The 127170-nt window shown below is 44.2% G+C and overlaps 1 protein-coding gene across 1 annotated transcript; it reads left to right on the forward strand.

Annotated features, from left to right (window-relative positions):
* Nucleotides 1-20927: 20927 nt before the first annotated feature.
* On the forward strand, nucleotides 20928-114129 carry LOC145358736 (spindlin-1-like). Its single transcript, XM_080212990.1, has 5 exons — nucleotides 20928-20997; nucleotides 78853-78900; nucleotides 100234-100484; nucleotides 106063-106296; nucleotides 113390-114129. The coding sequence occupies exons 1-5, from the start codon at nucleotides 20969-20971 to the stop codon at nucleotides 113587-113589; spliced, it is 762 nt and encodes a 253-aa protein (XP_080069116.1). The 5' UTR covers nucleotides 20928-20968; the 3' UTR covers nucleotides 113590-114129.
* Nucleotides 114130-127170: the final 13041 nt, after the last annotated feature.

Raw genomic sequence — 127170 nt, forward strand, 5'->3', positions numbered from 1 at the left:
TCCAGCCACTTCAAAAGCCACTGTAGGCAGGATGACAAAATTCCTCCCTCAGAAATGAATAGGTGTGACATTCACAGTGGCACCATTGGGGAAAGAATGTATAGCATAAGAGTTCAGCACATACAGGGTTAATGTGGGATTGACTATAGTACCGCCCACACAGTGATGTAAGAAGGCACATGATCCTGACTCAGCGTGGTATTGAACAGAGATGTGTTAAAATCTAGGGGTGAAGATAGATAATTCCTAGCCTGTGTTCTTCACTGTATATAGTTACAAGTGGTTAATAAACAATTTGCTGTTAACATATAGAAGCCTACAAGACTTCTTTAAGAAACAGTCTTCTGCAATCAACACTATCCCACCAGAACTTAGAGATTTAAAATAAGGTTTGTGCAAATTAACCAAACTCTCCCAAATCTATGAAAACTCTTTTGCTTGTTCACCTTTGCAAAAAAGTTTGCGGTCATGTACCAACCAACTCTACCTCGTTTGATAAGGTGCCGCACAAAAGGTTGTTACAGAAGGTAAGGGGGCATGGAGTTGGGGGTAAGGTGTTAGCGTGGATAGAGGATTGGCTGTCAAATAGGAGGCAGAGAGTAGGTGTCAATGGGCGCTATTCGGATTGGCGGTTGGTGACTAGTGGAGTGCCGCAGGGATCGGTGCTGGGGCCTCAGCTGTTTACCATTTATATAGATGATCTGGAGGAGGGAGCTGAGTGTAGGGTGTTGAAATTTGCTGATGACACAAAGATAAGTGGAAAAGCAAATTGTGCGGAGGGTGTAGAAAGTCTACAGAGGGATCTAGATAGGCTGAGCGAGTGGGCGAGGACCTGGCAGATGGAATACAATGTTGGCAAGTGTGAGGTTATCCACTTTGGCAGGAATAATAGTAGGAAGGACTACTACTTACAGGGCGAAAAGCTGCAGCATGCTACGATGCAGAGGGACCTGGGGGTCCTTGTGCATGAGTCGTAAAAACCCAGCCTACAGGTGCAGCAGGTGGTCAGGAAGGCAAATGGGATGCTGGCCTTCATAGCGAGGGGGATTGAATATAAAAGTAGGAAGGTCTCGCTGCAACTGTACAGGGCACTGGTGAGGCCGCAGCTGGAGTACTGTGTGCAGTTTTGGTCGCCGCACTTGCGCAAGGATATTTTGGCTTTGGAGAGAGTGCAGAGGAGGTTCACTAGGTTGATACCGGAGTTGAGGGGGTTGAACTATGAAGAGAGGCTGAATAGAATATTTTTAAGACGCGGGTTGATGGGTTTTTGATAAGAGAGGGGATTAAGGGTTATGGGGAGAGGGCGGGAAAGTGGAACTGAGCCACGACAGATCAGCCATGATCTTATTGAATGGCGGGGCAGGCTCGAAGGGCTAGATGGCCTACTCCTGCTCCTATTTCTTATGTTCTTATAAACTGGGTTTGTACTCGTTGGAGTTTAGAAGGATGAGGGGGGATCTTATTGAGACGTATAAGATGATGAAGGGGATGGATAGGGTAGAGGTGGAGAGGTTCTTCCCGCTCAGAAAGGACAGCAGGACTAGAGGGCACAGCCTCAAGATTAGGGGGGAGCAGTTTAGAACAGAGTTGAGGAGGAACTTCTTCACTCCAAGGGTGGTGAATCTCTGAAATTCTCTGCCCGTTGAAGTGGTGGAGGCTACCTCGCTAAATATACTTAAGACGCAGGTAGATAGGTTTTTGGTAGGCAAGGGGATAAAGGGTTATGGGGAGAAAGTGGGAAAGTGGAACTGATCCACTTCAGATCAGCCATGATCTTATTGAATGGCGGGGCAGGCTCAAGGGGCTAGATGGCCTACTCCTGCTCCTATTTCTTATGTTCTTATGTAGAACAGCTTCTTCCCTGCTGCTGTCAGACTTTTGAATGGACTTATCTTGCATTAAGTTGATCTTTCTCTACACCCTAGCTATGACTGTAACATTACATTCTGCACTCTCTTTCTCTATGAACGGTATGTTTTGTCTGTATAGCATGCAAGAAACAATACTTTTCACTGTATGTTAATACATGTGACAATAATAAATCAAAAGGTAAGTGCCATGACATTGTGGTTGATATTGTGAATATTAATAAAAATGTGATAAAGTGACATTATAAACTTGGTAGCAAAATTGAAGGTCTTGAGATTAAAAGGACAAAGTAGGGAGTGTGGCAAACAATTGTTTTTCAGTTTGGGAGAAAACAAACAGCGGGGATTCCACTATATTGGGTCCTCTGCTCTTTCTGGTTTATTTGATGGAATGAACTTCAGTACACAGGATATGAGCTTGGAAATGTAGTGTGGGATTTCCTGGCCGTGCTTTCCCCAAAACTGGAAAATCCTGCCCCAGACCATAGAGTCATAGAGGTTTACAGTGTGGAAACTGGCCCATTGGCTTAACTTGTCCATGCTGCCCTTATTTTACTACTAAGCTAGTCCCAATTTGCTCCTGTTTAGCCCATATCTCTGAATATACATGCAATTGTTAAATGCTATTTAAAAGACAAAGTTGTACCTGCCTCTACTACTACCTCTGGCAGCTCATTCCAAACACTCACACTCACTGTGTGAAAAAATTGTTCCTCTGGACCCTTTTGTATCTCTCTCCTCGCACCTTAAACCTATGCCCTCTAGTTTTAGACTCCCCTATTTTGGGAAAAAAATGTTGACTATCTAACTGATCTATGCCCATCATTATTTTATAGATCTCTATAAGATCACCCCTAAGCACCAAGTCTCAGTGGCATCCTAGTAAATCTGTTTTGCACAATTTCTAATTTAATAATATCCTTTCTATAACAGGGTGACCAGAACTCTACACAGTATTCCAAGTGTGGCCAACAGACCTTTGCATTAGCTCTTCCCAGCTATTATTCCTGTGGTGGGCAGAGTGGAAAATTTCTGGTCCAAGTTAACAGTCAGCTGGTTAACAAGAGTCCAGGAGGACACAGTCCGGTGAAATGGACAGACACATGGCAGATTAACACAGGGAAGTATGAAGTGATGCAATGGTAGGAAAAATGAGTAGCAGCAATATAAAGCAAATGGTGCAATTTCACAGTCTGTGCAAGAAGAAAGAGAGCTGGGTGTGTTTGTGCGCAGAATTTAAAGGTAGAAGGACAAGTTGAGAAGATTAAAAAGGCATACAAGTTTCTTGACTATAGGAAAAGAACGGAACCTCGTGAGTGTTGAATGTCTTGGCTGCTGTTGAGAGCCCTGTGTCTCCTTTTGGGAAGGCCTGCTTCCTCGGGTGCTTCTTAGACTCTTGTCAGACCATCAGTTGACCATTCCTGGGATGATGGACCCAGTGATGGGGCGGGAAAGAGTTTTGCCTCAAGTGAACGAGTATGCCACTACAGTAACTGACTTCATTAGTAAGTGTGTAGCAGACTGTGTGCCAAAGAAGCAAATCTGTGTATTCCCCAACCAGAAACCATGGATGAACAGGAATATCCACTGCTTGCTGAAGTCCAGGTCTGAGGCATTCAAGTCAGGTGACATTTACCTATACAAGAAAGCCAGATACGATCTAAGGAGATCCATCAAAGATGCCAAAAGACAGTACCAGACCAAGCTAAAGTCCCAGGTTAGCATACTGACTCCCGCCAACTATGGCAAGGTCTGCAAGACACAACAGGCAACAAGATGAAGGCATGTAAAGTCGCTGACACCAAAGCACCCCTTCTCGATGAGCTCAATACATTCTACACCCGTTTTGGGCAAGAGGTCAGTGAGAGCATGCCCTCCGCCCTGGAAGCCTCAGATGAACCTGTATCTGGGGTCACCATTGCAGATGTCAGAGCAGCTTTCTCGAAGGTCAACCCACAGAAAGCGACGGGCCCGGATGAGGTAACCGGGTGAGCACTCAGATCCTGTGCAGATCAGCTGGTGGGAGTATTTGTGGTCCCTAACTGCTTCAAGAAGACAATCATCATCCCAGATTGTGGGTGGAAACCGTAACACCCTGAGGAAACCCACGCAGACACAGGGAGAACGTGCAAATTCCACACAGACAGTGACCCAAGACTGGAATTGAACCCGGGTCCCTGGTGCTGTGAAGTGCTAACCACTGTTCTACCCCAGGCTTAAGCAGGGTGAATGTGGTACTATCCTCCCATCTGATTAAATGCCCACCCTGCCAGCAAACTTGCCATGGGGAAGGCACAACAATCAGACAGTGGTTAGGGCCTCAGCTGGAGTATTGTGGCCAATTCCTAGCACGGTACTTTAGGAATGTGCGCTGAGATTTACGGAAATGACTCCAGAGATGAGAGATTTCAGTCACGTAGACAGGGGCTTGTTGCCCTCAGAACAGCTAACATCAGCATAACAGTTGATAGAGTTGTTCAAAATCCTGAAGGCTTTTGATTAAAATAAACAAGGAGAAACAATGTCTATCCAAAGAGAGGTCAGTAACAAGAAGACATGGGTTTAATGTCATTGGCAAACGAGTCTGATGTGACAGAAAAGAAAGTGATACAAGTTCTTCTTGTAGATGTGGAATGCACTGTTTGAGAGGATGATGAAAGCAGATCCATTAGCAACTTTCACAAGGCAATTGCACAACAACTTGAAAGATATTACAGGGCCAGACTGGCAAAGTGGAGCTATTATACAGGCTCTTGTTAAAACCAAATTGTGTTTAACTAAGTTGATTAAGTTTCTTGATGTGGTAACAAATGGTCAATGCCTTCCGTGCCTGTTGGCACCGTGGAGACTGGGTGCATCATTGACTCTTTTTAATCACATTTGGATTTGCTGTTTTAAGTTTCCTTTCCACTTTGCCTTTTGTTTCGGATGCTCCCCCTCCTTTTGGCAGCTGCTCCTTTTTAATTTGTCCCCTTGCTAATTTGATTTAGTTTATTTTGGTTTGCCCAAAAAGATTGATAACAAATGGTCAGTGTGATTGATCTTATCTACATGGACTTCCAAAAGGCATTTGATAAAGTTCCACATAACAGGCCTTCCAGCAAAACTGAAGGCCATGGAATAGAAGGGACAGATGGGGGTCAAGATAAAGAATGCTGCTTTTCTTGATGTATCTGGACTTAGAGTTAGATACACGGGGAACAGTTTCAAACTTTGCAATTGACAGAAAACATGGATGTATTGTGAACTGCACAGATGATAATGGAAGCCTTCTAGAGGACATAGACAAGCTTGTAGAACGGGCAGACATGAGGCAGCTAAAATTTAATACAAAGAGGTTGGTAGGAACCTCCAACCAGAGTAAATATATAGTTCTATGTGTTGCAGGAGTGAAGAGACCTGGAGATGTACAGCATGTGCAGATACCATTTGAGTATGGCAGGGTAGGTTGAGAAAGTGCCTTCAAAAGCATATAGTGCTCCTAGGCTTTATAAATATATGCATAATTTGTGAAAGCAAAGCAATTATGATGAAACGTTGTACATGCTGGTTTGCCCACAACTGACAAAGCGAGCACAGTTAAGACATGAACATACTAACATATGAATCAGGAGTAGGTTGGTAGGTTCCTTGAGCCTGCTTCACTATTCAATAAAATCAGGCCTGCCTACTCCCAATAAGCTTTCACCCTCCCCTCATTAATCAAGAATCTATCTAGCTCTGCCTTAATCATATTCAAATACTCTGCTTCCACTGCATTTTGAGGAAGAAAGTTCCAGAGACTCTCAAACCTCAGAGAAAAAATTCTCACCTCTGCCCTAAATAAGCAATCCCTTATTTTTAAACAGTGAGCCTTAGTTCTAGAGTACCTGACAAGAGAAACCATTCTCTCCACATCCACCTGTCAATATCCCAAAGGTTTTGATCAAATTGCCTTTTGCTCTTCTAAACTCTAGTGATACAAACCTAACCTCTCCAACCTTTCCTCATAAGTCAACCTGTCCATTCCTGGTATTAGTCTAGTAAACCTTCATTGTACAGCTTCAACACATTTACATTTTCCTTTAAATAAGGAGACCAATACAATTCGCAATAGTGTGGATGTGGTCTCACCAATGCCCTGTACAACTGAAGCACAATCTCCCTACTTTTGTAATTAATTCCCCTCACAAAAGATCACAACTTGTCGGCATGGTGGCACAGTGGGTAACACTGGTACCTTAGTGCCAAGAATCTGCATTCGATAGCAGCCTTGGGTCACTGTCTATGTGGAGTTTGCACATTCTCCCCATGTCTGCATGGGTTTCCTCCAGCTGCTTCGGCTTTGTCTGAAAGATGTGTGACCAAAAGAGGAGGAAAAAAAACTGGAAAATCTCAGTGGGTCTGGCAGCATCTGTAAAGCAAAAAAAGAGCTGATGTTTTGAGTCCAGATGACCCTTTTGTCTCGAAACGTCAGCTCTTTTCTCTCCCCACAGATGCTGCCAGACCTGCTGAGATTTTCCAGCATTTTCTCTTTTGGTTTCAGATTCCAGCATTTGCAGTAATCTTGCTTTTATCCATAGGTGTGTGGGATAGGTGGATTGGCTATGCTAAGTTGTCCCCTAGTGTCCCAAGACGAGTAGGTTAGGGGGACTAGTGTTTGGAAATTTGGTGAGGGAGGGGATTTTAAAGGATAGTTGTAAGGATTAATCTCTTTCTGAATTCTAGGCTGGAATGCCTTTGGCATTTAACCACAACTTCCTGTTTAAGTTAAGTTTCTTTTAGTCTTTGTCAGGGGTAAACATTCACCCAACTGGAGAGGCAGCTGCGGTTAGTTAATTAGGTAACTCGTTAGAACTGTTTTGCCAGACAGCTATATTGGCTCATCTCTATAGGTTCTCAGCTCTTATAAATACAGCTGATCTTACTAAAGATCTTACTACAGCTGATCTTACTTTGAGCTATGAGGAGAGGCTGAATAAACTAGACTTGTACTCGTTGGAGTTTAGAAGAATGAGGGGAGATCTCATTGAGACGTATAAGATGATGAATGGGATGGATAGGATAGAGGTGGAGAGACTCTTCCCGCTCAAAAAAGACAGTAGGACTAGGGGGCACAGCCTCAAGATAAAGGGGGGGCGGTTTAGAACGGAGTTGAGGAGGAACTTCTTCACTCAAAGGGTGGTGAATCTCTGGAATTCTCTGCCCGTTGAAGTGGTGGAGGCTGCCTCGCTAAATATTTTTAAGAAGCGGGTTGATGGGTTCTTGATAAGAGAGGGGATTAAGGGTTATGGGGAGAGGGCGGGAAAGTGGAACTGAGCCACAACAGATCAGCCATGATCTTATTGAATGGCGGGGCAGGCTCGAAGGGCTAGATGGCCTACTCCTGCTCCTATTTCTTATGTTCTTATGTTCTTAAATACACGGAAATGCCGAGTGCAGTGAGGCAGAGTGTGAGCTTGGGAATTTGGTGAGTGGTGTACTGACTGGAGTGGGCTGAGAGAGGAGCCAGAGACCAGCAGAAGGCATGAAGCATGGAAACGTATAGGTGAGCAAACAGGTGAGTGATTGGTAAGTTCTTTTTTCTCTCTAAACAGGGCAGTAGTTTAAACTGGTGTTGAGGAAATTTAGGCATTGTATTAAATATATAGCTTAACTAGCTAAATCACTTGATATAACTGCAGGCAATCATTGCTGTCTATAAACTTAATTACAAAGAACAAAGAAAATTACAGCACAGGAACAGCCCTTCAGCCCTCTAAGCCTGCATTGACCATGCTGCCTGACTGAACTAAAACCCCCTACCCTTCCGGGTTCCATATCACTCTTTCCCATCCTGTATTTGTATTTGTCAAGACGTCTCTTAAAAGTCACTATCATATTCCACAATCTCCCCCGGCAGCGAGTTCCAGGCACTTACCACCCTCTGTGTTTTTTAAAACAAACTTGCCTCATATATCTCCTTTTAAATCTTGTCCCTCTCAACTTAAACGTATACTCCCTAGTAATTGACTCTTCCACCCTGGGGAAAAAGCTTCTGACCATCTACTCTGTCCATGCCCCTCATAATCTTGTAGACTTCTATCAGGTCACCCTTCAACTTTTGTCGTTCTAGTGAGAACAAACCAAGTTTCTCCAACCTCTCCTCATAACTAATGCCCTCCATAACCAGGTAACTGCCTGGTAAATCTTTTCTGCACCCTCTCCAAAATCCTTCTGGTAGTGTGGTGACCAGAATTGAACACGAGTTAAATAGAAAACAGTAAAGATGGCAGGGCAGGTGATGTGTTGCAGCTGTAGTATGTGGCCCACAACAGTCACTTCTGCACCTTTAGGAATTTTCACTCAGAGTTGATGAGTCAGAGTCTGATCTTCGGACGCTGATTCACCAGAGAGGGGAAAGTTAACTGGAAGATCTGTTTCAGGAGGTAATCACACCACTTAGGTACTTCTAACTTGATCCACAGCCAGGGATAGGAGGGTGCGGGTGTGACTGAGACAGATTATGAGCATTCAGAAGGTAGAACTGGAGCAGCCTCAGTTCCTTTAATTGTCTAACCAATTTGGGATTCTTGCAGCTTGGGAGGATGGGTAAACTGACACAGCACCATGACACAGCAAGCCATGTGAGTGAGGGAAGTTGAAAGGAATATAGTTGTAGAAGGGTTCAATATGGTTAGGGAGATTAATACAGTTTTCAGCTGAGAACTGTTATTACCTGCCCACTGCCATTTTAAGTACATCTGCTTGGGACAGGAGAGAAACATGGAAAGGGAGAACATAAGAAATAGGAGCAGGAGTAGGCCATCCAGCCCTTCGAGCCTGCCCCGCCATTCAATAAGATCATGGTTGATCTGTCGTGTCTCAGTTCCACATTCCCGCCCTCTCCCCATAACCCTTAATCCCCTCGCATATCAAAAACCCATCAACCCGCGTCTTAAAAATATTTAGCAAGGTAGCCTCCACCACTTCAACGGGCAGAGAATTCCAGAGATTCACCACCCTTTGAGTGAAAAAGTTCCTCCTCAACTCCGTTCTAAACCGCCCCCCCCTTTATCTTGAGGCTGTGCCCCCTAGTCCTACTGTCCTTTCTGAGCGGGAAGAGCCTCTCCACCGCTATCCTATCCATCCCATTCATCATCTTATATGTCTCAATGAGATCTCCCCTCATTCTTCTAAACTCTAACGAGTACAAGCCTAGTTTATTCAGCCTCTCCTCATAGCTCAACCCCCTCAACTCTGGTATCAGCCTAGTAAACCTCCTCTGCACTCCCTCCAAGGCCAAAATATCCTTGCGTAAGTGCGGTGTCGAAATTTGCTGATGACACCAAGATTGGTGGAACAGCAAATTGCGCGGAGGGTGTGGAGAGTCTGCAGAAGGATCTAGATAGGCTGGGCGAATGGGCCAGGAAATGGCAAATGGAATTTAATGTTGGCAAGTGCGAGGTGGTCCACTTTGGTAGGAATAATGGTAGGAAGGATTATTACTTACGGGGCGAAAAACTGCAACAGGCGACGGTGCAGAGGGACCTCGGGGTCCTTGTGCATGAGTCGCAAAAACCCAGCCTGCAGGTGCAGCAGGTGGTCAGGAAGGCGAATGGGGTGCTGGCCTTCATAGCGAGGGGGACTGAATATAAAAGTAGGGAGGTCTTGCTGCAGCTGTATAGGGCATTGGTGAGGCCGCAGCTGGAGTACTGTGTGCAGTTTTCCCTCCTCCAGATAAAGGATCCAGCTATCATGGTCCAAATGGGTACCAATGGCCAAGGGAAGATGAAGAATGTGATTCTGCTAAGGTAGAACAACAGCTACGAGTTCAGTTAAAAATCAGGACCGCAAAGATCATAACCTGAGCCATGGGCAAGCTAGCACAGGGTAAATGAGGTTAGTGTTGAATGCATGGCGCAAACACTGGCATGTAAGAAATGGGTTTCAATTCATTAGCCACTGGCACCAGTACAGGGGAACATGGGAGCTGTACTGTTGTGATGGGTTTCACCTGGAACGCACTGAGTTCAATGTACTGGATAATTGTGTACTTAGGGCTATAGAGAGGGATTCAGTAGGAGATCCATGTGAGGGGGCATTTAGGAAGTTGAAGAGAAAGGACACAACAACAGTGCAAGGTAATAACAATCAGAGTGTGACAAGAAGAGACAAAACCATAAAACAGACTAGCAAATAAAACCATAAAACAGACTACAGAAGGATCTAGATAGGCTGGGCGAATGGGCCAGGAAATGGCAAATGGAATTTAATGTTGGCAAGTGCAAGGTGGTCCACTTTGGTAGGAATAATGGTAGGAAGGATTATTACTTACGTGGAGAAAAACTGCAGCAGGCGACGGTGCAGAGGGACCTCGGGGTCCTTGTGCATGAGTCGCAAAAACCCAGCTTGCAGGTGCAGCAGGTGGTCAGGAAGGCGAATGGGATGCTGGCCTTCATAGCGAGGGGGATTGAATATAAAAGTAGGGGGGTCTTGCTGCAGCTGTATAGGGCATTGGTGAGGCCGCAGCTGGAGTACTGTGTGCAGTTTTGGGCACCGTACTTATGCAAGGATATTTTGGCCTTGGAGGGAGTGCAGAGGAGGTTTGCTAGGCTGATGCCGGAGTTGAGTGGGTTGAGCTATGAGGAGAGGCTGAATAAACTAGGCTTGTACTCGTTAGAGTTTAGAAGAATGAGGGGAGATCTCATTGAGACGTATAAGATGATGAATGGGATGGATAGGATAGAGGTGGAGAGACTCTTCCCGCTCAGAAAGGATAGTAGGACTAGGGGGCACAGCCTCAAGATAAAGGGGGGGCGGTTTAGAACGGAGTTGAGGAGGAACTTCTTCACTCAAAAGGTGGTGAATCTCTGGAATTCTCTGCCCGTTGAAGTGGTGGAGGCTGCCTCGCTAAATATTTTTAAGACGCGGGTTGATGGGTTTTTGATAAGAGAGGGGATTAAGGGTTATGGGGAGAGGGCGGGAAAGTGGAACTGAGCCACGACAGATCAGCCATGATCTTATTGAATGGCGGGGCAGGCTCGAAGGGCTAGATGGCCTACTCCTGCTCCTATTTCTTATGTTCTTATGTTCTTAAATAATCTCAAAGTATAAAGGCTTGTTATCTGAATGCTCGCATCATTTGTAACAAGATGGGAGTAGAGGAATATGGACTGAGTAAGGGCAGAAAGTTTTAGTTTAGTTAAGGCATCATGATCAGCACAGGCATGGAGGACTGAAGGACCGTGTATTCTGTGTAATTCTGTATAATTCATTTTTATAATAAGATAATCCTTTTTATCTGAAAAATATCTCATACATTTCATTTAAACTGGCCCAACTAGGGCAACTCAGCGGTTAGCACCGCTGCCACACAGCACCAGGGACCCGGGTTCGAGTCCTGGCTTGGGTCACTGTCTGTGTGGAGTTTGCACATTCTCCCTGTGTCTGCGTGGGTTTCCTCCAGGTGCTCCGGTTTCCTCACACAGTCCAAAGGATGTGCTGGTTCGGTGCATTGGCTACACTAAATTCTCCCTCAGTATATCCGAACAGGCACCAGAGTGTGGCAACTAGGGGATTTTCACAATAACTTCATTGCAGTGTTGTACTTTTCTTTGGATGAATTGATAACATAAATAGGAATAAATGAATATGATATCGTGAGCATTACAGAGAAATGGCTGCAGCGTAGCAACCCTGTTTTCTTTATTCATACGTGGAACTTCGGTGTCGCTAGCTGGCCAGAATTTATAGCTCATCCTTTGTTGCCCTTGGAGGCCAGTTGAGAGTCAACCACATTGCTGTGGCTCTGGACTCTCATGTAGACCAGATCAAGGATGGCAGATTTCCTTCCGTAAAGGACATTAGTGAATCAGGCGTATGGTGTACTGGCCTTCATTAATCGAGGGATTGAGTTTAGGAGTCGGGAGGTAATGCTGCAACTTTATAAGACCCTTGTCAGGCCTCACTTGGAGTACTGTGCGCAGTTCTGGTTGCCTCACTATAGGAAAGACGTAGAAGCTATTGAAAGGGTACAGAGGAGATTTACAAGGATGTTGCCTGGACTGGGAGGCATGCCTTATGAAGTTAGGTTGAGGAAGCTGGGTCTCTTTTCCCTGGAGAGACGAAGGTTGAGAGGCGACCTGATAGAAGTTTATAAAATGTTGAGAGGAATAGATAGGGTGGATTCTCAGAGGCTATTTCCCCGGGTTGAAATGGTCGCTACGAGAGGACACAGATTTAAGGTGGGGGAGGAAAGTACAGAAGTGATGTTAGAACATAGAACATAGAACATTACAGTGCAGAACAGGCCCTTTAGCCCACGATGTTGTGCCGACCAGTTAAAAAACAATGACCCACTAATCTAATTCTGTATAATTCATTTTTATTATAAGATAGTCCTTTTTTATCTGAAAAATATCTCATACATTTCATTTAAACTGGCCCAACTAGGGCAACTCAGTGGTTAGCACAGCTGCCGCACAGCACCAGGGACCCAGGTTCGAGTCCTGGCTTGGGTGACTGTCTGTCTGTGTGGAGTTTGCACATTCTCCCTGTGTCTGCATGGGTTTCCTCTGGGTGCTCCGTTTCCTCCCACAGTCCGAAGGACGTGCTGATTCAGAGCATTGGCCATGCTAAATTCTCCCTCATTGTTTCCGAACAGGCACCAGAGTGTGGCGACTAGGGGATTTTCACAGTAACTTCATTGCAGTGTTAATGTAAGCTTGTTTGTGATGATAATAAATAAACTAAACCAAAATATAAAATAAAAACACAATGCTGAATTAGCTCAGTGTGAGTGGCAATATCTGTAACAAGAGAAACAGGTGAAACACATTTGATGAAGGAGCAGCGCTCCGAAAGCTTGCAGTATCAAATAAACCTGTTGGACTTGAACCTGATGGTGAGGCTTCTTGTGCTTACCCCAGTCCAATGCCGGCATCTTCACATCAGAGATGAAGAGGGATAGAAATTGATGGATTTTATAGTTGGGAGAGGGTGGGGCAGAATGAAAGGTCAGGGATGTGTCAGAGCTGAGGAGACATTGACAAAGATGTCATGGACATAAGACAAAGGGGGTGTTAATGGTGGCATTTGGGACAGAAGAATTGTTAATAGTGGCAGAAAGGTAAGATCACAGAATGTGTTAATAGAAGAACGAAGGTCAGTGCTCAGTGGGAGCAGAGCTGAAAAACACGGTTCAGGTGGCCCTGTGGGGAAGGGGTGGATTGAACGGGGCAAACCATTTTTTTGCTTCCCTTGGTTTCCCAATTTTGGCAGGACTGGGAGATCCTACCAGTGGGAAGGTCTGGAGAATTCTGTCCATTGGAATCACTTATGGCAGAGAAGGATGCCTCTTAACCCATCAAATCCACACTTGTTCTTTAAAATATAAGGGTCTGGCACATAAGGGTTAATATGCAACTCTACAGCATCACCCACATAATGATGTAAGAGAACGTGTGACCTAGGGGTCAATGTAGTGTTGGATAGAGCTGTGTGTAAAAACAAGCATGGAGGCAGCTTATAGGATGAACAATAAAGTTTATTTTAGTGTCACAAGTAGGCTTACAGTAACACTGCAATGAAGTTGCTGCGAAAGTCCTTTACTGTATCTATGTACATTGTTACTCGTAGTTAATAAATACTTACTCTTCAACTACCTAAGACTATGAATATTTTAAGACCTAATGAACTACACCAAATAACTTACAGCTTTCTCTACAACAAGCCTGTTGGTCATTCCTCTCCCCTACCCCATATTCCTGCAAGTCTTCAAATGCCCATCTAGTTTCCGTTTATAATCATTGATCTTCTCTGCTTCCATCTGTGAATTTCAGGTCTTTACCCCTCACTGTGTAAAACAAAAAATTCTTTCTCATTCCTTCCCTCTCCCTGTACTTTTTTTTTCAAAATCTGCGACCCCTAACAGTCAGTTCTCCTCAGACCTCCCTTTAATCTTTGCTCCAAAGAAAACAATCCCAGCTTCTCCAAGTTTTTAACTAATATCCCTAGCCATTGGAACCATTCCAAGTTAAAGTTTATTTGTGTCACAAGTAGGCTTACGTTAATACTGCAATGAGGTTGTTGTGAAAATCTCCTAGTCGCCACATTCTGATGCCAGTGCATGGCCAATGAAACCTAATCTGTATGTCTTTTGGAGGCAACTGGAAAACCTGGAGGAAAAACATGAGGAGAATGTGCAGCCTCTGCCCATACAGTGACCCAAGGCTGGGAATCAAACCCAGGTCCCTGGTGCTGTAAGGCCACCCCTCAGCATCCCCTCATCTTTCTGAAGATTTGGTGATTAGAACTGTAATTGTGGCTAACAAGAGCTTTACAAAGGCACAGCATAACTTCTCTGCTTTAGTATTCTGTGCTTCTGTTTATGAAACTCAGAATCCTCTATGCTTTGTTAGCCACCGTCTCACTATCTGGCCACCGTCAACAATCTGTGTATATCCTCTAATCCCTCTGTCCCTCCTTTGAACATTCTTCAGAACAATGCAATTAAGAGCCTATTATTCATCCCCATCCCATCCGCCAAAACACTTCTCTGCATTAAATTCTTCTGATACTTGTCTGCCCATTCTGAGAGCCTATCTCTGTGCAGTTGCTGTCAGTCTGTATCATCCTCACTGTTTGCCACTCTTCAAAATTTGGTATCATCAGCAAATTTTTGAATTTTACTCTGTGCTTTATTCCAGTATATAAGTCACTTATATATAATCTACGTGGCCAGCAGCCAACAGATATTTCATAAACATGAGTATTTCTCTCTTCCCCTTTGGGATGTGGGTCTAGAAAATAACATTTCCAGCTATTCTCAAAATCAATTGGGGCCACCCTAGCACAAGTCAACCAACTACCATTGTATCGGTTTGAAATAGATGTGATGTGGAGATGCCAGCATTGGACTAGGGTGGACACGGTAAGAAGTCTCACAACACCAGGTTAAAGTCCAACAGGTTTATTTGATACCAAGTAAACCTGTTGGACTTTAACCTGGTGTTGTGAGACTTCTTATTGTGAGATGTGGCAGACATTTCCACAAACCAGCTCATCAAGTGTTAATACATACTGAATGCCTGGTTCATTAGTAGATCCATCCTTCATCAGCTGTTTTTACAACTCACTTTTTTAAAAAAAGGCACCTAAATATAACTTCAACAAATCCTTCGACAATGGAAAAAAAATTAAAAATGCAAAAATGTGACTGTTTTACAGAATTAATGACTTGTTGGAAGTGCAAAATCCATGTACTGAGATCTTGAGGTTTAGCCAAGTACAAAGATTGTGGCAGGAAAGCCAACAGCGACACTTTAAATGAGTTTGGAACAGTATGATGGTATGGGGAACATTTCTAATCCAAAAAAAGTCAAGGGAAAATTGTTACTCATTCACATCTCTTCAAGAAAGAAGTAAAAAAATCTACATTGGTATGTTATTGTCATGGCTTTGGGACCTCCCAATGTTCTTTAGAGACAATTCAGGATAGTTATTGTTCTAACAAAGCGAAGAATGGGCACAATTTGAGCACCTACAACCTGCAATGGGGTAAATACTTCTTGGCCTTTTGGCTGAGATCGAGTGTAGGTTTGGCATCCTGCACTTGGTTGAAATCATGAGGTTACACTGAGGCTTCATTTGAAGCAAGTTTTAAAAGCAGCATCTCGGCCTTTTGTCTAAGATGCAAATGAGATCAAGCCTTGGAGGAGGTGCAATGCCTGCTCCAATTAGTTTGGATCATACAGATCAAGCCCAAGACAGGAAGTGGGATGCTTGTCTTGTCAGCTTGGATTGAGAATGTCTCACTTGCTGAAACTTTGAATTTGGACTTTGGATTGAAATGGAAATAAACAAAACAAAAGGGGTAAATGAGCAGACAACCTGAATTAGTGATATAAGGTAAGAAATTAAGTTAAGAAAGAAAAGGATATATTGGCCTTGAAGGGAGTACAGAGAAGGTTCACCAGGCTGATACCGGAGATGAGGGGGTTAGCCTATGAAGACAGATTGAATAGACTGGGTCTGTACTCATTGGAGTTTAGAAGGCTGAGGGTGGATGTTATGGAGACTTACAAGATAATGAAGGGGCTAGATAGGGTAGAGGTAGAGAGATTCTTCCTGCTTAGAAAGGATAGCAGCACTAGAGGGCATAGCCTCAAAATAAGGGAGGGGGGGCAGTTTAGATCAGAGTTGAGGAGGAACTTCACTCAAAGGGTGGTTAGTCTCTGGAATTCTCTGCCCATTGAAGTGGTGGAGGCTACCTCGCTGAATATACTTAAGTCACAGGTAGATAGATTTCTGATAGACAAGGGAATTAAGGGTTATGGGGAGAGAGCGGGAAAGTGGAACTGATCCACTTCAGATCAGCCATGATCTTGCTGGATGGCGAGGCAGGCTCGAAGGGCTAGATGGCCTACTCCTGCTCCTATTCCTTATGTTCTTAAATAAATATACACGTAAATTCCAGATACTAACCAGTCTCCGTGTTGTTAAAAAAAACTCTCCCTATCCCCTTTCTGGCCCTTTTTCTTTTCTGTGCACTATATACAGTATTCTGCATAAAGTATTCCGACTAGTTTCAAAATTGGTTGTTTCCCTTCTGTGTGGAGTTAGCACTTTTTTTAATTTACTAGTGTCACAAGTAGGCTTACATTAATACTGCAATGAAGTTGCTGTGAAAATCCCCAAGTTGCCACACTCCATTGGGGTACACTGAGGGTGAATTTAGCATGGCCAATGCACCTAACCAGCACATCTTTCAGACTGTGGGAGGAAATCCATGCAGATACTGGGAGAATATGCAGACTCCACATAGTGACCCAAGCCGGCAATCGAACGCAGATCACTGGCGCTATGAAGCATGCTAACCACTGGGCCTTCCTGTCTTTGTGTGGCTGCTCCAGTTTCCTCCCCACAGTCCAAAGATGTGGAGGTTAAGTGGATTAGCCATGCTAAATTGCCCCTTAGCTTCCAAAGATTTGCAGGATAGCCCATGGTAAATTGCACTTCAGAGTTCCATAATGTGTAGGTTTGATGGATTAGCAGTGGGAAATGTGCGGGGACACAGGGATGGGGTGGGAGCGAGGGCCTGGGGAAGATACTCTGTCAGTCAATACAGACTTGATGGGCTGAGTGGCCTCCTTGACATATAGGGAATCTATGATCTATGAATCATACTCAAGGAATTTTGATGTATAAGCTAGTCTGAAACTCCCAGCATGCTGCCATCTTTTTGGGTGAGACATTAAACCAAGGCTCTGTCTTCCCTCTCCGCTGAATATTAAACATTAAAGTTTATAGTCATAAGTAGGCTTACATTAACATCCCATGGTACTATTCAAAGGAGAAAAGGGGAGTTCGCCCTGATGTCTGAACCTAACCAATATTTATCCGTCAATCAAAAGTGAGGGTTAAATCAGGTTATGTGGCCACTAGACGTGTTGGGCACCTGAATCACTGGCAGCAAGGGCAGTGTAGTTTATTCATGACCTACTTCAACACTTGTGATGTGACCATGCTCCCGGGGATCACTCCTACCATGCGATCTTCCTTGTGACCACGTTCACACATGACCACTCGGTCTACTGTCACTATCAGTGCACATTTCGTGGGAGCTTTCTTAAATATAAGTACAAGTAGGTTTACATTAACTTTGCAATGAAGTTACCGTGAAAATCCCGAGTCGCCACACTCCGGTGCCGCCTTCACACCTCTCTGATGGTCTACTTTCCTTCTGATTTGCCCTTTAAATGTTATTTTGAGCGAGCTCTGAGTCACCTGTCCTCATATTTCCTTACGTGGCTCAGTACTTGTATGTATATATTTATAATGTTCCCATGAAACCCCTTGGGATGTTTCATTACGCTAAAATTGCCCCTTAGTATACTAGGATGTGTAGGTTAGAGGGATTAGCGGGTAAAATATGTAAGGATGTGGGGGTAGGTCCTGGGTAGGATTGTGTTTGGTGCAGACTCGATGGGCCGAAGGGCCTCTTTCTGCACTGGAGGGTTCTATGATTCTAAGGGTGCTGTACAATACAATGTTGTACAGCACGTTGGGATGCCCTGAGGTCATGAGAGAAGTTTTTTAAATGATAGCTGTGATGTAAGGTCATCTTGACCTGAAAGGTTAACTTTGTTTCTCTCCACAGATGCTGCTTGACTTGCTGATAGTGTTGCCAACCTTCCAAATTTGGCCTGGAGCCTCTAGGAATTGAAGATCAGTCTCCAGACTCAGCTGTGTGTACCCATGGGGAAAAATCATCGGGACATGAAAACAGAAGATCTTTGAAAGGCAAAAATGTTTGAACATTTCTCTTTACTACATTTAAATATAAAACATGGTAAAAAGTTTTTTGCTTTCCAATTGGTGTAGGAAGGCAAGAATTGATTTGTTGGCTGACTAATGGATGGAGGTTAGGGGTAAATCATGCGATGTGGCCTCAGGAATACATTCATTCACAGTTGGCAACTCTATCTGTTGAGTATTTTCAGCATTTTCTGTTTTTATCTCCCACTTTCGACATCCGCAGGATCATGCTTTTCTGTATAAATACTAGTTTCTTTTTTCATCTCTATGTGAAGACAAAACCTGTGCACCTGTGGATGGTACGGTGGCACACTGGTTAGCACAGCTGCCTCACAGTACCAGGGACCTGGGTTTGATTCCCAGCTTGGCTCACAGTATGGAGTTTGCATGTTCTCCCGTGTCTGCGTGGGTTCCCTCCAGCGCTCCAGTTTCCTCCCACAGTCTAGAGATATGCTGGTCAGGTGTATTGGCCATGCAAAATTCTCCATCTCGCAAAGATGTGCGGGTTTGGTGAATTAGCCATACTAAATTGTCCTTTAGTGTCGGACGACAAGCTAGGGTTTATGGGATAGGGCTAGGTGGGATTGGGTCCCTGCAGAATGCTGACAGCTGGAATGAAAGGAAGATGCATTTGGTGGTGACATCATGCTGGAGACAGTGGAGAATCTTCTTCATTTTGCTGAGATTGAGGGAGAGATTTTTGTTATCGCACCAGCTCATCAGGTTGTCTGGCCGAAATTTTACCACCCTGCCCACTACAGGAATCGGAGTGGGTTGAACTCAGGTGGGATTTTACAGTTTTGGGATGACTGAGGCTTTAAAATCCCACCCTCTATCTCTTTCCTGTATTCCAAATCATTATTGTTTGAGAACTGACTCACTAGTGGTGTCATCAGCAAACTTGAAAGCTGAGTTGGAGGGGAATTTGGCCACACGGTCATAGGTGAATGAGGAATATAGTAAGGGGCTGAAAACACCACCTTGTGGGGCACCGGGGTTAAAGATGATCCTGGAGGAGGTGCTGTTGTCTCTCTTAAGTTTGTTTATTTATTAGTGTCATAAGTAAGGCTTACATTTATACTGCAATGAAATTACTGTGAAAATGTCCTAGTCGCCACACTCTGGCGCCTTTTTGGGTACAATGAAGGAGAATTTTGCATGGCCAATGCACCTGACCAGCAGATCTTTTTGACTCTGTGAGGAAACCAGAGCACCTGAAGGAAACCCACAGAGGCACAGGAGGAGTGGCACAGTGATTAGCACCACTATCTCACAGCGCCAGGATCCCGGGTTCGATTCCCGTATGGGTCATTGTCTGTGTGGAGTTTGCACATTCTCCCTGTGTCTGTCTGGGTTTCCTCCGGGGGCTCCAGTTTCCTCCCACAGTCCAAAGATGTGCCAGTTAGATGGATTGGCCATGCTAAGTTCTCCCTCAGTGTGCCTGAACAGGCACTGGAGTCTGATGATTAGGGGATTTCCACAGTAACTTCATTGCAGTATCAACGTAAGTCTATTTGTGACTAATAAATAAGATTTAAACTATTTAAACTCTGCGCGGTCAGTCACCAAGGCTGGGAATCAAACCCGGGTCCCTGACGCTGTGAGGCATCAGTGTTAACTACTGTGCTGCTCCTAAGAATATAGTGAAGGGCTAAGGACAGTGTGTTGTGGATCATCAGTGTTGGGGTTGATCATGGAGGTGTTGTTGCCTATCCTTCCTGATTGCATATATTCCCCTCAGTGTACATGAGCAGGTGCCGGTGTGTGGTGACTAGGGGATTTTCACAGGAACTTCACTGCAGTATGAACACTGCACTCCACGACATTGCACTCCGTGGCCTGGGCCTCGACACCTTCCTCTGTGACTGGATCCTGAACTTCTGAACTCAGACCACAATCAGTGGCTCAAGATAGGCAACAACATCTCCTCCACAATCATCTTCACCGCTGGTGCACCCCAAGGCCGTGTTCTCTGCCCCCTGCTATACTCCATATACACCAATGACTGTGTGGCCCTATTCCCTCCAATTCAATTTTCAAGTTTGCGAACGACACCACCGTAGTGGGTTGGATTTCAAACAATGACCAGAGTACAGGAATGAGATAGAGAATCTGATGAACCGGTGCGGCAACAATAATCTCTCCCTCACTGTCAACAAAACAAAGGAGATTGTCATCGACTGCAGGAAGCATAAAGAAGAACATGCTCCTGTCTAACTAAGCATGCTTAAGGACCCTGCTCACACTGGACATTCTCTCTTCCACCTTCTTCCTTCGGGAAAAAGATACAAAAGTGAGGTCATGTACCAACCGACTTAAGAAGTTTCTTCCCTGCTACTGTCAAACTTCTGAATGGACTTACCTAGCATTAAGTTGATCTTGGTCTACACCCTAGCTATAACTGTAACATTACATTCTGCATTCTCTCATTTCCTTCTTCTATGAACGGTATGTTTGGCCTGTATAGCACGCAAGAAACAATACTTTTCAATGTATGTTAATACATGTGACAATAATAAATGAAATAATGTAAAGCCTACTTGTGACAAATAAATAAACTTGAATTCTTATTGTCACAATAAAGTTAAATTCAATCTTCTGTGTTATAAGGAGAATCCAAGTTTCTCCCATCTCCCCAAGTCCCTCGTCCCCAGAAGCAAAGCCTGTCCACTTCAATGAGTTGGAGGTGCAGAGACAGAGATGGGTCAATGGGAACTACAACTCCCAGCGTGCCTGGCGAGCCCCGCGCCTGCGCACTGCCGCTTCCGGTCTGCGCGAGCGCCGGGCTTGTGGGCGGCTGATTCTTGCGCTGGCAAAAATGAATGCGTGAGGGCCGCGTCAGAAACTGCAGGTAAAAAAAAACAGATTGCAATCCTCTCCCTTCCATTTCACACTTTCTCATCTTTTGCACGCTCTTTAATGCACCCAAACCGATCCACCGACGGAAAACCAAACTGCAAACCTCTCCATTTAGGTTGATTTTTATTTTTGGCGGTGGGGGGTTAACTTCCAAAATGTCTGGCCTTTGTGGCTGCTTCCTTCATGTCAATTTTTCTCTCTCTCTCGCTTCTCTCCTCCGAGCGTAATGTTATTACCAAGAGAGGGGGATCAAAAAAATCTGAAGAATTTCCATTAAAATGAAAGCGATTGTCGGCAACGCTGAGAGGAACGTTGGGGAAACATTGTTGCACTTTTCGGTAGCAATTTTGGTTTGTGTTGGGATGAAGTGAATGGAGGAAAAAGAAACATTGTGTCGAAATGTGAATAGTATCCAGTTGGTTTCCCTTCCCCCAGATACAGTGTTGCTATTTGGTGCCAGCGTGTATTTGCGGACTGGTGCAGTGCTCTCTCTCTCTGTCTTTCACGTGATATTTATGCGTCTCTTCCTCTAATTTTGTGTTTTTAATCGAGAAATATTATAAATATATCCCCCCTGTCCTTTCCTCTTGGAGGGGGGGGAGCGTTATTGTTTGAGGAAATGCGTCGTGAAATGGAAGTCAGGCTAAACCCACGTCTCTCTCTCTCTTCCCCTCCTTCCTGACTCATCTTCACAAAAGCCACAATTGCCTGCTGCTGGAATGCTGTTTGTGTTCCTTTTCTTTTCCTCCTCCCCTACCCCACACCCACTCCCCTATCCTATACCCACTCCCATACCCCACACCCCTACTACCCTGTACCCCCCCAATCCCGTACCCCTCCATCCCGTAACCCCCCCGTACCTCCCCCCGACACCCCACACCGTACACCCCGTAACTCCCCCCTGACACCCCCACCCCGTACCTCCCCCCGACACCCCACACCGTACACCCCGTAACTCCCCCCGACACCCCCACACCGTACCCCCCCCACACCGTACACCCCGTAACTCCCCCCACACCGTACACCCCGTAACCCCCCCACCCCCCCGTAATCCCACCCCCCCCGTAACCCCACCCCCCACCCCCCCGTAACCCCACCCCCCACCCCCCCGTAACCCCCCCCACCCCCACCCCACCCCGTAACACCCCCCCGCCCCCGTACCCCTCGCCCCCTGTACCCCCCCACGCCCCCGCCCCCTGTACCCCGCCCACGCCCCCTACCCTTTCCATGTGCCGCAGCCCGCCACCCCCTCGTTCGCCCCCCCCCCCCCATTGCCTGACCGCCCCGATCGCCCGTGCCCCCAACCCCCACGCATCTACCCCCAGCGCCCCCACACGGCTAGGCCCCCACCTCCCCTCCGTTTCCCCCAGCACCCCCCTCCCCCTCCGCACCCCTGCCGCACGTCCCCCAAACCCCCTCCCCCCCACCCAACACACCCCACAGGCCCACGCTTCTCTCTCCCATCCCGCCACCCATACTCCACCAACTGAGCCTTTTGTTTTTGATTTATATTGGGATAAAATGAGAAGTATTGTTTCTTTTGCTCTGTACAGACAAAGCATATTGTTCATAGAGAAATAAGGAGAGGGTGCAGAATGTGGTATTACAGTTATAGTATAGAATTTTAGAAGTACAGGATTAAAGGGCACAGCTTGTAAAATATGCAATGATACGTGCAACCAGTAAGGATAGGCAAGAACACCTCAAGGCCTGAGCCCCTTACTCCATTCTGGCGCCATTTGGCATCTCAGATCATTGTTGTGAAAGGGAAGATGGGATGGGGGAAGAGGTGCTGGGATAGAGTGGACAAGGTGGTGTGGTGGGGGTGGGAGACAACGCAATGTGTCCTTGTCACGAGGGTTGAGCCTCTTAATGGATGGAATAAGTGCTGCTTTCTTGCGTATGGGGTTGGGGTTGCGGATGCATCATGACAATTTGGGGGTTGCAGCTGCACAAGTCGCTTTTGTAACAAAAGGCAGAGACTTGTGCAACACATTTAAAATATGCACAAGTTGTTGGTGTTTCTTTTTGCAGCAGAGGCAGAGGTTTGATGCATAAAGATGTTGATATGTCTCATTCTGCTCCCTTTGAATTCAGAAGGGGAAGCAAGAGATACATTCATTGTGGTTTTTATCCGGCTGTATTTTTTTTACACGGGCGTTGCTGGGGATGGAAAAAGTAATCTCTGGTGGAATCCGTGGTTCACTTCACCATGGTGATGGTGACGCTGAGTGGACGCATTTCAAATGAATTATTAGCACCAGTTTCTGTCTGCACGGCATTTGATCATTTACCTACCTCCTCCCCAGCCCCCCATTGTCATTACTTTCTCTGTCAAACATAACAGGATTGAAGAATATTATAAAGGCATAAAGTTAAATGGTTGCACACCTTTTCCCAAAGGAAATGGGAGTTGATTTTTTTTTTCATAGTTCATTGTTTGTCTTTGCAGTACTGAAAATTAATCTTACATTTGAGTTGCTGCTAGGTCTCTCTGTCAAACATAATAGGATTGGGGAATAATATTTATATTTAATTAAATATAACTAGGAATGGCACAATGGTTAGCACTGCTGCTTAACAGCGCCAGAGTCCTGGGTTCGATTCCAGCCTTGAGTGACTGGTTATGCAGAGTCTGCACGTTCTTCCCATGTCTGCGTGGGTTTCCTCCGGGTGCTCCGGTTTCCTTCTGCAGTCCAAAGATGTGCAGGTTTGGTGGATTGGCCATGCTAAATTGGTCCTAGTGTCAGGAGGATTAGTGGGGTAAATATGAACCCATCTTGCAAATCAGCCTCCCATCCGTTGACTCTGTCTGCACTTCCCGCTGTCTCGGCAAAGCAGCCAGCATAATTAAGGATCCCACGCACCCTGGACATTCTCTCTTCCACCTTCTTCCGTCGGGAAAAAGATACAAAAGTGTGAGGTCACGTACCAACCAACTCAAGAACAGCTTCCTCCCTGCTGCCATCAGATTTTTGAATGGAACTACCTTGCATTAAGTTGATTTTTCTCTGCACCCTAGCTATGACTATAACATTACATTCTGCACTCTCTTGTTTTCTTCTCTATGAACAGTATGTTTTGTCTGTAAAGCGCGCAAGAAACAGCACTTTTCACTGTATGTTAATACATGTGACAATAAATCAAATCAAATCAAAATGTGAGGTTACGGGGATAGGGTCTGCCTGGGTGGGATTGTTGTCAGTACAGGCTCGATGGGCTAAATGGCCTACTTCTGCATTGTAGGGATTCTATGATAAAGCAGTGGGGAATTGTTTCTTTTTTTCATCATTCATTGTTTGTCTTTGCAATATTGGAAATTAATCCTACATTTGAGTTATTGCTAGGTTTCTCTGTCAAACATAATAGGATTGGCGAATTGTATGAAAGAGATACATCTAAACTGTTGCACCTTTTCCCAAAAGGAAATGGGAGTTGATTTTTTTTCATAGTTAATTGTCTGTCTTTGATGCAGTATTGGAAATTAATCCAATGTTACTGTGAGAGACATAACTATATTACTGATAATTTTGGCATCAGTTTTGCACCACAGGATGAATTATTCAGCATCTTCATTTGAGTGGTGCAGATAACAGTGTGGATGGGAAACTTAAAGTTTGAGTTATTACATCATTCAAAGTGACCAGCTTTGAATCCTGTGGATGCACAGAGTAGACATGGAATCTAAAGCCCTGTGTAACAATAACCACAAAACCAAATCATTCCTTTTTCCAAGAAGTATCCGCAAAAAGACAAAAGGTGTTTCGGAGTAGCAACCATTTAGCCCCTCAAACCTGATCTGTCGTTTCACTGAGATTGTGGCTAATCTGTGATCAAACTCCACATGACCTTCCTTTGTCCCAGATCCCTCCAATACCTTTTGGCAAACAAGAAGCTACAGGTCTCAATTTTGAAATTAAGAATTGATCCAATATCACGAAAGAGTTCCAAACTTCAGTCGGCCTTTGTGTTAGGAGCGAAACCAGAAGCACTTCTAACAGGCCTGGCTCTCATTTTTAAGTCTCTGACTCCCAGCCGCCCTATTGGCAAAAGTAGTTTCTCTCTTATCGACCCTGTCTGTTCCCCTTCATGCCTTGAAAACTTCAAACAAGCAGCTGCTTCTCTTAACCCTAACCTTTTGAATTCCTGGCAATTTTGGGATTAAAAGCATTCGCACCAGTATGTGGTTTGAGTGAAATGGGCATTCTTCTGTACCTTTTAGAAGTTGAGAACAAGTTTTTTTTATTGGCGTTCAATACAAGTATTCCTGTGGGGTTTTTAAACTACTTCTTTTATTTGGGGAGGCGCAGTGGTTAACACTACAGCTCAAAGTGCCAGGGATCTGGGTTCAAATCCAGCTTCGGGTGACTGTGTGGAGTTTGCATGTCCCCCTCTTGACTGTGTGAATTTCACAGAATCTGTACAGTGCAGGAAGAGACCATTCGGCCCATTGAGTCTGCACCAATAACAATCCTAGCCAGGCCCAATTCCCATAACCCCATATATTTATCCCATTAATCCCTCTGACCTGTGCATCCTGGGACACTAAGGGGCAAATTAGCATGGCCACTCCACCTAACCGGAGCACCCAGAGGAAACCCCGATGCTTGGAGGTAGCAATGTTAACCACTATGCCACCCTGGTGCTCCGGTTTCCTCCCACATTCCAAAGATATGCCGGTTAGGTTGACTGTCGTGCTAAATTGCCCCTTAGTGTCAGGGGTACTAGCAGGGTAAATATGCGGGTTACGGGGATAGGGTTGGGGAAAGGGATTGTTGTCAGTGCAGGCTCAATGGGCTGAATGGCCGCCTCCTGTACTGTAGGAATTCTATGAACAAAATAGTTCTCTTTGTATTCTGCCCTCAACCAACATAATTTACACAGGTTCTCTGGTCAATTATCTCTTTGTTCTCAGCAGCATCTCTGTACAAATTGGCTTCCTGAAATGGCAATTTTTTGACTGCACTTCCAAAAAAATGGGCACTTTTGAGCACTTTGGACATCTTGAGCTTGTGTTAGGTGCCTTATTTATGCAAACCCATTCTTTTCCCCCCTCTTTCTGGGATGTTCATCAAACTGATTCGATCTCATCTTCTCATTTTCTTGCATTTCTCAGGCTGCTAACTGTGACTGGGATTTAGTTTCACGGGACCCAGCAACTCTGATACTGTGCAATGGAGTCATGCCCCACGAGGCTGGACCAGCGAGCATCAGTAATGGGAGGCAGCAAGCATTATCCTGGTCTCTGTTGATATGTGCATGTACCTTTTTGTACCAAGCAAGATGGGAATGCTTTCCTATTCTCCCTGCCCTCTGTTCCACAGATCAGAAACCCTGAAGTATCTTCTGAAGCCTGACTAGACCCCAACAATTTTTCTGTTTTGGTATTAGTGTGAAGATAAAATGTTTCACTCCAGATGTGATTTTATTGACACATTGGGGAGCTTTTATCAAAATGAATTTTATTTTAGCAATACAGTTAACTATAAAGCATGAATCATTAAACTTTTACCAATTGAAATACTTAACATGGCAGAAGATTCTTAACTGCTAACCCATCTCTATTAGTTCCAATTCTAGCAATATTCCTTTATAGTCTTAAAAACCCGTCTTCAAAAATCGGTCGTCAACATGCTGGCTTGCGTGCTTTGGCTTGATGACAGTTGTTGAGCCTTTTGAACACCTCTGCAGAGAGAGAGACCTCTCGTCTGACAGCGCAACACAGTAGCCTCCCAAGGCGGCGAGTGACAAAACAAAAACTTTTGCTTCTTTCAGGACCAGGCAGAAAACTGACTGTTTTAAAATCAGAGAACCGTGTGTTTTCCCTGTAAGCTTGGCTCTGCCCACTCACAGGACTGTCTCTGTCAATCAACCAAGTCAAAACCTTAATCTGAAACCCCAGAGGAAAACCAAATGAACAAAAATGCGTGAACTCAGAGTAAGACAAACCTTCCATTTGCTAAAACCAATTATTCCCCTGCAATTCTCAGCATAGAGCTGCCCGGTTTGCAGACAAATTGGCACCATGAAAACCAGACCCAAATTTTTAACGTACCCCTCACAAGAAACATATGAATGCATTTTTTTAAAGGCACAGTATCATCACACAGAAATATCTCACAACACCAGGTTAAAGTCCAACAGGTTTATTTGGTAGCACAACCTTTCAGAGCACAGCTCCTTCATCAGGTGAAGGGACAATGCTCTGAAAGCTCATGCTACCAAATAAACCTGTTGGTCTTTAATCTGGTGTTGTGAGACTACTTACTGTGTCTAGTCAAATGCCGGCATCTCCACGTCATAAATATCACATTGAAGACCTTGGTCTTTGCCTACAGCTGTCAGATTGAGCACCATATAGCACAGGAGGGGGGCATTTGGCCCATCTTGTTCGTGCTGATCCAATGACACCCAACTGCCCTTTCTAATCCCATCTACCTTCACACAGCCCATTGCCTTGCTGCTTACAGCACTTAAGGTGCAGGTCTGGATATTTGTTAAATGAGTTCAGGATTGCTGTCTCTGCCATAAACTCTGGCAGCGAATTCCAGACATCCACCACCCAGTTGGCTGTCAGTTTGCTGAACACACAGTTGAACAAAGAATATTAACATATACTTACATAGTGCCTTCTTTGTAATAAACATCCCAAGGTGCTTCACAGGAGTGTTTCAGACATAATTAGACAGAGGGTGACATGAGATATTAGGTCAGGTGACCCAGGGAGGTAGGTTTACGGGAGCAAATCTATATCTGCATGGGGATTCCTCCCACAGTCCAAAGATGTGCACGTTAGATGGATTGACCATGCTAAATTGCTCCTTAATGTCCCAAGATGTGTTGGTTAGGAAGATTAGTGGAGTAAATACATGGGATTACTGGGTTAGGCCTGGGTAAACTACTCTATTGGCGGGTCAATGAGGACCCAATGGGCCGAATGGCCTCAATGTAAGGATTCTATGACAGCCTCCTGCTTCACAAATGGAAGTTGACAAAGCTCTTTCATAAAAAAATTCTGAAAACTGCAGTTGAACAGTGGGCAAGGCACTAATCAAAAAAGAACAACAGAGTTAATGTGATGTTCAGGCTGACATTTATTCCATAATTAAAACAAATGAACTGGTCATCTATCTTATTCTCCAATTGGGTATCATGCTTGCCTATGTTGTGGCATGACTATTATTTTAAAGAAGTTCTTTTTGGATGCCCTAAGGTTGTGAACAGTAGACTCAGTTCATTGATGAAGTGGGGAGGCAAAGTTCCAGGTTGGCATGGTAGCACAGTAGTTAGCACTGCTGCTTCACAGTGCCAGGGGCCTGAGTTCAATTCCCGGCTTGGGTCAACGTCTGTGCAGAGTCTGCACGTTCTCCCAGTGCTTGTGTGTGTTCCCTCCGAGTGCTCTGGTTTCCTCTCTGTCTGAAAGATGTGCTGATTAGGTGCATTGGCAATGCTGAATTCTCCTTCAGTGTACCCGAACGGGTGCTGGAATGTGGCCAATAGGGGATGTTCGCACTTCATTGCAGTGCTAACGTAAGGCTTCTCGTGACACGAATAAAAAGAACGAAAATAAAACAGTGTGGCCAAGCATCAAGTGGCTTTTAATAGGCAGACATGCCACCCATACGGGACCCCAGGTGACCATACAGTTTGCCATACTTCTCCTAGATTAGTGAAATTGGCGGCACGGTTCAGACAGAATTGTTGCCAATGATTGTTGAGCCGTAAGCCCAGTTGAAAATGACAGGAACCAATAGAAATGGAGTCGCAGTTGAGTTCAGTGTGTTTTCAGGATTTTTGAAAAGTTCCATATTGTGTGAATGTGGCGCCCAGTGAATGGGATAATATTTACTGGGGAATGGGCCACTTGTTTTTTTATTCCTGTGTCCCAATTACAGGCCGCACTAGTATGATGCAGTGGTGCAAAAACAAACTACGTGGCACATACTGCTTGGAAACTGGCCATTCGGCCCCAGTAGCCCACCCTGGTGTTTATGCTCCACATGAATCTCCTCCCACCCTACTTAATCTCCAGCTGTTATTACATCCTTTTATCCGGTTCTCCGTCATGTACTTATCTAGCTTCTTCTTAACTGCAGCACTGTCCCACTGTAGTTTGGAATAAGATCTCCATGTAGAGCTAGGTTAGGAAATGCTTTATGACCTTGTCCAGTAACACCTGGATAGAGACTTTACCTGCATTGAGACTTTCCAACTTGGCTTTAATTGCAAAACTTTCCGGCTATGTTTCTGTGAAGTCATTAGCTGATTTGATATGACACTTGTGTTTTGATGCAATCCACTTGTGACCTAGGAGTTGGAACAGTTAGGCAATGGTTTGGTTTGGCAGATAGGGCCTGACCTGAATTGTTGCTATGCATTTCATAGTCATACAACATAGAAAGAGGCCCTTCGGCCCACCATGTCTGTGCTGACCATCAAGCACCCATTTATTCAAATCTTGCTTTGCAGCACTTGGTCCATAGCAGTGAGTTACAGATTCCAACCCACCTCTGGTTTTTCCACATTCATTGGTCAATAGTCTGTACTTAAAATTCTGTTGTTTCCTCAGAATATTTTAAATTTTTTTTGGCTTATTTAGCATTGATGTTTTAGAAACAATTATAAATGTTGGGGAGGGGGTGCAGGGAACATGTCTTGTTTTGTGGCGGATTGCATGTGTGCCTTAGAGGATCACACATTGGGAAGCTTAGGTTGGAATTTACAGAGGGCAGAGTGATGCGTTGAGGAGTTGTGCATTTGAGTTAGAGTAGAGGGAAGTTCACAGGCTAGAATGCATCACGCTGGAGGGTAGTGCATAGGCTGGAGTGAACCGTGTTGAGGGAAATGTGTGGATTGGTTAACACAGTAAAAAGTCTGACAACACCAGGTTTTAGTCCAACCGATTTATTTGGACTAAAACCTGGTGTTGTCAGACTTTTTACTGTGTTTACGCCAGTCCAACGCCGGCATACCCACATCATGGATTGGTTAAACCATGGATTAATTCATTCTCTGGTTTGTAAATATCATCAGCAAGGCTAACAATTATTGCCCATCCCTCATAGTTCTTGAAAAGGTTTTGGGAGTTGTCTTCCTGAACTGTTGCAGTGCATTTGAAGGTTTTTGCCAGATTGATTAGTAACTAACTCTTTGTAGTGTTTTGATGTGATAAGGTTTGCTAGGCCGTGGAAGTGTTGCAGTTAAAGGCTAACGATGCTGCTGTGGGCCTAAAAATATAACTGACGTTCTTTCACGGGATGTGGATGTTGCTGGCAAGGCCAGCATTTGTTACCCATGCCTAATTGCCTTTGAGAAGATGCTGAGCCATCTTGAATCGCTTGAGTACACCTGCTATCCTTGGCAGTTTGGTGCAAGTGAATGGCGTGTTCAGCCATTTTAGAGGGCAGTTGAGAGTTGGCCACATTGCTATGGTTTTGGAGTTGCATGTAGGCCAGACTGCATAGGAATGGTAGATTTCCTTCCCTAAAGGACATTAGTGAACAAAATGGAGTTTTTACAAAAGAATGCTAACTAGATGGCACCATTACTGAGACTAGCTTTCAATTCCAGAATTATTAATTAAATAAATTTTAATTCTACCAACTGCTGTGGTGGGGGTTTTGAACTTGTGCCATTCTCTAGCACAGAAGTGTACGGAGGCCAACTCACTGAATATATTTAGGAAGGAATAAATAGATTTCTAGACACTAAAGGTGTATGGAGAGAGTGGGATGGCGTTAAGAGAGAGGATCAACCATGATCAAGTTGAATGTTGGAGCAGGCTTGAAGGGCCAAATAGCCTACTCCTGCCCCTTTTTTTATGTTTCTATTACTGGTCCAATGACTTTGCCACTTCACAACTATCTCTCCATTTGCAGTAACAGTTTTCACAATCATAGAGCATCCTAAAGCTCTCTATTTTAGAAATGTAGTCATTCTTATGTGGCAGGCAACTTGTGCAAATCAACACCAATACACAGCAATGAGATAATGATCCAATATAGTGACATTGGTTGAGGGAAAACTGTTGGCCAGGCTCCCTCAGCTGTAATGAAGTATCATCTTAGGCTATGCACTCAAGAATCTGCATAAGGATGTTACCTTTAAGACAAGTTTGGTGGCTAGACAGAAGTGGTTAAAACCCATGCTTTGCTTTATTATAGAATCCCTACAGTGCAGAAGGAGGCCAATCAGCCCATTGAGACTGCACTGACCACAATCCCACCCAGGCCCTATTCTCATAACCGCATGCATTTACCCTACTAATCCCCTTGGGTTAATTTAGCACGGCCAATCAACCTAACCCACACATTTGAGGGAAACAGTAAACCAGTTGGATTTTTATGACAACTGGACATACTCATAGCCACAAGATTTCTACTTACAGATTTTATTTAATCTGAGTTCATATTCTCAAACATTAATGGTAGAATTCAAACTCATATTTTTGGGGCTATTCTTCCTGGCCTTTGGATTACTCCTCCAGCTACCTAACCTCAGCATTCTTCTGCACCGCAAATGACAGGGCAGGGTGATGATAAAGCATTTGGATACAGCGAACTGCAAGATTGAAGCATTATTGCCTCATTAATCCAGTCTGCTCTCTGTTAGTGTGTGTATTTTCACACCACAGGACAATTTCTATTCCACTTTCTGTGCTTTGTATCTATGGAGTTGGCTGACAGGGTGTCTCCACGATGAAACTAATTGATTTGGACGGACTGTGTTAGTACTGGCATTCTGTTATTGTGCTTTGGAAAGGAAGTGCATTGCTTTTTGTTTATATTTGACCGGTATCAGTGCACTTCTGTTAATTTTGTGTTCAAAGCAAAGTTTTTTCTTTTTCCGTTAACTTTCTTCCCTCTTTGAAGTTCAGTTTCATTAAGTACCAGTCATCATCCATGTCCTTTTTGAATGTTGGTGCTAAGTTATTCGTAAACAGTTAGGACTAATTGTTATGTGAACATAATTCTCAGGATGCCACATTCACATTGGCACTGTATTTATGTGCCAAGTAACGTATCCGTCAATCAGCCACATGGGAGCTGAAAGAAACAAAGAATAAAGTACAGCGCGGGAACAGGCCCTTCTTTCGTGGTAACTTCATTACAGTGTTAATGTAAGCCTACTTGCAACACAAATAAAGAAACTAAACTTAAAAATTTAAATTTTTAAACTTCGGCCCTCCAAGCCTGTGCTGATCATGATGCCCTAACTAAACTAAAATCTTCTGCACTTATTCAGTCCGTATCCCTCTATTCTCTCCCTATCCAGATGCCTCTTAAATATTGCTAATGTGCCTGCTTCCACTACTACCTCTGGCAGCTTGTTCAAGGTATCCACCAATCTCTGTGTGGAAAAACAGCCCCCGCACATCTTCCTCAAACTTTCCCCCCTCACCATGAACCTATGCCTCCTTGACACTTCCACCCTCGGAAAAAGTCTCTGACTATCGACCCTGTCTATGCCTCTTATAATTCTGTAGACCTTTATCAGGTCACCCCTCAACCCCTGTCTCTCCAGAGAAAACAGGCCTAGCTTATTCAACCTTTCCTTATAGCCAATGCCCTCGAGACCAGGCGGCATCCTGGTGAACTTTCTTTGGACTCCCTCCAAAGTTTCCACTTCCTTCTGGTAGTGTGGTGACCAGAACTGCATGCAATACTCCAAATGTGGCTTAACCAAGGTTTTGTATATCTGCCTGATGAAGCTCCGGTGTTTTGAGTAAAAGATGTGGAGATGCCGGCGTTGGACTGGGGTAAACACAGTAAGAAGTCTCACAACAGGTTAAAGTCCAACAAGTTTATTCGATAGTAAACCCACGAGCTTTTGGGGTTTGCCCCTTTGTCAGGTGAGTGACTCGTTAGAGTGTAACCTGGTGTTGTGAGACTTCTCATTTTGAGTCAAAAGCAGGGCTTCCCAAACCGTGGGCTGGGACCCCTTACCGGGGTACTGTGGAACAAGTGATTGGGATCGCGAGCTCTGAGGCAGCCAAGGTGGCTATGCAATGGAGATGGGTTTGACAGCCCGAGGATCGGCTGCGTGGCTCCTTCAAATGCATGCAGATCGTTCTGGTGGTGGGCCTGGCCTAATATAATGAGCTCTGAGGACAAATCGCTGCCAGCAATAAATAAGCATTAAAATGGGGTCACAGCGGGGAAAGGCTTGGCAGGCACTGGCCTAAAGTGTGATTATCTCATAATTATGGAAGCCAGAAGGCATAACAGTCAGTGTTTCATGAGTGGTTGTAGACAGGGTGCCTTTGCTGGTTATTTGACTGGCAGGGACATCTCTGCTAAGTCCAATTCTCTCTCCTGCCTGCCCAGACCCCTGGTGAGGATCATCTGACCAGGTTTGGGGCCCTGATCCAGATTAACCCAGCCTACCTGATATAGTTGGGGTGGGTGTGGAGTGGGGGGGCGTTTAACTAATTTGGGCCACAGTGGAAATTGAATCTGAGAACTTCATTGAAGTAACTTCTGGGGGGCTGATGTCCCTTCATCAAAACTGATATATTTACAATGGTTTGCAATACTCTATGGAGATATCCTCCCCCACTATAGCAGGGACCTGAGGTGGAGGGTAGCACACATAGCAGTTTTGTGCAACCAAAAATTGCACTGGTTCACAGGTTCCCACAGAACCTACACTCTTTACAGTCTTGTGGAGTCTGTGGATCACATCTATATTAATTGTCTTAGGCTGCACTCCCTTTTTTGCGATCCAAAAAACCTTTTATTATTAGTTTTGTTTGCTCTCGAGCTCCATGCTCCTGATGTACGGTATCCATGCAGTTGGGGTGGGGGAAGTGTTGGGGGCAGAGAACCTCTTTATGAACCTGCTCCTGGGCCTGGCCTTCCCATCAATAGGTCCAGGCAGTGGCGGCCAAGGGGGGTTCATCCGACTCGATTGTCTGTCCCTCTGCCATGGCTACGTTTGCGGCTTGGTGTCCCTGGAAGAGGGAGCATGCGGAGTCCAAGGGCGCCCATGAGACTTTCCATGGCCATTGTGCCCCATAGGGGCTGGGATGTATTATTGATCCTTTAATCGCATTTTGATATTTTAAGTTTCCTTTACACTGTGTTTTGCGTGGTCATCCCACCCCCGTTAGGGGCTGCCCCTTTTACTTTATCCCTCAGTTTATTTAATTTGGTTTATTTGAATTGCCAAAAAGATTGGCAGCTACTTCCCAGTACAGAGTATTCACCCATGTGCCGATGACCCGGACACTTCACGTTATATATCTCTGTACAGCGCCCTGATTGAGCAGCCTTAACAGGCAATTAGGGAGCTCATATTCCAGCAGATTCAACTCCTGGACCTCTTTGAAGTCATTACATTCATAGCCTGCCAGGCTGAGCTGCTTGCTACTTTAGTTTTTTTAAGCTCTTGGAATGGCTTCCCTGGAATGAAATCTAATAATGAGGATGCTACACTGAACGCTCTGCGACCATTACAGTTCAGTTTACCAAATGTAAGATCTGTGTACAATGACTGTTCTTAACAAATCTGTGTGAAGAAAGAATAATAGAATCCCTACAGTGCAGAAACAGGCCAGTTGGGCCATCGAGCCTGCATTAACAACAATCCCTTCTAGGCCCTACCCTAATGGCCTTTCATGTTTACCCTGCTAGTCCCCCTGACACTAAGGAGCAGTTTAGCACGGCTAATCAACCTAACCCACACATCTTTGGAGAAAATCCACGCAAACACGGAGAGAACGTTCAAACTCCACACAGACCTGAGGACAGAATTGAACCCGGGTCTCTGGCACTGTGAGGCAGCAGTGCTAAGCACTGTGCCACTGTGCTGCACAAGGTTGCTACACTGAATGCTCAGTGACCATTAATTTTCAGCTTACCAAATGTAAGATCCATACACCATGACTGTCCTCAACAAATCTAGGTGAAGAAAGAAGTTACATTTGCCTTGTCTTTCATGACTTCTGGATGTCTGGAAGTGCTCCAGAGCCAGTGAAGTACTTCTAAACAGAAGTCATTGAAGGAACAATGAAGAAACAGCAATGTGATGATGATGATCAGATAATCTTCTATAGCGATGTTGGCTGAGAGATAAATGTTGCCAGGGCCACAGTAGGAACCCAAGTTACTTTCTGTATAACATTACAGCAATTGTAAAAATCATAGATTTAGAACCCAAAGTTTAAAATACAGACATGGGGTGCGTCAAAAGTTGATAAGAACACAGCGCCAGAAGACAAGAAATTATAATCTTTACAAACAGAAATATTTTTCTACATTTTGCTTTGATAGTGCATAATTTTATCTCTTCTGTGAGAATGTTTTCTCACCAAACAAAACTTATGTTTTACATAAATACAGACACAGCAATAAAAAACACCAACACATTTCTTGGAGAATTATAAAATGCATATTATTTTGAACCAACTGTAATTGTACGTTTGCCTGCAGCCTATAGGCACTGCGACTTGAGGGCAACATCTAACGTATAACAGTACATAAACAGACTACTCAGCAAACCACATCCTTCAGAAAGGTCATTGTACTGTAATAAGCTATTTACAAGGCCATCTACAGCAGGAATGGAGTATTTTTCACAGCCAAACAATATTTATCTTCAATTTTTTAAAAACTGCAGATGTTTTTAATGAAATTTAATTAGCTGGTTTGATTAAGAGTTTTGTTCAAGTACCAGAATTGTATTGAGATGATACTGATGCATGTGCAGCCACAATGTGGGTGTCTATTTCCCCTGCTTCAATATTATCAGTGCCTCAAGATGATTCATAGCTAAATGTAACCAACAAAGAGGGAGGGAGTGACTAGCATACATGGGGTGGGTGTGTGGTAAACTTTTCAAGATGGAGAGGGATGGATGAGTTTAAGGATGAAATTCCAGAGAACTGAAGGGTGGACGGTCATATCGGGACAGGCAGGGAGACTGGGAGAGAGAAAGATAAGTCACTGTGGGATAATGGTGCAAACATTAAAAAATACAATTTGGCAATCAGGTTTAGTAATATAGTTGACACTTGTGTACCAATAGAGAAGATCATCACATATTCGCTGCACCAATCCAGTCAGGCAGCACCTATCTACAAGTAGCCATTAGATAGAACTAATGTATCCACAGAAGCCTGCAATTTCTCCAAAGGAGGGAGGATGAATTCCTCCATATCTTGCCCCATCATTCAAGGTGATGGAATATTGATGTAACTCCAACTTAATGGTCTGACAAACTTGACACCATTACAGTTTCTTATCTTTCGACCACATCCCTTCCCCCACTACACTGCAGGCATGAACATCGCTGGGGCACCTAGTTTTCTTTGGCAGCAGCACCGCCTGGCTGTTGGGCAGCACCCTGACCTTGGCTTTTTGAGCTCCTCGTGGTTGCAAATGGCAAGCTGCAGGTGGCAGGGGATGATGCGGGTCACCTTGTTGTCTTGGGCAGTGTTGCCAGCCAACTTGAGGATCTCAGTGGGCAGGTATTCCAGGATGGCAGCCTGGTAAAGAGGGGGGGTGGTCCCCAGTGCCCACCTGCTTGGCATATTGTCCCTTGCGTAGCAGCTGGTGGATGTGGCCAATAGGGAACTGGACACCTGCTGTAGAGGGATGGGGTATTGTGTGTATGGGAGGGGGGTGGTGGTGCCGGTGAGGCCTTTGCCTCTGGTATTACCATGGCCAGACATGTTGCTGTTCTTGATGCTATTGAGAACCTTCAATGAAACGCGCTTCTTCAGTTTCAGTTCTGGGACTGAAATTTGAACTCGTAACCTTCTGATTCAAGGACAAGAGTGTTTCTGTTGTGCTGTGGTTGACCCTGCAAGTAAACAATCACAGCAGGGTGTGAATTAATACAGTTTGAGCCAGGAACCTTTTGCATGTAAAGCAGATGTGATACCCACTACACTACAGAAACAACTGGTAAACAGTGGAAAAAAATCTATTCCTGGATGGCCTTGAACCATCAATCTTTTGGATAACAGCTAAACGCGCTGACCAATTGTGCCACAGAGATGGAGACACCACTATAGCTTCAGTACAATTACATATAACAACCCTACATAGAGACTGATTGGATGGTCTACTTTTGTTAGGTTTACAAGTTGTCAAGTATAATCAAAAAGTGCAGAAATTTTGATAATACTGAACAGATGAAAGGAAAATGGATGCAGTGGGGATAATTGAATCATGTACGGCTAGGTTTGCTAGGAAGGGAATTGATGCTTCGGATGAGGCACAAGGTATGTCAGTTAAAACATGCAAGTTCATGACTGCGTCAAGAAGCAGATGAGCAGAAAATTAGCTGGTTTATCTTAAACTAAGAAATGTTAAACTGAAGCCCTGTCTGAGGTGCATATAAAAGGTTCCATGGCCCCAATTAGGGAAGAATAGATGAATTCTTGCATTGTGTCAGCATCAGTATGATTCAGTTGGTGACAAACTTGTCTCTGAATCAGAAGAATGTAGGTTCATAGACTACTGAACAGGAGGATCTTCAACCCATCATCTCCATGCAGCTCTCTGCAAGAGCCATTCTGCTTCCATACCCTTCCCCTGTAGCCTAGCAATTATTTCTCTCTCTGATGCTTGTCTAATTCTCTTTCGAAAGCCACTATTGAACCTGCCTCCACCACATTCTCAGAAGAGCATTCAAGAATCTAACCACTTGCTGCATGGTTTTGTTACCCAACGCAGGACTTGCAACCTGCGGCTGTTTGTTCGAATGTGCTTGGTAGAAAGCAATAGTGAAATTACTTAGAGGCCCATCTGGAGCGGTTTGCTTGAAAACAATGGTATGATTTATGTGCAGAAATGGGACGGCCGTAATTATGGGGGATTTCAATCTGCATATTGATTGGTTGACCCATGTTGGACGCGGTGGGCTCGAGGAGGAGTTCTTGGAATGCTGCCGGGATAGTTTCCTTGAACAGTGTGTGTTGGAGCCGATGAGGGAGCGAGCTATCTTGGATCTGGTATTATGTAATGAGGCGGGTAGAATTAGGGACCTTGCGGTGAAGGATCCTCTTGGGGAGAGTGATCATTGTATGGTGGAGTTTCTGGTGCAGATGGAGGAGGAGAAGGTGGATTCCCGGACACGCGTCCTTTGTTTGAACAGAGGGGAGTACGGTAGGATAAGAGAAGAATTGGCGAATGTGGACTGGGGGAGCGCGTTGGAAGGTAGGTCTGCTGAGGAGCAGTGGAGGATCTTTAAGGAGATCTTTCTTGGTGCTCAGCAGAAATTTATTCCGATGGTCAAAAAGGACCGTAGGAGGAGAGGTAATAAGCTGTGGATAACGAAGGAGGTGAAGGAAAGTGTTAAATTAAAAGCGGAGGCGTTAAGAGTAGTGGGCGAGAAGAGGATTGGGAGAGGTTTAAACGTCAACAAAGATTGACAAAGAATTTGATAAAGAAGGGTAGGAGAAACTATGAAGCTGGGCTAGCGCTTAATATAAAAAAGGATAGCAAGAGTTTTTATAAATATATAAAAAGGAAGAGGCTGGCTAGGGTGAACGTTGGACCCTTAGAGGATGAGAAGGGGGACTTAGTGGTAGGGGATGGGGAAATGGCTGAGGTCTTGAATAACTTTTTTGTTTCAGTCTTCACGGAGGAGGATGTGAGTACTTTGCTGGGTGTTAGCGATGGAAAGGTGGTAGGACTGGAGGGTCTCAATGACATTATTGTTACTAGAGAGGCGGTGCTCGACAGATTGGAGGGACTGATTGTGGACAAGTCCTCAGGACCGGATGGAATGCATCCGAGGGTTCTGAAAGAAATGGCAGAGGTGATAGTGGATGCCTTGGTGGTTATTTTTCAAACGTCGCTGGATTCCGGGGAAGTGCCGGAAGATTGGAAAACGGCTAATGTTACGCTGTTGTTTAAGAAGGGTGCCAGCAAAAGGCAGGGAATTATAGGCCGGTTAGTTTAACGTCTGTTGTAGGTAAAATGTTAGAATTCGTCATCAAGGAGGAAATAGCGAGGCATCTTGAGGGGAATTGCTTGATAGAGCAGACGCAGCACGGTTTCGTTAAGGGGAAGTCGTGTCTGACAAATTTACTGGAGTTCTATGAGGATGTGTCTAGGGCGGTGGATAGAGGAGAGCCGGTGGATGTGATCTTTCTTGATTTTCAGAAGGCGTTCGACAAGGTACCTCACAAGAGGTTATTGCAGAAGGTCAGGAGACATGGAGTTGGGGGTAGGGTGTTAGCATGTATAGAGGATTGGTTGTCAAATAGGAGGCAGAGAGTGGGGGTCAATGGGTGTTAATCGGATTGGCGGATGGTGACTAGTGGAGTGCCCCAGGAGTCGGTGCTGGGGCCTCAGCTATTTACCATTTATATAGATGATCTAGAGGAGGGAACCGAGTGTGTGGTGTCGAAATTTGCTGATGACACCAAGATTGGTGGAACGGCAAATTGCGCGGAGGGTGTGGAGAGTCTACAGAAGGATCTCGATAGGCTGGGCGAATGGGCCAGGAACTGGCAAATGGAATTTAATGTTGGCAAGTGCGAGGTGGTCCACTTTGGTAGGAATAATGGTAGGAAGGATTATTACTTACGTGGCGAAAAACTGCAGCAGGCGACGGTGCAGAGGGACCTCGGGGTCCTTGTGCATGAGTCGCAAAAACCCAGCCTGCAGGTGCAGCAGGTGGTCAGGAAGGCTAATGGGATGCTAGCCTTCATAGCGAGGGGGATTGAATATAAAAGTAGGGAGGTCTTGCTGCGGCTGTATAGGGCATTGGTGAGGCCGCAGCTGGAGTACTGTGTGCAGTTTTGGGCGCCGTACTTATGCAAGGATATTTTGGCCTTGGAGGGAGTGCAGAGGAGGTTTACTAGGCTGATGCCGGAGTTGAAGGGGTTGAGCTATGAGGAGAGGCTGAATAAACTAGGCTTGTACTCGTTAGAGTTTAGAAGAATGAGGGGAGATCTCATTGAGACATATAAGATGATGAATGGGATGGATAGGATAGAGGTGGAGAGACTCTTCCCGCTCAGAAAGGACAGTAGGACTAGGGGGCACAGCCTCAAGATAAAGGGGGGGTGGTTTAGAACGGAGTTGAGGAAGAATTTCTTCACTCAAAGGGTAGTGAATCTCTGGAATTCTCTGCCCGTTGAAGTGGTGGAGGCTGCCTTGCTAAATATTTTTAAGACGCGGGTTGATGGGTTTTTGATAAGAGAGGGGATTAAGGGTTATGGGGAGAGGGTGGGAATGTGGAACTGAGCTATGACAGATCAGCCATGATCTTATTGAATGGCGGGGCAGGCTCGAAGGGCTAAATGGCCTACTCCTGCTCCTATTTCTTATGTTCTTATGTTGGCACACCTAATGTAGCCCTGAGAGAGAATGCTGTCTGGTCAGAGGGGGCATGCTTTGGCTGAAAATGTTAACCAGATAATTAATAACATGTCTCACAACACCTGTTTTATTTGGAATCACAAGTCTTTGGAGTGCTTATCAGGTGAGTCAAGGGATAACTCTTTGATTTGCTTTATTATTGTCACGTATTAACATATATTGTTTCTTGCACGCTATACAGACAAAACATACCATTCATAGAGAAGGAAATGAGAATGTGCAGAAGGGGTAGTGTTACAATCATAGCTAGGGTATAGAGAAAGATCAACTTAATGCAACTTGTCCACCTAAATCACACTAAGAGACATTAGAAAAAAGTTGGAGGAATTATCTTGTTGACCTCCCTCAGGCAACAAATTAATTGGTCATGTCCCCCAACTGCTGGTTTTGAGAATGTGCTGTGTTCAAATTGACTTGTTTGTTTGCATAACAGCAGCAACTGCATTTCAAAAGGTCACCCATTGTAGTTAACACATTGGGATCTTCTTTAAGGATTTGATACCGCCCTGTATAAATGATAGTCTTTTTCAATTCTAAAATGTCACCGTGATGACCTTAATCCACTTCTTGTCAGTAATTGTGAATCACTGGTGTAAAATCGTTTCACGGTAACCTTTTTAAAGGATTGTTTTCTCCTAATTAATTCCAACTAAATCTATATTCTGCAATTGTCAGAACCAAAGCAAAGGACACAGGAGCTGGGTTGCCAACTGGGCCAATGCCAGCCTCTAGAGAGGTCTATCTCTTCTATTTACACCATTTTTCTCTGTCGCTTTCACTCTGCATTTTGAACTCTGTTGAATCACAAACGCGTTGGGCTATAAATGTGCCAACATAAATCATGCCATCTTTTTAAAATAAAACCCTTCAGATTCGCCTCCAAGTAGTTTCACTATTGTCTTCTGCCAAGCACAGTTGAGCGACATGTCGCCAACCTAGAATGATAGAATCCCTACAGTGCAAAAGGAGGCCGTTGAGCCCATCAAGTCTCTACCAACCACAATCCCACCCAGTCCCTATTCCCATAACCCCACATATTTACCCTGTTAATCCCCCTGACACAAAGATCAATTTAGCACGGCAAATCAACTAAACTCGCACATCTTTGGACTGTGGGAGGAAACCCATGCAGACAAGGAGAATGTGCTCACTCCACACAGACAGTGGCCCAAGGTGGGAATTGAACCCGGTCCCTGGTGCTGACAGCCTCAAGATAAAAGGGGGGCGGTTTAGAACGGAGTTGAGGAGGAACTTCTTCACTCAAAGGGTGGTGAATCTCTGGAATTCTCTGCCCGTTGAAGTGGTGGAGGCTGCCTTGCTAAATATTTTTAAGACGCGGGTTGATGGGTTTTTGATAAGAGAGGGGATTAAGGGTTATGGGGAGAGGGCGGGAAAGTGGAACTGAGCAGCGACAGATCAGCCATGATCTTATTGAATGGCGGGGCAGGCTCGAAGGGCTAGATGGCCTACTCCTGCCCCTATTTCTTATGTTCTTATATTGTCACATGTATTGGGATACAGTGACAAGTATTGTTTCTTGCGCGTTATACAGACAAAGCATAGAGAAGGAAATGAGAGAGTGTAGAATGTAGTGTTACAGTCATTGCTAGGGTGTAGAGAAAGATTAACTTCCTGCGAGGTTGGTTCATTCAAAAGTCTGATGGCACCAGAGAAGAAGCTGTTCTTGAGTTGGTTGGTACGTGACCTCAGATATCTGTATCTTTTTCCTGACAGAAGAAGGTGGAAGAGAGTATGTCCGGGATGCGTGGGGACCTTGATTATGCTGGCTGCTTTTCTGAGGCAGCGGGAAGCGTAGACAGAGTTAATGGATGAGAGGCTTATTTGCGTGATGGATAGGGCTACATTCATGACCTTTTGTAGCCTCTTGTAAGGCAGCAGTGCTAACCACTGTGCCACCATGCCGCTCACCTATGTTGTGTTATTTAATATAATGGAAGAAAAAAGAAAGAGTTTAATATTATATTCTTAAATCTTCAGGACCTTCCAGCTAATAAAATCACCACTTTAACATTTGAAAAGAAAAGTCAGCCACTCTGGGCATTGCCACATGTTGTGAAAAATGAAAGTTCGTGGTGCTGGGGGTAGTATATTAACATGGTTAGAAGATTGGTTGGCAAACAGAAAACAGAGTATGCTTAAATGGGTGACAAGTGGGGCTCCATAGGGGGCTGTGCTGGGAACTTCTTACAATTTATATCAGTAACTTAGCTGAGGGGCACAGTAAGTAATCTCACAACTCCAGGTTAAAGTCCAGCAGCTTTATTTAGTAGCATGAGCTTTCGGAGCAGTGTTCCTTCATCAGATGACTCACCTGAAGAAGGAGCAGCACTCTGAAAGCTCATGCTACCAAATAGACCTGTTGGACTTGAACCTGATGTTATGAGACTACTTACTATGCCTGCCCCAGCCGATAACTCCACATCTTAGATGAGGGGAGCAAAGACATGATAGCTAAATGTGTAGATGACACAAATATAGGTGGGAAAGTATGTTTTGAAGAGGACATAAGGAGGTTGCAGATGGACATGGGTTGAGTGAATGAACAGATGGAGTGTAACGTGGGAAAGTGTGAAGTTGTTCACTTTAGCAGGAAGAATAAAAAGGCAGAGTATTACTCAAACTGAGCTAACTGCAGAATTCCAAAGAACAGGGAATCTAGTTTTCTCAAAGTTAGACAGATATAGGAGCAGAATTATGCCATTTGGCCCATTGAGTCTGCTCCACCACTCAATCATGACTGATATGCTCCTCATCCCCATTTTCCTGCCTTCTCCCCATAACATCTCAACCCATTACCAATTAAAAATCTGTCTAACTCCTCAAATTTACTCACTGTCCCAGCACCCACCACACTGTGTGGTAGCGAATACCACAGATTTACAATCATTAAAGTTAGGGATCAACCTTTTAGGACTGAGGTGAGGAGAAGTTTTTTGAAGGCACTGCAAATTTGGAATGTTGTCTCAGGGATTATTGAATATTTTTCAGACAGAGGTAGATATGTTCTTGCTAGGCAAGCGAATCAAAGGTTATTAGGAGTAGATGGGAATGTGGAATTCAAAATGCATCAGCCATGATCTTATTGTATGGCTTGAGGGCCTAAGTGGCCTATTTTCCTTCCATTTCACATGTTTGAATGTAATTTGGTCCAGATTTTTAAAATAAATAATTATTACCCAGGCCATTGAGGAGACCTCCCTTGTTCTTCTGCAGAGTGTCATGTGACCTTTTGAAAGGTCACTTAGGAGCATCGGTTTGACGTCTCATCCAATAAACAGCGTTGAATCGCTATAGTGCAGAAGGAAACCATTGGGTCCATCAAGTCTGCATCGACCACAAACTCACCCAGGGCCTATTCCTGCAACGCCACATATTTACCCTGCTAATTGCCTTCACACTAGGGTCAATTTAACATAGCCAATTAACCTAACCCACACATCTTTGGATTGTGGGAGGAAGCCGGAGCACCTGAGGAAACCCATGCAGACTCCGCACAGGCAGTGACCCAGGGCTGTAATTGAACCCGGGTCTCTGGCGTTGTAAGGCAGCAGAGCTAACCACTGTGTTGCCCCTGAAAGTGCAGAACTCTTTCAGTAGTACGCTGGAGTGCCTGTCTGGATTATGGGGCTCAAGTCTCTGGAATAGCAGGCTGAGGCAGGAGAGCTGCCAACAAAACCATGGTTGACGTAGTCAGTTTTTATATGTTCCCTTGTCTGGTGAAATTGGATTATGTCCGCATGACAATCAGTCACTGGAAACGGGTTGAGCTATGTGGCACACAGAAGCTGTGTTGGCACAACATTGAGATGTACTCAGTGCTTGAATACACCAGTGAGTTTAATACATTTGGTATCAGTACAGCCAGTGACAACAATGAGGCACGTAGTAAGTTTCTTTTCTCTATTTTCTTTTCCATTGTCAGTCAGGAATCTGGCCAAGGACTGAGAAATTTATTAGTTCGAATTAAGCCAGGAAAATGACAAAGACAATAAATACAATAGAAGTTTACAAAATGTTGAGAGGAATAGATAGGGTGGACTCTCAGAGGCTATTTCCCCGGTTTGAAATGGTCGCTACGAGAGGACACAGATTTAAGGTGCGGGGAGGGAGGTTCAGAAGTGATGTTAGGGGTAAGTTTTTCACTCAGAGGGTGGTGAGTGAATGGAATCGGCTGCCGTCAGTGGTGGTGGAGGCGAACTCGCTGGGGTCTTTTAAAAGACTTCTGGATGAGTATATGGGGTTTAATGAGATTGAGGGTTATAGATAGGTCTGTAGGTTGGTAGGTGATGTGGTCGGCGCAACTTGTGGGCCGAAGGGCCTGTTTGTGCTGTAGTGTTCTATGTTCTATGTTCTATGTTCTATTTGAGCTGGTGAAAAGTGAATTTAAAACTGATATTGGGAAAGGGGGTAATGTGCCAAATAGGGATTGTAAAGATGAGTCCCAGTTCTAACCTGCTTTCATTGGAGTGTTAGATCTGATGCAGTGTAAAACGGATATCCTAACACTGTCGTGTGAGTGTACCTTGAAGAAAGTTGTTTTGTAAATCATGCAGCTTACAGCTTATAGATGTCATTGGGGGTGGAGCTAAGCTGTGGCAGTCAGGTGATAGGGTTTTTTTCTTTTGGGCTTATAGTTTTATTTTGTGGAATGTATTTGAAGCAGTGTTTCTCTTTCTTCCCCTGTTCTTCCCTTTGCTTGGTTCTGAAATGATTATCAATTAGCTGAAGGAGAAGCTTATTGCCATCCTGCCTTAAAGAAGATGTGTTTTTGGAAACAGATTTGACTACAACCTCTTCACAAGAGATTTTTAGCATTCAACCCACGGGCTAAATTCATGTAACAAGTGGGCATTAACCAGTTTTGTGTATTGGATGTTGGCTTTGATTAGGACACATTCAAGATATTTCCTTAAGAGTTATACCATGCCGTGGTTGTTTTGCTTCTTGTTTGTAAAGGTTCTTGCTCATTGTCTTAATTAAACTTTGTTTTTAATAAACGCTCCCTGTGGGTCAGTTGAATCACACCTGGAGTGAACCTCTTATGCTCATCCTAGCCAAATTCAACATAGAATGTTACAGGTCAGGCGAGCTCCACAGAACACCTTGAAGTCTCCAGCCTGACTCATAACAAACATAGCCCACCTAATTCCCATCGGGAAAATTAAAAATCATAGTTAAGAACTTTGGAGAGTTTGTAAATGTAGTTGGACGGTACGTGGGGTACTTGATGGGCCTAAGGTACATTCAAAGGCATTGACTTGTTTAATATTCTTAGGCTTTGTGTTTCTCTCAGGTTTGGAGATGAGTTATGTGTTTGGGGAAAGGGGGAGGAGGTAAATCCACCCAGTGCTTTGTATCCAGCAGTTGATTTCATCATTGTTACCCGTACGAAGTAAGAAAGAAGAAAGCAAATTGTGTTCATCAAGGGAACGGCTGTTAATATGGACAAGTGTCAGTTTTCTTAATGACTTAATAAAATTAAAATGCTGTGGATGCTGGAAAATCTGAAACAAAAACAAAGTGCTACAAAAACCCAGCAAGTTTGGCAGTATCTGTAGAGAGAGAAAATGGAGTTAAAGTTTCGAGTCCATATGACTCTTCAGAGTTTAATGCTGTTGTTTGGCAACTTTGTAATGAATCTGTGTTGCAAAATAGAACCTCTAACAACTTCGGAGTTACACCTGTGCCATGTTGCATCACGATTCTTACGCACTTCGTATCCAAGAGGCTGATGGTAACGTTGCCAAGGCAAGCCAGCCTCATGTGAGCAAACTGGACACAAACTGAACCTTTCCTTTTCTGGCTTTGCTCCATATTGTACAGCCATGTGAAGTTAAAGTTTATTCATTGGTCACAAGTTGGCTTACATTCACAGTGTAATGAAGTTACTGTGAAAATCCCCTAGTCGCCACACTCCGGCGCCTGTTCGGGTACACGGAGGGAGAATTTAGCACGGCCAATTCACCTAACCAGCACGCCTTTAGTAGAAGTGTGAGAGGAAACCGGCGCACCTAGAGGAAACTCGCGCTGACATGGAGAACGTGCAAACTCCATACAGACAGTGACCCAAGCTGGGAATCCAACCTGGGTCCCTGGCGCTGTGAGGCAGCAGTGCTAACTACTGTGCCATCATACCACCCATGCATGTGTTTGGCAACTAAGGTCAGTGGAACCCAGGCAGCCTGCGAGAATATCTAAGTGAGGTCAGTCAGAGAAGTTAGCTGATTTCTTTGTTTACTGCTTTACTGGTATACTTGCTGTCTATTAATAAAGCATTTATTTTCCAAAGCTAACCCTTCACATTTGAGTGGGTAACTTTTTTTAATTGATTAGGGGAAAGGGCATCTTTCAATGTTGCAAGGTGTCCTGTGTCTATACTTATAGCGGCTCACAGCACTAACTTTGAAAAAGGGCCAGGATATTGCGTGTGTCACCAAGCGGTGTCTGACTTAAAAGCCTTTCACAAGCTGCCAATATGCCGCTGTAACTGCCAGTTAATACCCTTCCAAAAGTACTGTAAATTCAACACCTAAAGTTTATTTATTAATGTCACAAGTAAGCTTATATTAAGACTATAATGCAGTAATCATAGAATCCCCACAGTGCAGAAAGTGGCCACTCAGCCCATTGAACCTGCACCAACAACAATCCCACCCAGATCACTTCCCTGCAACCTCATGTATTTATTCTACTAATCCTGCTGACACTAAGGGGCAATTTATCATGGCCAATCAACCCAACCTGCATATCTTTGGACCATGGGAGAAAACCGGAGCACCCGGAAGAAACCCAGGCAGACATGGGGAGAAGGTGCAGACTCCGCACAGACAGTGACCCAAGCCAGGAATTGAACCTGAGTCCTTGGTGCAGTGACGCAGCACTGCTAACCACTCAGCCACCGTGCCACCCCTTTGACTTAATCTGCCGGATATTTTGCTGAATTTTTGCAGCGCTTTCTGTCTTCGTATCAGATTCCAGCAAGCACAGCATTTTGCTTTTATTAAGTCATTCTGGTGGAAATCCCCTAGTTGCCTGTTTAGGTACACTGAGGGAGAAGTTAGCATGGCCAGTGCACCTAACCAGCACACATTTCGGACTGTGGGAGGAAACCCACGCAGACACGGGGAGATCGTGTAGACTCCGCGCAGACAGTGACGCAAGCTGGAAATCGAATCCAGGCCCCTGGCACTGTGAGGCAGTAGTGCTAACTGCTGTGCCACTGCCGTGTATAGAACATTAAAGTTGAAATGACTTCAAATTCAAATTAGCTGGAAATTCCTTATGAGTCAGTGAGAAGGGATTTTGATCAGTGTGTCTTTGTTGGATTCTAACCTTGTATCTTCACGATTTCCTAACCGGTCAGTTTTTTCTAAGATTTCATCATTTTACAAAGATTTGTCATTAACTATAATGTTGATTTGTCTGAACGTTTATCTGCTCTGAAACAGTCTGTGGATCTTGAGTGAGAGAAGTTACTGAGTCATGTAACCAAGGGAATGGAATTGAAATCAATAGGCAGTGTATGCATGTTGGAATTCGAGTGGCAAGAAGACAGTTTCCCCAAGTGATATGGCCTCAATCAAGGCTGCCAATCCTCACGGTGGTAGTTAATTGTCACTCGCTCAGAAAACCAGGCTCGACGCAAGCAGCCCGTGGGTGTCACCTTTTGCCTTTTTAAAGACCTAAGAATGAGGTTTACAGACTAAGGTCAGGGCACCTGATAACCCCGCTTGCTTGTGTCACCAGTGACAACTCAGTTTCTGTTTACGTTGCACATGAGGTGTGCCTGCTGGCTCTGGGGAAGGTTACTGGAGCCACCTGTGTCTATACCTCTCCGATTATTGCACTCGTGTCTTTGGCTTTGGCCGCACAGCAAGCTGACTGAAATTGTCAGTAAACAAGGAGGTTCTGGAGCTTTGAAAATTAGCACAATCTATCTATCCTTGATGGTTATGTTGGGAATCACTTTTTGGAAAGCATCCAGTCAATTTCCTGTCTTCATTTGTATGACTTTGAGACTGGAGGACTTTGACCTTAACTGTGAACTAAAGTTGACCCTCCAAAAATGGGTTTTGATGGATTTGCGACAAATATGCAATGTTAGTTGGGGTGCAAGTGTTGTCTCCAACAGATTATGCGCAAGAAATGGAGGGTGCCTTTCAGAATTTCACAAAGCTCGTTTTGGTGCACAGGAAATTTTGCAGGTAACTGGGACAGAACAGCACACAAAACAGCAGTGGGCGAGCCCAGAACCAGGGGTCATAGTTTGAGGATAATGGGTAGACCTTTTAGAACTGAGGTGTGGAGAAATTTCTTCACCCAGAGAGTGGTGAATGTGTGGAATTCACTATGACAGAAAGTAGTTGAGGCCAAAACGTTGCCTGATTTCAAAAAGAAATCAGATATAGCTCTTGGCTAAAGGATATGGGAGGAAATGGAGATCAGTATATTGAATTTGATAGTCAGCCATGATAATGAATGGTGGAGCAGGCTCAAACACTGAATGACCTACTCCTGTTCCTAGTTTCTATGCTTATATTGGTTGAGGATTAATATTGGGGCCAAGAGATCTCTTGAGTCAATGTGAGACAGCAGAGTGGGCCTTGGTTTAATGTTTCATCTGAATGTCAGCACATTTGACAATGTGGCACTCCCTCTGTTCAGCTCTGACTTGCTTAGATTTTTGTGAGCAGCTCTCTGGAGTGGGGCTTGAACCCACAACCCTCTGACTCAGGAAGTCAGAGTACTGCTGGCTAACACTTGGGAGTTAGGAGGAAATGGTGGAATTCTGAACTTTTCATATGAGCTCACCATTTCAATTTGTGCAGTTTTCCTGGCAGACAGATCAAAGAGGCGCATTCTTTCTCGCAACTGTCGGTAGTTTTCCATCAGCCCCAATTTAACGTTTGCTTTCCAGAGAAGGACCTCCTGATGAGTCTCTGCACTTGGCTCCCTTCACTGGAGATGCTCATGACACCATAGGAAATATAGAGCCAGCGAAGGAAGCCCATTTAATCCATTGGTTCCCCAAATTCTGAAAATTTCTCCTCTTCAGCTATCCATTCAATCCCCTTCGGGAAGAGCTAACATTCATAACAGTCAATCGTCAATGTAAACAATTCAATGTTCTTGATGGACCTCGTGTGTTTCATTGAAAAATAAAAACAAAACGCAGCCGCAGGAAATCTGACATACAAATGGGTCGCGTCATGTGGGGATCTTAATCTGTCACTCTGCATCAAGAACCTGAGCAAAAGATCGAGCATCTCAAAATTTAGCGCTGCTTTTCTCTCTCCACAGATGCTGCTTGAACTGTTTGGTGTTTCCGGCATTTTCAGTTTTGATTTTGTGCCGTTTATTGGTCGATGTTGTTTCGGTTTTGCCTCTGCCTTTTGTTTGCAGTTAATGGTGGTTAAACAAGCAATCCATGGGCTGCCACGTATTGCTTATTTCCTAACTCGCTCGCAGATGACAGCCGTAGGTTTTGTGGGCCTCCCCCATGTGATGCTTGGTTGAAATTGAAAAGCAAATTAGTTGTAAAATTAGCCATTGCCGCAGCAATTTGATGTCGCAGCAGACTTGACAAATAGTCCAGGCGCAGATACCTCCCAATCAACTGGTTTGTCTTTTTAAATATTGTGTGTGTTTATTTGTTTAATCGTAAGTTTGGCCAGCTCTCTCTTTGGAGGGGGATCCAGTTAGCCTCTTACGTTCCCCGTATCACTGCAGTTTTTCCTCCTTCCGAGTAAGTAATAATCCAGTACCTTTTTGAAGGCTACCATTGAACTTGCATTAGTAAGAGGTGCTTACAGATTGTCAGAGTAGTTAGGGGAAAAAACTATTATGTTCTTATGTTCTATTCCCACGAGGAGGAGGGTCAGCAACTAAATAACGTAGATGTAAGTCAAGTTGCAAAAAATGCCTAGTGAAAGAATTAGTCTTTTCTAATGCAGCAATTTGTTACCTTTTGGCTAAGATCAAGTGTAGTGTTGACATGCTGTGCTTGGTTGAAGTCATTAGGTTACATTTCAGCTTCATTTGAAGCAATTTTTAGAAGTGGCATCTAGGCCTTTTTGGCTAAGATGCAAATAAGATCAAGCCTTGGAGAAGGAGCTACACCTACTCCAATCAGCTTGGACCATGTAGATCAAGCCCAAGACAGGTGAGAGCCCTGTCTTGTCAGCTTGGATCGGGAACGTCTCAACTTGTTGAGACTCTGAATTGGACTTGATTTGATTGAATTGGAATAAAACAAAAAAAATTGTTACAATTTACAATGCTCTGCCTGACAGGATGATGGAGTTGGATTAAGCAATGATTTTCAAAGTGGAATTAGAGACATATTTGCAGTGGGGCGACACAGTGGTTAGCACTGCGGCTTCACAGCTCCAGGGACCTGGGTTCGATTCCTGGCTTGGGTCACTGTTTGTATGGAGTTTGCACGTTCTCCTCGTGTCTGCGTGGGGATCCCCCCCACCACACACACGCAGTTGAAGGATATGCAGGTTAGGTACATTGGCCATGCTAAATTGCCCCTTCATTTCCCAGGATGGATAGGTTAGAGAGAATAGCGTGGTAAATATGTGGGGTTATGGGGATAGGGCCTAGGTAGGATTGTTGTTGGTGCGGATCTGATGGGCCAAATGGCTTCCTTGTGCGCTGTAGGGATTGTATGAAAGAGTGTGGAGGGAACTGAAATTAATTAAATAGTTCTTTCAAAGAGCAGGAATGGGCACAATGGGCTGAATTGCTACCTGTGCTGTACTATTGCATTACATTGGTATTGCTACCTTGTGGCCTGTACAGTGTTGGTCACATTCTAGGATCTTGAGAGTCTGTTATCAGATCCCTCTTTTCTCTGGATCCAGTGCACCTTGTGGGTGACTGCTGACAGACTTTTAAAATGGCTGAGGGCTAGAGGAAGATCACTTTTCTTTGCTCAACAAGGGTCTGCTTTGTGTGCTGTGCCACAATGTGAAAGTTCCCTGAAGTTGCCCAGACAAGCCTGTGAACCTCAAGTTCCCCCTTGTGAATAACAAACTAGGCAAAAAGCACTACACAGACGTCTTTGTATTCCTATTCTGAACATGTGTATCTATTATGCTGCTGTTTCTTGGCTGTTGTTGTACATTGTTGCATTCTTTGTTTTCAATTAAATATTTAGAGCTCTGGTTTTCAATTCCTTACCTCTTCGTCATGATCCTAAATCTACCGTCCATAATAATCATTCACTCAGTTAGCTAGATGGCTGAAGTTTGATACAAAATGATGACAGTGGCACCAGTTCAGTACTTGTATGGCGGTGGTATTTCCTTGTGGAGTTGCCTCCTCCCCTTGTCTAGTCTCTCTTTCTCTCGTGGCGAATTAGCTAAATATTCCAGCTCTTGTCTTTCTTGCTTGGTTCCTTCCTGGTTATATTCTCACAGTCGCCCCCTCATTGTCTTCCTTCCATTGTTAGGGATTTATGTTCCATCAGTTATTTCCTTTTTAAGATATTTGCCAGTTAGCCCAACTGGTCCAAAGCCAGTGTTTATACTGCACGCGAACCTCTAACCCTGTTACCATATCCCTTTCTCCTTCTGGATGTATTTAATACATCTTGTTATTTGACTTGAACGCTCATTGCTAACGAGCTCCACATTCACACCAACATTTTTTTCTAATTGCATTTATTAGCGACTATCAAAATAAAGTTTAAAGTTTATTTACTAGTCACAAGTAGACCGACATTCACACTGTATTGAAGTTATTGCGAAAATCCCCTTGTCGCCACACTCTGATGCCTGTTTCAGGTACACTGAAGGAGAATTTCGCATGGCCAATGCACCCTAACCGGCACGTCTTTCAGACTGTGGGAGGAAACCAGAGCGCCTGAAGAAAACCTGCACAGACACAGGGAGAATGTTCAAACCACACAGACAGTGACCCAAGCTGGGAATCGAAACCAGGTCCCTGGCGTTGTGGGGCAGCAGTGCTAACCATTGTATGGTCTTCAGTTCTGGACATTTCTCCAGCAGTGAAAACAGGATTGTGCTGGGATGATTTCCTAATTGTTAAGACCTCCATTAGATTGCCCTTCTCTCTCATTCGTGGAGCAAATAGTTGTGGCTTTTTCAGTGTCTCCTGGGCGGGCATAAATTTCGCAGTTCAGGTATCATTTTCGTCGCTTTTATTTTTGCACCTACTCCAGTGCCTGTAGAAAGCCATCCTGTCATCAGTCTCTAGCAGTAGAAATAAAATATTTTAAGGGATTGTAGGAGAGGCCAGTGCTGGAGCCTATACTGATTTGGCAATGCAACTACAACATCCTCTGTTTTCCTTCTTAAGGGGCTGGGAACCAGACTACTGTGTTTGTAACATTGTTTTCACTGGAGTTTAGAAGAGTGAGAGGGGATCTCATAGAAACCTCTAAAATTCTGACAGGGTTAGAACAGTGTAGATTCAGAAAGAATGCTCCTGATGGTGGGGGAGTCCAGAACTAGCAGTCATAGTTTTAAGGATAAGGATTAACCTTTTAGGATTGAGGTGAAGAGAAATTTCTTCACCCAGAGGGTGGCGAATGTGTGGAATTCACTCCCACAGAAAGTAGTTGAGGTCAAAACATTGTGTGATTTCAAGATGAAATTAGATATAGCTCTTGGGGCTAAAGGGATCAAGGGACATAGGGGAAGGGGGGCATCAGCATATTGAATTTGATGATCAGCCATGATCAAAATGAATGGCGGAGCAGGCCCTTAAGGGCTGAATGGTCTACTCCTGCTTCTAGTTTCTATTACTGCACTAGCTCAGTTTCTGTTACCAGGCTTGGTGCTTTGACTGAAGAACTGTCACATATATCACTGTCGCCTCTGGTCTGCTGGACACCCACTGGAAGCAGGTTCAGAGAGTGAAGACCAGTCTCACGTGCTTGTCAAATTGGCCATTAATAGGCCTCCAGAAGAGTGGAACTGGAGACTAGTATAAATCTGGGCCGGTAGCACCCGCAGGTCAGTTTGACATTGAGCTCTGATGAGCACAATACAACATAACGGCGATTGCTGGCTGCACTGTTATTTGAGCGAGCCAAGATTTCAGAAACTCTTCAACAAACACGAGCCAATGCTGGAAATACTTGGGTCAGGCTGCCTCTGTGGAGTAAGCAGCAGAGTAAAGTTTTGGGTCTCTATTCTTTCATCAGAGCTTCAAGCTGCCTCACCTGCTGAGCATTCCTGTATTTTTGTTTTCATTTCGGGTTTGCAGCTTTGTTCAGTATTATAGTTTCATGCTTTGGATGTCCCTCAAACAGTTTCATTGTCCCCACAGTTTTTAAGCATGCTCCTGAGCAGCCTTCATTTCCATTGCTCAGAATGCTCAGACTCTGCACAGGCAGTGACCCTAGGCTGGCATTGAACCTGGGTCCCTGGCACTGCAAGGCAGCAGTGCTAACCACTGTGGCACAATGCCGCTTTTGATTCCCTTGCTGAACAAGGTTAGTTTAACGTCTGTTGTAGGTAAAATGTTAGAATCCGTCATCAAGGAGGAAATAGCGAGGCATCTTGAGGGGAATTGCTTGATAGAGCAGACGCAGCACGGTTTCGTTAAAGGGATGTCGTGTCTGACAAATTTACTGGAGTTCTATGAGGATGTGTCTAGGGCGGTGGATAGAGGAGAGCCGGTGGATAGAGGAGAGCCGGTGGATGTGGTCTTTCTTGATTTTCAGAAGGCGTTTGACAAGGTACCTCACAAGAGGTTATTGCAGAAGGTCAGGGGACATGGAGTTGGGGGTAGGGTGTTATCGTGGATAGAGGATTGGTTGTCAAATAGGAGGCAGAGTGTGGGGGTCAATGGGTGCTATTTGGATTGGCGTTTGGTGACTAGTGGAGTGCCCCAGGGGTCAGTGCTGGAGCCTCAGCTATTTAGCATTTATATAGATGATCTGGAGGAGGGAACCGAGTGTATGGTGTCGAAATTTGCTGATGACACCAAGATTGGTGGAACGGCAAATTGTGCGGAGGGTGTGGAGAGTCTACAGAAGGATCTCGATAGGCTGGGCGAATGGGCCAGGAAATGGCAAATGGAATTTAATGTTGGTAAGTGCGAGGTGGTCCACTTTGGTAGGAATAATGGTAGGAAGGATTATTACTTACGTGGCGAAAAACTGCAGCAGGCGACGGTGCAGAGGGACCTCGGGGTCCTTGTGCATGAGCCGCAAAAACCCAGCTTGCAGGTGCAGCAGGTGGTCAGGAAGGCGAATGGGATGCTGGCCTTCATAGTGAGGGGGATTGAATATAAAAGTAGGGAGGTCTTGCTGCAGCTGTATAGGGCATTGGTGAGGCCGCAGCTGGAGTACTGAGTGCAGTTTTGGGTGCCGTACTTACACAAGGATATTTTGGCCTTGGAGGGAGTGCAGAGGAGGTTTACTAGGCTGATACCGGAGTTGAGGGGGTTGAGCTATGAGGAGAGGCTGAATAAACTAGGCTTGTGCTCGTTAGAGTTTAGAAGAATGAGGGGAGATCTCATTGAGACGTATAGGATGATGAATGGGATGGATAGGATAGAGGTGGAGAGACTCTTCCCGCTCAGAAAGGATAGTAGGACTAGGGGGCACAGCCTCAAGATAAAGGGGGGGTGGTTTAGAACGGAGTTGAGGAAGAATTTCTTCACTCAAAGGGTGGTGAATCTCTGGAATTCTCTGCCCGTTGAAGTGGTGGAGGCTACCTCGCTAAATATTTTTAAGACGCGGGTTGATGGGTTTTTGATAAGAGAGGGGATTAAGGGTTATGGGGAGAGGGCGGGAATGTGGAACTGAGGCATGACAGATCAGCCATGATCTTATTGAATGGCGGGGCTGGCTCGACGGGCTAGATGGCCTACTCCTGCTCCTATTTCTTATGTTCTTATGTACCTACCTCTGCCTTAAAAATATTCAGTGATCCTTGCTTCCACCATCCAAAGTCATACCTCTTAAGAGGAAAGATATCTCTCTAACCAAGGGGAACATTTCAGCTGATCCCAAAACAGGTCACATCCAACATGAACTTCTTGACAGAAATCCTTGGATGTCAGTCAATAGCTGGGACTTGTTGGCATTCCACCCATCCCAGTCCCCTAAGCTCAAGAGGTGCTGAGGCCAACTATAGCAACTTTACAATTCCAACTGAGAGCTAATTTTGCCCAGATTAACACCAAATGTGGGACTACATTTGCCTTTCATGAATCTGCCTTCCGTCATTCTGTATAGTTATGATCAGGGCCATTGGGGAAACTCAATGTTCATTTCCAGTCTTGTAGGTGTATAGTGTTTTATCGCATTGGTTTAGTATCATACAGGTAAGTTGCAGCAGCCGATTGGTCATAGAATCCTGACAGTGCAGAAGAGGCCTTTCGGCCCATCAAATCTGCACCGACAGAGTATCTTACCCAGGCCCTCTCCACTGTCCTATCCTCATAACCCCACACATTTACTAACCTGCACATCTCGGGACAGTAAGGGGTAATTTAGCATGGCCAATCAACCTAACCCACTCATCTTTGGAGTGCGGGAGGAAACTGGAGGACACCCACGCAGGCTCGGGGAGAACATACAAACTCCACACAGACAGTCACCCAAGGCTGGAATCTAACCTGGGTCCCTGGCACTGTGGGGCAGCAGTGCTAATCACCGTGCCTTCAAGCAAAAACCCATGAAACGGCATTGAGATGATGAACGGGTTGAGCTGTTTTGGGAGGTGTTAACAATTAGATGGCAGCCAGGAGCATCACAGCTCTCTGCCGAACCTCGATTAATCTCAGAATAAGAACCTCAGTTTAACGTTATATCTGAAAATAAGGTTAAGTGCCTTAAGTTCTGGAATAGGTCATGAGCCCACAGACTGTGGGTCTATGACAGGGTTAATCTCCACAGTTTACTCGTAATCTTAAAAAACGATGAGAACGTAGTGTATTGGAGAGCGTTTCACAAAAGTGCAGGAAATGATATGCAAACTACAGTTACATTTGGAGAGATCAGTGCACAGATGTTACAGTTAAATTGTATCACAAGCTTCGAGAAGAGACGTGGGGCCTGATTTTCCCCTGAGCAGGCATTAACTATTATTACAGTTGGAATACCTTATTTATTCTAAAATATGTTTTGCTCACCAGTGTAAAATACTCAAACTTACTCATACTAACAATCACGAGCTGGGCTTCCTATACTCTGTTGGCCAACTTCCTTCTCCCAGTGGAACAGGAAATGGTAATTCCTCAGACATTAAAGCAGTCTGTGCTCATACGCAGCAAGACCTGGACAACATTCAGGCTTGAGCTGATAAGTGACCAGCAACATCTGTGCCAGGTGTGATGGTACTGTGTATTTTGCTATATTTTGTGTTCAAAGTGGGACTGCTTTGATAGGTAGTGTTTTGTTCAAAGAGTCAGTTTGTCTAGGGAACCACGCAGCTTAAATGCTGAGAGCAGAATAATGACTGACTTTAACTTGGAATGTATTACTTTGTAGAATTAATGGACGTTTTGTTTATTTAAGTTCTAGGTATGTGGAGTCATTGAGTTTCGATTAGGTTGACTGATGGACGGTCATGTGGTTAATGGGAGGAGCAGTGCTTGCAGGGAAAAAAAAAGTTTTATTTTCATTTGAAACCATGAGCAATTGCTGTCTGGAGCTGATGGAAGAAGTGTCTCACTCGCTCTCTCAGGCTTTCAGAAAGCTCTAAGCTGGTAACCTAAGTTAAAGCAATAATGCTTGTGTTTTGCAAACTAATTTTAGAGGGGCTCACGTCTTTTAGAGAAATATTGCTTGATTGTAACTGATATTGATAGTTTAGTAGTTAATTGTATATTACCATGTTTAAGTATTATTCAATTGTTAAATATTAAATTAGTTCATTTATTATAGTTAAACTGTGTTGGTTTCGATGAAAGTTCCCTAGTTTATTAGTAGAATTGCAGCTGGAGTGAAACATTCTATCCTCTCGATGCCAAAATAGAAAAATTATTGGGGTCTAGTCTGGTTTAATAATACATCTTGGGGTTTCTGGCCTGGTACTCTAACACATGCAATGATGATCTCCAGCTGGAGAGACCAGAGCCTACTTCTCTTGACATTCAATGGCTGTGCCATCGCTGAGTCCCTCACTATCGACATCTGGGGGATTAGCAGTGACCAGAAACAGACCTGGACCAGCAATATGAGTATTGTGTCTTCAAGAGCAGAGACTGGGAATTTTTTTTTGTTCAAAGGAACATGGGCATCACTGGCTAGACCAGCATTTATTGTCCATTTCTAGTTTCCTTTAGAAGGTGATGGTGTGCTACCTCCTTGAACCACTGCAGTCCATGTGTTGAAGGAACACCCACAGTGCGGTTAGGAAGGGGATTTGAATGCAGGTAACACATCTCGACTCTCTGAAATGTATCCATCATCTGAAAGGCACAATTGTGGAGTGCGATAGAATGCTCTCCACTTAACTAGATGAGAGCAGTTCGAACGTCACTTGAAAAACTCCACATCATCCAGGACAAGGCAGCCCACAAACAGTCACTTCCTGCACTACTGATGCACAGTGGCAGCAATGTGTACCATCTACAGGTTTACTCCAGGAACTCAACAAGGCTTCTTAGGCACCTTCCAAACTTGTGATTTCTACCACCTAGAAGATCGAGGCAGGCAAAGCTTGGGAACTCAAGATCCAGGTTCAATTCTGGCCGCAGGTGACTCTCTGTGTGGTGTTTGCACGTTCTCCCAGTGTCTGCATGGATTTCCTCTGGGTGCTCTGGTTTCCTCCCACAGTCCAAAGATGTGCAGGTTAGGTTGATTGAGAGGAATTAGTTGGGCAAATACCTGGAGTTGCGGGGATAAGGGCTAGGTGGGATAGTTGTAGAGATTTTATGAATGCCATCACTTTACTGTTACTGGATCAAAATCCTGGAGCTCTCTTCCCAGCAACACTGGGTGTTCCTGGATTAGATAGACTGCAGTGATTCAAGGTTGTGATTCACCACTATCACAAGTTAGGGATGGACAATAAATGCTGGCCTTACTAGCAACGCGCACATTCCATGAATATTGTTTTTTCAGTAATTACTCTAGGATAGAAATTCCTCATGCCAGTAATGGGTGTGACCACTTACTCATTCAGAGTTTATTAGAATGGGGCAACTTCTGGTGTAGCCTGTCAGTCAGACTTTTCCCCCCCTTATCCTTTCAGCTGGATAAACCTCTGCCCTGGAAGTGTGAGCTAATAACGTCACGACGAAGTCAGCCGAGCATCTGGAAACAGCAGGACCGACAGTCTCTCTCCCTAATGAATAAGATTTATGAACTGAGAGAGGAGTGATGGGGAAGGAAATTGAAAAATGTCAAATTTGCTACACAGAGAAATAAAAGGGGAAAGAAAGAGAGTGACTGAAAAAACAGCAAAGGAAAATGTAAAAATTGCTTCAATGTTAATTTTGACATTTAAAGAAAACATGATTTACCATATGTAGGAAAGAGTTTAACTTATTCCCTTTTTGGCTTTGGGAGTTTTATTGAGAGCACCAAACCATTATTGAAAAATTCATTTACAGGATGTGCGAATTGCTGGCTAGTCATAAGACTATAAGACATAAGAGCAGAATAAGGCCACTCGGCCCATCAAGTCAGCTCTGCAATTCAATCATGGCTGATATTTTTCTCATTCCCATTTTCCTGTCTTTTCCCCGTAATTCTAATCCCCTTATTAAGTAAGAACCTATCTATTTCTGTTTGAACGATACTCAATGACCTGATCTCCACAGCCCTCTGCTGCAAAGAGTTCCACAGATTCACCACTCCCTGGCTGAAGAAATTCTTCTTCGTCTGTTTTTTAAAGGATCATCCCTTTAGGTTCTAGTTTTTCCTACTAGTGGAAACATCCACTCCACATCCGCTCTATCCAGGTCTTGCAGTATCCTGTAAGTTTCAATAAGATTCCCCCTCACCCTTCTAAACTCCGAGTACAGATCCAGAGTCCTCAGCTGTTCCTCGTACGACAAACTCTATAGTCCTATATTTATTGCCCATTCTTAATTGCCCTTGAGAAGGTAGTGGAGAGTTGCCGTTTTGAACCTTTCTGTTACACTAGGAGTTGCTATGATCGAAAATTCAGTGCCTCGTAAGATGGCGCATTCAACAGTCTGTGGTGTAGATGCACTCATCGTGCTCTTTGCAAGTTCCAGGATTTTGACCCAGTGACAGCAAAGGAACGGCGGTATATTTTCAAGTCAGGATGGTGAGTGGCTTAGAGGAAACCTTACCAGTGGTGGTATTGCCATGTATCTATATGGGCAGTGTGGTGGCACAGTCAGGGACCCAGGTTTGATTTCCTAGCTTTGCTCACTGTCTGCGTGAAGTCTGCACGTTCTCCCCGTGTCTGCATGGGTTTCCTCCGGGTGCCCCAGCTTCGCCCCACAGTCCAAAAGATGTGCTGGTTAGGTGCATTGGTTGTGCTAAATTCCCCCTCAGTGTACCCAAACAGACACCGGAATGTGGCGACCAGGGGATTTTCACAGTAACTTCATTGCAGTGTTAATGTAATTTGTGACACTAATAAATTAACTTTAACTACTGCCTGAGTCCTTCTAGACAGTGGTGGCTATGGGTTTGGAAAGCACTGCCTAAGAAACCTTGGTGATCCTTGCTGCCTTGTGGGTGGCATGGCAGCACAATTGTTAGCACTGCTGCCTCACAGCGCCAGGGACCTGAGTTCAGTTCCTGGCTTGGGTTGCTGTAGGGATTCTGAGGTGCAGACGATGCGCAACTCATGATGTATATTTTCCTCCCACTAGTTAGTGTATCCTTTTCACCTCAATAACCATTGAATTCTGGTGACGTCTTTATTTTCTTCTGCACTTTGTCCAGCACCTCTTGTCGCCATTTCAATAACACAGAAACCTGAACTCTGATCTAATCAAGGTTCAATCCAAGTTTTTGATAGGGAAATAGAGAAAGAAGTTTGAAGGGTCCTGAACAAGATGGTGAAAGTGATCGTTTTCCCCAGTCATGCATGTTTGCATATTCTTAAAATTGTTTGATCTTACTATCATATGGAACCCATCATGAGGTCCAGTTAGCTGGACCTTTGGCATCAAGTTAACCATTGGCACTTTGAAATGGACCCGTTCTTCCACATCTTATCGAATCCCTAAAGTACAGAGGGCACGCACTTAGCCCACCAAGCCTGTACCAACAAGCCCACCCAGGCACTATCCCCATAACCCCACAACTACCCTGTTAATCTCCATAACACTAGGGTCAACTTAGCATGGCCAATCAACCTAACCTAAGCATCTTTGGACTGTGGGAGGAAACCGGAGCACCCGGAGGAAACCAATGCAGACAAGTGAGAATGTACAGACTCTGCACAGATAGTGACCGGAGGCCGGAATTGAACCTGATCCCTCGCATACGAGACAGTGGTGCAAACCACTGTGCCACCATGCCGCCTCCAACATATGTCTCTATTGACCACCACTTTTTCCTCCTTTGCCTCCTGCAGGTGTGACTTCTGCCATGACTGCTCTTGCCCCTAAACTCTGAAGTTTTCCCCATTAAATCCTCTCCTAACCTCTCCGATACTGCTTAAAAAGCTACCACTTTTGATCAGGCTTCTGACCATCTGGCCTATTATTATTCTTATGTGGATGGAGCACCGGGGGATATTTTATGTTAAATGAGCTACATAAATACTGCGTAAGCTGTTGGTGATGCTGTTCCATGGCTGCCAAGCACTCTTTCCTACTTCATCCAATTGGCCATTCACCATGTGTCAGCCTAAATGATGAATATTGGATACATGTTCAACTATGGAGGTCATCACTGTAGAACTCAATTATTATCTCGCCAGCAACAACATTATGAAGGATTTTGATTAGAGTTAATAAAGAGAACCTGTTTTGACTGACAGGAGGGTTGGTAATCAGAGAATCCAGGTGTAAGATAATTGGCAAAATAATCCAGAAGGGAGAGGTAAAGTTTTTTACACCAGGAGTTGTCCTGATCTAAAATTCAGTGCCTCGAAGGGTGGCATATTCAACAGTAAAATTCTTAAGGGAATTGCATATAATTTTGAAAGGGATACATCTGTAGAACTTTGGGGATAAGGCAAGGCCACGGGACTAATTAGATAGTCTTGCAAAGAATGGACATAGGCACAGTGGGCTGAATGGCCTCCATATGTGCTGTCCTATCATCCACACATGCACGGTTTCAGCAGCAGGTGCTCAAGTGCCAACTTTGGCTTGTCTGTTCCCTTCCTCCTCCTCCTTATTCCTCACACCCCTCCAAAGTACAGAAGTGTTGCTGCCAGTTTTAATGTTCTTATCATAATGGTGACTATGACAGCTATCATCAATTGCCCATCTTGTTCACTACAGCCCTTTAAGGAAGAAACCTGCCATCCTTATTTGGTCTGGCATACACATGACTCCCAGAGCCAAACCAAACTGGTTCGCTCTTAATTGCTCTTTGAAATGGGATGGATAACCAACGTCAATCTTGCCAGCACCTACATCACATGAAGTTTTTTTTAAATGGAAGAGGTCAAAGTTTAGAAAGTGAAGAATTCCACGGTGGCATAGTGGTTAGCACTGCTGCCTCACAGTGCCAGGGGCTCGAGTTCGATTCCCAGCTTGGGTGACTGTCTTTGTAGAGTCTGCCTGTTCTCCCCGTGTCTGCATGGGTTTCCTTCAGATGCTCTGGCTCTCTCCCACAGTCCAAAGATGTGCAGGTTAGATGACGTGACCATGCTAAATTGCCCCTTAGCGTCAAAGGGACTTGCTACAGTAAATGCATCAGGTTATGGGGTTATGTGAATAGGGCCTCGGTGAGGTTGTGGTTGGTGCAGACATGATGGGCCAAATGGCCTCCTGCACTGTGGAATTCTATGATTCTAGGAATTGCACCAAAATGTGCCAGCAGTAGCAACTTTGGCTTTAAGGTTTCCCATTGATACTACCTACAGTTGTTACAACACCAACAAATTACATTTCATAAACGCTTAAATCTGAGGGTGATTCACAGGAGTGTTATCAAGCATAATTTGACACCAAAGGCATTAGTCTAGGTGGCCAAAAGATTGATCAAAGAGAGAGGTTTTTAAGGAAAGTCGCCAAGGCGGAGAGAGACAGAGATGGCGAAGTTTAGGGAGAGAATTTCAGAGCTTAGTGCCTGGGTGAATGAAAACATGGAATTTTAACCCTGATAAATGCGAGGTGATTCATTTTGGTAGGACAAATTTGAATGCAGATTACAGCAGGGTTCTGAGGAATGTGGAGGAACAGAGATATCTTGGGGTTCACATCCACAGATCGTTGAAGGTTGCCACTCAAGTAGATAGAGCCGTGAAGAAGGCTTATAGTGTGTTAGCGTTTATTAACAGAGGGTTTGAGTTTGAGAGTTGTGGGGTTATGCTGCAACTGTACAGGACCTTGGTGAGAGGACATTTGGAATATTGTGTGCACCTCACTGTAAGAAGGATGTGGAAGCATTGGAGAGAGTGCAGAGGAGATTTACCAGGATGCTGCCTGGTTTGGAGGGTAGGTCTTATGAGGAAAGCTGGGGCTTATCTCTTTAGAGCGGAGAAGGATGAGAGGCGACTTAATAAAAGTTTATAAGATAATGAGGGGAATAGATAGAGTGGATGTTCAGAGACTATTTCCTCGGGTGGATGTAGCTGTTACTAGGGGGCATAACTACAAGGTTCATGGTAGGAGATATAGGAGGGATGTCCGAGGTAGATTCTTCATTCAGAGAGTGGTTGGGGTGTGGAACACGCTGCCTGCTGTGAAAGTGGAATCGGACACTTTAGGAACTTTCAAGCGGTTATCGGATAGGCACAAGGAGCATACCAGAATGATAGGGAGTGGGATAGCTTGATCTTGGGTTCAGACATAGCTTGGCACAACATCGAGGGCCGAAGGGCCTGTACTGTTCTGTGTTCTATGTATGTTCTATGGCTGCCAATGGTGGAGCGATGGAACATATGTAGCTTATGTGTTTATCTTGCCCTGGGAACAGCAGTGACCTACTTTGCCATTGTCAGTGGGCTGCTGCCAGATTAATGGAGTCTGGCCTACTTTCTATGTAAAGTTAGTTTGGCATGATGTATTGAGTTGTGCAGTAAAGATGGCAAACGAGACTGTTTGGACTGAGATTGGCAGTAACATTAAGGCTTATAGAAGCTTGTGTCAAGTTTCTGCATATTCTTTGAGTTTGAGTGGTGACAAGGGTCAAAGTAGCAGGGCAGGTAGAAACCCAGTGCAGGAAATTAAAATTCCTTGACTTAATCCCAACCGTTATTCCCAGCCAGAACAGTCTTGTACTTTCTTTCCATTTAAGGTGCAGTTTTTTGAACTGGAATGCCCAAGCTTACTGCTGTGATTTTTTTAAAATTTAATTTATTATTGTCACATGTAGCAGCATACAGTGAAAAGTATTGTTTCTTGCGTGCTATACAGACAAAGCATACTGTTCATAGAGAAAGAAAGGAGAGTGCAGAATGTAGTGTTACAGTCATAGCTAGCGTTTAGAGAAAGATCAACTTAATGCGAGTAGATCCATTCAAAAGTCTGATGGCAGCAGGGAAGAAACTGTTCTTGAGTCGGTTGATACGTGACCTCAGACTTTTGTATCTTTTTACTGATGGAAGAAGGTGGAGGAGAGAATGCCCGGGGGGGTGGGGGGCAGGGTGCGAGGGCCTGTAGACATATCCATTCAGCCCATCTTTTGGTTCTTTCTTGCTCTATCAGTTTCTCCCGTTTCAGAATTGTGGACTCTATTCGAAGTGCAGGACAATGATAATCTGTAAAACAAGGTTTGTAGAGGATCAGAAGCTTGAGGTTTATCCGGGATGGATATAAACATTGACTTTTTTGTTACCAGCAAATTTTCCATGGCACTGACTATTGGAACGTTTTTACAAGTAGGAATTTTATACAGTGTGGTGAGTTCCGTTGCATTCTTGCTCACATCAATCCCTCAACCTACTTCAGAAAATGATGTGGAGTTGCCGGTGTTGGACTGGAGTTTGCACAATAATTAGTCTCATAACACCAGTTTAAAGTCCAACAGGCTTATTTGGTAGCACGAGCTTTCGGAGTGCTGCCCCTTCATCAGGTGAATGAACTCCCTGATGAAGGGGCAGCACTCCGAAAGCTCGTGCTACCAAATATACCTGTTGGACTTTAACCTGGTGCTATGAGACTGCTTACTATATTTCAGAAAATGACTTGCATCGGTTTAGTGCCTTTTACAATCTCAAGATTTTCTGAAGAGTGCTCACTGTTGTAATGTAGGAAACACAACAGCCAATTTGCTCATAGCCATCTCCCACCAGAGCTGCAATGTGATAGTGGCTACATCTGTATTTAGTGATGTTTATTCAGGAATAATTATTGACCATAGCACCAGGAATAAGCACCTTATCTTGCTTTGGAATAATGCCATGGCATCTTTTGCATCTATCCGAGAGGGCAACGAAGGCCTCAGTTCGATGTCAGTGCTTCTAACAATGCAGCATTCCCTCAGTGTTGCCCCGCAGTGTCAGCCTGGCTTTGTTGTGCCCTGTTTTCTGGTGTGGGACTTGGCCTAATGACCTCCCGCTCAAGAGACACAGTACTACCAATGGCTGGTGATGAAATAGACACTCCAGTCATTATCACAGTGATGTTTGTCTTATGCAAGATTATCAAATAGAAATCCTACATCACATGATTTTTTTTAAGAAGAGGTCAAAGTTTGGAATGTGAAGAATTGCACCAAAATGTGCCAACAGTAGCAATTTTGGCCTTAAGGTTTCTCATTGACACTGCCTGGCATTGCTACAACACCAACAAATTACATTTCATAAAAACTTAAGTCTGAACATGATTCACAGAAGTGTTATCAAACATAATTTGACACCAAAAATATCATTTGCACATCTTTTGGACTGTGGGAGGAAACCAGAGCACTTGGAGGAAGCCCACGCAGACACAGGGAGAACGTGCAAACTCCACACACACACTGACCTGAGGCTGGAATTGAACCCGGGCCCGTGGAGCTGTGAGGCAGCAGTGCTGACCACTTTGCCACCCTACATTTCGGTACCGAAATCCTCACTGGCAAACATTTTGGGTTGTCCAGCAATTGTAAAAATGCTATATAAATGCAAGTCTTTTCCTTTGCTGTGAAGAAACTTTGTGTGACTTATTGTGTTCCTTTTAAGGTCACCTCACCCAACTGCTGCACCTTGCTGTGGCCAGTTACTGGTTTGTTGTCTCGAGGCAGATCTTGAGGTCAGAAAGAGGTGGCTGGCTTTTTACTGCCTGGAATAATTTTTGCATGTGTGATGCCTGAATGTATGATTGGATGTGTCTTCTGTGTTGGTTTTCCACGCTTTTAACCAGCGAAACTGTCGTGCCCAGACAGGGGCTTTTTGGAAGGAAGTGGATTCGATGTGACATCTGTTGCCTTTTTTGAGACAGTGTGGTTTTTTGGAAAGTGTTATTTGATATCATAGGTTCACACAGTACAGAAAGAGGCCCTTTGTGCCCCTGTCAACTCAATTCCAGAGTTGTCCAGTTCGTTCCATTATCCCACTCTTCTTCCGTTGCCCTGCAAATGTTTCCTTTTTGAATATTTATCAAAATCCTTTTTGAAAGCTACTCGTAGAGTAACCTGTCACCTGCCCTTCCTTATTTCCCAAGAGGAGGTCAAGTTTTCGCCCCCTCTCTAGTTGGGCTATCCACATACTGAAGGAGAAACTTCTCCTGAATACGCTCAACAAATTTCTGTCTATCCAACCCCCTAATGCTATGGCTGTCCTCATCAGTGTTGGGAAAGTTAAAGTTCCTTACTATTATCATTTTTCTTGCAGCTATCTGTAATCACCTTCCCTATTTGCTCTCTCATCTCCTGTTCTCTGAGTCATAGTTTTACAGCACATAAAAGGCCCTTTGGCCCATCAGGTCTGGGCTGGCCAGCTATCACAAAGCTATCTATTTTAATCTCCTTTTTCAGCACTTGGTCCATAGCCTTGTATGCTATGGTGTTTCAGGTGCTCATCTAAATGCTTTTTAAATTTTGAGGGTTGCTGCCTCTACCACCCTTTCAGGCAGTGAGCTCCAGATTCCCACTACCCTCTAGGTGAGAATGCCTTTCCTCAAATCCCCTCTTAATCACACTTACCTTACATCTATGGCCCCTGGTTACTGACCAGTCTACCAAGGGGTATAGTTTTCTCTTATCTACTCTACTTACGTCCCTCATAATTTTGCGACCAGGTCCTCACTTAGCATTCTGTAAAAGGAAAACAACTCCAGCCTAATCAGTCTCGCTCCGAAGCTGGAACACTCCAGCTCAGGCAACACCCTGGTGAGTCACTCCTGCACCCTTTCAAGTGAAGTCACATCCTTCCTATAGTGTGGTAACCAGAACAGTACAAAATACTCCAGCTGTGGATTAACAAACATTTTGTATAGCTCCATCTTATCCCCCCCAACCCCTGCTCCTGTATCTATGCATGGCTTTTTAACCACCTTATCTACCTGTCCTATTTAATCTACTTTCGCAACCCTTTTAGGCTGTATACTTGTACGTAAATTGTTTAGGCAGGACGGTGGCACAGTGGTCAGCACTCCTACCTCACAGTGCCAAAAACCCGGATTTAATTCCAGTCTTGGGTGAAGTTGGTGTGTCTGCATGGGTTTCTTCCAGATGCCCTGGAATCCTCCCACAGTCTAAAGATGTGCAGGTTAGGTGGATTGGCTGTGCTGGTTAGAATACAGGAGGTGCTAGAGCTATACAAAGTCCTGTTTAGACCACACCTGGAGCGCTGTGATCCTGGACACAATTTTAGGAAGGATATATTGGAAAGGGTCCTGAGGAGGTTCACAAGAATGATCCCTGGAATGAAGAGCTTGTTGTATGAGGAATGGTTGAGGATTCTGGGTCTGTACTCATTGGAGTTTAGAAGGATGAGGGGAGATCTTTTGAAACTTGGATAGGCAAGGCCTGGATAGAGTGGATGTTTCCACTAATAGGGAAGACTAGAACCAGAAGGCACAACCTCATGGGACAATCCTTTAAAACAGATAGGAGGAGGAATTTCTTCAGCCAGAGAGTGATGAACCTGTGGAACTCTTTGCCGCACAAGGCTGCGGAGGCCAGGTCATTGAGTGTCTTTCAGACAGATAGGTTCTTGATTGATAAAGGGATCAAAAGTTGCGGGGAAAAGGCAGGAGAATGGGGACGAGAAAATATCAGCCATTATTGAATGGCGGAGCAGCCTCAATGGGCTGAGTGGCCTAATTCTGCTCCTATGTCTTATGGTTTTACATTGCGTTAACTTCTATGCCAATACAGGTTTGTCGGGATGCTAGATTGCCCCTTAGAGTCAGGGGGATTAGGAGAGTAAATACATGGGGTTAAGGGGATTGATTGGGACTGTTGTCAGTCTCAAATGGCCTCATTCTTTACTGTAGGAATTCTATGATATACATAAGTTGTTCCTTAGTATCCCAAGATGTCTAGGTTACATGGATTACCCATGGTAAATGTGTGGGGTTATGTGACAAGGTGGGGAGAGGGCCTGGGTAAGAAACTCTGTCAGAGAGTTGGTGCAGACTTGATGGGCTGAATGGCCACTTCCTGCTCTATAGGGATTCTATGGTTCTATGAATTTTTAAATCACAGCAACACACAACTGAGTTTTTGTTTTAAAACAGGGAAAGAAAAGAGATTTTTTTAAAAATCTGGAATGGACGGGAGAAAAAGGGATCAATGTGGGGTTAGAGCTTGAAATTGGTGAGGAGTTTAAAGGGCAAAGGGGATGTTGAACAGTTTGTGCAGATGTAATTCAGCCCTCATTTTAAAATTATACAATGTGCATTTATATTTTCACTATTAATGTTAGTGGCCATATTTTTGTGGGAAATGCCTTTGTAAACCAGCAAACAGAGATGTTACATTCAATATTATGTAGTGTGATGTGTTCATGTAGTTTCTGGTGTAAGTTTATTTTTAGAAAGGTTATTTTATTCGTGTCACAAGTAGGCTTACATTAACACTCAATTAATTTATTGTGAAAATCTCCTGCTTGCCACTCTCCGGCACCTGTTTGGGTACACCAAGGGAGAATTTAGCATGGCTAATGCACCTAACCAGCACATCTTTCGGACTGTGGGAGGAAACCAGAGCACCTGGAGGAAAACCGTGCAGACACGAGGCGAACGTGCAGACTCCACACACACCGTGACCCGAGGCTGGGAATTGAATCAGGGTCCCTGGCGCTGTGAGGCAGCAGTGCTCGCCACTGTGCCACCGTGACTCCCCTAAAATGTTCTTTCTTTCCATTATAACTTAGTAACAAGAAGTGATGAAGGAATAGCAGATATATGTCAGGGTCAAGATGAGTGTGACTTAGAATGATGATGTTCCGAATGATCTTGTACTTCTCCTCCTTGTACTTCTAGGAGGTCTCGGGTTTGGGAAATTTGGTCAAGGATGCCTTGGCAAACTGTTGCAGTATCTCCTTGTGGAGATGCTCATTCATCAATTTAGGGAAAACATAACTCGTTTGTTTACAGGTTAAAACTATCTCTATGTGTCTGCATGGATTTGCTCCGGATGCTCCAGTTTCCTCCCACAGTCTGAAAGACGTGGTGGTTAGGTGCATTGATCATGCTAAATTCTCCCTAGGTGTACCCAAACAGGTGCCAGAGTGTGGCGACAAGGGGTTTTCACAGTAACTTCATGACAGTGTTAATGTAAGCTTGAAGCCTCATTACTGCAAAAGCTCGCAAGATGAGTCTGAGTGCAGAAGCCCATGCTTACAAGGGTTATCCCGCACCCAGAACCCCAATTGGTTCCCCGGGTCATGTGATCCTTAATCTGCACAATGATCCTTGAAGGGACATCCCCCCCACTCTTGCATACAAATGTCAATACTCAATTTACCTAGACCAAGGCAATTAAACATTTAATACATGAATTTAGTCAATTATAAATCAAGTCTTTCAGGAGGTTTCCAAATCTGTGTGGAGCAGCGTAACTCATGTCTGGGGCGCTTCCACATCTTGCTGTCAGTCAAAACCACAATGACAGGTGCCTCTTCAGGCACAGGATGTTCAGTTCTATCTGCTTTCATAGCGACACTGCCACAGGACAACCAGCTACCTCAGTGCTAAAACAGTTAGCAACATTTCCTGATGGTAAAATTGGCTGCTGGGGCATCTGTCTCTCCCTCAAATTGACTACATGATTCCAGATGATCCTTCCTTCTACCTCCACTTGCTAAGACTGGGGTCCAGTTTGTGACGATGATTCCAAGGACTTCAACTCGACCCACCAACAAAATTCCTCATGCTTACTGCTTCATCCACTGTGTTCACTGACATGAATCACGGCTTCTCTTCTGACCACTTTGGCTGGCCTCTACCCCCCCTTCCCCCCGCCAAGCAAATTTGGAAACATAACGCAGCCTCATTCTGACGACTCGTTGCCAACTCTGCCCACTGTTGCATGTAAAGTGGTCCGGTAGTCAAGACGGAAGTGTGAAATTCTGGTCACCGCAGTTCTCCTGACTGCTTCTTTAAGCCAGACTTAAAAGTTTGGATGGCTCGCTCAGCTGTTCTGCTGGATGCTGGGGTGGTAAGGCACGATTCTAATGTGCTTGATGCCATTGTGTGAAGTTTTGAAACTCAGCACTTGTGAGAACTGGTTCCATTGTCAGACACTTCTGTGGGTGGAAAAACATTGGCATAATCTTTCAATGGTGGCATACAATATAGGAGTCTTCGCCTCAAAAATGTCCATCTACTTAGAGTTGGAATCAATAATGAGCAGTAACATTTGTGTCCATGAATGGATCAACATCATCAGAATGGGCTTGTACCTATTGCCGGCCAGGCCATTTCCGAGGATGCAGTGGGCAGCAGCAGACAACCTTTGTTGTAGTTGGCACTGTTCAGTGCTTGATGAGGCGCCCAATGTCAGCATCAATGCCAGGCCACCACACAACTTCTGATGAGCAAAGATGCCCAAGATGAGCACAGTGTAATTCCATTAGAAGCAGCTCCCTGCCTGGTTCAGGGACAACTCCTACTGCTCCCCAGAGTATAATGCCAATCTGGCAACTCCATCCATTCACCCTTGCGGGTAACAAATGGTTTTATTTCTTCAGAAACTTGACTTGTTGGCTCAACCTGTAAGTATCTTGTGTCTCACTTTGGACTGACGTGGAGCCCAACCAGTACCTGATTTTCAGAACCTGATTTGGAACTTTCAAGTTGTTGGACAAGCACATGGAACACACCAGAATGATAGGGAGTGGGATAGCTTGATCATGGGTTTGGACATAGCTCGGCACAACATCGAGGACTGAAGGGCTTGTGCTGCTTTATGTTCTATGTTTCTTTGCCAAGACTGGCGATGTGTCCAAAAAATTCGACGACATGACAATTTCTTGCAGTGCTGGAGCTGCCGTAAAGCAGCCAAGTGTGTCATCATTATACGCGCTCCAGGTTGGTGCTTGAATATATATTGAAAGGTGGACAAAATTAACATCCAATGTTGAATTCTAGCCAATATTAGCCTTGTCTTCTTTAAAAAGACCCAAGAGCGGCTTGTGGTCAGAAACAATGGTAAAATGTCAATCCTACAAGTGCTGGTGTCACTTCTTGACATCAAAAACTGTCGATAATCCTTCTTTCTCAATTTGTGAGTACCCACCGTAGTGGGGCAGATCTCAAACAATGATGATACGGAGTGCCGGAAAGAGAGAGAATCTGGTGAACTGACGCGACAACAATAAGCTCCCTCAATGTCAACAAAATGAAGGAGATAGTCATCGACTTTAGGAAGTATAGTGTCGGACGTGCCCCTGTCTGCATCAATGCAGATGACGTAGAAATGGTTGAGAGCTTCAAGTTTTTAGGTATCCAGATCACAAACAACCTGTCTTGGTCCCTCCATGTCGATGCTATAGTTAATAAAACTCGCCATGCCTCAACTTCCTCAGAAGATTAAGGAAATTTGGCATGTCTGCTACGACTCTCTCCAACTTTTACAGATGCACCATAGAAAGCATTCTTTCTGGTTGTATCACAGCTTGGTATGGCTCCTGCTGTGTCCAAGAATGCAAGGAGCTACGAAGAGTTGTGAATGTAGCCCAATCCATCACACAGTATATACCTTCTCTCATAAAGCATATAGCTCTGGTCTCACCCTAAAGAATCAAGGGGTTGCCTTTGGGTCCATATAATCTTCGCTTGCAGGCCTTTTATTTTGCTTAATTCATTATTGAAGGTGCTCACTTATTTTTTATCAGCTTGAGTAGTTCTTCTTCCCACATTGGGAAAATCTCGGTCCAATTTAATTTGATTTCCAGTCATGGCTGAGAAGGCTTGGTTCTTCGCCTGTCACAATGATCAGTGGGAGTTAGGCAGATTGTTGACCACCGCTTAAGGAACTATTGCAGTGCCCACTATTTTTATTGTTTCTCCAGTATAAAGTTGTTAATTTGGCTGCAGTACTCTTCAAATTCAATGGTTGAACTCCTCCTCTTAACTACCAATGTATAAGCAGAGTGGAGGTTTTCTCTTAGGTGTTAAGTATTGAGCTGAACAGTTAAATACGAAGACTCGTGGAAGACAATATGCTGGTTAAAGACGTTCTTTGTTGAAAAAGACAGCCAGACACACCAACTCCTTCCTGAAGTTTACAATGCCTTGGCAAAACGGTTATGCGTTTTTGACACTTTGATTCTCCTGCCTACCCCATCTATTTGAAGGGGCAGCGCTCTGAAAGCTTGTGCTCCCAAATAACCCTCTTTAACTTGGTGTTGTGAGATTTCTTGCTGTGCCTGCCCCAGTTCAACACCGGCATCGCCACATCATGCCCCCCTACCCCGTCATCCTAACTTGGTGCTCCAATCGCATTGGTACACATTATTTACCTTGGCCAATTGCAAGCTACCTTCTAGCAGAATTCAGAACTCAGTGATCTATAGGTCGCGGAACGTTCCTACCCACTGGTACTAAGCAACCTCACTTACGTGAAAGTAAGGTTCAAAGGTTGCATTCTCACCATAAACCAGAGTTGAAAAGGTGACATTCCCACTGCCTGGTTCTCCTTTATTATCAGTAGGAATTGAATACTTTATATACATTGTGAATACTTATATTCATTTTCTAAAGTATGAGAATCTGAACTCTCCATGACTTTCTTCTGATAGAATCAGAGGTTTACAGCAAAGAAACAGGCCCTTCAGCCCAACTTGTCCATGCTGCCCTTTTTTTTAACCACAAAGCTAGTGTCATTTGCCTGCATTTGGCCCATATCCCTCTATACCCATCTTACCCATATAACTATCTAAATGCTTTATAAAAGATAAAATTGTACTGTACCTCTGGCAGCTAATCCCAGACACACTCTGCCTCTGGAAAATTTGCCCCTTTGGACCCTCTTGTGTCTCTCTCCTCTCACTTTAAATCTATGCCCTCGAGTTTTAGACACGCCTACCTTTGGGAAAAAGGTGTTGACTATCTACCTTATCTATGCCCCTCATTATTTCCCATATGGATCACCCCCAAGCCTCCTATGCTCCAGGGAAGAAATCCCAGTCTATCCAGCCTCTTGCAAACCATTAAGTCCCAGTAGCATCAAAATGGCCAAGGTGAATAATACATTTTAAAAAAAAGTAAAGTACTGCAGGTGCTGAAATTTGAAACCAATAGTGAAAATGCTGGAAAAATCTCAGCAGGTCTGGCAGCATCTGTAAGGAGAGAAAAGAGCTGATGTTTTGAGCCCAAATGACCCTTTGCCAAGCTTTGATTTTCCAGCACACACTCTTTTTTTGAATATTTTCTCTTTTGGAATACTCTCAAAAATTGTTTAAATCTAAAATACATGTTTAAAATTTCTATGGCAGTAGTTATGTGTGTTTCTATGTAAGTAGTAACTTTGTGTTTGTCCCTGTGTCTGTGCAGGTCTACATAGGTTTTTCTGGTCCTCCTGTTTCCTTCCACAGTCTGAAAGACGTGCTGGTTAGATGTATTGGCCATGCTAAATTCTCCCTCAGTGTACCCGGACAGGCGTCAGGGTGTGGCGACTCAGGGATTTTCATAGTAGCTTCATTGCAGTGTGAATGTAAGCCTACTTATGACTAATAAATAAATAAGTTTAAACTTAAACTAAGCTTAAACTTAAAATTAAAATAAGGCACATTGTGGTCTTTAGTCTAAATTAACTTCTCTTGTTTCGTAATCTTGTTAGTTTTTAAATCCCAGGGTTTTCTGAATTCCTCTAACACGCAACTATCACACAGGAGCTGATGCCCCTGTGTCCACTTCCGTATTAAGAGGCTTCCCATTTACCTGGAGCATTAAAGTAATAGGTGCTATTTTGCCCATTTTTATAATAAATAGTGAGTAACTATTTAAATACTTATGCAAGGATATTTTGGCCTTGGAGGGAGTACAGAGGAGGTTTACTAGGCTGATACCGGAGTTGAGGGGGTTGAGCTATGAGGAGAGGCTGAATAAACTAGGCTTGTACTCGTTAGAGTTTAGAAGAATGAGGGGAGATCTCATTGAGACATATAAGATGATGAATGGGATGGATAGGATAGAGGTGGAGAGACTCTTCCCACTCAGAAAGGACAGTAGGACTAGGGGGCACAGCCTCAAGATAAAGGGGGGGCGGTTTAGAACAGAGTTGAGGAGGAACTTCTTCACTCAAAGGGTGGTGAATCTCTGGAATTTTCTGCCTGTTGAGGTGGTGGAGGCTGCCTCGCTAAATATTTTTAAGACGCGGGTTGATGGGTTTTTGATAAGCGAGGGGATTAAGGGTTATGGGGAGAGGGCGGGAATGTGGAACTGAGCCACGACAGAACAGCCATGATCTTATTGAATGGCGGGGCAGGCTCAAAGGGCTAGATGGCCTACTCCTGCTCCTATTTCTTATGTTCTAAATAGTTGGCGCTAAACTCTTCCATGTTGTATACTGATCATGCATTATTTAATTGGCTACTTGGTAGACTTGGCACATAATCACCTATGCCTTAAGTGGCTTGTCCTAGGACAAAAAAGCACTCCACCTCCTTATACCAGCAGTATTCAGGGTAGTGATTACCTTAACATCAGTAACATTCTGCTTCAAACTTTGCTGATTGGTTGCCTTTTCTAAATCTTCATGTCTTTTTTGTGGCTGAACTTGTTTCCGGCCTCACAGCTACTTCAGTTTTGGCGCCACTGCTGACTGCAGGTCCCTGCCCTCATGGTTATTGGCACCATTTTGCACACTCAAACTCTTGTGCATCTTCTTCAGTGCTTTCCATAGCCTGCATCATCTCCATTGCTTGTTTAAAATTTATATTCACCTCTGCAAGGAACCTCTGTTGAATTGTTTCGTTATTCACTCCGCAGACTAACCTGTCCCAATTACATATCATTCAAGGTGGCTCCAAAATTGCAGTAATCTGATATCTGTTTGAGTTTAGTGATAAGTTGCAATTGCTGTGAAGCAGAATGTCTGAAAGAATATAATGTTTTAGGGGAAAACAAGAATGTGTCATCCCTTTAAAAGCTGGTTGTGTCAGTGCCTTCGAAAGCTGGTTTTGTTAAACGCTGAGATGTTTAAAATGCAGACTCTAAATGGCAACAGTTGTCTCAGACCAAAAGCATCAGGGTTGCCTTGGTAACCAACTCTGCAGTTTTTGCATTTTGTTAGCCTATGAGTTCAAAGAAGGCACTCAGCTAAAAAGGAGCCTATCAACTTTGAATTTTGATGTTGCTGTCAACCTCAGGCCAATCCAAGTGCAGAAATGTTGATGGGTCATAAGGATTATAAAAGCGGAACACAACTGCCTAGAGTTCAGTTCCACCAGGGGTTAAGCCAAGAGTTCAACCAGAATCAGAGCCAGACCAACTGAAGCAGTTAGCTCTTAACTCTGTCAGCTTCAGACAGCTCCTGAGAGAACTCACCTTCTAACCATAGAATCATAGAATCTACAGTGCAGAGGGGGGCCATTCAGCCCATCAAGTCTGCACCAACCATAATCCCACTCCATGTTTACCCCGCTAATCTCCCTGACACTAGGGTTAATTTAGCATGGCCAATCCACCTAACTCGCACATCTTTGGATTGTGGGAGGAAACCGGAGCACCCGGAGGAAACCCACGCAGACGCGGAGAGAACTTGCAGACTCCATACAGACAGTGATCCAAGACCCGCATTCAAACCCGGGTCCTTAGTGCGGTAAGGCAGCAGCGCTAGCCACCGTGCCATCCTGTGGAAAGTATCAAATCAGACAGCATGTACAGACAGCGCAGAACAACTAAAGAACTTTAGATCTTTTCCAAGCTATCAGCCCTGGCTGTATGTAGATTTTTGAGAGTGACTAAGATTTGGTTATTACTGTTTTAACACTGAATGGTCCTTGTCTTTATCTGAACAGCAGTTAAGTCGAACCATTCTTTAATTAATATGTTACATTTTTAGTTAAAGTTCCTGGATATTTGAATAAAATAGCTTTTTTAATTATTCACTGGAACACCCGGAAAAAAATTGAGTGTCAAGCCTTTTTATTAATGAACCTCTAACCGTTAATTGAGAATAGCTAACATCTTGCCACAATCTCTGGAATTTTATTCGCCATGGGAATCAGAGTGGGCGAGAGACATAAACTCTCAACCGAGTTGACCTCGGTTGAGAGTTTATGGTTTCGGAGCGAACAGAGCCATAAAATCCTGAACAAAGTCCAATTATATTCATGGATGTGAGGTAAAGGGGATTAGCCTCTGTGTTGTAACACAATCATTTCACCTGGGGCTCACCCCTTTAAATTTCTGGCGTTTGACTGATGGTTTAGGCTGGAAATGTGACTTCAACAATTTCACGAGGTCCTTGAATGATTTGGAGTGTGGTGAGCTTGGAGTTGAAAGACCATGAATCAGATTATGAATTTGGGTTCCCCGCACACACTCAGGAGAATTGCCTTGTGCTATGCCGCCTCCTCTATTGCATTTGTTTGGAAGTTATATCCCAGGATCTCTGTGTCCGGTCCTCTGTGGAGGAGTCAAATGATCTATTTGCCCAAAGAGGGGCATCTTGGTAAGTACTGTTTCCATTTCTCAACTTCAAAGTTAACTGGATACTCTCAGTCTGATGATTTTTTTTTAAATTCGTCACCAAGTGGAGGGGTGCTCATTTACCAGTTTAAGGAAAAGACAACTCGATTATTTACAGGTTAAAACTATAAAGGTTTGCAGCCTTGTGGCTGCAATCAGTTCCTGAGATGGTTCTGAACATAGAAATCCATGCTTGCCAGGATGGTTTTCCCCCTCCATCCTCCTCCCTGATTGGTTCCCTGGGTCATGTGATCCTTACTCTGCAGACTGATCCTTAAAGAGACAATCCCCACTCTTCCACAAATGGTAGCCATGATGTGGAGATGTCTGCGTTGGACCGGGGGTGGACACAGTAAGAAGTCTCACAACACCAGGTTAAAGTCCAACAGGTTTGTTTGGAATCATGACCTTTTGGAGTGCTGCTTCTTCACCAGGTGAGCCACTCACCTGATGAAGGAGCAGTGCTCTGAAAGCTCGTGATTCCAAATAAACCTGTTGGACTTTAACCTGGTGTTGCGAGACTTCTTACTGTTCCACAAATGAAATTTTGAATGGACTTCCGTTGCGTTAAGTTGATCTTTCTCTACACCCTAGCTATGACTATGACACTACATTCTGCAGTCTCTCGTTTCCTTCTCTATGAACGGTATGCTTTGTCTGTATAGCACCCAAGAAACAATATTTTTCACTGTATGTTAATACACGTGACAATAATAAATCAAATCAAAATGGTACGCACTGCAGCTGGAGTGCGCCAGAGATGATAAGAAAACTACAAATGTTAGATATCAAAATAAATGATCAACACAGGAACTGAAGCGAATGCACAGCCAGCCTGTTTGCATCTGTTAAGTAAAAGATAGGTTACCACTTTGACAGTTTTAAAATTTGTACTGTCAAAAGCTGGTACGCAAAGTTTTTGAATTATGCAGGAGTTCTTCAGAGGAATTTATTATCTTGGCTGAAGATAACGGTTGGAGTTTTATCTGTCTGCCTGCCACGGGAATCAGAGCGGGTGAGAGGCGGACAATGGGAAGAGCCATTGACCTCGGGTGGGATTTTATAGTTTCGGGATGAACGAGACTGTAAAATCCCGCCCAATGCTTCTGAACAAAATCCAATATATTCATTTTTCATTGTGTGATGGAAAGGCTACAGTATATGCAGAATTTAAACTTGCCTCTGGTATCTTTGACCAATTCCTTGACTTATCCAGAAGTAACTGCAGAATTCTCATTACCTGCTGATTTGGGGAGACGTTCTGATAGATAATGGGAATTGATGAATCCCATAAATTTTGTTCTTGCTTACGTGATACAACAATGCCATACAAGTTGGGAGTTAATTGCTTGGTTGAGCATAAATATCATAAATTGGACCAAATCTGCTTTATGCTGTGGGTTGATTTATGCCACAGTTGAACCAATTGGAGTGACACAGTGATTAGCACTGCTGCCTCTCAGCGCTAGGGATCCAGATTTGATTCCTGGCTTGGCTCACTGTCTGCACAGAGTCTGCATGTTCTCCTTGTGCCTGCATGGATTTTTTCCGGGTGTTCCAGTTTCCTTCAACAGTCTGAAGGACATGCTGGTTAGGTGCATTGGAGGTGCTAAATTCTCCGCCATTGTACCTGAACAGATGGTGCCGGACTGTGGCGATTAGGGAATTTTCACAGTGACTTCAGAGAATGGAAAGCCTAATTGTGACATGCATAAGTAAATAAAATAATGGGCTATCTTAACGAGATGATGGCTCTCACAAGGCTTTGTGACACAAATGTTTTGGTGGATAACCAGAAGGCACATAACTGGAGCACAAATCATGGAAATTCCACTGTGAGCTCACATATGTTGCTACTATTTTATTTGGCTCTGGTTTTAAAACTAACTTGCACAAGTTTAAATTGTTCTGCAGATTTCAGATTGAACAAGAAGTGCAGGCAACCAGAATTGTTTGTTTTTATTTTGGATAATTCTGGGGCTGTCTGTCTTACTTTTAATGCTCTCTGAGTCATAGCTGGTATTTGTTTTTAATACTAAATTTGGAATGGTCAGGTCTGAGCATTCTGTTCTAAATTTTCCATTGCACAAACATTTATCTTTGAACTTTCCATAAAAATCCACTGCCAAGCACCCACATACCCTCTTACTTTTCGCTCTCGTACCCTTATCCCACATTTTATTCCGTTTCAGTGTGGACCAAGGATCTGGATCATTGGCTCTTAGATCCATTCTTATTGAGAATTGAAAAGCCAAGTCTAAGACTCATCTAGGCCATTTGAATGAGTAAACACAGCTGTTGCTGTGAGTACTGCGTGCTGTGGAGGGCTGGAACTTCTGCTTTTAAAGTAATCAAATGTTTTCTTGTCTGATCTCTTGCAGAGTTACTGGAATTCATGTGAACATGTTGAAGAGAAAGAAGCCTCATAGGTAAGTGGGGAGCCTGTGAAGCAAAGTGCTGCTCTTTTTAGAACATAAACCATTACAGCGCCGTACAGGCCCTTCGGCCCTCGATGTTACGCAGACCTGTGAAACCAATCTAGAGTCCATCTAACCTACACTATTCCAATATCATCCATATGTTTATTCAAGGACCATTTAAATGCCCTTTCAGTCACTGGGGCAGTTCAGGTCAAAACCTAGTACCCATTAAAAATTCTGGATTGCTTGAGAGATCACCAGGGTCCCTGTAAAGGCTTATTACAATTGGGGCCTGTGGAGTTTTAGGACCAGGGGACAGAGGTTTGGATTTTATCTCCTGCACACGTGTGTGCCAATGGGCATCAATAAGGTGTGGGTCTTCAGGACAACATACAACTAAAGGGAAGTGCTATTGAAGTTACAGAACTTTGAACTTTACAGGCAATACAATACTTTAAACTGCCAAAGGAGGTCAGTCATAGAATTCCCTACAGCAGAAGGAGGCCATTCGGCTCATCTGGTCTGCACTGACTCTGACAGAGCATCTTACCCAGTCCCTATCCTCGTAACCTCACATATTTATCCACGAATCTCCCTAACCCACACATCTTGGGACATGAAGAGGCAATTTATCATGGTCAAGCAACCTAATCAGCACATATTTAGAGTGTGATGATAAGTTCATTTCTCACGAGACTCTTCCGTCCTTGATGCGAGGGCAAATCCCAACTGCTGTCCAATTCAAAAGTTCTTTATTCTTCTTACATATGCAAGCTGGCAAGCCTTTGCTATGTAACTTCCACTCAGTGCTGGGAGTCAGGTAGCAAACGGGCGCTCAATAATGGGACAGTCGCCCTTTATGTAGTTTTACAATCCTCATGGTTACATGCCACCTGATGCATTATAGCTAATCACAAGACAGCCTTTGTTCTAGTCAGGCTAACCATATCTAAGGTCGTAATATGGTTATGTTGAAAGAAAGAGAACTGTTAATGGGTAAGGTCGTTAATCATAGATGTCATAAGCTTGTCATTTTGAAATCAGCTCACGGCAGGCTAAAGTTATTTATGCCTTTCGTACTCCAAACTGCTGGTTTCACAGATTTTTGCAAAAGCTCATAGTTGCATGAGATATTAACCCCTTAATACTCAGTGGGAGGAAACCGGAGCACCCGGAGGAAACCCACGCAGACTCGAGGAGAATGTGCAAATTCCACACAGTTATCCAAGACTGGAATTCAACTCAGGTCCCTGGCGTTGTGAGGCAGCAGTGCTAACCACTGTGCCATCAGGGTTGATATAGATGTGTTATCTATAGACCTAGATTAATACATGAGGGAGAAAGGAATAGAAGGTAATGTTAACAGGGTGAGAAGTAGGAGGAGGGGAGGAGGATTGTGTGTGGCATGAACACAGTTTGGCTAAATGGCATGTTTGTGTGCAGAGTAATGATGCATAGAGTTAGCACAATTGCTGATGAACCTCTCCAATAGCTCATTGGGTAAATACAAAACAATCATGAACTGTACAGATCAAGTAAGCCCCAGTATGAACCCTGGTCTGCATTGAGCCAAAGCAGAAGTGAGAGTGGTACAGGCGCAATCAATATTGATAGCCCTTGGTTTGGAGCAGTCAGCCAGACATCCCATTCTTGATTGTTCTTTTGCTCCCAATAGCCAACACATTAGTTAGAGGACAGAATTGAGGGCTGTTGCAGTTCGACATCAGTCAGTCCAACTATCATTTCTCCTCTCTCCTGATTCTGCATGAAGATTGGTCACTTGCATAAGTGGACTTGTAAGACTACCAATTCTCTGCATGTATACCCAACCAGGAGTTGGCATCTTCAGGGAGTGGGGTCGGGGTGGAAATGGGGCCTGAAAAAAATTGAGAGATTTGCAAAAGAATTTCCAGCTATGGGCGCAGTTTGGCATTCTGGACACTACTTCCGTTCAACACCTGGCTCCAGCAATTGAACACTCTCACGTCATGCAGTGTTGATAAGTAACACATTGCCTTGCGAATGAACACAGATGGAGATTAATGATTTCAAAGATGCTTCTACGTAGCATAGCCATTGGTGAATTAAAATGTCAAACATGAATAAGTTTAATTTTATTTTTGCCAAACGGTTTGACAGCTCCGAGGATATGGCTCACAGAAATTGACCTTCCCACAGAGACTCCTTTTGTGAAAACTTCGATTTAGAGTCATCAGCTTGAAAAGTAATTTGGTAGCTTGTGTGTTTTTTTTTTATAAACGCATTTAATCTTTGTCAGAAGGAAACATAAAAGCATCTGGAGAGGCAGGAGAGGTGGCATGGTGGCACAGTGGTTAGCACTGTTGCCTTACAGTACCAGGGATTCGGGTTCAATTCTGGCCTTGGGTGACTGTCTGTACTTTCTCCTCATGTGGGTTTCCTCTGGGTGCTCTGGTTTCCTCCCACAGTCCAGACATGTATAGGTTGAGTGGATTGACCATGGTGAATGCACAGCATTACGGGGTAGGGTGGGGACAGCCTAGATAAAATGCTTTTTCAAAAAGTTGGTGCAGACTCAGTGGGCCGAATGGCATCCTCCTATGCTTTATGGATCTAACGAATTGATATTTTTAAAAACATCTCTTACCTTGACATTGTCGCATGGGTTTTCCTTCAGCACTGCAAACCATTTTACCAGATTAACAAATCTTAGCTGAGTCCAGAAACTGAGTGCCTGGCACAAGGGGCATCAAAGGCAAACTCAATCTCTTCCAGCAACGGTCCTTCCCTTGGGATCAGGAATTCTGATTTAATTCCACCCTTCTCTTTTTAATTTCGCCCTTCTTTCCTCTCCCCAACTGCCTTGGACATGATCCAGAAAGTAAATACAAACCAAAACTTTGGATATTATGATCTGGCTGACTCTGATCCACATTGGTTTAATTCCTTGGACCCTTTGTGGAGCTGTTGATGCAGTATGGAAACAATTATTTTGTAAGAAACAGGAGTTGTGCTGTATAAACTCTAATGAGGTGGGTGGATCAGATGGTCTACATTTGCCCATCCCTCCCCTTTGCTGTATTCATCAAGTGTTCTCTGCCCATTTGGTTCAAAACTGATTTATGGCCATGCTTTCATCTGCAGTTTTTACTCTTTATTACTTGCTTATCTGATGGCTGTAAGCTGCACCTCATTTAAACTGGGGGGTGAACATTGTACATTGTGCATTCTGAATCAGGCAAAAAAAACCTTGAAGATCAGAGGTGAGCAATTGTTTGGGTTGGGGGGCCACTGAAGCTTTAAAGTTTAAACCTTATTTATTATTGCCGCAAGTAGGCTTACGTTAATACTGCAATGAATTTACTTTGAAAATCCCCTAGTCACCACATTCTGGTGCCTGTTCAGGTACATTGAAGGGAGAGTTTAGCATGGCTAATGCACCTAACCAGCACGACTTTTGGACTGTGGGAGGAAACTGGATTACCCAAAGGAAACCCATGCAGTCACGGGGAAAATGTGCAAACTCCACACAGGCAGTGATCCAAGCTGGGAATTGAATCCAGATCCCTGGCACTGAGGCCGCAGTGTTAAAGACTGAGCCACCGTGCTGCCCTTTGGTGAGCTGTTGAGGGCTAAACACATGAAGTAAATCATATTAAAAATAGCTATTTGGATGCTAAATAGAATGTTTAGAAAACTATTATTTGAATAATCAGTTTTTGGCTTTAACCTTGTCTTTGAGATTACTCTTTAATTTGGGCTAAGATTCTAGGACATTTTTCTGTTTGGGGCTGGCCACAGCAAGAGCCAAATCTCTCTCTCTGTACACAGAGAGAGAAAAACCTTGTTTTTCATATGTAGTGGCAATGGATTCATAATTAAGATCCCCATCTAAATGATACTTTACAATGATAACATAGACGTGCTGTGTTTAAACCTAAAGTATCTTAATGCTTTTAAGAAAATAATTATTTACTTTAAGGGGAGGCGATGGTTTAGTGTTATTATCACCAGATTATTAACCCAGAAACTCAGCTAATGTTCTGGGTGTTCGGGTTCAAATGCTGCCACATCAGATGGTGGAGTTTGAATTTAATTTTTTAAAAATCTGGAATTAAGAATCTACTGATGACCATGAAATCATTGTTGATTGTCAGAAAAAAACCATCAGGTTCACTTAAATCATTTAGGAAGGAAAATTGTCATCCTTACCTGGTCTGGATTACATGTGACTCCAGAGCCACAGCAATGTGGTTGACTCTCAACTGCCCTCGGGCAATCAGAGATGGGCAATAAATGTTGGCCGGCCAGCGAGGGCCATGTCCCACAAATGAATGAAAAAAGTATGCAGATATCCCCCCAATATTGAATTTGTGTTGTGGATTGGGATGAAATAATTATTGATTAATGAATCATTGAACAGCCTAAAGTGCTTGTTTGCCAGATCAGTGTAAATATATGATAGGCACAATAATTGGTAAATTTACTAACCTACCTACAGTACGCTCGCTGACACTTCAAACCACTTCAGTTAAATCTGTGCCTGTCCTCAATGCACAGCCAGCAGAACTTAGAAGACAGTCAACAGGACGCTCTTCATGCTGTTTCAGTGCTCATCTATATGACACCCACCCACCCACTCCTTTCGCTATGGTTATTGCACATTGTTTCCAACTCTCAAAACCCACCTTCAGCCTCTGACCGCCTCTGACCTCTTCTTCCTGTGGTCATTCTGAATGCAACAACTCCAGGATGCGGCCCAGTGGGCTGTAGTTGTCCCACTGCTATTCTAGAACGTCTTGCACTGAATCATATTTGGAACTGTTTGTGGCAGAGTCGACCGATCATTTACAGCTTACCACCACCTTGTGAGTTAATGGTGCGTGTGAAATTTTAGGTGGGGCTAGTGTAAATATTATAACAAAAGCATGGCAAGGTTTGATCTAACCATGATCAGTTGCAGCACGTTATACCTTACAAATGATTGGCGTTGCCTACAGTACATATTTGAATTTACTATAAACAGATGAATTGCATAGAATGTACAGTGCAGAAAGAGACCATTCACCTGTCTCATCTGTGCCCTTGTTTATTCGCCACCAATGTACTCCACCTGATTCCTCTTCTACCCTCCCCCCATATCCTTCCATTTCTTCTACCAGATGTTTATCTAGCTTCACCTGTAATGCATCTGTGCTATTGAAGTCAACTACTCCATATGGTTGAGTTCCACATTCTAATCACATTTCGGTTTGGTTTCTCCTGAATTCTCTATTGGCTTTATCGTGACTATTTTATATTTATAGTCCCCAGTTTTAGTCTTGCCCGCAGCATATACAACTGAATGTTACTAACCTTGTATATAACCTATTTCCAAAACAATCATCATAACTTTTGAACAATGTAGATTTTGGTCTGATTCTCATTACTTTTCATTTTATTCGTGGGATGTGACAATGGTTGGCAGGATCAGCATTTATTAACCAGCCTAATTGCCCTCAGAGAAAGTGGTGGCTGGCATTGTTTTGAAATGCAGCTGTTCATGTGGTGCAGGCACATCCACAGTGGGTATGGTGTAACTGCGTCAGGAGTTTGGCCCAGAGACAGTGAAGGAGGAAAAGCACCACAGTTCCAAGTCAAGATAGTGTGCAGAGGGGAGGAGAACTTACTGGTGGTATGTTCTTACGCACCTTCGCCCTTGTTCTTATAGGTGATAGAAGTCTGCAAGCTTGGAAGGTTGTTTAAAATGTTTTTGGCCCATTTAGATCTTTTTTCTTTCCTTTCACTGCATGCACCCAACCTTTTTCCACATAATCTGAAAATTAGCCTGCATCCACGTTATGGAACTTGACTATTTCCAATGCCATTTTCCCAAACCTTTTGAGCTGTTAGATAAGAAATAACCATTAGTGTAGTTCCCTGTCCTATAATATCAAGTTGTTGAGTAGTATTCTGACATATTTGAACAAAGATGAGAGTTCTTTATTCATGAGTACAAGTTACTGAGCCAGGTCTGTAAACTAGGCTCCTTCACCAAATCTTCATTCATGGGTTACCTTGAGTGTCTGGATTCTAGTCTCATGACAATACCACCATGTCATTGCCTCCCCCAACATATGTATGTAGTGCTTGACTGCTCTATTTACTGGCACATGCTATGAAACCAAGACCTTATGTTCAGATGATGTAAGGATCCCATGGATTTATTTTGAAGAAAAACAGATGTGTTCTTCCCTTGTCCTGGGTCGATATTTATCCCTTACGCAATAGTTATTGAAGACAGCAACCTATCTGCTTATTATCACATTGCTGTTTTTATGACAGTTGGATGGACAATTTTGGCTGTCATGTTTCCTACATTACCACTGTCAGGAGTGCTTCATTGTCATTGTCATTGTCCACGTTGTGGAGATGCCGGTGTTGGACTGGGGTAAGCACAGTAAGAAGCCTCAGAACACCAGCTTAAAGTCCAACAGATTTGTTTGGCAGCACAAGCTATCGGCTGCTCCTTCATCGGGTGAGTGAACCTTTAACCTGTGCCTAGCGCTGTTTCCACGAGCATTGTCTGCACCTGTAAAGTCCTGATTACCTGTTAACATTCACATTCCAACCATTATCTTGTATCTCGTGTCTGTGCCTATATATGCCCTGTTTGTGAACACAACTGTTCACTCACCTAACGAAGGAGCAGTGCTCCGAAAGCTTGTGCTACCAAATAAACCTGTTGGACTCTAACCTAATGTTGTGAGACTTCTTATATTCTCTGTGTATTATGGATGGTAAAGCCGTGCATCTCTATGGTTGGTCACACGACATGCTGTTATATCACTAGAGGTGTTCACGGATTTTTATTCCTCTTCCATGTTGGACTTCAATCGGGCAACACCTTGTAAACAAAGCTGCGTTGGTAAGCAACCCAGGGTGTGGCACCTCAAGTCTAATGTCCTTGTTGTCAAACAAGACAGAAACAATTGCACATACACAGCAAGGGAAAAAGAAACAATTGGCTTTTAAGGCATGAAATGAAGCATGGAAGACAAAAAAGAAATGATGCCTCCACCACCACCCACCCCACCCCCCGCCAACCGACTCAGAAACTAGTCAAAAAATTCGCCAGTGCAAGAAAATATCTCGAGCAGAGAAAACTGCAAGGGAAAAAACAGTGTAGCATTGAAAAAGAAACAGTTTGCTTACTGTATAGAGGTTGGGTAGACTTGTGAATGGTAGGACCTCGCACGCGGGGGCTACGGCAGTGGAATCCTGGCACTCATTAAAGAAAGAGAGAGCCTATGGAAGGGAAGCTACTGCAAATTTAAAAAAAAAGTGAAAGCCAAACAGGAATTACAAGTCAAGTCCTTGTTGTTTAGGAAACAGAAATTACCTACCAAGAAGTAGGTTGAATTTTTTTCCCCAAACTACAGATCCAACCAGAACAAAACTGAACAGCAAACAATACAAATTAATAAGGAAAGAAAAAGAACTAAGAGGGGAGGAAAAACAGAAGTACCTTGATTTAATAACTGGTAACTTCAATGGCAAAGGAGGTGCCATTAGAGGCATTTGAAGAAAATGCAGAAACATGGAATGCTTATGAAGAGAAATTCCATATTATCTGGCTGAAATCAAGATGCTGGATGAGTAGTCACTTTCCCAAGCATAATATGGCATAAAGCCTTTACCGTTGCCACAGAACCTCATCCATCCAGAGAAGCCTAGTTAAAAAACCTACAAGGAACTGACTCAGATTCTCAAGTGTAAGCCTAAACCATGAATGATTGCCAAGAGATTCCAATTTCAAATTTAAGAAAGCATAAAATATATCTCAATTTGTTGCATTGCTGAAAAGGTTAGCGAAAAAATGTGATCCCTGAAGACGCTCTGCAAGACAGATTTGTGTGTTGTCTCACAAACAAAAGTGAGACGATTTCTCGCGAAAAATTTGTTTGACATTAAAACTTATTGTTGTCTGTGGTGTCCATGGAATTGGTTAAGAAAGAAGCTTCCTAGATTGAAGCTGGCATCTAAATCAAACAGATGGGAACAGACAGATAGAAAAAACTTAAAATGCAAGTGCAATGATACTGTGCCTTTAAGAAATGTATTTGAGCCATGTTCTTGTGCCAGATCTGTTGTAGCAGTTTTTTTAATATAATCAGAGCCATAATGTCCACCGGCATACTGTATTGTTGCAATAGTAGAATTATTTCTAATGACTAGTGTGTTGGTTTTAATCAGAGCCAGTGCTGTTCTTTTGTTTACCTCTGGGGTTTTGCAGAGTGGGGCTTGGGATGATTGACAGGTATGGTCATATGACAGGAGAAACTAGGCTTTTCACAGAATATTCAGTCTTAGAAGCTACTTGACGCAGAGAGACTGAAGTGTGTTTTTCCCTCTCGGGAGTTGGAGATTTTGTTGCCTGGGTTGCTGTTTTGGAAGCTGCCAAAGATTGGATTTAATGTTTCAAGGTTTTGTTGTTTTGAGGATATATCCTTCCTTACAGACAGCTGACTTGGATTTCTGTCCATAGGGTTTACAACACTGAAAATCTGGCATCACGGGAGCATACTTGCTTTTATGCTCACTAAGTCTGGAGAAAGGTGCATGTCTATGGCATATTGCAGGACAGCAAAGATAGCTAGTTGTTCAGAATTATACTATGTCATTTTTAGGTCTTGTAATTGGTAAAAGTTGTGCAAATTCTTTTTGTTATCTTCTAACTGTGTTCCTAAATAAATTTTGTTTGATAAAAGCTTCCATGTGGGTCACTTGAATCGTACCTGGAGTGAAGCAGCTTATACTCACTAATGGCAAAATCAAATATAAAACTTAGGATCTAGGCAAACCTCCCTATTTTTAAATTCCATCCATCTATCAATGAAAGACAACATCCCATTTGCCTCCTTAATTACCTTCTGTACCTGCAAACCAATGTTTTGTGATTCATGCACAAGGTCCCTTTGCACAGCAGCCTGCTGCAACTTTTTACCATTTAAGTAATAGTCCATTTTGCTGTTATTCCTATCAAACTGGATGACCTCACATTTACAATTTAGATGCTGTGACAAGAGAGGCCACAAACTAAGGCTTGTTGGACTTTAACCCGGAGATGTGAGACTTCTAACAGTGAAATATGCTACAGTAAGATTTTTTTTAAGGCTCCCAGTTTAGGATAAAACCTAAAGATTTATTGGATGTATTTCAATGAATTTCCACGATTGATTGGGATTGTGTACTCCAATGAGGAAGATAATTGAGCTTGTACTGCACAGTGTTAAATGAGAAAGGCAGTGACCTTCACTGTAATCCATTATCACTTTAACATGTACAGGAATTACGGCATGCTAATGCTCAAGTAAAATTTCAGTCACTTCTGCTATTTCTGCACAGTGATCCCAGACCAAAAGATCTAATTTACTCCGTGTACTTGGACTAGCAATTATCAAAAAGGGTCTTCTATTAATGAGGGATTTGAAGCTTAAGGAATTATATAATCATGGCATCTACAGTGGAGAAGGAGGCAGTTTGGCCCATTGAGCCTGCACCGACAACAATCCCATCCCCATAAACACACACATTTACAGACCTAATCCCCCAACGCTAAGGGGCAATTTTTAGCATGGCCAATCAACCTAACCCTCACATCTTTGGACTGTGGGAAGAAACCGGAGCACCCCGAAGAAACCCACGCAGACACGGAGAGAATGTGCAAACACCCCGAGGAAATCCACACTGACGGGGAGAATGTGCAAACTCCACACAGACAATCACCCGAGAACAGAATTGAACCTGGGTCCCTGACTGTGCCACAGTGCCGTCCTGGTCTGGCCTACATGTGATGGTTATTGGCAGTAATAATTTGGTGGCACTTTTGCTTCAGTGTGATGTGTAAGCTTGCAATGATGTGATTTGAAGATGTGAGACAATCTGGGCCATGAGTTCAAGGTAATAACGAGGGACTGCTTCATTGTTGAAAGTACCATCTTCCTACTGATCTAATCATAGCTTCAAAGTTCGAAGAAGCCCTGCTACACTAATGGACTGAATGGTTGCTGCATTTGCCTAATTAAATCACAGCACTTCAAAGGAACATCAGCTGAACAATTGGGAAATGTGAAGCGTGAAACATGGCCTTTGTATAGATCTTGACAGTCCAGTCCATTGAAGCAAGTTCCAGCCTATGTTGTTCTTGCAGCACAGTCTGCTTCAGGATGCTATTTATGGATCAATTATACCATTGGAGAGTAGTCATTGCACCCAAAACTGCCTTGCCTTGTTCACTGCACCCCTGCTGTTAAAAACCACCCAAAAAACCCTGCATTTTGACTGGTCCTCCCCTCCCTCTCCCCATTATGGGTTCTTCCGTTGCCCACTCTGTTATTTTGTTAATCTCGAATAAAATTATCATAGAATCTCTACAGTACAGAGGGAGGCCATTCAGCCCATCAAGCCTGTACCAACCACATTTCCACCCAGACACTATTCCTAGAACCGCAAACATTTACCCTACGAAACTCATCTCCAAACTCCATGGCCTGGGCCTCGGTACCTCCCTCTGTGACTGGATCATGAACAGACCATGATCAGTAAGGATAGGCAATAACACCTCCTCCACAATCATTCTCAACATCGGTGCCCCACAAGCCTGTTCTCAGCCCTCTACTATACTCCTTATACAGTTAGTGACTGTGCGGCCAACTTCCCCTCCACTTCTATTTTCAAGTTTGCTGCCGACTCCACCATAGTGAGTCAGATCTCAGACAATGACCAGACAGAGTACAGGAATGAAATAGAGAATCTGGTGAACTGGTGTGGCAACAATAATCTCTCCCTCAATGTCAACGAAATGAAGGAGATTGTCATCAACTTAAGGAAGCGTAAAGGAGAACATGCCCCTGTCTATGTCAATGGGGACGAAGTAGAAAGGGTCAAGAGCTTCAGATTTTTAGGTGTCCAGATCACCAGCAACCTGTCCTGATTCCCCCCCCCCCCCCCCCCCCCCCATGCCAATACTATTGTTAAGAAAGCTACCGACGCCTCTACTTTCTCAGAAGACTAAGGAAATTTGGCATGTCAGCTACGACTCTCTCAACTTTTACAGATGCACCATAGAAAGCATTCTTTCTGATTGTATCACAGCTTGGTATGGGCCCCTGCTCTGCCCAAGGAACTATAAAACATTGTGAATGTAGCCCAATCCATCACACAAACCAGCCTCCCATCCGTTGACTCTGTCTACATTTCCCACTCAGCAAAGCATAGTTAAGGACCCCACACACCCCAGACATTCTCTCTTCCACCTTCTTCCATCAGGAAAAAGATACAAAAGTCTGAGGGCACGTACCAACCGACTCAAGAACAGCTTCTTCCCTGCTGCCATCAGACTTCTGAATGGACCTATCCTGCATTAAGTTGATCTTTCTCTCCACCCTAGCTATGATTGTAACACTACATTCTGCGCTCTTTTGTTTCCTTCTCAATGAACGGTATGTTTTGTCTGTGTAGTGTGCAAGAAACAATACTTTTCACTATGTTAATACACATGACAGTAATAAGTCAAATCAAATACTAATCCCCTGACACAACGATCTATTTAGCATAGCTAATCAACCTAATCTTTGGACTGTAGGAGGAAACCTGAGCACCCAGAGGAAACCCACGCAGACATGGGAAGAATGTGTAAACTCCACACAGACAGTGACCCGAGGCCAGAATTGAACCTGGGAGCCTGGTGCCGTGAGACGCCAGTGCCAACCACCGTGCCAATGTGCTGCCCCACCCCATCGTGAAGAGTTCTAAGACGTTGCTTAGTTTGAGGAATACTTTTCAAATTTTCATAGAATCCCTACAGTGCAGAAGGAGGCCATTCGGCCCATTGAATCTGCACCAACTCTCTGAGAGAGAGTGTCTAACCCAGGATCTCTCCCCCCCCCCCCCCCCCCCCCCCCCCCCCAGCCTACCTCTTGCTTTCTCAACAGTTGCTGCCTGATCCAAGTAGTTTTGGCATTTTGCTGCTTGCAAGCTAATTCATCTTTGGCATCTGACAGTTCTCATGTTGCACTGTGTGCAAACTTCCATGACAATTGTCAATATAATAAATCCTTTCACATCACAGTAATTCATTGTATGTGAGGTACTTTGAGACTTGCAATATGATAGGTTCTACATAAGTACAGCCCTTTAATTCGTAACAGAAGTGGAGAAGCTGGGTTTCTAATTTCAAAATTTGGACATCTGGTATCTTTTTTAAAAAAAGACAGATGCGTCTCTTGCAACCTCCCAATGTCCTTTATAACCAGTGAAGTTTATTTACACCATAGGCACCGTTGTAATGTAGAAAGCGTGGCAATCAATTTCCGCAAAATATGGCTCCAGTAGGAGATAATGAGCAGATTCTGTTTTATTGATGTCCAAAGATGCGCAGGTTAGGTGGATTGCCCATGCTAAATTGCCCCTTAGTGTCCCAAGATGTGTAGGTCAGGTGGATTAGCCGTGGCAAATGTGTGGGGTTACGGGGATAGTGTCAGGTAGTGGGCCTGGTTGGGATACTCTGTCAGAAAGTCGGTGCAGACTCAACGACCAAATGGCCGTTCCTGCATTGTAGAGATGTTATGATGTCGGTTGAGGGGTGGTGGTGAATAGAGTCCAGGGAGGGCACTGCTGCTGTCCTTGAGATGGTTTCATGGAATTTTATGGGTTGGCTGACAGGGCCTCGCTTGACGCCTCATTCAAAATGTCCTGACATATTGCAAGGATTTGCTAGAGCTGGGTTCAGAAGTGATTCACCGGGATGGAACCTGGCATGGAGCAAAGAGACAGGTTAGACTTGGATTGCTTTCTTTAAAACAGAGAAGGATGAGGAGGGACATGATTGAGATGTATAAAATTATGAGGGATGTGGACAGGATGAAGGAGGGAGCATCTATTCCCTTGGTGGAGGGGTCAATCATGAGAGGGGATAATTTTAGAGTAAGGGGCAGGGGATTCAGAGGGGATTTGAGAAAAATGCATTTCACTCGGAGGATGGTGGGAATCTGGAATTTTATTCATTTGCGGGCCATGGGCATCGCTGGCTGGCCAGCATTTATTGCCCGAGGGTGATTGAGAGTCAACCACATTGCTGTGGCTCTGGCATCATATGTAGGCCAGACTAAGTAAGGACAGCAAATTTTCTTTCCTAAAGGATATTAGTGAACCATATGGGTTTTTATAATAATGGTTTCATCGTGCGATTCATACTCTCAGATCTTTTAAATTGAATTCGAATTCCACCATCTGCTGTGGCGGGATTCGAACCTGGGTCCCTGATCATTAACTGGGTTTCTGAATTAATAGTCCAGTGATAGTTTCACCTCCCCTTGAATGGAATGCACTGCCTGGGAAGGTAGTGGAGACCGGAGATCTCATGACCTTTAAAAAAAAATGTATGGACGAGCACGTGAAATATCATAACATTTAAGATTATGGGGCGAGTGCAGGAAAATAGGATTAGCGTGACTTCTGTGCTGTGTGACTCTTGACTCTAAAAAGGAGCACTCCCCATGATGCAGTCTTCCCTCATTACTGCATTGAAGTGACAGCTGGATTATCTCAAATCTTTGGAATAGGATTTAGAACCCACTTAACTCTGACTCAAAGCCCAAAGAATCACTCAGCCAAGGCTGCCTTTTATTTCGGATTTCCGACTTGTGTAGTATTTTGCCCAGGGTGTCCTGGATCACGCGCTGATAAAGAATCACACCGTTTTGGTTACAAATCAGGCAGCTAACGACCCTGACAGTGGAGAGACAATCCACAAGTGAAATGGGTGTAGTAAACCATTGGAATAGATCTGCAACACAGTTTAAAGTTTTATTATTTGTTAGTCACAAGTAGGTTTACGTTAACACTGCAATGAAGTTACTCTGAAAATCCCCTCGACACCTGTACACTGAGGGAGAATTTGACATGGCCAATTCACCTGACCTGCACATCTTTGGACAGTAGGAGGAAATCCATGCAGACACAGGGAAAATGTGCAAACTCCACACAGTGACTTAAGCCAGGAACCGAGCCCGGGTCCCCGACGCAATGAGGCAGTAGTGCTAACCACTGTGCCATCGTGCAGATCTGTAATACTTGGGGAGGGTGGAGTTGTGAGGGAGATACAAAAGCAAGCCCTTAATTCACATTATGGTGTCTGGCTTGGTTTCTCACTGCCTTAGGCAAGTCTGAAAGTGAGATTTCTTTCCCAACTCTGCCTCAATGACATTTTGAGTGTTTTGCTTGGCACTCCAGTCATTTCACACCTTTCTTGCAGAGTGAGGATTTGAACAGAAAATTTAGACTAAACCCTGCCAACTCCAGCTGTCAAGTCTTCTTGTTTAATTACTTAAGTGTTTGTCAGTTTAAAATCTATGCTCCGGTGCCACTGCTGCCTCACAGCGCCAGGGACCTGGGTTCGATTCCCATCTTGGGCTACTGCCTGTGCGGAGTTTGCACATTCTCCTCATGTCTGCCTGGGTTTCCTCCGGGCTTTCCAGATTCCTCCTACAGTGCAAAAGACATGCTGGTTAGTTGCATTGGCCATAATAAATTCTCCCTCGGTGTGGGAGTGTGGCGACTCGGGGATTTTCACAGTAACTTCATTGCAGTGTTAATGTAAGCCTATTTATGACAATAATAATTAAACTAAATAGCACACCAGCACAATGCCTCAGCAGGTAACACTGCTGCCTCCCAGTGCCAGAGACCTGGGTTCGATTCCTGATTTGGGTCATTGTCTAAATTCTGCTTCAGTGTCCTTGACAGGCGCCGGTGTGTGGTGATTCAGGGATTTTCATATTAATGTAAGCCTATTTGTGACACTAACAAATAAATAAACTTCTCTCCACAATGCCGCTCACTCCAAACTTTACTTGCCCTGATATAATGCAACAACTTGCATTTATGTGGCAGCAAAATGCCCCAAGGAGCTTCACAAAGATGGGATCAGATGGAAAAATGGATAATTGATGTAATTTGATACAGCTGAGAAATAATCACAGGGATGCTTGTAAGCCAGGCACGTCCAGGCTCATTTGAGGTTAAGTGGTATGGTGCTGCAGTATTCAGATAAAGTTATTCGGGAAGTTCCAGGTTTAATGTTTGGGTTTTGCTTGGTGATCAGGTTTTAGCCATGTAACACGTAAACATTAGCTGATCATAGTGTCCCTGGAGACAGATTTCATGGGGGTTTCCTGCTGATGATGATTATTCCCGAGGATTGGAGATGCTAAATTGTTCCTTAGTGTCCCAAGATGTTATAGAGTCATAGCGTTGTAGAGATATACAGCGCGGAAATACACCCTTTGGCCCAACGCATCTATGTCGACCAGGTTTCCGAAATTGAACTTGTCCTATTTGCCTACACTTGGCCCATATCCCTCTAAACCTTTCCTATCCGTGTACCTGCCCAAATGCGTTTTACATAATGTATTCGCCTCTACCACCACCTCTGTTAGCTCATTCCATACAGGCACCCTTGTGTGAAAAAGTTGCCCCTCTAAATCTTTCTCCTCTCACCTTAAGGTTACCTGTGTGGGTTTGGAGGAGAGGGGGTCAAATACGTGGGACTACGGAAATAGGGCCTGTGTGGAATATCCTGTTGGAAAGTCAGTGTTGACTCAATGGAGCTGAAGGGCATCTTTCTGCCCTGTGGGGATCGTACGATTCCAGTGACCACCTGGTGAAAAGTATTTGCGCGTGGGTGTTGGATTAGGATGGTTTCGGACTGTAGAAATCCCCCTTCGCTTCTTTCCCCTCTGTTGCCGACTACCCAGCCATTTGTCACGTTATAATTAGCCCCCCCCCCTCCCCCCGGCAAGCCATAACAGCAGTGGAAGACTAGACGGCAAAATCGAAACTGCTGTGGTGTTCTGAATTTCCGACTCCTATTAATTTCGCACTCGCTTAACACTGCAGCTGTTGTGTTGTCTCGAGAAGTTGCCCTGAGATGGCTGGACAGAAATTTATATTCCCATCCTGCTGGTATTTTCCTACTCTGGAATTTAATTTCAGACTTTCTTGTCAAGTTGAAGCTGAAACTGAAATGAAACCTGTGGTATGGAGGGGAGGTGATAGAATTGTAGAATCCCTACAGGCAGAAGCAGGCCATTCAGCCCAACAAGTCTGCACCGGCCACACTTCCACCCAGGCCCTATTCCCATGCATTTACCCTAGCTAATCCCCCTGACACTAAGGGGCAATGTAACATGGCCAATCCACCCTAACCCGCACATCTTTCGGACTATGGGAGGAAACCGGAGCATCTGGAGGAAACCAAAGCAAACATGGGCAGACTCTGCACAGAGAGTGACCAGAGCCAGGAATTGAACCTGGGTCCCTGGTGCTGTGAGGTGGCAGTGCTAACCACTGTGCCACCATTTTGTGGACCAGCCCCACAATGTGGTTGGCTTTTGGTGGCCTCTGTGTTTTCGAGAAAGTAGTTGAATTGTAAACTGCCCGCAGAAGAGGGTAGGAGACTCCACAGGTTTTTGAGTGCGCCTGTGTACAGTTTGACACTGGGCTAAACGCTAAATATTGCGGGTGCTGGAACCTGAAACAAAGATGGAAAAATGTTGGAAAATCTCAGCAGGTCTGACAGCACCTGTGGAGAGAGAATGGAGCCAACGTTTTGAGTCTGGATGATCCTTGGTAAGCGCTGGGCTGTTAACCCAATGCCAGAATTGGATCACAGCAGATGTGTTATCACGCTGTGTCCGTCTTGAATCATGCAGAAGTGTGGCTCGATTTAAATCAAGACTCAACAGTAACTTGGCATTTACAAAGCTCCAAGACACTTAACAGGAGCAATTATCAAATAAAATCTTGATGCTGAGCCAAATAAGGAGATAGTAGAGCAGATGGCCAAAGGCTTGGCCAAGGAGCATCTTAAAAGAGCGGTGGGCGCACAGTGGCATTTTACAATTCAACTATCTCCTCAAAAACCCAGGGGCCACCAAAAGCCAACTGCAGATTCCTAACATTGTGAGGCTGGACCACAATCAGCGACACATTGTTAGCATTGCTGCCTTGCAGGACCAGGGACCCGGGTTCGATCATGCTCTCGGGTGACTGCCAAAATACAAATTTAATAAAGAAACTCCATTACTCCAAACTTAGGGCCTCACCCTAGGTCCAACCTCCCCACAATTCCATACAGGTTCTTATTTATAGTGAGTCAGGTGGTCAGCTGACTATTAATCACTCTGTAATTGGTTCCATGGTTTATTGGGTCAGCTGACCCTTGCATCTTGTTCCCATTGGTCACTTAACATCCAATACAAAGTTGTCACAGGTTGCATTCTAACATTCGGCCCGTCTAGCCTGTGCCGCCATTCAATCATGGCTGATAGGTTTCTCAAATCCGTTCTCCTGCCTTTTCCCTATAAACTTTGATCCCTATACACTCAATGACATAGCGTCCCCAGCCTTCTGTGGCAATGAATTCCATAGATTTACCACCTTCTCGCTGAAGAAATTCCTCCTGATCTTGTTTCTAAAGTGTCGTGTCATCCCTTTACTCTGAGGTTGTGCCTTTGGTCCTAATCTCTCCTACTAATGGAAATATCTTCCCCACGTCCATTCTATCCAGGCCTTTCAATATTCTGTAAGTTTTACTGAGATCCCCCCCCCCACCCCCATCCTTCTAAACTCTGTCGAGTACAGACCTAGAGTCCTCAAACTGTACTGCACTGGACTGTCAGCCAGGATGTTTTATGTTCATGTCTCTGTTTTGGGTCTTGAATGCACAACTTGCTGACTCAGACTGATGAGAATGCCAACCACTGAGCCTTGGACGCTGTGACAACTCGAAGCAAACCCTAGCCCACGGGAAGCTTTGCATAATATGAAATTGAGTTAAATTGTAAGTAGGAGATGGGAATCCCATGGTAACGTCAGTCGGTATTGCATCTGGGGACTTAAGCCCTGGCAACTCTGCTGCTATGGAGACGGTTACCAAGTAGTAACAGAAGCCAGTTCCCAAGGTTGGTTCACTTTTTGTTTGCTGTGGTGTTAGCTGCTTGTTGGCGGAGGCCCAATAGTGGGATCTGTGAACTCAAGGTTCTCTCTTTTTCTGTGGCTGTAACACCCAAAGTTTTTAACAAAAAAAGTTCTGCTATCTTGTATTCAGCATTTCGTTTGAAGAGTATGTTAACACCTTGGTTTGTGGACAGAAGCCACTTTCTGTTCCCTCATTCCCAACACACGTTGCCGCTATGGGAACCTTGCACAGTGTTAGGTTCAAGATCAGATGTTTGAAATGGTGGGACCGTTCAACACTTCACCAGACCACAGCACAGTGATAAGTGACACAGTGACTCTACACATTTAAATCTATTTAAATTTGGCCTGCTTTTAAACCCGGATGTCTAGCTTTAGCTGCATAGAACATATGAGGAGAGGTTGAGGCGGTTAGGATTGTGCTCACTGGAGTTCAGAAGAATGAAGGTGACTCTCACAGAAACCCGTAAAATTCTAACAGGACGAGACATGGTAGATGCAGGAAGGATGTTCCCGAAGGTGCGAGAAGTCCAAGACCAGGGGTCATAGGTCTGAGGGTACAGGGTAGACCATTTAGGATGGAGATGAGGAGTAATTTCTACAATTTTGAGGCGGTGCCGTAGTGATATTGTCACTCAACCAATAAGCCAGAGACTCAAGGAAATGCTCTGTGGATCTGAGTTAGAATCCCACCATGACACGTGGTGAAATTTGAATTTAACTTTAGATATCTGCAATTAAAAGTCTAATGATGCCAGATTGTCCATTGTTGTTTGTTTGGGGAGGAAATCTGCCGTCCTCACCTTGTCTGGTCTACATGTGACTCCAGACCCATAGCAGTGTGGTCAACTCTTAACTGCCACTCAGTTCAAGAGCAGTTTGGGATGGGCAATGAATATTGGTCTTGCTGGTGGCACTCAGACCTCATGAAAGGGTAATCTGATGATATTTTCTTTCAAGTATTGGATTCACATTGACTGACTCCAAAGCCAGTGTAAGTTAAGTCACTTGGTCTGATCAGACCAGACTGGAATAGAAGACCATATAAGGAACATATAGGGTGGACCAGCGATCTCTGTTCCATGTTTGCCCCATGCTGCTACATGGGACATTTGCATGGATGCATTGTTTGTGGAAGGTGTCTTTTCTAACTGGTAGGTTCACGAGTCATTAAACAAGGCAATGCAGGCTAGCCATGTCAGCAGTGGGTAGTGCTCTCTCCCCTTTTTATCAAAGATTGGGGATTCAAGTCCCGCTTCAAAATTTTGAGCTCCAAAATGAGGGCAGCCAATCCATAAGACCATAAGATATAGAAGCAGAATTAGACCATTCGGCCCATTGAGTTTGACATTCAATCATGGCTGATAAGTTTCTCAACTCCATTCTCCTGCCTTTTTCCCGTAACTTTTGATCCCCTTAGCAATCAAGAATATATCTATCTCTGTCTTAAGTACACTCAATGACCCGGCCTTAACAGCCTTCCGTGGCAATGAATTCCATAGGTTCACCACCCTCTGGCTGAAGAAATTCCTCCTCATCTCAGTTCCAAAGGGTTGTCCCTGTATTCGAAGGCTGTGCCCTAGGTTCCAAATCTCTGCTACTAATGGAAACATCTTCCCCACATCCATTCTGTCCAGGCCTTGCAGTATTCTGTAAGTTTCAATGAGATTCAACCACCCCCACACCCCTTCATCCTTCTACACTCTGTCGAATGCAGACCTAGAATCCTCAGATGCTCGTCAAATGTCAAGCTTTTAACTCTCAGGATCATTCTTGTGAACGATGCACGTGTGGTACTGAGCTGCATTCCCGCAGGTTCCTCCTTTTGACTGGGATACCAGGGTGTCAAACATCTTTAGTTCCAGGCGCACATTAGAGATCCATAGCACATTTGGGATCCTAGGTGCGTAGAATCATTGAACAGTTACAGCACAGAAAGAGGTCATTTGGCCCGTCATGTCAGTGCTGGTCCTTCACAGGAGAAATTCACTGAGTGTCATCCAGTCTTTCCCCTGTAACCTTGCACAATTTTCCTTCTTTAAAAGAAAATGCAAGAGGTGACCTGATAGAAGTCTTTAAGGTTCAATGATGTAGATGTGGAGAAGACACTGTTGATGCCTCCAAAACGAGAAACTTTAAATAGAGTGTAGTCACTGATAAACCCATAAAGGAATTCAGGCAATATGCCTTCAGTCGAGTATATTGAACTCAGTACTACAAGGAGTAGTTGTGACGAATGGCAAATGGGAGAGCAAAGAATAGAATAACGACATAAGATGAAATAAGGCGGGGAGCGGGGAGGCTCATGTTGAGCAGAGATGGCCTGTTTCAAGGACCCCACACATCCCGGACATTCTCTCTTCCTTTGGGAAAAAGATAAAAAAGTCTGAGGTCACGTACCAATCAACTCAAGGACAGTTTCTTCCCTGCTGCCATCAGACTTTTGGATGGACCTACCTTGCATTAAGTTGATCTTTCTTTACACCCTAGCTATGACTGTAGCACTATATTCTGCACTCTCTCCTTCCCTTCTCTGGAAACGATATGCTTATAGCGCACAAGGAACAATATTTTTCACTGTATACTAATACATGTGACAATAATAAATAAATCAAATCCAATTCTATGTAAGGTGCAAGACTCATAAAACCAGTTGGGTTGGCAATGAAGCTGAGTCTTGTCATCTATGTAATAAAGGTGATGTGGAGGCCTTGGACTGGGGTGGGCACAGTAAGAAGTCTCATAACACCAGGTTAAAGCCATAGAATCATAGAACCCTACAGTGCAGAAAGAGGCCCTTCAGCCCATCAAGTCTGCACCGAACACAATCCTACCCAGTGCCTACTGCCATATCCCTACATATCATACCCACTAATCCCTCTAACTTACGTATCCCTGGACACTAAGGGGCAATTATCTTAGTATGGCCAATCAACCTAACCCGCACACCTTTGGACTGTGGGAGGAAACTGGAGCACCCGGAGGAAACCCACACAGACACAAGGAGAATGTGCAAAGTCCACACAGACAGTGACCCAAGCCAGGAATCAAACCTAGCACCCTGGAGCTGTGAAGCAGCAGTGCTAACCGCTGTGCTACCCTGCCGCCCGCAGTGCTGCGCCTTCCTCAGGTGAGTCTGACCTAAGGAAGAAGCAGTGCTCCGAAAGCTCGTGATTCCAAATAAAACTGTTGGACTTTAACCTGGGTGTTGTGAGACTACTTACTGTAATAAAGGTGTTTTAAGTAATGTTTCAATTGCGGTTGGCCTATTACTGAGGAAGGTTTGTGATGAAATGGAACCAGTCAAAATTATTATTGCTTTTGTTGTGTTTTAACTTTAAGGAAGCGTACCAAAGCAGATTCAAGTGACCCAGTGGCCTATAAACAGCGCAGTATTGTTGGCAGTAAAGTGCAGCATGGATGGAGGGAGAAGACTGGAGTGGTTACCCAGTGGAAAGGCACCGTTCTGGACCAGCTGCCAGTTAACCCCTCGCTCTTCTTGGTCAAATATGATGAATTCGACTGCGTGTACGGGATTGAACTATTCAAAGATGAAAGAGTCTCTGGTCTTGAAATTCTGCCCGATAAAAGTGGTAAGTGATTAATTGCTGCCCTAACGTTTTTCTGCACTTTTACTGTGCCTGAGCTTTTGCTTAAACCCAAACAGCTTCAAAAACCCGCTTCCCATCCATGTTCAAAAGATTTGTGAAGTTAAAAGAAACTTCTCTTAGTCTACAACAGCAGCACTAACCTTTCATATCATATAATCTCTACAGTGCAGAAAGAGGTCATTCAGCATATCCAGTCTGCACCAACCACAATCCCACCAGGCTCTATCCCCCTAATCCCACATATCTACCCTCCTAATCTGATGATAAATTGGCCCTTAGTGTCAGGCGGACTAGCTAGGTTAAATACATGGGGTTATAGAGAGAGGGCCTGGATGGGATTCTGGTTCAGTGCAGACTCAGTGGGCCAAATGGCCTCCTTATGCACATAGGATTCTATGATTTTATAATCCCCCTGACACGCGAATCAATTTAGGATGGCTAATCAACCTAACCAGCACACGGGAGGAAATCCGAGCGCCCGGAGGAAACCCACGCAGACACAGGGAGAATGCGTAAACTCCACACTGACAGTGATCCCAGGCCAGAATTGAATCCGGGTCCCTGGCGCTGCGAGGCAGCTGTGTCACCGTGTCATGGGAAAATATCCCAAGATGTTTTACAAGAGTAGTGGCAAGCAAAACTTAATGGAGCAATATCAGGATAAGTGACTCAAAGCTTAAGGAGAATCTTAAAGGAAGGAAGAGGTGGAGGCAGTTCCAGAGTGCTATGCTCCAAATCCAAAATGAGTTTGCATAGATTTTCTTCAATGTTCACTATTGTTGGAGAGTCCCAGATAACACTTCAAATACATTGGAGAGCTTGGTGATCTCCATTATACATGTACCCTGGATTCATATCCATAGTGAGGTTGCACAGTGGTTAGCACTGCTGCCCCACAGCACCTGGGACCCGCGTTTGATTTCTGGCTTGGGTCACTTTCTGTGCAGAGTCTACACGTTCTCCTCTTGTCTGCGTTGGTTTCCTCTGGGTGCCCCGGTTTCCTCCCACAGTCCAGAGATGTACAGGTTAGGTACATTGGCAATGATAAATTGTCCTTAAGTGCCTAAGATGTGTAGGTTAAGGGAATTAGCGCGGTAAAGGAGTCCGCATGTTCACTTTGTGTTTGCAAGGGTTTCCTCTGGGTGCTCTGGTTTCCTCCCACACTCCGAAGGTTATGCTGGTTTGGAGCATTGGCCATGCCAAATTCTCCCTCAGTGTACCCGAACAGGCACCGCAGTGTGGTGACATGGGGATTTTCACAGTAACTTGATTGCAGCGTTGATGTAAGCCGACTTGTGACTAATTAATAAAGTTTTAAAAAAAGCAATACTAGTTAAATAAGGCTGTTAACCACTGTTAGCAGATTAAAACCTCCAATCTTCACTGCTTTGCTTTTAAGATTTGCATTCCTGTGGTGTAAAGCCATGCAAATCTGAACATTCTGAACTGAAATTTACACGTCCCATCTGTGTGTGCTGTGGCAGTTGATTTAATTTAAGATCTGGTTCACATTTCTGATGCTGTGACTTACTGTAGCCCCTGGAGGGAGGGGTAGGGGAGTGCAATGAAAAATCATTACTGGCTGAGTTACAGTAGACATTTTTAAGCAGTAGCTATGTTCCATTCTGCATTAATTGCCTGTTGGTATCTTCCACTTTTGTGCTTTTTGTATTTGTAGACCTTATGTGAGTCAAAGCAGCCATGAGTAATCCCTCATAACGTCCCTATAATGCAGAAGGAGGCCATTCGGCCTATCGAGTCTGCACTGAGCACAGTCCCACACCGGCCCTATCCCCATAACCCCGTGCATTTACGCTAGCTAGACCCCCTGACAACAAGGGGCAATTTAGCATGGCCAATCCACCTAACCCGCACATCTTTGGACTGTGGAAGGAAACTGGAGCGCTCAGAGGAACTTCATGCAGACACGGGGAGAATGTGCAAACTTCACACAGACACTCACCCAAAACGGGAATCGAACCCGGGTCCCTGATGCTGTGAGGCTGCAGTGCTAACTACAAGGGGCTTTGCATTGGCCGTGAATCGAACCGAGGCCTCCCGCGTGGTATGCGAGAATTCTAACACTGAACCACAAATGTACAGGACTGTTTCTGATATGGAAACTAATTAGAGTTTCTTGAAGTTTATCTATTAGTGCCACAAGTAGGCTTAGATTAACACTGCAGTGAACTTACTGTGAAAATTTTCTTGTCACCACACTTTGGCACCTGTCCAGGTACACTGAGGGAGAATTTAGCATGGCCAGTAAACCAACCCAGCATGTCTTTGGGCTGTGGGAGGAAACCGGAGCACCCGGAGGAAACCCACAGAGACATGGGGAGCATGTGCTTGAACGTTCAATCACTCGTAATTTTGTTTATTAAGTTGTTTTATCTCCTGACAATTTTCTCCCCCCCTTATGCCCTTCCGATCCTTCATGATCCATGTCAGGGTGTGACATTGTGAGAGCTCCTCTGTTGTCTTTCTCAAATGGCTGACCTGCTCGTGTGAGTTTAGGCAGTGGATATCCACTACGCTGGAGGGATGGGCACACCAAGTGCCGTGTGATCTATAATATAGGCACAGCACTGTGTTTAGCACTGATGCCTGAGCGCCAGGGACTTGGGCTCGATTCCCGGCTTGGGTCACTGTCTGTTTGGAGTCTGCATGTTCTCTCCGGGTGCTCTGGTTTCCTCTCACAGTCTTAAAGGTGTGCCGCTTTGACCCAAACAGGTGCTGGACTGTGGCAACTAGGGGAATTTCGCAGTAACCTCATTGCAGTGTTAGTGTAAGCCTTACTTGTGACTAATAAATAAATAAACTTTAACTTTAAGATACAGGCCATTCGGCCACTTTGTCTGTGCTGGTGGTGAGGCCTATCCTGTCTTCAACAAGTGCACCCCACAGCAGCAGGACTATGCATAGTGTTGGTACATAGACTAAAGACAGTGCCACTGCCGGCCAAGAATAGCTAACATGCCACTGCACAGTTGTGATGATTGTCTCTCTAAGGGCAACACAGCAGAGTGAGGGTCACCTGACTTGGGGGATCCATTGGGATGCAGAGTGAGTAATTACCCAGGGGCTGGAGTCCACCTTTAGGCAGAAGTGATGTAGGGCTTCCAGGGAAGCTATGCTGGCTGCTGTACAGTTTTTCTTATCAATAAATGCCTTTTGTGCTTCTAATGAAGTCTCTGGAAGTGCGTCATTACAGCAATGCTAAAATGTGAAATCATGCCAGGTATTTCATTTGCCCATGGAGCTATTAAGCAAATTGTGTGTGTGTGAGTTTGTGAAAGCAGATTTTTAGACCATCTTGGTAATGCAATCCCAAGAAAAGAAATCGCCTTTTATTTAGATATCACTGCTGCAACACTCCTAGGGACACCCCTTATGATTTAGGAACTCTGCAGAAACCTTGTTTACCTGCCCTTTATGTTAAGTACAAGATGATGACAGCTTCCATGGCCCAGCTTACGTTTCTAATGTCCTAATGGATGAAGGTTAGCATGTCAGGTTACGTAATAAATCCATTATGTTGCTAATGGAAATATGAGATGCTATATAACCTCTGGTTCCCTGTGATAGATGGACAAATAACACACAGCAGGCCATTTGCTTCAACATGTGAACTGAGTCAGGAGAAAACACGGCAGAATTTACTGGAGTTCAGAATGTATTGTCCTTACTGATATAAACGATAATCCTTCAAACTCTTTCCTGTTCTCTGTAAAGATCCTTCACACTGTAGAAGCTGGGATGAGTTAAGTTTATGTATGAAAGAGCATTCCTGCTCATGCCTTTGGTTTAGTAGATCAGCTATTCACGGAACAGCCTAAACGTAGAAGCCTACAGAGCAGAAGGAGGCCATTTGGCCCATCGAGTCTGCATTTACTCTGATACAGCATCCCACCCAGGTCCCATCCCTGTAACACCACATATTTAACCAACTAATCCAAACCTACCGAGGCCCATCGAACCCACACTGACAACAATCCCATCCAGGCCCTATTCCCATCACCCCATGTATTTACCCTGCTAGTCCCCCTGATGCTAAGGGGCAATTTAGCACGGCCAGTCCACCTAGCCTGCACATCTTTGGACTGTGGGAGGAAACCCGAGCACCCGGAGGAAACCCTCACAGACATGGAGAGAATGTGCAAACTCCACACAGACAGTGACCCAAGCAGAAAATTGAATCCGGATCCCTAGCGCTGCGAGGCAGCAGTGCTAACCACTGTGTCACCGTGCAATAGTTATTACCCATTCTCTGCTTCATACAAGACGAACATCAAAAGATCATATTTCACAATCAAATTGGGTTCAGAAGCAGCAAGTTAGTTTCTCAGAAAGCGCATGTGTACATCAAGTAAGAACACGACTGTGCCCAGCTGTGATTGTCCACAGGCAAAATAGCCTCTTGATACTTGGGGTCATAGCTCCCAAGTGGCCGCTTGTGCCTGCTTCCAGTTGGTTCCTGGCACCAACTTCTAGTTGGTTCCTACTCAGCTGGAGCCCGAGAAAGCCAACAACTTCTGGAATGGACCAAAAACGGAAATTACTGGAAAACCTCAGCAGGTCTGACAGCGTCTATGGAGAAAGAATAGAGCCAACATTTTGAATCTGGATGACCCTTTGACAGAACTGATTAACTGAAGATGACAAAAGGCCATCCAGAGGCATAACATTAGCTCTATTCCCTCTCCACAGGCGCTGTCAGACCTGCTGATATTTTCCAGCATTTTCAGTTGTTGTTTCAGATTCCAGCATCTGCAGTATTTTGCTTTTACCTTCTGGAATGGAAATTATTTGGCAAGGTCCACATCATTACGCCAGTTGCACAACAATTGCAAATCGTTTCCAATGAGGGAAGGGGTAATAGCTTGAGGGCTGAGGTTTAAAGTGATTGGCCACTGAACCAAAGATGACATAAGCTTTTTTTAACCCAATCAGTAGTTAAGAACAGGAAATCACTGCCTGATTGCTACTAAATTGCCGCTTACTGTCCCAAGGTTTGTAGGTTAGATGGATTAGCCATGGTAATAGGGAATAGGGTGGGGGAAGAGGGTGTATGTAAGATTCTCAGAGAGTCAGTATAGACTCAAGGGGCCAAATGGCCTCCTTCTGCACTGCACAGATTCTATATTAAGGCTACATTGTAGGGATTTTATGATGATTCTGTAATTGGCTGTTGCATTCAATAGCAGCCTTCAAAAGCCATGATGTGGAGATGCCGGTGTTGGGCTGGGGTGGGCACACTAAGAAGTCTCTCAACACCAGGTTAAAGTCCAACAGGTTTATTTGGGATCACGAGCTTTCGGAATACTGCTCGTTCACCTGATAAACTGTTGGACTTTAAGCTAGTCTTGTGTGACTTCTTACCGAGCCTTCAAAGGGGCACTGGATAAGTACTTGAAGGAGAGAAAAAAGATGTTGCAAGGCTGTGGAGAAAAGTTGGAGGAGTGGGGGTAACCGGTTTGCTCTTCAGATGAACCTGCAAGGTCTCCCGTGCTGTACGATTCCATAACCGGATTGATTTGTGGTTCCTGCTTTCCAACAGGTCGAACAAAAATAATGGACGGTGACCTGGCAGAGCTCATAGTGGGCAAGGCAGTCGAGCACATGTTTGAAAAGGATGACGGATCGAAGAACGAATGGCGAGGGATGGTATTGGCGCGTGCACCTGTTATGACTACATGGTATTATATCACATATGAAAAGGACCCTGTTCTGTATATGTACCAGCTACTGGAGGATTACAAAGAGGGAGATCTCCGTATCCTGCCAGATTCAGGTACATGATGTTTAGATTTAGTGATTAAAATTGCACGCGCAAAGGTGGATGAATGTTTGACTAGAGCACTCCGGTTTAGTTTCAAGCGCAAATTCCAATGCTGGCAATAAGTCCCTGGTTCAGACAGTATCTGTGATGAGAGCTAACGATGATCTTTATTTTCAAATACACCTGGTTTTATGAAGCATTTGGCATCAGAGGCACCTTAGATTTGTGGTGGTTACCATTGGTTTCACTGCATCTTAGTCTATGAGAATAGAATATAAAGATAAGGAAGCATTGTTGCAAATATACAAGGCATTGGTGAGGCTGCACCTGGAGTATTGTGCACAGTTTTAGTCCCCTTATTTGAGGAAAGATGTAGTGACATTGGAGGCAGTTCGGAGGAGGTTCACTAGATTGATTCCAGAGATGAGGGGTTTGTCGTATGAAGAGATATTGAATAGGCCTAAACTTTCTGGAATTTAGAAGAATGAGAGGAAATCAAATTGAGGTGTACAAGATGATAAAAGGTAGGGATAAAGTAGACATGGAGCAGATGCTTCCACTCGTGGGGCATTCTAGGACGAGAGGTCATAGTTTTGGGATAAGGGGTAGCAAATTTAAAACAGAGTTGAGGAGAAACTACTTCTCCCAAAGGGTTGTGAATCTGTGGAATTTGCTACCCCAAGGTGGGGTGGACGCTGGGACAGTGAGTAAATTTAAAGAGGAGTTAGATGGATTTTTTAATTGGTAATGGGTTGGAAGATTATGGGGAGAAGGCAAGAAAATGGGGATGAGGAACATATCAGCCATGATCAAATGGTGGGACACCCTTAATGGGCCTAATGGCCTAATTCTGCTCCTATATCTTATGACCTTATGAACTTAGTTTACTGCCAGTGGCAAGCTTAAGCAGTAATTAGCTGAAATGGTCAGATTGGCCCTCTCGATTAGCAGAATTAACGTGATTGATTCGAGAAGGCAAAGTGAGAATGTACTGTAAAATGCATAGAAGGTCAAAGATTACGCGGCAAATCACACCCCTTGGCAATTGAAGTGGTTAGAGGATAATCACCCTCAAAAAAAAACATCCTTAAAGATGTAATAGCATCATCGAAAACTATCAGAGGGCATGAGTCACCCCATTGTGAGTGGGGCAGAAAGAACATTCACGCTTCTGATATCCATTGACGGTATGGAAAACAGCTGGAAAGGATCATCAGACTGAAGCATTTAACACTTGAGAAATTTGCTCAATGTTAATGGAACGGAGGGGTCACATTATCAAGGGGAAAAAGTTTATTTTCCTAGACTGAAGGACCATTTTCAGGATTCCTCTATCTTCAAAAAGAAACATCTTACCATCCGACTCTGCTCCCAGTTTGGGTAAGGCATAGAATTTTTTCTTTTTTTTCCATCTTCGAGAAAACTGTATCTGCGAAATCTTTTAATGAATGCTTGCCAAACTGCCTGCAGTAAACATAAACAGAAAATACTGTAAAATCTCAGTGGGTCAGCATCTGTGGCGAGAGAGTAGAGCCAATGTTTCTAGCTGTTTGTGGGCGGCACGGTGGCGCAGTGGTTAGCACTGCTGCCTCACAGTTCCAGAGACCTGGGTTCGATTCCCGGCTTGGGTGACTGCCAGTTTGGAGTTTGCACTCTTTCTTCATGCGTGGGTTTCCCCTAGGTGCTCCGGTTTCCTCCCACAATCCAAACATGTGCATGTCCATGTTAAATTGTCCCTTAGTGTCCCAGGATGCATAGTTAGAGGGATCAGCGGGGTAAATATGAGAGGTTATGGGGATAGAGACTAGGTGGGATTGTTATTGGTGTAGGTTCGATGGGCCGAATGGCCTCCTTCTGCACTGCAGGGTTTCTATGATTCCAGTTAGGATGATCCTTCATCAGAGCTCAATCAAAGGGTCATCCTGACTTGAAAAGTTTGTTCTATTGTCTCTCCCCCACAGATGCTGTCAGACCTGCTGAGATTTTGCACATTGTCTGTTTTTGTTCCAGATTCCGGCGTCCGCAGTATTTTACTTTTGGCTGCCAAGGCCAGAGTGATGATGTGCTCTGCTGTGCTAGCTGTAACCTAATCTGTGATCCTCCTGTATTGTAAATCTGCGATTGTGTCAAAAATATTGGAGGTTTCTTCATAGACCAAAGCCCAGTATCTTTTATGTCTTCCAGAGATGATTATGGTTGCACCAAGTTAGCCCACAGCTCATAGAATCATAGAATCCCTACACTGTAGAAAGAGGCCGTTTGGTCTATCAGGTCTGCACTGACCACAATCACACCCAGACCCAATCCCCATAACCCTGCCTATTTACCCTGCTGATCCCCCTGACACTAAGGGTCAATTTAACATGGCCAATAAGCCTAACCCACACACCTTTGGATTGTGGGAGGAAACCCATGCAGATACGGGAAAACATGCAAACCTCACACAGTCACCCCGTGGTCACTATTGCTTTAAAGTTTATTTATTAGTGTCACAAGTAGGCTTACATTAACATTGCAATGGAGTTTATGTGAAAATCTCCTGGTCACCACACTGTTCGGCTACACTGAGGGAGAATTTAGCACGGCCAATGCGCCTAAGCTACACAACCTTTGGACTGTGGGAGGAGACTGGAGCACCCAGAGGAAACGCACGCAGACATGGGGAGAACATGCAGATTCCGCACGGACAGTGACCTGAGGCCTGAATCGAACCCGGGTCCCTGGCGCTGTGAGGCAGCAGTGCTAACCACCGTGCCACCCCTGAATTGGCATATCAGAAAAGACGAATGACGAGCTGGACGATAATGACAGCCATGAACACAGCTCCCAGCCATTGAAGAACTGGACCTTGCACAATGCCAGTTATGCTACTAAGCTGCTTGTGGAACTTGCTGCTCCGCCAGAAGATCTCCCATGTGGATGTAGCTTGGAGGTTTTCAAATCTCTGTAGAATCATAGGGGGGGTTGGGGGTCCCCTATTGGAGAGGACCGGAAAGCCTGCTGCCGAATATGTATGTGCTTGCCTCCGTGCAGGCACTGACGTTATGTTTGGGAGATCCTGGAATGCTGGAGGAACCTGTTCTTGCCATCCATTCTGGTGGTGAAAAAAAGCCTGCCCACTAAAGTAACGAAGGCAGACTGACTCACCCAGTGTTTTATACAGTGCCAGTTCAGGCAAGCACATCTGACTCAGAAGGATTGCCCTGTAGCTGATCCGATTATCCCTGTTGGCAAGAAGCCTGTAGAACTCATATTCACTGCGCCCTCTGCTGCCACAATAGGGTTATGCAGATCCGGTGGGAATAACATCTGTGACTGCTGGCTTGGAACAACATCCAGGGTTAGATCCAGAAGAGAATCTTTCGTACAAACGGGACCTCTCCTCTTTTAAAGAAAATTCTACAAATGTAAGCAATTTCAGGGTATGGTAAAATTTGTCACTTGATGTTTCTCTGAGCTGCACGGAGGCGCAGTGGTTATCACTGCTGCCTCACAGCGTCAGGAATCCAGGTTCAATTCCAGCCTCGGGTGACAGACTGTGCAGAGTTTGCACATTCTCCCCATGTCTGCGTGGGTTTCCTCCGGGTGCTCCTGCTCAGAAAGGATAGTAGGACTAGGGGGCACAGCCTCAAGATAAAGGGGGGGGACGGTTTAGAACGGAGTTGAGGCGGAACTTCTTCACTCAAAGGGTGGTGAATCTCTGGAATTCTCTGCCCGTTGAAGTGGTGGAGGCTGCCTCGCTAAATATTTTTAAGACGCGGGTTGATGGGTTTTTGATAAGCAAGGGGATTAAGGGTTATGGGGAGAGGGCGGGAAAGTGGAACTGAGCCACGACAGATCAGCCATGATCTTATTGAACGGCGGGGCAGGCTCGAAGGGCTAGATGGCCTACTCCTGCTCCTATTTCTTATGTTCTTATGCTCCGGTTTCCTCCCACGTTCCAAAGATGTGCAGGTTAGGTGGATAGGCCGTGCTAAATTGCCCCTCAGTATCAGAGAGACTAGCAGGGTAAATACGTGGGGTTACAGGGATAGGGCCTGGGTGGGATTGTTGTCAGTGCAGGCTCGATGGGCCGAATGACCACCTTCTGCATTACAGGGATTCTGTGATTCCACAGAGGTTTGAAAACCTCCAAGCTACATCCACAACCTGTGCCTTCACTGGCCACCCTTTACTTCAGGAAGAATAAAGCAGGTAATGATTAGACTCTGAATTGCTGTTTAGTGATCCACATAGCCATTTTGGAGTGACAATGAGGGCAAACCTCGGGTACCATCCCCTCTGTCTTCAAGTGCCAAGGTTCAAGCACGAATATTGGAGCAGCCCATCAAGGGGGATAATAAATTGAAGAAAGAAATTGCCGCAAAATGTATATGACAATCTCTGCATGTGTATCTGCATGCGAGTAACATTGCCAAGATTCATCCATCTTGAGTTGTTGATTGTGGGCCTCCTTAAGCTACTGTGAAAAGCCCCTAGTCTCCACACTCCAACACTTGTTCAAGTACACTGAGAAAGAATTTAGCACAGCCAATCCACCTAACCAGCTCGTCTTTCGGACTGTGGGAGGAATCCGGAGGAAACCCACGCAGACATGGGGTGAACATGCAAACTCCAATCAGACAGTGACCCAAGCTGGGAATTGAACTCGGGGACCCTGGCACTGTGAGGCAGCAGTGTTAACCACTGTGCCACCCGTGACATTAGGGACCGTGAGCTGATGTAGGAGTGCTGGCGTGTAAGACTGGATGTGCGATAAGATACCAGCAGTAGAATTTTGGATGATCTGAAGTTTACTGAAGGTGGAAGATGTGGGGTTGGCCAGGGGAGCATTGGAATAGTTGTGTCTGAAGGAGGGTTCCAGCCGCCATGGAGATGGGCAACATTATGGAGTTCTTGATGGCACATAAAATTATGCTCATAAAATTTTACCTCACTTAAAACACTGGGTGCAATATTCATACCGTATACTGACCAGCCGTACTCTACATACAGCCGTGTTTGTATGGAACCTGGTTTCATTCTATATTTGGCAATTGTTTTTCTTCATCAGACATCATGGACAGCACAGCACCTCTAATGGACCTGATTTTCTTGAGCAGTATTATATGTGATGGTTTAAACTGTGAGGCTATTTGCTTTTATTCCACTAAATGTTGCAAGAAGTAAGGTGTCTATATTTATTGAAAGAAGTCCCACAACACCAGCTTAAAGTCCAACAAGTTTATTTGTAGCAAACGCCCCAAGCTTTCGGAACAGGCTGTTCCTTCATCAGGTGGCTGGGAGTGGAAGGGACAGTCTGTTCCGAAAGCTTGGGGCTTTCGCTACAAATAAACTTGTTGGACTTTAAGCTGGTGTGGTGGGATTTCTTTCTGTTTTACCCCAGTCCAACGCCAGCATCTCCACATCTATGTTTATTCACCTATAAACCACTTAGTCAGGAAGCTTTAGTTTTTCACTTGAATATTTGTATTCATCAGTTAAGAAGCAGCATAAAGTTATATACATCACTGGTGCTAAATGATGAACTCAGAGTGTTGTTATAGTATTTTTCAGGCAAGTAGGGCAGGATGATAGCAATACAAATAAGTGAAAAGTTAATTTAAAACAATGTTTTAAAAAATCCTTTGAGTGAAAGATGACAAATGTTTGGGAAAATATAGGCTAGTGATGTTATAATCCAGGTCAGAAACTCCAAAGTTTTTTAATGAAATCAGCCTAGTCCATAAGTGTTGCACTTTGAATTTTGGCATGGAGGGAGGCGATGGCCTAGTGGTATTATGGCTAGATCATTAATCCAGAAACTCAGCTAATGCTCTGGGAACCCAGGTCCGAATCCCGCCATTTGCCGTGGTGGGAATTTTAATTCAATAATCTGGAATTAAAAATCGACTGATGACCATGAAACCATTGTTGATTATCGGGAAACTCCATCTGGTTCACTGATGTCCTTTAGGGAAGAAAATCTGCTGCCCTTGCCTGCTCTGACGTAAATGTGGCTCCAGAGCCACAGCAATGCAGTTGACTCTCAACTGCCCTTCAAGGGCACCTAGGGATAGGCAATAAATTCTGGCCAGCCCGCGAATCCCATGTCCCATGAATGAATTAAAAAAACGCATAAGATTTTCACTCCAGATATGATTCAAACAACCCACTAGGGAGCTTTTATCAAACAAAGTTTATTTAAGAATACAGTTAACACATAAGTGGCAAAACTTCTAATTACAAACAAGAAATAAAATAATCCTGATATTGTATATACCTTAACAGCTCAATGTGCTATTCCAAGCACAAACATTCTTGCAAACACCTGTCTCATGTTTAGCACAGAAAATAAGAATGCTGTTGTGACACTGGAATTTCCAGCTCTGCAACACCTGTTGTGAATTAATCCTTTGGATAGAGAATTGAAACTCTGACTTCCCAGCCCCAGAGCTTCCAAGCTCTACAACACCTCAAGGTAGAGAAAGAGATATTACTTGCCTCTAGCCAGCAAACCACCAACAGCAAAATTTTCACTCAGAAAGACAAGAAAATCTCTGCTTCCAATTAGCCAGCAGAATTTCTAATTTCCGGGTGAAAGACAAACACACCATATCCAGCCTGGAAGTCAAACACCTTCTCACTAGCCAGCAACTAAAATTGAAAATAAGAACTCTTGTGAAGGGGACCTGCCAATCGTTCTTCCCCACCACCCCCCCCCCCCCAACAATTCCCAAAAGGTCGTAAACTCCACGACTGTGCATTAGGCCCAGATTAAAAATACACAAAAACCCATTAAATAATTTAAGCAGCAATGAAAGGACATCTGCTTAGGCATCTTGGTGATAACTACAGAGAACATGCTTAAAAATACACTTCTTAAAGGCATAGTAGTGTCACACTGAAGCCACAATATAAATTCAGATCTTAAATTGGGTTGGCACTAGAAGGACTGGCTCGATGGAGAAGTGGGCCTTTATTGTGGTTTAACGTATTTAACTTAAACATCAGGAATGTGGAAAGATGATAAATAGCCAATAATTATAATATTTGTGGGTTGCGGTAGACGTGACCCAATGCATGGCTTTGGATGAAATTTTAATTGTGTGTTTTCTTGTGACAGAGAACAAGCAAGTTTTACCAACTGAGCCTGGGGAGGTGATCGAAAGTCTTGTGGGGAAACAGGTGGAATATGTCACAGAGGACAGCACAAAGAGAACGGGATTGGTGATTCACCAAGTGCAGGCCAAACCATCCGTCTATTTCATCAAGTTTGATGACGATTTTCACATTTATGTGTACGACTTGGTCAAAACTTCCTAGCTGCATGCAACGCTTGCCATTGCCTTCACTAAGAGATTTTTACTGTGAACTGTGAGCAGATAACTGAAGAGACTTGTGTTCTTTATGTTAGCCCTCCATGTGTTTATTTTCGAGACTTCGAGAGGTGGAATTTTACCCCGTCTCTTCCCTTTTGACATCCCCAGCAGTTGGTGCACATGGTGTTTGTTGTGCCTGCCGTAGTGACCATTGCAGCTTCCATGGTTATAAAGCTGACTTGTGTGAGGCCAAAGGAAAGGTCTTTCACTCTAGAGTACTGTGGTCCCAGCACTGTCGGACACCTTGCGTGGATTGTCGGTTTCCGGTGAGATCTTTTTTTAGCCGGGGGAAGCCTCCCAGTGATGGAGAACCTTGCTTCCAGAAGTGGGCAAGTGTGACTGTGGCCATGTAGGGCTGCAGCAAGCACATTCCCAGTGGCTGAGTCTGGAAGGCCCCCCTACCGAAAATAATGCAAACCTTTTAAGGATGATGATGGTACTGAAGGGGTGGTTGGTGATGAGGGGCAGGGTGGGCAGAGCCGGGGTGGGGGGTGGGGGGGGTGCAGATTTTGGTGCTTGAAGAAGATTGGAAATAGGATTCTGCTGCCCAATTTAATCAAAAGTCAATTGAAAAGATCCCGAACTCTTGAAAGGATTCATGTATGTGGGGTTTACCCAGGATCAAAACTGTTTTCTAAATTATGGCAAAGGAGCCAATTTAAAGAAACCCATAGGACAAAAGTCGGAAAAGAAATTGTGTGAAGGAACCATTTTTTCAACAGAAAAAAACAAATTTAATGGTATCTGTTTTGTGATGATATATTCTGATTTGCCATGAACTTTGGCATGATCCACACAGGCAGTGACTCCCTTGCGATAGAGATTATCACGTAAGCATCCTTTCATTATGACGCACTTTTTCTATGGCTCCCATTGGCTGCACATAAAGGTCTACTGTCTGTGTGTACATGTGTTTATATGTGTGTGCGTGCATGTGTGTATGCGTGTCATGTCTACCATACTCAGGCTAACAAAAAGAATATCGTCTCTTTGTTGTGCAACTTTTGCAATACTCATCAGATATCAAATCCGTCTTTATTTTGTGTCCTCTGCTTTGTTTTACAAAAGTAAAGGCAAATAACTGAGTAGAATTTTGGACTTGATGGCCTTATTCCTCTCAAAGCAGAACTGGTCCATTTTTTCAGCCCCAGCTGGTAGGGGTTGGGCTTTCTCGTGTTTTCTCGCTTCTGTCCTAACTGTAACTAATATGGAAAGGGAGGAAAGTCCAGCATGAGGTTTCTCCCTTAGAATTGAAAGGGGCCTCTACATGTCCTTGCCCATCAGAGACTAATGCGGTAATAATTTTGCTGCAGGTGGTACCATCAACCTAGATACCACCAAGCCCCCAACACACCCTGATTCCATTGCACACCCCCCTCACAGTTCCACGGTGCTCTCATTTGGATTTCATTGAAGTGTAACGGCAGAAACTTGGGAAATTTTCATACCATCTTGAACTGTGAAAAATGACATAATGTTGACATTCTTAAGTGTGTCGTATCCGAATTGAGAGACAGTAAGAAGTCTTACAGCACCAGATTAAAGTCCAACAGGTTTATTTGGTAGCACAAGCTTTCAGAGCGCTGCTCCTTTATTGGGTGAGTTGATAACCACTCACCTGATGAAGGGGTAGCGCTCCGAAAGCTGGTGCTACCAAATAAACCTGTTGGACTTTATCCTGGTGTTGTGAGACTTCTTAGTGTGCTTATGCCAGTCCAACACTGGCATCTCCACATCATGAATTGAGGGGAAAGTGCTGATGTGTGCAGATTCTGTTTGTGGCAATGCCACAAGGAATTTGAAATGTTGGTTTAAGAACATTGCATAAGGCAGTTATTAAAGTAATGTTAGCTTAGGTATTTTTTATGTTGCTACCAGTATATTGTGCAACATTGCTTGGACTGGGAAGAATCCTCACACTGATTTGGAAAATAGTTCATTTTTCCATGGTTTTCATTTCCTTGTTGATTATAGAACCATAAAAAAGTTACAGCACACAAGATGACCATTTGGCCCATCCTGTCCTTGCCAGCCTAAAGACACCCAGTTTCCCATTCTAATCCCACCTTCCTGTATCCAGCCCATAGCTCTGTGGCTTATGACACTTAAGGTGCCGATCCAGGTACTTTATAAAAGAACTTCGGGTCTCTGCCTCCACCACCAAGTTGGGCAGTGAATTCCAGGCAACCACTATCCTCTGTATAAAAAACGTTATTTCTCATATTCCCTCTACACCTTCTGGTACTTGCCTTGAATCTCCCTCCACCACCAACTTGGGCAGTGAATTCCTGAGACCCACCACTCTTTGCGTAAAATAATTCTTCCTTGTGTCCCCTCTACACCTGCTGCCACTCATCTTGAATCTATGTCCCTGGTTCTAGAATTCTTCACCAAGGGACACAATTTTATCCTGCCCACTCTTATTTCTTCTCCTCATAATTTTGTACGTCTCAGTCAAGTCATCCCTCAGCGCCTTTGTTCCAAGGAAAATAACCCCTAGCTTAATAAGTATAACCACAAAGTACATTTAGTGCTAGGAGTCCATAGAGATGGGAAATCCAGAGATTCCTACCGGTAGATGTTGTGTTTTGAATTTCTGATGCACTTTTGGAAGATAGCTGGTTTTCTTAGATGTACGGTATGTTATCAGCTTACATTGAGTGGGGTGAGAAGGAAATACAGTGTGATTTAGCATTGCTAGATTTTGGATTAGGTGGGATGGCACTTGACTTACTGCAGTGCTGGGGTTAAGTCATCTGATCAGAGAGGGAAAAGGTTACCGTGCTCATAGGAGAAAACAAATCCACGTAGTGCAAGTAATTCTGGGGATAGAGGACCACCAGGGTAAGACCTCCTCTTTTAAAAAGTTGTGGGAAAGTCAGCACTCTGCAGTCAGACAGAATCCCTACAGCGCAGAAAGAGGCCATTCGGCCCATCAAGTCTGCACCGACATAGTTCCACCCAGGCCCTATCCCACAAACTCATATATTTACCTTGCCAGTTCCTCTAATCTACACATTCTGGAACACTAAGGGGCAATTTAGCATGGCCAATCAACCTAACCCGCACATCTTTAGACTGAGAGAGGAAACTGGAGCAACCGGAGGAAACAGACACGGGGAGAATGTGCAGACTCCACACAGACAGTGACCCAAGCTGGGAATTGAACCTGGTTCCCTGGCACTGCGAGGCAATAGTACTGATCATTGTTACCTTACCCAACCCTCATGTTTCATCACGCCCTTCCAATTTATTGCACTGTCGTTTACTAGCACAGAAGCTAGGGTGGTGAGTTGATAGTTAAACAGTACCAGCCGTGAGACTATACAGGTGATATCAAGCATTCTGTTTAAACCTGGGCAGCTCTGCTGAGCTGTGCGCTATTGGCATAGATGCCAAGATGTTTGCAAGATATGCGTACATAGTTATAAATGTGCAAAATAAATATACTGGTTTGTGTATGTATGCTGAGGCTTAGTTTGCTCTTTGCAGTTGGGGTGCATTACTTTATGTGCTGTTCTCATCTTTCCATACGTGATTGCTTTCCATCAGAGGAACTTAAAAGCCCTCTTAAAGGCATGCTTTTTAACCTAGTTCAACTAATGCTACACTACTCAGTCTTAACAATTTTGCTGATATTTTGAGAAGAGAGTGATTATGTTCACTACATTCTGGTTAAGTGTGTGGCAGCCAGAATAACACATCCAATCCAATTTGTGCTAACTTCTTTATTACACATACAGTAGCTATTATGAACACCATATTTTGGCCACCAGATTATTCGGCTTCCTGGGCAAAGCTTAGTAAGCTGAATTTTCTTTTGACACCTAGCGTTGTAATAACATTATATTAAAATAGAAAAGACGCCTACAGTCTACAGTAATACCTCTTCTTAGCAAGTAGATTCACTTAATATGTTTTGCAACTTATTAGCTGAAGCATATGGCATTGTTAGTGGCTCACAGTAGGACAAGTCGTTTGCCACAATGTGGCATAACATCCTTTGAATTTGTCAACTTAACCCTGTTCATTTGGGGAGGGGGGAAATTGTAGGAAATGCAGGTTTGGCAGTGTCCATGGAGAGAGAAACAGAGTTAACGTTTCAGGTCTGTGACCTCTCATCATTCCCCCAACATGTTTGAAGCTTTGAGTCTGAAATCGTAGAATGGTACAGTGCAAAAGGAGGCCATTTGGCCCTTTGAGTCTGCACCGACCACAATCCTACCCGGGCCCATAACCCTATGCATTTACCCTAGCTAGTCCCCCTGACTCCAAGGGGCAATTTATCTTGGCCAATCTGTCTCACCTGCACAACTTTGGATTGTGGGAGGAAACTAGAACATCCGGAGCAAAACTCACGTAGACATGGGGAGAATGTGCAAACCCCTCACAGACAATCACCCGAGGCCGGAATTGAACCTGGGTCACTGGTGCTGTGAGGCAGCAGTACTAACCACTGTGCCACCTATCTGATGACCCTGATGGTGACCCTACCTTCTGGGTCCTGGATGCTGCTGAAGAACTCTTGGTAAATCCTTGCAGTGCATCTTATAGATGGTGTCCATTACAGCCGAGGAACACCAGTGGTAGATGTTTAGGTTAGTGGATGAAATGCTGACTACTTTGTCTTGGGTGGTGCTGAGCTTAGTGAGTATTAAGTTGCATTTGCAACCATGCAGACCATTGGAGAATATTCAACCACAGTCCTGTCTGGTGTCACGATAGGCAGCGGGAGAAGCTTTGTGGAATTAAAAAGTTGGCTACTCACTGCAGAATATCTAACCCCTAACCAAAGAAAGGTTACAACATAGAAATAGGCCGTCCACCCATATTGTCAGTTCTGACCAAAACAAGAGAGGGAAAAAAATAAACTAGCTGCTTGTTTTAATCACACTTTCCAGCACCTTTTTTTCAAATTCATTCGTGGGACACTGGCTGGTCAGCATTTTTTGCCCAAACCTAATTGCCCTTTAGAAGGTGGTGGTGAGCTGCCTTCTTGAATCGCTGTAGTCCATGTGTTGTGGGCTGACCCACAATGCCATTAGGAAGGGAATTCCAGGATTTTAAGCCAGCGATTTCCAAGTCAGGATGGTGAGTGGCTTGGAGGGGAGCTTGCAGGTGATGGTGTATCTGCTGCCCTTGCCCTTCTAGGTGGGAGCAGTCATGGTGCTGTCTAAGGATCTTTGGTGAATTGCTGCAGTGCATCTTGTAGGTAGTACACACTGCTGCTACTGAGCGTTGGTGGTGGAAAGAGTGGATGTTCCCGCTCCACAGCCTTGCAGGTTGCAACACTTCAGGTGCAGATCCAGGCACCTTTTACATAAGTTGAGCATTTCTGCCTCAGCAACTGATTTGGGCAGTGAATTCCAGATGTCCACTACCCTCTGGGTGAAAAGATTAGAGTCCCTCTACCAATCACCTTCAATCTATGCCCCCTGATATTTGACCCTTCAGCTAAGGGAAGCAAGTCTTTCCTGTCTATCCAATCTGGACTGCTCATAATTTTTTACAACTCAATTAAGAACCCTTGAGCTTCCTCTGTTCTAAAGAAAACAACCTCAGCCTATCCAATCTCTCCTCACAGCTGTAATTATCAAACTCTAGCAACATTTCTGTAAATTCCTGCTGCAGTTCTCTCCTACGAAATTATGTCCTTCCTGTGAGGTGACCAGAACTGTATACAAAATTCCAGCTGTAGCCTAACCAGCATTTTATACAGCTCCTGCATTATATCCCTGCTTCTGTATTCACCACCTCATCCAATAAAGGAAAGCATTTCAAGTGCTTTCATGATCATCTTGTCCACTGGTTCTGCCAGTTTGGAGACCTGTGAACATGCTCTCCATAGAGACAAGGAATCTCACTTAGAATCACAGAATCCTGAAAGTGCACAAGAAGGCCATTTGGCCCATCGATCATGATCCCACACAGGCCCTATCCCTATAATCCCACATATTTACCCTACTAATCCCCTGACACCAGGGTCAATTTAGCACGGCCAATCCACCCAACCCACACATCTTTAGACTATGGGAGGAAATGGGAGCACCTGGAAGAAACCCATGCAACATGGGGAGAACATGCAAACTCCAGACAGATAATGATCTGGAATTGAATCCAGGTCCCTGGTGCTGTGAGGCAGCAGTGCTAGCCACTGTGCCACCCACTTCCATGACCACTCTCAATATCTTTTAGTTTATTAAATATTTCCTTACTTTGCTTTCCCTCCCCAAATGCATCATCCTATGTTTTTCCAGACTGAATTCCATTTGCCACTTTTCTGCCCAATCAAACCAAACTATTGATATCATTCTGGAGTCAACACTATCCTTTTCACTGTCAACTACATGGACAATATTTGTGTCATCGGTGAGTTTCCTTACCATGCCTCCACATTTAAGTCCCAATTATTAATACACACAACAAGCAGTAAGAGGTCCAACACCGAGTCCTGTGGAACAACACAGGAAAGTGTTTTCCATTCGCAAAAACATCCATTGAACATTACCCTGGCACAGTGATTGGCACTGCTGCCTCACACCACCAGGGACTCGAGTTCAATTCCCGGTTTGGGTTACTGTCTGTGCGGAGTCTGCACATTCTCCCCATGTCTGCGTGGGTTTCCTCTCACAGTCCAAAAAAGACGTGCTGGTTCGGTGCATTGGCTATGCTAAATTCTCCTTCACTGTAGCCAAACAGGTGCCAGAGTGTGGTGACTAGGGGATTTTCACAGTAACTCCATTGTAGTGTTAATGAAAGCCTACTTGTGACACTAATAAATAAACTAAAACTTTTAAACCCTTTGTTTCCTGTCTTTGAGCCAATTTTAGATCTAACTCACCCATGGGATTTCACTTTTCTGACCCATCTGTCATATGGGACCTTGTCAAATGCCATACTAAGATCCATATAGATAACATCCACTGCACCACCCTCATCAGTTCTCCTTGTTACTTCCTGAAAAAAAGTAGATCCAAGTGCTTAAAGGAAAAGTAACTTGTAGAAGGCATCATCACCATCACTACAATAAAGCAAAACATTGCAGCTGCTGAAATTACAAAATACAAACAAAAGCATTGAAACGGAGTTAATGTTTTAAGTCTGTATGTCAGAGTTGAAGAAGCTCTGTGCTGTTCACATCTCGAGAGCAAATTTGTTAAGAAAAAATGTGATTGCATGTTTACATGAACTTATTTGAATACATTCAAGAGATCAATGAAGAACACTCATGACATTGTTCAAGACAGTGGGAGATGTGGGGAGAACTTAGGGGTGGCACAGTAGCGCAATAGTTAGCACTGCTACTTCACAGCTCCAGAGACCTGGGTTCAATTCCCGGCTCGGGTCGATGTCTGTGTGGAGTTTGTACATTCTCCTCATGTCTGCGTGGGTTTCCTCCCACAGTCCAAAGGTGTGTGGGTTAGGTTGATTGGCCATGCTAAAAATTGCACCTCAGTGTCCTGAGACACGTAGGTTAGAGGGATTAGTGGGTAAAATATGTAGGGATATTGGTGTAGGGCCTGGATGGAATTGTGGTCGGTGCAGACTTGATGGGCCAAAGGGCCTCTCCCTGCAGTGTAGGGTTCTATGATTCTATGAACTTTTCATGCAATCAGTGTAAACGCCTGGAACTCGCTGCCTACGCGGCTGCAGGAAATTAATGGGACTGTCAATGATTTCAAAACGAAATTGGTTGAGCGCTTGAGGGCAACAAACTTGTTGGGTTTGCGAATTGAGCCAGGGATTGGGCTGACTGGATTGTTCTAGAGAGGGCCAGCATGGACCCTGGGCTGAATGGCCCCCTCTGTACCGTAAAGGACTCTAGGATGAGTCAGAAAATATGCTGAGGTGTGGTGGCTGAAGTGTGACAGGAAGTAAGTGCAACTCTTGCAGGAAGTGTGCTGTCTCCCCCAGAACTTAATGCAACAACAGCTTGTTTTTATGTAGCATCATTTGACGCAATAAAGTGCGAGGATAAACGAACAAAAGGGGTAGTTTTTAAGGAGCATGTTAAAGGAGGAAAGAGGTCCACCAATAGTGGAGTAATTAAAATTGGGGTGCTTAGGAGGTTAGAATTAGGTGAGTGGACAAGCATTGCACAGGTATAATAACCTCAAAATAACTCATCATCTAAAAGAATAAATATACTGGAAATGGTGGAATGGGCATCTAATCGTTTGCGCTGTGGTAATTATAGGGTGGGGAAAGAAAACATTTCATTCAAAATTATTATTATTGGATTAGAAGCAGCGTGCTAATGAGGCAGATGAGGTCTGTCAGTATCTGAGAAAAGATGGGCTAAACTTTGAGGATAGTGAACTATGAGACAAGTTTAAGAAGCATCTTCGGGTTGGACAATTGCTCTTGATTCAGGAGCAAAGGCTTGGCTTCCAAACAATAATTGCCGCTTTTAATAGATTGCCACTCATTTCCTTCTTCAGGTTACTGGTCTATGGTGCATCGCACTGCATTAAATGAAGGGTTTGTGACAACCCAGAGATTCTGAGATACTGAGGCAGATCCCAACTCTCGGGACAAGTTGGGCTGCTTTTACAATCTCATTATGTTGCTGGGTTCCTAAATCAGTTCTTGATAAGATCCAATCTTTGCCTTCCTTGGCACATTTACATTTAGCCATACAAGACCCTTACTTCAGGAACCTGGTGTCTCTTGTTCAGGTATCGCAATATAAATGATGTTTTAGACAGGCATAATAAACTTTTCCTAAAATCAGAAGGCCTGACACTGGTAAAGTCAAGTTCCTGGGATTTTCTTTTGCTGGAGTGGGGATCATTTTGGAAATCTTCATTGGTTAATTTTTTTCCCCCCCTTTTAGCTACAATTAACAGGTAAAATTTAACAATGAGTTGCATAAGCAGATAGTTGGACCGGTGACAGAAAGTTTGGTAAAAGTGGTAGGTTTTGAGAAGGAGGTTCAAAGGAGGAAGTGAGAGCTGGTGAAGTTGTTGGCTTGGTTACTAATGGTGAAGCAAAGGAAGTTGGCAATCCGTAAGAGTTAATAATTGGAGGAACACGGAGATCTCAGAGACTGGTTGGGCTTTGGAGGTTACAGAGAATGCCTTGTGAGCGGTTATCCAATAGAGTTTCCCACTATTCAAAGCAAACACGCAAGTTTTGTAACCTATGGAATTATAAACTGCTGATGTGCCTATCTAACTCTGTAACCAGTAAACTGTACAAAAGTTTGTGTAACTGTTTAATTGTTTGGCAGCTTGATTAAGGGGCAATTTAGCACAGCCAGTTAACCTAACTTCCACATCTTTGGATTCAATAAGAAGTCTCACAACACCAGATTGAAGTCCAGCAAGTGTATTTAGGATCACGAGCTTTTGCAGCGCTAACCCTTCACCAGGTGATTCACCGAAAGCTCATGATTCCAAATAAACCCTGTTGGACTTTAATCTGGTACTGTGAGACTTCTTACTGTGCCCACCCCAGTCCAACACTGGCGTCTCATCTTTGGACTGTTGGAGGAAACCAGAGCACCCAGAGGAAATCCATGCAGAGACAGGGAGAATGTGCAAACTACACAAACTGTCACCTGAGGCTGGAATTGAACCCAGGTCCCCGGCAGCGCTAAACATTGTGCCTCCCATGCACTGTACAGCCTTCACTGTAGCATGATTGGAGGGGAAAGGATAGTGGGCTGATTTCCACCCCCACCCCATTAGTGCACTGAGCCTGATCAATGCAGTGTACTGGTATGGTGGCCATGGTGTAGAGTCATTCATTCATGGTATCCTGCTGTCGGAGATTGTGAGGTAAATCTTGTGCTCATCCCAAGGACGATTAAGGCAAGAAGACACAAGTTGGTATGAGCCCGGGGCTGCTGTGGACAAGAACCATGTGAGGCATCCTTTTAGCTGGCGCAAGTGGCACAGGGAACTCTAGAAAATTAGGAAGGTTAAAGGCCATTATCTGTGGCTTGAGGAACTTGTGTAAAAGATTTTAGCTTTGAGTGCAAGAGGGTTTGACTTTGGAAAAATAGATCCCGATCAAAGTTGGCCATTGCTGTGGTCACATGACATTGCTGCATCACAGCAGTACTGAACACAGTAATTCCCACTCAGTCGAAGGCTTAGTTTAGCCACAGTTTGAGGGTGTTTCTATTGCTAGATTTGGGATTGGCAACTCCAAGTGAAAGGACTTTGTGGCCTTCTGACATTTCATTAAAGTTGTAAAGCCGATACCTCTGTCAAAAGAGTCAACTTGCACCCCATCCTCCTTCACTCCCCACCCCAGACCACACACTGTAGCAGCGGAAAACCTGTGTGTTTGACTGTTTTCTTTCCACCCTTGTCAATTTTGAGAATTAACAAAAAGCTTGCTCAGTCCTTGCTCTACAGTGTTGAAGAGTTGTCTAACACTTCAGCTTAAACCGGCAGTGTGCTTTAAGGTCACAGCAAGCATGGTCCATGCCATCGGTTTGCCTGCCGCATCAACAATATAAGTCGTGTCCTTGTTAAAAGTATTGAACTACCACCAACGCTCTTACCATGTGAATGGGGAAAAGGAATGCAGGCCTGGGCCTCACCAGCTTCCGGCTGTGTCTTCCCAATCAAAGGGTTAAATCATTCAAAAATATATATATATTTAAAGGCAAGTGTCTGGGAACAAGTGTAAATGTTGCAATGATTAATAGTTGTTGGTGGATTGCTAAAGGCATTGTAAATGTTATAGTTTTATTACTCTGAATATTATTTGCAATGTATATGTTCTCATTGTTAGGAATGTTCCTTTATCCTTGATATTGTGGAAGACTTGAACTCCTCCCAGAAAGGTTTGGTTATAGAAACATAGAAATTAGAACTGGTAGGCCATTCGGCCCTTCGAGCCTGCTCCGCCATTCATTTTGATCATGGCTGATCATCAGATTCATTGTCCTGTGGGCCTTTCCACCCATATCCCTTGATCCTTTTTTTACCCCAAGAACTATATCTAATTTCTTCTTTAAATTGCACATTTTGGCCTCAATTACTTTCTGTGGTAGTAGTGAAATTCTGTCTTATGGAACAAGCACTCTGTGCTGTTGGTTACTCCCCATTGTCTGGCAAAATTCCAGCCAGATATAAAATAGGTTTTCTTCATTTTATTTTGGATGTGGGAAGTGAGTGTGGACATTGAAGTGATATTTGTTTTGTATTTACAATAAGGGTACATTCCCCTATAATAAAAATGTAAACCTTTGCCACATTTCTGGTCAACACTGTTGACGATACCTTTCTAACTGTGATCTCCTTCAGTAAACAGCTCCTGGTGACACTGCAGTGCATATCAGGGCCACTTGGTAATCTTATAGTTCCATTATCCTTCTGTGTCACCATCCCACATGCAGCATCCATGGGATCTATTCCAATGCTTTGTCATCTAGTCAATCACAGAGTAGAGGACTTCAGATTCAAGTTCTAATCAGGTGTTAACTGGGCCCAGATGTCACCGATAGCCTCAGCACCCGTCTAGGCTAGGGAGAGGGGACAAAAGTATGCAGGATTTCACACGGCTACTCATCGTCCAGTTGGAAAATGGGGAGGCGATGGCCTAGTGGTACCATTACCGGACTATTAATCCAAAAACTCAGCTAATCTTCTGGGGACCCAAGTTCGAATCCAGCCACGGCAGATGGTGGAATTTGAATCATTAAAAAATATCTGGAATTAAGAATTTACCAATGACCATGGAACCATTGTCGATTATTGGAAAAACCCTTCTGGTTCACTGATGTCCTTTAGGGAAGGAAATCTAACGTCCTCACCCGGTCTGGCCTACATGTGACTCCAGAGCCACAGCAATGTGGTTAACTGTCAACTGCCCTCCAAGGGCAACTAGGGATGGGCAATAAATGCTGTAAGAAGTCTGACAACACCAGGTTTAAGTCCAACCAATTTATTTGATAGTTTGCTTTCAAATAAATTGGTTGAACTTAAACCTGGTATTGTCAGACTTCTTACTGTGTTCATCCCAGTCCAACACCGGCATCTCCACTCAATCAATGCTGGCCAGCTAGCGACACCCATGTTTCATGAATGGAAAAAAAAGTCAGGTGAGGTCAGGAGTCAGTGGAGAGAGATTAGAGCTAATGTTTTGAGATGATCCAGACTCGAAACTTTGGCTCCATTCTCCCCCCCCCCCCTCCCCAGATGCTGTCAGACCTTCTGAGATTTTCCAGCATTTTCTGTTTTTGTTTCGGATTCCAGCATCCCGCGGTATTTTGCTTTTATTATACGAGGAGGAATTGAGTTGGATCTCGAACAACTTGACAGCCAAGTGGCTAACTGGATGCACAACTGGGGAAAATGGCAGCACTAGCGAGGAAGGCGGATGGAACTGTGCGCCAGCAGTGTTCCTCGGGATGGGGAGGTTTCATGAGAAATGGATCGTACAAAGGTTGGGAGGATGTGGGGAGTTCAAGTCTTCCAACGACATCGGAGCAGGAGAACATTTTCCTCTTATCTGCCCGCAGGTGTTGCCTCTGTGGCAGGACACCCGTTCTGTAAATAATTGCTATGTTTAAACATTTAACTATTCAGTGTTAGAACTGACTTGTTTCTCAGCAGGAGGAATCACAACAGCTTCCTGTGCAACTACATCATCAGAACCTGCACTAACAACTGCTTTGGAGCAGCAGCATTTTAAAATGGGGTGGGGGAGGGGGGGTGCGGGGTGGGGGTGGGGGGTAGAAAATGCTGCCTATGAAACAAAAAACAAATGTCTGGTTTTTATTTTCCAGTTGTGATGTGCTGCAGTCATTTCCATGGAGAAACACAAAAAAAAATAAAAATCCATATTATTGAGGTTGTGGATTGAGCTGTATTCATTCTTCCCAAACTGTTACCTTCCATTTCTCTCCTTAGGTCCTTGCCTCTGCCGTCTCTTCCTGCTCTTAGTCCATTACCATCGGGGCCACGTGCATAGAAGTTTATTTGGCAATTCGATTTAAAAGTGAAAGGTGGGAATTTTACCGCCCACAGGAATCGGAGCAGGCGAGCGGGCAACAATTAGAAGGTTTGTTGACCTCAGGCGGGATTTTATGGTTTTGGGACGAGCGAGGCCATAAAGTCCTAACCCAATATTTCAGCCAGGGGAGGCAATGGCCTGGTGGTATTATGGCTAGACTACTAATCCAGAAACTCAGAGAATGTTTTGGGGATCCAAGTTCAAATCCCGCCACAGCAGATGGGGGAATTAGGATTCAATAAAAAAAAATCTGGAATTAAGAATTGAGTGATGACCATGAAACCATTGTCGATTATCGGAAAAACCCATCTGGTTCACTAACGTCTTTAAGGAAGGAAATCTGCTGTCCTTACCTATTTGGTCTACATGTGACCTTAGAGCCACAGCAATATGGTTGACTCTTAACCACCTTCAGGCAACTAGGGATGGGCAATAAATGCCGACCAGCAAGGTCTCCCCGTGTCTGCGTGGGTTTCCTCCGACACGCCAAAGATATGTTGTTAGGTGAATTTGGCAGGCTAAATTGCCCCTTAGAGTCCAAAGATGTGCA

The sequence above is a fragment of the Carcharhinus amblyrhynchos genome, chromosome 26 (assembly GCF_965287045.1).
Source record: "Carcharhinus amblyrhynchos chromosome 26, sCarAmb.v2.hapA, whole genome shotgun sequence".
Taxonomy (NCBI): Eukaryota; Metazoa; Chordata; class Chondrichthyes; order Carcharhiniformes; family Carcharhinidae; genus Carcharhinus; species Carcharhinus amblyrhynchos.

Coding starts and splice junctions, on each gene's coding strand:
- LOC145358736 (XM_080212990.1), top strand. CDS start 20,969: ATGCGTGAGGGCCGCGTCAGAAACTGCAG. Junction 20,998..78,852: donor GGCCGCGTCAGAAACTGCAG/GTAAAAAAAAAC, acceptor GATCTCTTGCAG/AGTTACTGGAATTCATGTGA. Junction 78,901..100,233: donor AAGAGAAAGAAGCCTCATAG/GTAAGTGGGGAG, acceptor TTTAACTTTAAG/GAAGCGTACCAAAGCAGATT.